At 40.2% G+C, this 144179-nt stretch overlaps 6 protein-coding genes, 1 non-coding gene and 3 pseudogenes across 7 annotated transcripts in view; 1 reads left to right on the top strand and 9 right to left on the bottom strand.

Annotated features, from left to right (window-relative positions):
• Nucleotides 1-2676, bottom strand: part of LOC150040540 (melanoma-associated antigen 11-like) — a 2740-nt gene extending 64 nt beyond the window's left edge. The window contains exons 1-3 of the mRNA XM_090326395.1: nucleotides 2580-2676; nucleotides 1812-1901; nucleotides 1-932 (exon numbers count right to left, since the gene is read on the bottom strand). The exon at nucleotides 1-932 is cut by the window's left edge and continues 64 nt beyond it. Coding sequence (XP_090182521.1) covers nucleotides 1-872 — 872 coding nt within the window. The 5' untranslated portion in view covers nucleotides 873-932; nucleotides 1812-1901; nucleotides 2580-2676. The remainder of the gene's footprint in view (nucleotides 933-1811; nucleotides 1902-2579) is intronic.
• An 11202-nt stretch (nucleotides 2677-13878) lies between these two features.
• Nucleotides 13879-23570, bottom strand: LOC150040539 (melanoma-associated antigen B16-like). Its single transcript, XM_090326222.1, has 4 exons — nucleotides 23516-23570; nucleotides 20885-21023; nucleotides 17282-17380; nucleotides 13879-16131 (listed from the first exon to the last, which is right to left on the bottom strand). Exon 4 carries the CDS (start codon nucleotides 16064-16066, stop codon nucleotides 14978-14980), a length of 1089 nt encoding a protein of 362 aa, XP_090182348.1. The 5' UTR covers nucleotides 16067-16131; nucleotides 17282-17380; nucleotides 20885-21023; nucleotides 23516-23570; the 3' UTR covers nucleotides 13879-14977.
• A 5630-nt stretch (nucleotides 23571-29200) lies between these two features.
• Nucleotides 29201-39796, bottom strand: LOC150040538 (melanoma-associated antigen 2-like). Its single transcript, XM_090326224.1, has 3 exons — nucleotides 39677-39796; nucleotides 31749-31851; nucleotides 29201-30855 (listed from the first exon to the last, which is right to left on the bottom strand). Exon 3 carries the CDS (start codon nucleotides 30789-30791, stop codon nucleotides 29724-29726), a length of 1068 nt encoding a protein of 355 aa, XP_090182350.1. The 5' UTR covers nucleotides 30792-30855; nucleotides 31749-31851; nucleotides 39677-39796; the 3' UTR covers nucleotides 29201-29723.
• A 5320-nt stretch (nucleotides 39797-45116) lies between these two features.
• Nucleotides 45117-46609, bottom strand: LOC150040537 (melanoma-associated antigen 8-like). The gene has a single exon (XM_090326580.1). It carries the CDS (start codon nucleotides 46607-46609, stop codon nucleotides 45476-45478), a length of 1134 nt encoding a protein of 377 aa, XP_090182706.1. The 3' UTR covers nucleotides 45117-45475.
• Nucleotides 46610-65391: 18782 nt separating this feature from the next.
• On the top strand, nucleotides 65392-85550 carry LOC150040536 (transgelin-2 pseudogene; annotated as a pseudogene).
• Nucleotides 85551-89925: 4375 nt separating this feature from the next.
• Nucleotides 89926-90307, bottom strand: LOC150040535 (CD59 glycoprotein pseudogene; annotated as a pseudogene).
• A 1246-nt stretch (nucleotides 90308-91553) lies between these two features.
• Nucleotides 91554-91659, bottom strand: LOC150040534 (U6 spliceosomal RNA). The gene has a single exon (XR_016533979.1). It is a non-coding gene; the product is annotated as a U6 spliceosomal RNA (small nuclear RNA).
• An 11689-nt stretch (nucleotides 91660-103348) lies between these two features.
• On the bottom strand, nucleotides 103349-103870 carry LOC150040533 (ferritin heavy polypeptide-like 17E). Its single transcript, XM_090326578.1, has one exon. The coding sequence runs from the start codon at nucleotides 103868-103870 to the stop codon at nucleotides 103349-103351; it is 522 nt and encodes a 173-aa protein (XP_090182704.1).
• Nucleotides 103871-116270: 12400 nt separating this feature from the next.
• Nucleotides 116271-129887, bottom strand: LOC150040532 (uncharacterized). Its single transcript, XM_090325870.1, has 3 exons — nucleotides 129603-129887; nucleotides 124558-124614; nucleotides 116271-118549 (listed from the first exon to the last, which is right to left on the bottom strand). The coding sequence occupies exons 1-3, from the start codon at nucleotides 129829-129831 to the stop codon at nucleotides 116379-116381; spliced, it is 2457 nt and encodes an 818-aa protein (XP_090181996.1). The 5' UTR covers nucleotides 129832-129887; the 3' UTR covers nucleotides 116271-116378.
• A 10223-nt stretch (nucleotides 129888-140110) lies between these two features.
• On the bottom strand, nucleotides 140111-140649 carry LOC150040531 (U3 small nucleolar ribonucleoprotein IMP3-like; annotated as a pseudogene).
• Nucleotides 140650-144179: the final 3530 nt, after the last annotated feature.

Here is a 144179-nt window from a genome sequence, read left to right as displayed (position 1 = left end):
AGTCCCCGTTCAACTAGTAAAGCTTCTTCATAGAATGACCCAAAGGATCTAGGGTCAACTTTGCAGAACTTGGCCCAGTGTTGTAGGACTTTCATTTTTGTTGTTTCTTCATAAGCTCTTGGGCCCCACATGAACTCGTAGAGAATGGGATCACTGCCAGGTACCTTTCGACATGCCAAGTATTGCTCCCACAAAAAATCTCCCATAAGCAGTTTCTTGGGGTCTCCATAAAGAAAGTGCACCCTGTCAGGGTAAACTTCCATCTTTTTAAGCCCATGCCAAATGGCTTCTTCTGTGGCATAATTGCCTTCCATAATGATGATGCAGAGCACTATTATCAGCAGTCCTGTCTTGGGCATGCCCACCACATCACTCAGAATGCCATCATAAGTGATGCCTGCTGATATAGCAAGCACACGTGTATGGTGAATGGGGTCTACCTCCTTAATATCAATACCATAGAGAACCTGCATAAACAGGGAAGCTTTGTCTAAGATGACAGGGAAGTGATGTCGGTAACCTAGACTGATGTGCTTCCATATGTCATTGTCAGAAACTAATTTGCTTCTCCAGTATTTATATAGCAGAAATGGTATCAATGATAGTGCCTCTTTCTGCAGCTCCATCTGCAATGCCTCATCATCCTGTGGATGCAAATCTTCCCTTGGCTGATTGCAGGATTCCTGATCTTCCTCATTATCCTCCTTAACTACCTCATGTAGGGACATCTCCTTTATAGTAGGGAGGAGCACAGAAGTGGATGCCTCCTCAAGCTGGAGGATCTGCTCACCCACCAGGCCTACTTCCTCTCTTTGGGCCTGAGGGACTCGCTTACATTTAGAGGGATGGGTCCTTTGACTATAAGGCATCATGGCTTTCTTTCCATAGAAGAAGTAAGATTGTGGATTGCAGCTCAATGAAGATTCCTAGAGCTGTGGGAGAGAAAACAGGCATGTAGTTTCAGCAGACAATGTTCCTCCTGGCAGCTTACTTAGGACTTCTCTTTGGTGCTTCAGGGCCACAAACATTCCTGTCTGTTGCCTGTAGCTTAAGTGTGTGGGAACAACTCAACAAGTCACAAGGCACTGAGTGAGTCTGAGTCCCTATTGTGCTGACTGGGTGTGAGTGTTGAGTAATTTGGAGTTCTGTGTGGTGGGGGGAATGGTAACCATGGTACCAATTCAGCATATGCACCTCAATTTTAACTTCTGATCCTAGCAGAGAACTGTCTGCTGGATTACAGGAAGTCACTACTTCAGGCCAAGACTTCACCTCCTGGGCCCTAGAGTATATACAGAAGGCAGATCTAATTTTCCCTTGGCCTCTAGCATGCAAAGACAACACGGGACCTCTAGGCTTGACAATAAAAGTGAGGTAGACTGTACTTCCTCAATGCACTGTAACAGGCAGCCTCTACTGAACTCACTCTAGGCCCCTAAAGCTCCCTACTGGACTACTCCCTGCTGGTCTGGGACAAGCTGTGACAACTGCTGCCCAGGGCTTTATAATGCAACAAAAGATAATGAGAGGTCATCACACGTTACCAGGGACAACAGCCAAGATGACCCCGTACAGTACAGGCCATATGGGTGGAGGACTGGCTCAGTGTTCTCCTTGTTCAATGCCAGCTTGGGAACTTTCCCTATGAGCACCTGTGGCCACAATCCTAGAGCCAAATTTTTCTGTGAAAAACTAAGCACTGAAGGTAAAATGAAAGCAGCTAGGATGTCTGTGTCTCCTCACAGGTAAAGTAAGGAAGGATGGCAGTGAAGTCTCTTGTGTATGAATGGGGATGTTATCCCTGTCCTCACCTTAGCTCCACATTAATTGTGGACACTCCCTCGAGCTTGCCACGTTGTTCCACTGAATTCCCTCAGGCTGAGGCTTCAGCTTCTTGGATCCTGTGAAACAGAAGTGTACACACATTTCATGTGAACATCCCAGCAGAGATTTCTCAAGGCTGACAGAAGGAATAGGATCCAGGGATTTTTTTTTATTTGGGGTCTCAAACTATTCATAATCATTCTTCATATTTTTCCCTTTTCCCTCTGTTGATCTTGCAAGCCTGGACTACCATTTTCCTTATCCTCATTCCCATCCCGAGAAACCACTGATGCCATTTCTTCCTCACAATGCTGACTGGAGCCACCCTGAGTTTAAAATGTAAGTTTATAGCTTGAAAGGGTGCTGTTGGTCTAGTCTAAGAGCTCTGCTGGGCAGAGGACACACTCCTCAGTCCAAGTTTCACTCCTCACAGAAACGAGCCTCAGAGTCTAAAGTGAGGTTCCCTGAATCTAGGCTTGAAGTCCTGGGCCTCCCCAGGATGATGAGCAAGTAGATGTCTAACTGATCTGACCTACAATAATCCATGCATTTCTACCTCAGCCCTCCCCGTGAATCCAGGCAGAAGCCCTATACCTCTCATGATACCACTCACCTCCCAGAGACTTGGAGGAAGACCAGAACTCAGTCTGAAAGAAGAACAATATCCTTGGTGTTTCCTGACATCTCACCTTGACTCTTTACAAGACTTACCCTGTCCCTTAGATTCAAAAGTAAAGATTCAATTTTTTGATCACCTTATCTGGGCTTCCACACGATCACAGTGTAAGTGGGTCTTCTTGCTTCTCCAGGAATCTCCTAAGTTTGCATCTTGAAACCTCAGTCAGCATCTGGATGATCAGTTTGTGAAATTTAGTATTATCGGTCTACCTTAACCCTACTTCTCTATGACCTAGAAAGCTAAGTATGACATCACTACCCTCATCAGAAAGCACGGGCCTCCCTGGACTGACAGCAGGGGCAGACTCCCTCTGTGTCTCCCTTAAGCTGAAGTTTAAGGTCATTTTCTTATTACTTGGCCCTGACCAACCAAAGCCCTCATTTCCTTTATCGTTCCATAATGGAAGTTAATGTCCCAGACACATACCACAACTATTGAGTTAACCATTCACATAGGCCCTTTATTGTCCTGTCCTCCCCACTCAAATATCTTCAGACAAAGATTCTCAGTGTCCCACATGGTAGAAGGAAGCGAAGGCAAGGCAGATTTACTTTCAGAGTGGTCCTCAGGAGCAAGGCTGATGAAACGTGTGAGTATACATTTTTAGGGATCTGCCAACTAGGTTAAAGTGTTCTCTGCTCTCCATCAGATATCCAAAGATCTTTTATATCCAAGGCCTCTAGACTAAGGCTGTTATTCTCACAGTACAAAAAGGGAAAACTTAAGGTTATGTGGGTTGGTTAGCATTAAATTATGCATAAATTGTGGAGGAGTGCTCAACTGACCTGAAACTTCTCAGGGTTCAGGACTGAGAGTATGAAAACATTGACACTTTCTTTCATGATTCTCTACCTGAACGTGATCTTTTGCCAATCAATTTCTCACTCCTGGATCTGGCTTAGACACATTGCCTCTCATCTTCAAGTTTAGTGTTCAAATCTGTCTCCATGATCACAGGATTCTGAAGGGGAGGCTGGCAAGGACTGGATTGGTGGAAGGACTTACATTGGGTTGACAGCTTTGCAACTTGATAGTTCACCTTTTAGATACATCTTCTACATGTACCATTTGATGTTTAAATCCCTCAATATAATTCTACACTAAGCCAGGCTACTCTGACCTGGCATCCTAGCTACTCAGGCCTCTGAGATCAGAGGACTGATGTTCAAAGCCAACCCAGGCAGGAAAGTCTGTGAGACTATATCTCCAACTGGACACAGAAAAATCTAGAAGTGGCATTTTGGCTCAAAGTGGTAGAGCACTATTCTTGAGTGAAAGAAATCAGGGACAGTGCCCATGCCCTGAGTTAAACCCCCACAGCTGATAAAAAAAGAAAAAAATAACATTCTCCCTAAACCTATGACAAGCAAGTTTCCTTCGTATTGAAGGTATGTTTGAGGAGTTGGATTTAGTCCCTGATGTCTAAATTCCTACCTCTTGAAGAACCTGAGATCTGGAGGATCAGAATTTGAAGCGTACTTGGCCTAAAAGTTTAGGAGACCTTTTGTTAAATAATCAAATGGCTAATGTGAATATTGTTAAGTATGAATAAACAAATAGATCTTGTTTGAATGCTAACAAAAGAAATGAGTTTGGAGTAGCTAAATTGAGAGTGCCTGCCTAGCAACTGTAAGAATTTCAGCCCCCAAACCACAAAACACTAAAAATAAAGTAGAAGAGATTAGTAGAGGAGGGGCACTAGCTGATTAGTGAATCCATGATGATGAATTGGAAATAGCAACTTGGATTCAACCAGATTTTATGTACTTCAACATATAGGGAGAGTATTTTATTTTTTATTTTTTTCCCCTGGTCCTGGGGCTTGAACTCTGGAACTGAGAACTGTCACTCAGCTTTTATTTCAAAGCTAGCACTCCAACGCTTGAATCACAACTCACTACTGTATTTATTTGTTTGTTTGTTTGTTTAATTAATTAATTAATCAAAGATAAGAGTCTCCCAGTACCCAAAGAGTGGGCACTTGTAGAGCTGGGGCCTCTCCCACAGATGTCAGGACAGTGTTCGCAGTGCCATGATTTCCTGGTGCAGGGCTAGGGCTGTGGTGCCGATGGATTATATGGGAGACATTTACTGGTGGTGAGGCTTCTTTTTACTTACCCTTACTGCCCCATAGAGAGCCCGAGATCCTTCCCATGCAGAATACGTTATCACACTCTGAGAATCCCACTGTTCTTTAAGTGACAAGTTGGAATTCAGAGATTTCAGTCAGCCTCTGAACAAAATATGCTTCTTAGCTGCAGACCTAGGTGCAGAAGTACAGATCAAACTTGTCCCATTGAGTCTTACTTTAACCACTCACAGAGTTCTGAGCTCTCTACTTGCTGGACTTGCAGACTTCAGGGAAGATTGTTACTGTCAGGGTTGCCGAGCACAGAAGGAGGTACTTTCCTGACTACCCCCCTCCTCATTGTGCAGAAGTCACAATGGGTTTGTACACAGGTTATCTGGGGACCCTCCAACTGTGAGTCAGATTTCTTCTGTTCACCCCAAGATCTCACAAGGACCGGGCCTATCACTGTCAAGTCCCTCAGAACAAGACTGTGTCTCTCAGAGTCCAGGGATGAAGTTCTATGTGCTATCATGGGAACATCCTACATCTCTTTCTATTATGTATTAAAGGGTAAAAGACAGGAACACAGTTAAATATGCATCTTTTTTGTGGGTCATGGGGCTTGAACTCTGGGCCTGGGCACTGTCCCTGAGCTCTTCAGCACAAGGCTACTGCCCCACTTCCCATTTTCTAGTGATTAATTGGAGATAAGAGTCTCACATTGTATAGTGCCCAGGCTGGCTTTGAACTGCAATTCTCATATGTCAGTCTCCTGAGTAGCTAGGATTACAGGTGTAAGCCACTGTGCCCGGCTTAAATATGGATTTTAATTGATTATGAGACATTTATATAGGGCATCTGCATGGGAAAACCATATCATCATCTTTAAAATATTATAAACTGGATTCACGGTTTTAGTGTTCTCAGAGCAGGAGTTATTGAAATACCCAGAAATATATTCATATTTTTAGATATTTGTGCAACAAGCACAAATGAATTGTTATCATTACAGTGAAAACTTTTAATTATGCTTAGCAAAATTAGAAGCTGTGTATTAAAATTACTGCCAGCTAAAAATGTGCATAATGCCTAATATTTGAATGGATTTTGAGGGGAAAAAAGGATTATTCCTAGGGCCATGAACTGAAATTTACATTTGTTAGTACTCTCCAGTCTGAGGTCTTCTGTCTTGAGGTTCAACTACATTAACATGGGGAGTTTTTCTTGATTGGGTGTGGGGGTAGGATTTCTTTCCTTTTTTTAATGTGCCAACACTAGAGCTTGAATTCCTACCTAGTGCCCTACTTGGCTTATTTTGCTCAAGGCTAGGACCCTATCACTTAAGCCAAAACTCTACTTTCTGGCTTTTTGATGGTTAATGGTAGATTAAAGTCTCTTATATTTAGTTGCTGTGTCAGCTTTTTACTATGATCCTCAAATCTCAGCCTCCTTAGTATCTAGGATTACAGATATGAGCCACCAAATTCATGGCTCTTGTGAGATTTATGGAAAGACACGATTTTCCTTGAAAATCTGTTCTCAGGTACCTACTATATGATAAATATGTTTGAATTCTGAGCTACCCACTCTCATTTAAAGAGGATTATGGACAGGGAAGCAGAAAAAAGCCACCCTTTGTCAAACAACAGTCATTTTTCTGCATCTCCAGTTGCAATACTATCTTCTTATCTTGTAAGATGAGGATCTTCTCCTTTCATTTGATACACAAGTAAAATCACCTGTGATCCCACTATTTTCCATGTGACTACTGATAACTGAACAACTGTACAGGTGCAATACACGAAAGCCAGTATTTTCCTTTGGAGCAGATTCTAAGCACGAAGCAATACAAAGAAAGCCAATTAAGCCAGGCACTAGTGGCTCCGGGAACCCTAGCTATTCAGGAAGCTGAGATCTGAGGGTGGCAGTACAAAACCAACTCTGGCAGCAAAGTCCATGAGACACTTATCCAATTAACCAGATGAAAACTGGAAGTGGTGCTGTGGTTCAAAGCAGTAGAGTACTAGCTTTCAGGGAAAAAGCTCAGGTAAAATACCCAGGTCCAGAGCTCAAGCCCAAAGATTGTCAAAAAAAGAAAAAAGAAAATCAAGTAAGCTTTGAGATATGAGCTAATATGACTACTATGCATCCTTTTGTGATGCCTAGGAAGATATCAAGGTGTATATACACATACAGTCAATTGATAGATATACTCATTTCCCACTGAGGGTAGTCCAACTTCTGACCACATAAAGAATTGTTCCTCCATCTGTTTATGTCTACAGTCCCCAATTTCAAATAGGAAGCACACACAAATCTATATCAAAAGCCAAGTGTCATCAGAAATCTTCTCACTGCCTTCTGGGTTATATTCCAAGTAGCACCTCATAATACGTCTCAAAAAATATCAAGAAATAAAAAAGTGTTAAACTCTCAAGGAAACATGAATATGAATATGTGTCTAAAATTGAACTGTCTGTCTATTGGACTATAGGGAGCAGATTAGACAAAATATAACCTGTGAGTGATATGTGGATTTATGCATGTAGTTTTCATGAATTTGTTAATGAACAATAGGTAATTTGTTAGCACCTTCAGAGGAGGCAGCCAAGAGGGGTTGGCTGTGGGGCAGATTGTTGAGTTCAGTGAAAGGGAAGAAAGGAAATGGCTACAGGAAAGCATTGAGACCTAACAGCACACATTCACAGTATACTGAGCTTCTCTGAATTTTTTGGGGGGGAAATCTTATTAAGTAGATTCTGTGGAGTGGAAACCAGGGAGCTAGATAAAAGGGAAAGAGAATGTGATGACTCAGGATAATGAGATAGCTCATCAACAGGCCCCTCCTGTAAGGTGTTTACAACGGGAGGAGAGGAGTAGGAAGAGGCCATGTTAGGGGCCCCTCCTCAGTCATGAAAGCATCTCACCCACCAGACTCATGGCTTTTCACTGGGATTGAAGGCATTGCTCAAGCTTGGGAGGAATATGATTCATCTGATTTTGAAGCATCACAGCTTTCCTTGAGGATGACAGGGAGTGAGGTGGGCAGAAGCTCTGTGAGGAAGATTTATAGGCCTTGGCTCAGTGGTTTCCCTCATTTGTAATAAGTGCACATCTAGGATTCTCCTAGCAAGGGATTATAATAGCTCAAAACCTAGATACATAAGGCCATATAGAATGAGGCTAAATGAAAGGATTCCCAGGGTATGGAAACAAGAGCTTTATCTTGTCTGATTGTTGTACTTAACGTAGTTATTTCTCTTCTCCTTTGTTGCCCTTTGGTCAATCTCATATTGTTACAGTATCTTACTTTGTTACTTGGTATATTGTATATACATTTATTTGTCTGTTTTAAATAGGAAAGGGAAGGGGGGAAATAAGATTATTGGGAGGGGTTGGGGGAGGGAAATTGGGACAAAAACATGAGAAGGGGTATCAATGTGTGAGAAGTAATGCATCTACTATCTGGCAAATATAACTGTAACCCCTATATACATCACAATAAAAAGACGAAAAGATTTATAAGCTTTGGGAAGAGAAGAAACATGCACATGGCCTTACCTGAGAGCTTTACCCTTGGAGGCTCTCACATGGGCTCTTTCTGTGTGGTACTCTAGAGTTATAGAGGCTCCTGTCTCCCTGGTAGGTCTGCTCTCTGAGAGCCTGAGGTAGGAAGTGAGACAGCTCCGCAGGGAGCAGGCTAAGGAAGGCTGAGGCTCTGGGGCTTCATGAGCATATGGGCATGGGCAATGTGGAGTGCCCTCTATTCCAGGAGTGGAAGGCTCTTAATACACATTTGAGTGTGCATCTCACCTTGGTCCCTGACCTCCCCTAGAGTTTGTATGCTGGGATAGTTGAGGACACTTTTAGCACAAGAGCATTTCCACCTCATCTGTGGAACATAGGTAAGAAGCAGTGAGATAGCTCTCTACCCCTGATATACAGAGTTCAAGGACAAGACTTGGCCCCCAAGATTGATAAAAATGGACTGGACTATGTAAGATTCCCCATTATTCTGGAGTGAATAGCCTCTTCTAAGCTCACACTGGGCTTCTGTGATTACTCAAACGTAACTAGACCATACTTTTCTCCTGGCTCTATCTTCCCATATGCCTCACCTGCCCAAGGACAACAGTGTGAGTTGGCCAAATTCAGTGTGGGCCATCAGATGGAAGACCTTCCTGAGACATAAGGATGCATCTTCCTACCTAGATAGTGACATGTACAAGGCTCACAGCAGTGGTGCAGCTAGATTATTGTGGCTATATCTGGCAAAAATAAGTTTGGCTCCACTCAATATCCTAAGCTCTCCTCTCAGTCACTTAAATCACTGGGAACTCAAACTCAAAGGAATACAGAGCAAAAACCTAAATGATAGATGTGCTAAAGCTAGTGGAAGGGCAATAGGAATGATAAGGCTCACATCTGCTAGTTTAGTTGACTAGGAGACTCTTAAGAGAAAGTCTCCAGACAGCAGGAGGCATCTGGCTGGCCCTTGGATAAGGAGTTCTTGATTTCATCATAATTTTCCAGGACATATCAGGATAAAAATTGAGCAAGTTTGTAAGGAAAGTAACATGAAGGGAAGAGAAAAAAATAGTACACAACTCAGAAATGGGTAGAAGCACATTGATTATAGATGCAATGAATGCTTTAACATCACTGCTATGTATGGTGAAAAAGTAGGTTGGAATATAGCTCATAGTCACCGTAGGATAAGTGTTTCCTTTTGATCAAACACCTGGTACCTTTTGCCATTTTTTGTGCCAGTTGGAATTTGAACTCTGGGCTTGGGTACTGATTCAAAGCTAGTGCTCTCCTTTGAGCCACAGTGACATTTTATGCTTCCTAATTGTTAATTGGAGATAAGAGTCTCATATAGGGTTGGGAGCGCAGCCTAAGGGTAGAGTGCTTGCTTACCAGGCACGAAGCTCTGGTTTTGATTCCTTGATACCACATGCACAGAAAATGCCAGAAGTGGTGCTGTGGCTCAAGTGGTAGAGGACTAGCCTTGAGAAAGCTCAATGACAGTGCCCAGGCCCTGAGTTCAAGTCCAAAGATTCTTATAGATTTTCCTGTTTATTCTGGCTTTGAATTGCTGTCCTCAGATCTCAGACTCTGAGAAGCTAAGATTAGAGGCATAATCCACTCATTTCCAGCTTCATTTTGTCATTCTGGATATTATATTCTCTTATTAATTGGGCCAGAAATTTTGAGGTTAGTCTGCTCATTAAGCTGGGTCATTAATGTTTGGGCATCCTTTCAAATAAAAGATGGATTCCATCCCACACAACCACCAAGACAAGTATCCATTCTCAAGATAAAATTTCTCTCTTAAACTTGTTTTCTGCCAAGAAGAGTCATTTTCCCATAATTTTCTTAAAGATATCTTTGTTCAGTACCCAGAGCACACTAATTATTTGGGCAAGCAGAAAGAGTCAGAGGGAAAGAGTAGCTTTTTAATGGTTTACCCCCCTTTTACCAAACATCACAGCTTGTCAGTATAAATAAAGAAAAAATAGTGTTTATGTGTTTTTACTCAAACTGGTCTCTAAATTCATGGATGCTATATCCCATGCTTTATTTTTTTTCTAATTCATCCTGACTTAAGGCCAATAACTTGAATAGAAGGAAAGCTACCAGTGAAGAGCTGACAACAGGGGTGCTTTGGGATTTTTTGTGGGCCTTTCTTCTGGGGCAGTATTTCCTCTGACTATCCACTGCTGGAACTCTCAGTGACCCAAGGCCACTCTCTTCCAAGAACCTTGAATTACAGCTCTCATTAACAGTGTCTTTTCACTTGGGGATAGGACATCTGCTCAATTTTTTAGTGCTTGTTCAGGGCCTGGATGCTGTCCCTGAGCTTTATTTGCTCAAGGGTAATGTTCTACCACTTGGGTTACAGCTCCACTTCTGGATTTTTGGTGCATATTTGGAGTTAAGAATCTCAGGGACTTTTCCATTTGAGATGGCTTTGACCTTTGATCCTCAGATCTAAGCCTCCTGCCTAGATTGGATTACATATATGAACCACTGACACCTAGATTTGCTCTACTTATATAACTCTTTATGGAGCCTGGGTCTCTTCCCTCAAGTGACCTCAGATTTGAAGTGTGACTGTCATGGTTGTGAGGGAGATGTAGAAATGCTTACCTGAAAAAAAAAGTCCCCACTGGGGACTTTTCACCCTTTGTTCACTTCTGGATTCTTCATTGCATCTGAGCCTCCTCCCTGCAAGAAAACCAGGATAAAATTGTTACTCCCAGGATCCCTTGAGGGAGAAAGTAGGTGTGTGTGATGGGTAAGAGGTACTGGATTGACACGATACATCCCAGGGTTCAAAGCTGACAGCAGTGTATAAGTATATTATTCCACCTGGGAATGGGGATTCCTCTTCTCACTAACTGCTCCTGCCTACCCCCCTCAGAGAGCCAGGTCCCCTCCTTTTCAGTTCACTCATCCAAGGCTTGTCTCTATGGTCATTGGCTGCTGAAGTAAATGTGAAAGAAGGTGGAGCTTATTTCTCTGATGAGTCCTAGTGCAGGATTGGATTGGTATAATGAGTTTAGTTGGGATATATGGGCATCTTCTACCTCAGAGAAAATTTTCCTGTTTGGTCTTTGTATGGCTACCTTAACTGGGTCCCTCAGAGGTCTTATGCCTCTGCATTCCAAAGATGTCATATCAAGTCTATGACCCTTTTATACAAGGAGAAGGAGTGGGGATCACTGCATGACAGTTTACATTTACAAAGCTACTCAATAGTGTTAAATCATAAAGATGATTGCGGCTAACTGGTACAAACAGCTAGTGAGATCTCCCCTCGCCCAATAAATGTTGGGCTCCGTGGTGTTTCCTGACCCACCAAAAAACAACAACAACAAAAAAAAAAACCTGAGGTCCACCAGCTGGTCTAAACACAATGCTGAGGCCTGTTTCAAAAGTAACAAAGCAACAAATTAACAAAGCAAATAGGGCTGAAAGAATGGCTTAAAAGGTTAGGGGACTTGCCTACCCAACTAGTGAGGCCCTGAATTTAAAACTCAAGGAACCCCTGAAACAACAGTAATAATAATAATAGTGTTAAGGGTAGAGTGGAAGAACTGTAGGTATACTTGAGCCAATGACTTAGTTCTCAGAAAGGTCATCAGGCATCAGCTGTATTATTTCTGTACATTCTAGCTTGGGTGTTGCTTCTTCTTGTATTTTCAAAGTCTCACTTCCTTCACTCCAGGAGGTGGAACCACTCCATTTCTCAGACCTGCAAGTCTTAGAACACTGCTCTGACTCTCAGGGTTTCCTGTGACAGAAGAGTTATTTTACTGACTAGTTGTTGTCTGCCTACTTGAAGGTCTGACAACAGTGTTGCAGCTAGATTACTGGGTGACCCTCTAAAAGGATTGGATGGATGGTTCCTACGGCAGCCCTAAGCAATTAGCCTACAGCACTTAAAGTGTCTGTTTTTTTTTCCTGCCAAGGGACTCAAACCAAAGATCTAAGCAAAAATGAATTTTGGAAGGAAGAATGAAAGCAGCACTGACTTGATTTGTTGCTCCCCAATGCAGAGCTGAAAACTGGGGTGTAATTTTATTATTTTGGTATCTTCCACTCTCTACCATCTCCTCTAATCCGCATCATCACAGAACCCTCTGTTCTCTCTTAGGAGCCAAGACCAAGGCCCATTCCACCCACGGTCCTTAACAGTAAAGAAGGCATTAGTGAAGATTAGGAAACACTGTGTATACTTGTCTCATGCAGGGTTCAGGGCTAACTACAGTAGAGCAGCTACATTATTTTGAGGTTCTCCACTTGGGGAGGAGGGTTCATCAGTACACCTGTTCATGTTGCTACTGTTCTCCAGAACTTTTTAGCTTAGGAAGAAATGGGATAATCAATCCACCAAATTACCATTGAGAATAAGATTCAGGAAAGATTTCTCTCAGAAGACACTGGAAAATCTAATTACAAAGAAAACTTCCTTGTTGGGAACTCCTAGAATTTGAGTCTATAACCATTTTCTCTCCCCCTCCCCAACCCGAGTCTTTTTCATTAATTACTGTATTTTTATTTTTAAATTACTTTTAAATAAGTTTTATTTGCATATGTTTATATATTGCACTTTAATAATATTCAAGGATATAATCCTGTTCACACTTTCCCATTAACATGTTCATGATCCTGAAATACTTCTCATTGTAAACTTAGGTAATTATTTTCATATTGGGGTTGATTCTGCATGAGAAATATACAAGACATATGATGCTCTCCAGTTTCATCTAAGTCTCTGTAAATGATAGAATGTCATCTTTTTTGGTTGGATATTTTTATTCCATTGCCAAGAAGTAATTTACTCAGTTCATCTATACCCCAAATTCAGGGTTTGCTTCCAATTGGCTAGATTATATTAAAGATAACCTACTAATATCATCTAAATAATCAAGCAAGATCTTCCAGCCAGGTAGAAGAGCACCTGACCTGGGGCTTCTAGGCCAGACTTCATCACATGTTCACCATGACCTCACAGAAACCCTTGCAGATGGTGGGATGCATCATCTAGTTATGATTTCTCTAGCCACATGTACAATAACTTACAGGTGGAACCTGCTCTCTATTACACAGAAACAAAAAACTGGTCAGATAAATTTTCCATTCTCTCAGACGGGTCACTGTCTGAGGTGCTGGCCCTGCTAAACTGCAGTTTTGGTACAATCTACTTCCAAAGAAGAAACATTTTCTACAAGTTCTAAAATGCCTTGGTTCAGGGCACTGACACTGAGTTGTTTTTTCTTTAGAGCTCCAATTGCTTACCCCATCTTCACTTCCTCCCCTGGAGAAAGTTTTGATATCATCTTGACAAGGCTGCTATGTAAGTGTAATTATGTAAGTGTAGACTGTCCAATCTTTGTTAATATTTCTACCACTAACCATCCTCAAAGCAGATGTTCAACTGAAGATTTGAAGAATAAATAAGACATACAATTATAAACATTATTTATTAAAATTTCACCTACACAAACAATGGAAAAAAGTTCCAAGTTGAAAAATATAATTTCAATGCCATGGGAAAAACAAGAGTAAGTAATGGAAGACAAGCATTAAAGTTCAGTTATGCTATCATGAAATCTGTTGCATTGCTATGTCCTTTCCCACTTCCTAGGATATCTCTACTCTACTGCAATATTATCCTGTTTCACAGCACAAAGCAAATGGGTTAAACAGCCAGACTACTATCATCTATTAGTAGCATTAAACCTTAGACTACTGTTTACATAACCTTCCGTTGCTTTTTTTTAATGCTTTTTTCTTTTTCTTTTTTTTTTTTTTGTGGGTCGTGGGGCTTGAACTCAGCCTGGGCGCTGTCCTTGAGCTCGTCAGCTCAGGCAAGCATATTACCTTTTATAGTATAACTGAATTCCTAATGTTAAAAAGCATGAGATAGAGTCTGGGTGCTGGTGGCTTATGTCTGCAATAGTAGCTACTTAGTTGGCTGACATCTGAGGATCATGGTTCAAAGCCAGCCTGGGCACTAGAGCCATGATACTCTCATTTCCAATAATCCACCATAACACCAGAAGTGGCGCTGTGGCTCAAGGAGTAGGGTGGTAGCCTTGAGCCGAAGAGCCAGGCCTAGAGTTCAAGTTCCACGATCGATAAAAAATAAATAAAAAAAAAATCAAAATCATTGTTCATTGTTTTGGGCTGGGAGTTTGGCCTAGTGGTAGAGTGCTTGCCTAGCACGTACGAAGACCTGGGTTTGATTCCTTGGTACCACATACATAGAGAAAAAAGCTAGAATGGTGCTGTGGCTCAGGTGGTAGAGCACTAGCCTTGAGAAAGTCCAAGGACAGCATTCAGGCCCTGAGTTCAAGCCCTAGGAATGGGACAAACACACACAAAAGCATGAGATAGAATGGACTTGACCTGTCATTTGTGTGTGTGTGGGTGGGTCATGGGGCTTGAGCTCCACCAGGTGCTGTCCCTGAGCTCTTCTGCTCAAAGCTACCACCATACCCCTGGGCCTGGGAGTTGTCCCAGAGCTCTTAGCTCAAGGCTACCACCCTACCCTTGAGCCAAGCCACACTTCCCATTTTCTGAAGGTTAGATGGAGATAAGAGTCTCAGGTGTTTTTGTGCCCGGGCTGGCTTTGAACCTTGATCCTCAGATCTCAGCCTCCTGAATAGCTAGAATTACATGCGCCTAGCTCATAATCTTCCATTCTGAACCTAAAAATCCTTAGATTGAAACATACAACTGAAAAATTCCAAAGAGAACGAAGATCATTATCAAAGACACTCAAACAGAATACATTCCTCCCAAGTTCCACTGGAGCTCTACTGCTAAGAAGGCTGACTTTCCTTTCCAAATAGAAAATGAACAGGTAACTTTCCTTCCCTCCAGTTATCCTAACTTTGATCACGCCTAAGTTGTTCATCTCTCACAGCCTCTTCATAGAGGGCAGAAAAGGACACAGGATCAATTCCACCAAACTGGGCACAGTGTTGTAAGATTTTCATCTTGCTGGTTTCAGTATGGGCTCTTGGGCCCCATATGAACTCATAGCATACAGGATCACTGAAAGCCACTGGCCAGTATTCCAGGTATCCCTCTTGAATAAAATCTCCCATGATGAGGTTCCAGGGATCCCCAAAGAGGCAGTGCTCTCTCCCAGCATACACCTCTATAATATTCAGTGCCTGCCAGACCACATCCTCCCTGGCACGGTTGCCCTCCATGAAGATGATGGACAGAACAATTAATAGAAGGCCTGTCTTGGGCAAACCCTGCACATTCCTCCTCATCCCATCATAAGTGATCCCTGCTGCAAGGCTAAGCCCATAGGAGGGGATCGTCTGGTCCACTTCTTCTATATTAATACCAAAGAGCAGGCGCATACACAAACAGGTGTTGCTAAAGATGACATGGAAATGGGGATGATGAATTGGGATTATATAATTCAACATTTCTGCCTTAGTGACACACTGCTGCATCCAATATTTGAAGATCAGATAGGGTACCAATGCCATTTCATCATGCTGCAAAGACACAAAATCTATTGGGGAACTCAGGAATCTCATATTTTCCCATTCCTGGTTTCTAGAAGCATGATTGAATTGGTCATATAGACTGGATCCAATGATACTGGACACAAAAGAAGATACTTGAGGATTTAGGGGACAATGTTGATTTCCAGAAGCAGATGCCACCGTTGTGGTATCCAATATCATAGGAGTGGAGGAGGAGGAAGCAGAGGAAGTAGTGCTGACTTCCTCCATCTCCTCTTCTTCCTCCTTTTCCTCTTCCTTCTCCTCTTCCTCCTCAGCCCTAGGGAATGACTCACTCACTAGGCCTGTGGATACTTGTACTGTGGTCTCCAGGACCACAGAACTTGAAGAAGAGGTGATGGCTGGTTCACCAACCAGGCCTAATGTCTCTGTTTGGGCCTGAGGGTTTTCCTCAAGGTCAGAGGGCTGGCTCTTCTGGTTATGAGACATGGTGACTTTCCTTCCGGACAGTAGGTAGAGGGTGGACAGATGCTCAGTGATGGAGATTCACAGGCCTGGGAGAGAGAGGAAATCGATGAATAGCTACAGCTAAGAACCGCCCTCTTGGTGACTCACACATGGCCTATCACATGTCTTCTATTTGTTGCTTCAGGATTATAGAGTATCCTGTCTCCCTGTTACCTGAAGCCTGAAGGAATAAGTGCAAAGCTCATCAGGGTATAGGGTGTTAAGCAAGCCTATGGCTCTGTGTCTACTGATACTATGTACGGGGCTGGACAAAGTGAGTTTCCTTGTATTCTGAGGTAGGTGGGGCCTGTGGTGCCAATTCAGAATATACACCTTGCCTTTACACCAGCCTTACCTGGGAATTGTCTGCTTGGTCACATGAGGACACTTGCTCAGACAAAGACCTTTACTTCCTGGTCCCTGGAGCATGTACAGTAGGCACTGAGTCAGGCCTCTCTCCTTTGGGCTACAGCATGTAAAGGAAGACTACATCTAAGAGTGGGGTAGACTCTGTGAGTTCTTCAATAAATGACTGCTTCTGTACTTTAGTGCCTCTGAAATGCTCTTTGGATATCTTAATCACTCCTTCCTGCTGGCCTGAAGCAAACTTGAACACCACGTAGCCAGTAATGGGGCAAAAGGAAGTGAGAAGGCCTTATACCTGGCTGTACCTGACCAGGGAAGATAGCAAGAGATCACCAAACTCAGTGCAGAATGTTTGGGGTACAGACCTACTCCTCATCTGGTTAAATTCAAGGTTGTAAACTTTCCATTTGATGCCTAAAGGCCACATTTTTAATGTCAAAATCTTAGCGCTGTGAGATAATCCAGTTCTCCCATGGTCCCTATACTTATTTTTCCATATATGAACTCACTATGTTGTGTGTGTTTGTGTGTGTGTGTGTACATGTGCACATGTGATAGGACATGCATGCTAGTCCTGGTGCTGGAACTCAGACCATAGACGCTGTCCCTGAGCCTTTTTGTTTAAGGCTAACACTATCACTTGAGCCATAGCTCCACTTCTGGCTTTTTGGTGGATAATGGGAGATAAGTATCTTATGAACTTCCTAGTCCTAGCTGGCTTTAAACCTTGAATCTAAGATCTCAGCCTGCCCATTAGCTAGGACTACAGATATGAGTCACTGGTATTTAGCTGTCCATGTGTTTAATGGAGGGGGTTCAATCCGTACTTACCTTGGTTCCTAGAAAATCCTCAACACTTCTTTGTTGATCAGATAGAGCTCCCTCTGGTCAGATGATTCTTCTCTCTATAAGTTCTCAACTCCCGGACACCTGAGGGAGAGAAGGGAAAATGCAGCTTATAGAAATACCTCTGCAGTGATTCCTCAAGGCTTCCAGAAGGAGCAGGATTCAGGGGCTCTTTTTTGTATTCCTATTTTTGTCCTCACAAGGCCTGGACTCTTTCCATCTGAAGTTGCTGATCCATATCTTACAGATCATGGTCATCATCTTTTTCTAACACTATGAGCTATGCTGGGCAAAGATTACACTTCTCAGACCAAGTCCCAATTGTTCTCTGACACCAAGATTAAGAGACAGAAATGGCAGAAGTGAAGGTGCCTTAATCTAGTTCCTTCATTTCGTTCCTCACAGTACTGACATTTCAGAGAAGTCCTTTTCTGACAGTTCAATGTTTTCTCTTTGTCTCCAAGGAGGAACTCATCCATTCTCACAAGTTAGGTCCCATTCTCTCAGATGTCAGTGTTAGAGAGGGGTTGTGACTCAGTCTGAAAGCAAGGGCAAGATTAAACTTCATCTGTACTAGTCCTGGGCTCGTGTCCTGCCTGTTATCTCACTTTGACTCCCAACAGGATCTTGCCCCATTATGACTGTTATAATAGTAGTAAGTAGTGTTTCTACTTAAACCCTAAACTTTCTCTGATCCAACGCAGAAGTGTGAAATCAAATTCATTCTGCTCCTGTAATACCAAGTATGCAACTCCCTGGATCCACTGTGATTGAAGAAGGAAAGTGGAAGAAATCTGAAGGTTAGCACCCATTGTGTCAACCCTGGGGACAGGGCTGACAACAGGGTACCCTGGATAGTTAGATTAGATATTACTTGAGGCAGGCCTCTATCCATCTTCAGGCTCTCAACTCATTCAGAAGCAGAGAGGTAGGGCCTCTCCATTCAGCTTTATAGGAGACCTCAGAATAAGGCTTGAGTCTCAGGGTTCCCTGAGGCTGAAAGAAACTTTCTGGTGAATAGATGCCTTCAGGTTTAAAGATAGTAATGGAGGTATAGCTGGAGTCCTTTGGGTCACTAAATCAGAGGAGTGTTCCACTCTGCTTTCAAAGTTCTCTCACGTATATGTAAGACCTTAGAGTGAGGCTATGGCTTCCAAAGTCCTCTCTGCCAGGATGGGTTAGGCTAGCATTTGGTCTGTTTACTTTACCAGATGTTGCTGAGGTGAAAACCATAGTACATATTATTTTGTTACTGGGGATGGTGCTTCTTCGGATCACTATCAGCTTCTAACAAGAAATTTCAGAATAATGTAATCTCTCCTTTAAGTATCAAAAACAAGTCTGTTACTTTCAAGTCAGACACAAGTAGGCATAGGGGTCTAGTATGTGATGGCTTATGTATGGAAACTAACATCTCTTGGGGCAAGGTCATGAGGTTCATGATTCAGGCCAGTCTGTGCAAAAAGCTAGGGAGATATCTTAATCAATAAAAAAGTGGGTCTGTTGAAAGGCCTGCCATGTATGCAATGTGTGAAGTGTAATTAGTGTGATGAGATCCTGATCAGCTCTGGAAAAATGAGACAATGTTTTAAAACCATGAAAAGTGAGACTAGGCTAGAAAATTGACTTCAGGCCTGCAGTGGACAGAAGTCTATGATTTGTATAGATTCAGGGGCAGAAGAGTGTTGTCTCACAACCAGAAGCCCACAGATGAATACAGCTGTACAGCAAGATTATTGTGGGACTCTCTATCAGAGACTGGGTGGCTCCAGTCTCTAAGCTCTCAAATAAGTGTTAGACCACCCAGGCTTTTCCTGCTCCAGAAATTTACAACCAAATTTATGACTTCCAGAGTATACTATACCAGAACTAAAGGATGGAGAAGGGGGCTTGTGTTTACTTGACTAGAGGCCTTCCTGTCCTGAGGTTGACAACAGAAGCTCCACTGGATTGTTTTCGGACCCTCAATTTGAGTAAGAGATTTCTGTATCTACACTGAAGATTAACATCTACTATTGCAAAACGGTATTGTCTCAGCTATATTCCAGAAGAAAGTTTGACTTTATAGGTTCCCAGGGGCAGAGGGGAAAATGTCTTGAACAGCTATTCTTGTATACAGGCCTGACAACTGGGGTTCTTAGGGGTTCAAGTGGACTTCGTTGGGTCCCTTTATCTAGTGGGATTTTGTCTTTCCTCTAACCTCAACCTCTCAGAGGGTCAGGGAAACTCCTTCAGGGCTCCAGTTCAAGGTTGTTATTCCAAGGGCTCCTGGAGACAGAGTGGCTGCATGAGTGTAGGGAATAGGTCAACATAATACTTTCATTTTAGTCTTGAATATAGGGTGGAATTAGATCATTTTGCATTCTACCTGAGTACAGGGCTTGTATTTTGCTCCTTCTTCTCTCACTTGGACTCATAAAATAGCCAAGGCCTTTCTCATTCAGATAAGTCAGGATAACTCTTCTTTGCCTACAGGCCACCTAAGACGGACACTGGCTGGTGAAATGTTCATATCCTTGATCATAGGGCTGACAACAGGGGAGCAGCTAAATTGTTGTTGGTCCTTCTATTAGAAGGGAAGTGATTCCTCTCTATATTCTAACCAACCACACAGACCCCTATACAGACAAGTCCTTTCTGCTTCAATTTCCTGAAATCAAAAATATGCTTCCCAGTGAACCATAGGGGTAGAATGGGATGCAGAAAAGGCAGACCCTTTACTTATCTATGCCTGAAAGCAAGGGTAAAAATGGATTGTTATGGGGCCCTCCACTTATATAAGAGTCTATATATATTGCATTTATTAAATGCAACCCAAGAATCTCTGTGCAGGAATGTGTCATACAAAATTCTCAATATTGGCAAATGGTAGTTATGCAGTTGACGAGAAGCATACACATCTGTACTCTTAGGGCGGTAGCTTCACCTGATGATCCCACTGCACTGAGTTGACCACAGCAGTGCAGCTAGATAATTGTGGGACTCTCCACTTGAGGTTTTTTTGGCTTGCCTACTAATCTTAAACCTGGTCTCATCTAGACCCCCTCATAAAGCCCAGGTCCCTTTCTTCCCAATATTTCACAGGAAGATTAAAACCCTCTCCACCCAAGATCCCAACTGCAGGAAGATGGGAAGGTGCCTTATGCCTGAGAAGATGGATCCCTGGGCACACAGGTAATAGGGAAGGATGACGTTAGATTATTGAGGGGCTTTCTATCTGAGGAGTGAATGATTCCTGTTTTCAAGCTAAGTTTTCATCTAACCACTTACAGAAGCAGGGTCAATTCCCTCCAAGGACCTCAGACTAAGCCTCTGTCTGCAAGGAATGTTGCTGAAAAAAGTAGGGTTATGATGTAGTGGACATATGCATCTGCATAAACACTGAGGGTACAAAACTAAAAACAAGCCACAGGATTAGAGTCTCTCCACTGGGATAGAATTTTCCTCTGATCATCTTCAGTTCTCAACTGGACCTGCCATAAAACCTCCATCGCCAAACTTACTAGGACTTCAGAGGAAGAAAGGAATGTTAGGATATCATACTGATAAGCAGAGAAGAGTAAGTGAGTAAGTGGGAGGGATACTCACCTGAGAAAATACCTTAGTTAGAAGCTGGTTTGCAGGAAGATTACTTTGGGACACTGTGGTTGAGGATCAGACTTCCTCTGTATGCTTTCAAGGCCTCACCTTCACCAACCAGGAGTTCTGATCTCACCACTTTGAAGACCTATAGGTATCAAAAGACAAGAAACGAGACAGCAGCTCTGATTGGCTAGTTTCATGGGACTTAGAAAGGGGCAATATCCTGAGGAGCAAGACTGAGTACAGGATGGAAGGTGCATATGATTTTTTTTGCCAGTCCTGGGCTTGAGCTCAGGGCCTGAGCACTGTCCTTGGACTTTCTCAAGGCTAGAGCTCTACCACTTCTACCATTATTATGTATGTGGTACTGAGGAATCGAACCTGGGTGTTCATGCATGCTAGGCAAGCACTCTACCACTAGGCCAAATTCCCGGCCAGCATATTTTTATTTCAGGGCCATACATCATCAACTGGAGATACAGCTCTCTATAATAACTCTGTTCTTGTAAGTGGACGATCTAGCTTTCAGAGAGCCCAGCCAATCCATCCAAGAACCTCTGACCTAGAGTGGGTCACTTGTTCCTCAGGTAAGGATGTGGATTAGGAAAGATAGGTGAGTGAGGGTATATGGGTGTAGGAGAATAATGGGCCACCAGCCAGTGGGGATCCACCTCAAGGTGCAAAGATGCCCACATTTTCCTCAGGTAAAGACTGGGTTTAGGGTAAGGGGTCAGAGTGAGCGAGTAGTGGGAAAAGGGTAGGCTGAGAACTTGTGGCAATATGCCTCGAGTTGCAGAGATACCCCATTTCCTCAATTAAAGGCACAGGGGTGGGGGAGGGGTGCCATGGTTGAAGGGGAGGATGTGAAGTTGTGCTAATCCATCTCAAGATGTACTGATATTTCCATGTGCCCGCCATTGTTCTGTGAAAAATTGTTTGTAACGAAATAATTGTAACTCAAATGTTTGTCATTAAAGCCATAAACGTCTTTTTGGCAAAAAAAATAACAGAAAACAAAAAGATATCAACATTTTCCTGGCATAAAAACATGGTAGTGTGGTGGGGGGGCGGGGGGAATGGCCAGGGAGAAGCAAGCTGCAAACCTGTGCCTATAAGCCTCAAGGTGCAGATACCCCATTTTCCCACTTTCCTCAGCTAGAGTCAGCAATGGGAAAAGGGCAAAGTGGGGGAGAGACGAGGGGCACAGTAAGGGAGCAGTAGGTGGCAGTATGCCTCAAGATGCAGAGACACCCCATTATTCTCAGCTTAAGGCTTGGTGGTGGGAGGAGACTGGTGGGGGAGGGTACCGATAGGGGCTGCAAGCATGTGGCAATATGCTTCAAGGTGCAGAAACACTCTGTTTTCCATAAAAAGAGATGACTCCACAGTGGGTCAGGGGCACGGCCATGAACCTGTGGCGATATGTCTCAAAGTATAGAGACACTCCATTATTCTTACATAAAAAATGGTGGTAGGGGAGGGGTGGGCAACGAACCAGGGCCATAATGTATCAAGGTGCAGACAGACTCCATTTTCCGCAGCTAAAGACTCCATTGGCAATGGCAAAGACAAGCAGTATGGGGAAGGATAGGCCTCAAACCTGTGGCAGTATGTCTCAAAGGGCAGAGATACCCCATTTTTCCACAGCTAAAAACACGGTGGTGGGGGAGGAGCGCGGTGGGTGGCTGTGAACCTGGACCATAATGGCTCATTGTCTTCGCATACAGAAATGGCAGTGGGAGAGGAGGGCACTGAGGGTGGGGTAGGTCAGGAACCTGTGGCTCTAGGCCTCAAGGTGCGGAGATACTCCCTTTTCAGCAGCTAAAGACTCCATGGGAGGGGAGGAACCCGGTGGGGAAGAAATGTAGTGGGGGAGGGGCACGGTGGGGGAGGGGCAGCTGTGAGCCCGTGGCAACATGACTCAAGGTGTAGAGACACGCCATTTTTTTTTTTTTGCCAGTCCTGGGCTTGAGCTCAGGGCCTGAGCACTGTCCTTGGACTTTCTCAAGGCTAGAGCTCTACCACTTGAGCCTCAGCACCACTTCCGGCTTTTTTGTATATATGTGGTACCGAGGAATCGAACCCGGGTCTTCATGCATGCTAGGCAAGCACTTTAACCACTAGGCCAAACTCCCGGCCGAGACACGCCATTTTTGGCAATGGAAAACTCCACAGTGTGGAAAGGGCACGTCAGGGAAGGGGTAGGTTGAGAGCCCATGAAGATATATGCCTCAGAGTGCAGTGACCCTGTTTTCTGCAGCAAAAAATGCCACAGTGGGAAAGAAGCATGGTAAGGAAGGGTAGGCCGCCATTTTAGTCAGCTAAGTATTCTGTGGTGGGGGATGGGGCCTGGTGGGAGATGAGTGTGCCTTGAACCTGAAGGCAAAGACAAGCAGTATGGGGAAGGATAGGCCTCAAACCTGTGGCAGTATGTCTCAAAGGGCAGAGACACCCCATTTTCCTCAGTGAAAGACTGGGAAGTGGGAGAGGTCAGCGGTGGGGAAAAGTAGGCCGCAAAAGTGAAGCTGACCATTTTAGTCAGCTAAAGACTAGGCAGTGACAGAGGCATGTGCCTCGAGGCACAGACCCGAGGCTGAAGCTGGACTACCAGGGCCCCTACATCTGGTGGGGACTTACTCGGCCCCCTCTAGGGCTTCCTTCCGGTAGCACAAGTGGCAGCTCTCCACTCTTCCAACCAGGCGTCGTCTGAGGTGTCCGCCGCCTCCTCAGTAGAGGGCGCTCTGCAGGCTGGAAGCCTCCTGGGTGGTGCCAAAGAGAGCACGGGGCCAGGTCACTGCAGTGCCCTCTTCTGCAGCGCCCTCTACTGTCCCGGAGGTGTTTCTGCTCCGCATCCTAAACCCTCACTTGCGTACTCTTGTCCTGTCACGAACTCAGTCTCTGGGTCCTGTCTCTTTTTCATTTTTTTCCTGGTCATGGGGCCTGAACTCTAGGCCTGGGCACCATCCCTAAGCTCTTTAGCTCAAGGCTAACTTTCTACCAATTTGAGCCACAGTGCCACTTCTAGTTTTCTAGTGGTTAATCAGAGATAAGAGTCTCATGGATTTTCGTACCCAGGCTGTCTTTGAATTGTGATCCTCAAATCTCAGTCTCCTGACTAGCTTGGATTATAGGCTTGATCCCTTGGTGCCCAGATTCAGTCCTGTTCTTATCTGGAGACTTTACAGAAGTCTGGCCTCTCCTCATCTAGCCCCTCAGTCCAAGTATACGTATTGAAAGTTCCTTGACATAGAAAGAGGTTTGGAGATTCAGGAAGAGTGGCTTTCATTCATGGCTGCTCTGGAGGGTGATACTGGTAGGACAGATGTTTGAGGACAACTGAGGCCAAAAGGTAGAGAGACTTCATGTCAATGAACAAAATGTTCTGTGCATAGTAATGTTCTATAATATTATGCATGCCTGAAGCAATCAAGGAGTATCCAGGTCCAGAGACAATAACAGGCAAAAAGCTGGTCACTAATTTAAAAAAACAACAAGTACATGGGGGCTGCTGGTTGGAATAGGGCCCCCTCTGAATCAGAAATGACAGGAATGGGGCAACTGGGTTATTAATGAACCCTCTGCCTTGGGAGATTCTTCCTTTCCTTGCCCTCAGGGTCTCATTTCCACCAGTCCACAAAGAGAGCTCTCAACTTCTCAGACGTCCAGTCCCAAAACAAAACCTGACTCTCCTGCTTTCCTCCTACAGAATGCATCTTTTTTTAAACCTAGTGAATTGCAGGACAGACAATAGTGCTGAAGCTAGACTATTGTGGGTCACTCTATTAAGGTGAGGAATCATTCTCAATACTCTAAGTAAATACTGAAACCACTTATGATACCTAGATTTCTCATCTCCTAGTGCTCCAAAGTTAATTATGTAACTTCTAGGGAAGGAGGGGGTTGTAAGGGTGCTGTAACTGAATTCACCTGTATTGATATTTGTAAGTGCAAGATTCAAAACTGTGATGCAGTTAATTATTTGGAGACCTTTCTCACCCGGTAATGTGTCTCCTTCTATCCACTCTCTTCTCTCACATGGACCACTCAAAGATCCCAAGCTTCTGTAGGTGGAAGGACTTCAGAGCAATGTTATTCCCAGGATGCCTCAAGGAAGAAGGAAAGAGTAAAGGAGCAGTAAGGTGTTGCTTTCTTTTTTTACATCAGAACATGAACTCAATACCTGCCACTGGTTTCATTCATCAGTTAACACTCTACTATACCTCTAGCCCCAAGATGTGCTTTATTAATGACCCCACAAACACACAGTCACGTTACAGGACTGACAAGAGTGTGCCTCTGAATTCTTTCAGACCCCTCCACTTAGGAATAGGGCTTCCACAGTTCACTCTCTTCTCTAACTTGGAGTTCTCTCAAAAGACAAGTTCTCATGAGTTTAAACAAATACAATAAACAGAGAGGCCCCTTAGCACACAGATTTCTATAGGTATGAAACTTGAAGAAATTAATATCCTCTATTTTGTTGCTGAAGAGAGTGATATTCTGTCCAAACTCTGTTCCATCATTCACAGAGTTTGGTCCTGTATCTTTCCCAGATCGGCAGACTTCAGAAGGCTCTGTGTCCAGGCCTTGCTGAAACCCATGTGTCAGCTCACTTAGATTACAGGCTCATTTGCACAAAACTGATAATAAGAGTACAGTTGTATTATTCTTGTTCTAGCAAAGCAGAGGCTATTATTTTGTCCATCCACAGCTCTCACATATACACCTATGACATCAGGGCTTCTCCCTTTCAAGGACACCAGAGCAAGTTTGTGATTCCCAAGCTGCTATTGCCAGAAGCACAGGCCACACATCTGGAAGTGTTACGGACAAAGTGCACATGTGCAAGGCTGCGAAACACCACAGGATTAAATGATTGTGGCATGCTCTGCTGGAGCAGAAGTGCTTACAATCTAGCCTAAACTGACACTTAACCTCCTGTGGAGCCTTGGCCTATCCCTTCTATGAACATCAGAACAAGACTATGATCACATTGTCCACTTCCATGGAGGAAGATGTGGGTGGTGGCAGCACTCAGTGGACCTGACACCCTCTGAGCAGGTCTGACAACAGGGGTGCCTTTGGTTTATTTTGGTCCTTCCATCTGACTGGGACATTTCTTCTGTCTTCTTTCTACTCTTAGCTGAACTCCTCAGTGTGCCCAGCTGCCTCCTGACCAAAAAATTTCAGATTAATGCTCTTATTCTCAGTGTCTCCTGAGGGGAACAAGGAATGGGGTTGCTGGCCTGACTTGAGGACCTTCAGTGTTCTTAGCCGACAATAGTTGGGCAGGCAAAATAGTTTTGGATTTTCACTTGGGCACAAGGCTTCTTCTATCTAGTATCCCATCTTCTATAAACATCTCACAGAGGCTGAGCTTGTCCTATCCTAGTAAGTATAAACTCTGTTCACTCATGAGAGGGGTGCTTCCCTGAGGAGATATGTCCCTGGGTTAATAGATGATAGCAGAGGTGTACTTGGATTATTGTGGATTGTGACCCCCTCTATATGAGTAGGGAATAAATGACATCTCTCACCAACCTAAGCTCTCATATAACACCTGAGCTGTGTTCACATCTTTACAAGTATCTCAGGCCAAAGCTATGTCTCTGAGTATCCCCTGAGGCAGTCACATGGACTGTCATGGGAATATCTGGCATCCATTTTCTTAAACATTAAGGAAAATATGAGATAAATGGGGACATCATTAATGTATGTCAAAGTAGTGAATATGTGTATATATTGGTGGTTATATAGAGATTTGAATTCAGGTCCTTTTGCTTTAGATGTGATCTTTTTTATTACTAATGATATATCACTTGAGTCATACTGCCAGCACAGTATTTTTTTGTGGGTCATGGGGCTTGAGCTGTGCCTGGGTGTTATCCCTGAGCTCTTCAGCTCAAGGCTACTGCTCTATCCTTAAGCCAAGGCCCACTTCCCATTTTCTGGAGGTTAGTTGGAGATAAGAGTCTCAGGTCCTTGTGTGCCAGGGCTGGCTTTTAAACATGATCCTCAGATCTCAGCCTCCTGGATAGCAAAGATTACAGGCGTGAGCCACTGAGCCAGCTATTACAGTATTTTGATAGTCAATTGGAGACAAGTTTTAATGCCTTTCCTCTCTGAAATGGCTTTAAACCTATATCCTCAGATCTTAGTGTCCTGAGTTACTAAAATTTCTGGGATGAGCCACTAACACCCAGCTAAAGTGATAAATCTATTTGTATAGAACATGTATGTATGAAAAAGCCAAAACCATCTTAAAAATGAAACTCACCAAATTCTTCCTTGTGGTGATATGAGATCCATGGGTTGAATTAAGGAAGAATTGGAAACATATTTATATTTTTATATATTTTTGCTAAAATAATGAATCTCCAACAGTTTATGTAGGTAAAATATGTAAATAAGCCTAACAATCAATAGAATATCTATGTAATAGTTATAGAGACTTTTAGCTGAAAAAAAGATGGATGAAACCTGAGATTTGAATGGCTTGAGACAGTAAAAGATTGCTTTAGGAGATGCATGAATTTCAATGTGGTTTGGTTGGTCCTCTCCTGTTCTCTGATGCCCCAGGGATGCAAGCTCTCACCATCACGTAAACATCGGGTTTTTATGCTGCCTGTGGCTCTTCATGTTGAAACAAATCTGATAAGGTCTGTCTAGTAGACTGCTTGACTATACCTTATGGATGTAGAACCCTGATACGGTGACCTGTGAGTGCTGGAACTGTAGTGAATGAGAGAGGATGTCATTTCTAATAATATTTAATCCCATCTCTTCCCTCACTGGGATGTTGTTCACATTGTAATTGTCCACCAGCACATATCAGAGATATGTAGCTCAGTAGCAGATGGAATAGTTAATCCACCAAAATTCAAGGTAATTTCCTTGTCCATAAACACTTTGCAAAATGTGGTCATCAAGAACTCTTCTCTGCAGGGAAGCTATTGGAACTTGAGTCTAGATCTAATAACTGTCTTTTCTCTGAGCAAATGTCCCTCTTGCAGACTCATTATTTTGTGTAAGTCCTATTTTCTAGGTTTACTTATTCTATTTTCATATGTGTGCCCAATTGTACTTTGGTAATATTAAAGGCTAGACATTGGTAGCCCATGCTTCCAATCCTGACTGCTCAGGAGGCTGAGGTCTGTAGAATGCCATTCTAAGTCACATCAAGCAGAAAAATCTGTGAGATTCTTATTTCTGATAAACCAATAAAATTCTGACACAGGGGTGAGGCTAAGTGGTAGAGCACAAGCCTTGAGCAAAAAATGGCAAATGAGAGTATGAGAGTCTTGAATTCAAGCTGCAGTTAGTAATACTAGTAATGATAATGATAACAATAATAATAATAATAGACATAACCATCTTCTATCTTTCCCTCTCCCTATACTTGTTCCCCAGCATGAGATAGTCCCCATTTTACATCCAGGTCTTTTTAGTCATATTTTATGTTAAGTTCTGTATATGACAGAAAAGATGTAACACAGATTCTTTCTGAATCTGTTCTGTTTCAAATAGTATGGTGATGTTCAGTTCCATCTATGTTTCTATTAATGATAGAATGTTATTCATTTTATGGTTGAGTGTTTTACTTCATTACCAAACATTTCATTTATCTCAGCAATATGCAAAATTTACGGTTTGTTTCCAGTTGGCCAAATTATATCAACAATGACATATTAAATGACATTTGAATAGTCAGGCTGGCTCTCCCAGTCAGGTAGAAAAGCACCTTTTACACCTCACTTCATTATTCATCCTGATCACTTAGAAAACCTTGCAAATGGTGGTATATATAATCTAGTTCTGCTTTAACTAGCCACATATAATTCCTTGCAGGTAGAGCCTTCACTTTGACTTACACAGAATCCAAAGAAAGTGGCCAGATCATTTTCTGATTCTCCCAAAAATGACACCTTCTTGGGATCTTCCCTACTAAAACTGCAGTTTTGTTACAATCAATTGCCTAAGAAGAAATTACATATTCCTTAAGTCTCAAAAAACCTTGAGTAGGATAATGACACTGAGTTGCTCTCAGCTTGGAGCACCAAATCCTTTCAGTTTTGGAAGTGTTCTCAATATCTCTCTGACAAGGCAGCTGACCAAAACGCATCATAACACGTACAAGGGTTAGCAAGTCTGATACTAGTGTATTTTCGCACTAATCAAAAACCACCCCAAGATCACATGCTGAAATGAAGGTTTGAAGAATACATGAGACATAAGTTTGAAGAGTTTATTTATTAAGATATGATTTCACCTATATAAGCAAAAAGCATAATTCTAAGCAGATATAATATCATTTATAATGCCATGGGAAAGACAAAAGAGTAAGGGAAGGGAAGTATTAATCTTCAATTATTCCGTTCTGTCATCTATTATACTGCTATGTCCTTTCCCACTTTCTAAGATATCCCTACCCTCGTGACTTAGTATCCTGTTTCACATGACAAAGTAAAATGGGTTAAATGATTGCACAGACTATCTCCTTTCCTATCCATTACTAGCAGTATTAAACACGAGACTACTGTTATTCACAACCTTCTACTTTGAAACTTATGAAAACTTAGATTAAAACATAAATCTGAAAAATTTCTGAGAAACAAAAGTCACCCTCAAAGTCATCCAAACCAAACAGAAAGACAAAAATGTTTTATCCTATGTTCTTTGCAAGCAACTTGGCTACCTTCCCTTTTCAAACAGAAAATTAACATGTATTATTTTATATGGTACAGGAGAAGCTACTAATGCACTCTTCACTATAATATGAATATTGCCTGACCCAAACCATCTCCCCTTCATACAACCTCCCCTCACCCAGTTACCCTAACTTCAATCATGGGTAGGCATTCTCCTCCTCATCTCTCAAAGCTTCTTCATAGAGGGATGAAAAGGACATAGGATCAACTCCACCAAACTGGGCACAGTGTTGCAGGATTTTCATCTTCGTGGTTTCAGCACGGGCCCGTGGGCCCCACAGGAACTCGTAGCAAGCAGGATCGCTGCCTGGCACCTGCTGGTATACCAGGTATCCCTGTTGAATAAAATCTTCCATAACCAGCTTCCTGGGATCCCCAAAGAGGCAGTGCTCTCTCCCAGCATACACCTCCATCATACTCAGTGCCTGCCAGACAAACTCCTCTCTAGCACGGTTGCCCTCCATGAAGATGATGGACAGGACAATTATCAGGAGGCCTGTCTTAGGCAAGCCCTGCACATCACTCATAATCCCATCATAGGTAAGCCCTGCTGAAATGGTAAGCACATAGGTGTGGAATGTATGATCCACTTCTTCCACATTAATACCAAAAAGCAGCTGCATACAGGCACGGGCTTTCCTGAAGATGACCGAGAAATAATGATGATGATTGGGTATTATGTAATTCAGCATTTCTGCCTTGATGGCCGGTTGCTTCATCCAGTATTTCAAGAGCAAGTAAGGCACCAACGCTATGGCATCTTGCTGCAAAAAAGCAGGATACATCATGGCCTGCTGATGGCACATACGTACTATTTGCCAGTGGCTTCTGGATCCAAAATTATGCAGGTTCCGTGGACTGGATTGCATGGCAATGAAGGAAGAGAAGGTGATCCGAGGACGTTGGGAATGTGGATTCACGATAGCCGGAAGCTCCACTGTGGTATTCTGGATTGGAGGAGTGGAAGAGAAGGATTCGGACACAGTGAGCTCCTCTTCCTCCTCAGCTTTGTGGATCTCCTCACTCACGGAGCCTGCTGATACCTCCATTGTGGTCTCCGAGACCACAGGAGTAGAAGAAGAAGTGATGGCTGTGCCTTCCTCTTCAGCCTGGGGGACTTGCTTACCCACCAGGCCCGCTGAGGCTGTTTGGGCCTGAGGGGCTTCCTCAAACTCGGAAGGCTGGCTCTTCTGGTTATGAGACATGGTGACTTTCTTTCAGGACAAGAGGCAGAGGTGGAGAGTCACTCTGTAATGGAGATTCACAGGCCTTGGGGAGAGAGGGAAGATGTGAGTAGCACCGGCTCCAGACTGCCCTGCTGGTGACACTCACATGGTGCATCACATGTTTTCTATTTGTTGCTTTAGGACCATATAGGATCCTGTCTCCCTTGTCATACCTAATGCCTGAAGCCTGCAAGAGTAAGTGAAAAGCTCAACATGGTGCAAGATGCTAACCAAGCCTGAGGCTTTGTGTCTGTGAAACTGGAAAAAGTGAGGTTCCTTCTGTTCTGAAGTTAGTGGGGTCTGTAGAGCCAGTTTAGAGTGTATACACTGTCCTACCTAAAAATTATCTCCTTAGTTACAGGAAGACACTGCCTCCAATCAAAACCTTCACCTTCTTATCTCTCAAGCATATATAGAGTCAAGTCTCTCTCCTTAGGGGTACATCATATAAAGAAAACACGCCATCTTCATCCCTGAAAAGGAGCGAGCTAGATTCTGGAAGTTCCCCAGTGTTTTGTAATAGATGATCTCCTCTGTATTCACTCTATTATCCCAAGGATATCCTGGAATTCCCTGGACCATATTCCTCCTTTCTGGCCTGTGGTGAACTTGTAGACCAGACATCCAGATCCCAGTGATAGAACAAAATCAGGTAAGATGGCCTCATACCCAGCAATACCTGATCAGATGTGACAGCAAGAGATGCCAAAATTCATTGTGAACGATGTTGATGGAGGACTGGCTCAGTCCTCATCTGGGTAAATGCAAGATGAAAAGCTCTCCTTTCTTATGCCCACTCCTTATTGCTGTGAGATAGCAGCCGAAGTGAGAGAAAGCCAATCCTCCCGTAGTCCCTAGCTTTTGTCATGCATGAAGGAAGGGAAAGTTAAGATTGGCCTCTCTCAAGTTTGAGTGAGGGCTTCCATCATTCCTTACCTTGATTCCTGGGGAATCTTGGACACCGCTCTCTACAGATCAGGTTTTCCTCCCTGTTGTCAGATGATTCCTCTCTCACTGCAAGTCCTCACCTTCCTGACACCTGGGAAAAAGAAGCAAGGATGTAGCTTATCTGCACACTTTTGCACGGATTTCTCAAGACAGAAGGAGCAGGGTTCAGGGGCCCTCTCTTGGGTAGTGTGTCCTCCAGGTATTCATATTTCCTCCTCCCAGGCCTGGATTCTTTCCATCTGTTGACCTGCTGATCCATATCTTGCAGAGCTAGGTAATCATCCCATCTCTCTAACTCCTATCCCAACCCTGAGTAGGAAGCCAGGAATGGCATTTTGTTTGAGCAGTGCTGACTGGAACCACCCTGGGATGTCAGAAGGGCTAAGTTTCTCACATCTTGTTTTCTTGGTCCTGCTTTAGGGCTGAACCGAGCAGAAACAACACTCCTCAGATCAAGGACCCACTCCTCTATGACATCATTTTTAGAAGCAGAAGTAAAGCCACCCTGAATCTTGCTACTCTTTGCTGGCTGTCCCAGTACTATGAGGACATGGAAGTGCAGTTTAATATCCCTATGGTCCTCTCCAAATATTTTCCTTGACTCCAAGCAGGAGCCTAATTCCCATCTTGAGTTTAATCCTGCATGACCTGAAAGGGTAATTGCTCCCCATGCCCCCCAATCAATAAGGCATGTGGCTTCCCTGAACTGAGAGTATGGAGGGCGTATGTAAAGACCCCTTAACCTGGAGTCTAAGGTCCTCTCCTTAACAATCAAGAATCTGACCCTCTAAGGACCACCTTTATTTTCTCACCCCAAGGTGGAAGTTAATGTCCCAGGCACATGGCCACGGAGAATTAGAGGGACTTGTAAACATCAGAGATACAAAGGCCTTCTATAGTACCCTCCATTTTTACTCAGGGTCCTCCATTTTATTCCAAGAAAGGCCTGGATCCATTCCACTACTGGAGTAATTTTGCTCCCTTAATACTATTGTGTCTGAAGGACTGAATGGGAGAAATCTGGAGATTATCACCTGTTGATATTTTTCTGAAGACAGGGTTAACAAAAGGGCATCCTGGATATTCAGGCTCCATTTAGGTGAAAGATCCTGTTTTTCTAAAGAATTAGGCAATAGTTTAATGTGGAAAGAAGAACCACATCCTGCTTAGATAGAAAGGCCCAGGAAAGTCTGGATGAGCCTAGGCTGTTATCTCTGTACTGAGGGCATTTCTTAATAGGCCAGCTACCCCATTCATTCCTCCCCACCCCCAACATGTTCCTAAAAAATGCAAGGGACACTGACAGGAGTCAAAGACTTCTTTGAGCATCCTGGACATGAGGGTCTGACACTTGGAGAGAGGTACATGTGAGGTAAAAGAGTGAGCAGAATTCATATCTATGTAGATAGTCCCAAAACAATCCAGATTCCCCTCTGTTGTCAACCCTGCAATGTGTTTTATTCACATCAGAGCAGCACACACACTTATCCCTCTTCCCTTTTCCCCTCATGAGAAGTAGTAGCCATGGTCTGCTCTATGGGCTAAGAGGTCCAGGTTTAAGCAGTAATTATGCTGAAAAACCACAGCCCAGGAGCATTCCTGTTATGGGTCCTTTATTGGTGCACTTCAAATTTGGTAAAGCTCCTTACCACTCCTTTACCCACTCCTTGTGCCATGGGAGCTGTGAATCAAATCTTTAATCTAGGGTTCTTGAGAGTTTTACCCTAGGTACTAAGCACAGAAAGTGGTCAAGGTTAGAACTCTTATGACAGAAATCATAACTACTTCTAAAAGAAGGACCCGTGATAGTCTAGATGTGTCTCTGCTTTCACCCTTATTACCTTTGTACATATGGCTATGTAGTCAAGAGAATGCCCCTTTGTTTCCCCCAAAATCTGAGGAACATGAGCTTCATTTTATGATTGGAAGATTTTAGAATTGGAGAATATCCTGCCTGTGAGTGGTAGAGGTAAGACACTAAGGATGGAGATGAATCCTTTCCATCATTTGTGAACCCAATGCCATCACGTGATTGACAATTCAACATTCATACTAGATTTTTACATCCCATCTTATGTTTTAACTCAGGCCTTATGGTTTGTCTCTAGCCTGGCAATCTACCACTTTAGCCCTGTCTTACTTTTTCATTAGTTTATAAATAATGTTCTTCCAGAGATTGTCATGATCTCATCGTGGCAGGACTTCCATTACAACTACTTTTAATGGGTTGAGATTACATTTCCCTAACACATTTGCAAAGACTGGCTTAAAACCATGAACACTGCAAAATAACCTCATGAGAAGCTAGATTTCCATACATGAAGCATCAGGTCCCAGACTTTACACTGACTAATATCTGAAGGGACTTAGAAGTAACATAATTGTTTTGGGTCCTTGAAGGGGAGATCCCACTGAGGTCATATGATGGGGGAGTTCAGTGTCATGTATTTGGCCATGAGAAAGCTTAGAGAGCAGAGAGGAACACTTCACTTGATTTAGTAATCTACATTAGTCTAGCTGCACCCCTATTATTAAACATAAGGGCTCCTACTCAACAGAAGGTTCCCTTCAGCACTGAGGAACCCTGAGAGTCAAATCTTGTTCTGAGAGCTACAGTTTAGCTAAATGGTGAGGCTCCAAAGCTGTAAGTGATGGAGATGAGAACTTGAGCGTATACAGAGTCCGTTCCCAAGTTAGATGGAATTCAGATATCCAGGATACCCTATTGTCAAACCCCATCCCCAGAAACATCTCCTCTCCTCCTTCAGCCACAGTGGATCCAGGAAATCAAAAACTTACTATTAGGGGAGCATACCCTCTAGGGTGTTCCTGACATGTTTTCCTCAATTTCAAGTCCACGTGTGGGATGCACTTAGAATATTTACAGAGTCTCTTCTAGACCTGGTTTCTACTTTGCTCTCCCTTCTCTCATCTGGATATTGTTTTTGCCAGTCCTGGGGCTTGAACTCAGGGCCTGAGCACTGTCCTTGGGCTTTTTCATGGTTAGTGTTCCACCACTTGAGCCACAGCACTACTTCCAGCTTTTTCTATGTATGTAATATCAAGGAATTGAACCCAGGTCGTCGTCGTGCATGCTAGGCAAACACTCTTACCACTAGGCCAAACTCCTGGCCCTCTCATCTGGATATTTGAAAAAAGGCTAAGCGCTTCTTATCCAAGTAACTCGGAACAAGGATTATTGACTGAAGGGCATCTGCAGCTGACTGAAATAGTGGTTGGTGAAGTTCTTATGGGGCTAGTCTTAGTTCACGCTCAATACAGGACTGACAACAGGGGTTCAGCTAGATTATTATGGGTCCCTCTATTAGAGTGGAGGTGGTTGCCCTGTACATTTTAACCGGTCACCTAAGCCCTTATAGAGACTGATCCTCTCCACTTCAAGTTCCTCAGATTTAAAACTATGCTTCCCACTGTCCCATGTCAGTAAGATAGACTGAGGAAGGGTAGACCCTTCACCTGATCTTGCCTGAGAACAAAGTGAAAATGGATTATTTGGGGACACTCCACTCACTCCAGGGTTCCCTCTGACATGGGAGTCTGTGCCTTATATCCAAGGCCTTCAGCCCAAGGGTTTTATTCCCAAGGTACCATCTAGGGAAGGTTAGAATAAGATTGGTTAGTTAAGGTAAGGTTAAGTTGGGTAATTGTTGGTAGAGTGCTGGTCTCTTTGATACCTCCCAGGGTCCAGGGAAGAAAGCAGTAGTATAACTGGATTTCTTTGGTTCTAGCCCTGGGTTTGGACTTCCTTCATTAACCTATACTCTCACCTGAATCCTGCTGAGACCCAATGTCTCTTCTCTCCAAATTATTAAATTTCTTTTCCATAATCACTATATTCTGAAGTAGGACTTGTGGGAAGGGATATTCTTAGTATATGACCCCTGGTAAAAGGGTGACATTGCAATTGTAACTGAAATATTGCAAACCTTCCACCTGGGGACAGAACTTCCAGTACTCACACTATAACCTTGTCTTACCAGGACTTCTCACAGAGCTTAGGGTGTTCCTCACAGGAACCTAAGACCAAGAACAGGAAATCTCCTGAGACAGAAAGAATTTTGGGGATCTGGATAAAGTGGCTCATATCTGTAAAATGTACATGCCTATTCAGAAAACCGAGAATGGAGGAAACAACACTTTAAGGCATGCACAGGCAAAAATTTAGAACCCATCTCAGACAATATAAAATATCATAGTAGTGTCACCTACGATATGGAAATCATAAAAGACCAAGGTCCATCGTGTCCTAACAAAATAGATCCTGTTTGAAAAGTAATTTTAAAAAGGGCTAAGAGAGTAACTAGAGTGGTCTAGTGCCCGCCCAGCAAATACAAGAATATAAGTCCAAAGGAAAAATAAAACAATGAAAAAGAAAAAAGGAGGGGGCTGGGAATGCTGCTTACTGGTAAAGTGCTTGCCTAGTATGCATGAATCCCTAGTTGGATTCCTCAGTACCACATAAATAGAAAAAGCCAAATAATTGTGGGACTCTCCACGTGAGGTTGGTGCAGTAGTTCAAGTGGTAGAGTGCTAGCCTTGAGCAAAAGAAGCTCAGGGACAGTGCCCAGGCCTGGCCAAAAACAAAAACAAGAAGGAGGGAAAGGGAGAACATGCCTGATTAGATATGTAGATGACCTTGAGCACAGAAGTAACAGCCTTGCCTTAGCTGGATTCTACCTAGAAGCAGCATTTAAGTGGGTACATTCTGTCTCTATCAGGCTCTTACTTCCATCATTCGTATTTGGAGCCTCTCTAATTTCCAGACCTATAGATCTTAGAAGTCTCTCAACTGTTGTGGTTTCCCAGGGGAATAAAGGAGCATTCTGCTGACATTACATGACTACATGTGAAGAATGACAGAAGGGTTATATCTAGATTGCTGTGGGGCCCCCTCTCACAGTGGTAGGAAAACTTCATTCTGTTCAGGACCATTTTTATAGTTATAAAATCATTCATAGGCCATACAATATTTTCAGCATTTTCAAATTGTAGTTAAGCAGCTGAAGAGAAACATACATGTCTGTCCTGTTTCTTATAGAATGATTAAAGGGCTTTATATGGCTCATAGGCTTGACATTTTCCATGAGAAAGGGGCCTGCTTACTCTCACAACCATGAAACGTCATCTCAACCACTTATTGTGCATGAGAATCACCCTCCGAGGAGAGCATAACAAACAACTGTCATACAGGTTCCACTGGGGCAATTGAGATAGGCATGGAAATCTTATGGTCATTTATCTGAGTAGAAGCCCATTTGTGAAGGGCTGAAAATCATTGGTATCCTTGAATTATTTAGGTAACCTAAATCTGGGAATGCTTCATCTGTCCATGCTCTTCTCACACTTAGGCCTCTCAAAAAGCCTAGCTCTGTCCCCTCAAAGAATTCCAGAGTAGGGTGTTATCCCAGGGTCCCTTCAAGAAGAAGGAAGAGGCAAGGTATATGCTGAATTGACCACAGTAGTACAGCTAAATAATTGTGGGACTCTTCACGTGAGGTTGGGGCTTTTTTGGCTTGCCCACTAATCTTAACTCTGGTCTCCTCTAGACCCCCTCATAAAACCCAGGCTCCTCTCTTCCCAATATTTTACAGAAACCCTAAGACCCTCTCCACCCATGATCCCAAATCACTTGATTGTGGGCAGATATGAATGTTCTTTAGGCCTTGAGAGTTGAATCTCTGGGTACAGATAATAGGAAAGGATGTCATCAGATTACTGAGGGGCCCTCTGTTTGAGGCGTGAATGATTCCTGTTCTCAAGTGAAGTTTTCATCTAGCCACTTACAGAGGCAGGGCCAATTCCCTCCAAGGACTTTACACTTAGCCTCTGTCTGTGAGGGATGTTGTTGCAGAAAGTAGGGTTATGAAGTAGTGGACACATTCATCTGCACAGATACTCTAAGATATTCGTGTAAGGCCATAACAGGTTGCAGATGAATTATTTAGTGTCTCTCCTGGGGAGATCCTTCCTCTGACCAAGCTATGTTCTTGACCTGTGTCAGAGCCTTGCTCCCACCCTTGCAAGAATGTCAGAATAAAATGTGACCACTATAGCCATCCAGTTATAAAGAGGGAGGGGAGAGAAGGAGGAGAGGAATTCAAGTTCCAGGATTTGCACTTACAAAAAAATCATTCACATCCTGCTTTTTTTTTTGTAACCATGGAAGGGCGTAGTGAAGGAGTAAGGCAGGTACCTATGGCAATGTGCCTGAAAGCATGGAGGTGACCACAGGGGTTGTCCCTGGAATATTAAAGAGCCTTACACCTGGAGTACTTCAAATGATTACTCTTAGGGTACTTCCTCTGCCCATCTTAGGATCTTAACTCCATTTGTCTGAGTTCAGACCTGTCTGTCTTATGGATCAGGGACAGAAGAGGGCGCTCTGCAGGCTAGAATTCTCTTGAGCTGAGATGAAAAGTGCACAAATCCAAGTTATTGTGTCTTTCTCTAGTGGAGGAGGTTCCACTAGAGGTGGCTCCTCCTGCTACTCTAAGCCCTCATCTACTGGTTTATGGAGACAGGTTTCTACTAGTTGTACAAGGAGAGCTTCATTTTGACAGATCTGTATATGCAAACCTTCATCATATACAACCTCTCCCTGCCAATCTTCATTCTCCCCACCATACCATATCATATGTCAGCAAAACAAGTTTTACCATTACATTTTCACACATGTGCATAAATATTTATGCGATAAAGCACAGATAGGACATATATCACTTTCATTGTATTCATAGTTAATATAACCAGATTAATCACACACATACACACACACACGCAAGTTCAAGTATGTATTTACATATATGTCTTTTAGATCTAGCATCCACCCATGAGAGAAGACATATGAGCTTTGTCCATATATAGTGTATGAGGATTCCTCCCTCTTCATCCCCCCAAATGTTTGTTTTTATTTGCGTTCTTGATGATGGCCATTCTGACTGGAGTGAGATTGACTCTCAATATTATTTTAATTTGCATTTCCTTTACAACTAGGTTATGCATTTATTGGCCATTTGAGTGTCCTCGTTTCAGAAGTGTCTGAAAATACATGGCACTCTGTTTGAGGTTTCCTCTACACACCACGTGCCCTCACCTATACACTTTAGAGCCTAAGCCCCTTCACTACAATCATTTCAGACCAAGACAGAAAAATTTCAGGGTACCTGAGATCCACAGATGTGTGGGTGAGGGATGAGAATACTGACCTGAAGTTATACGTGACCCATCCCAGACATCCACAGGGCTCGTTATGCTCACCTTCATTCACCTGGAGCCCTCAAACAGTTCAGACCTTTCCTCTCCAAGGACTTCAGACCACAGCTGCTACTCAAGACCCTTATGAGTCAAGGTAGAAGTCATGAGGCCTGTGGTGATGAGTCCTGACTCAATTCCCCTTAGGGTGCAAGGCTGAAAACACTGGTATAATTGGATTATTTGGTGATCCTCCCCCTTTTGGGGGGAATGAGAGTTCCTCTGCTCAACTTTTGCTCTCAAATGGACCGTCTATGGAGGCAGGGTCTTTCCTTTACAAGTTACCTAACTCAAAGTTTTGTTCTAGGATAGGTTGTGAGAAAATGACACCCACCCAGATTGCGGTACTGTACTGATAATTTGGCAGCTGAATTATTTCAGAAACCACTGCCTGGGGACAGAGGCTTCCATTGTGCAACCTCTGCTCTATCTTGGGCCTCTCACAGAACCCAAGTCCCTCCCACCCTAAATCATAACTCTGAATTCTCAAGGTTTTCTGAGTGAAAAGAATGGGTAAGGGGGGTCTAAAAATGCTGCTGGCAGGAGAGAAACCATGAGAAACAGATTTCTGTCGGTATGCAGCTTGGATATATGGACGCCCTCCATTGGAGGGAATTCTTCTCTATCCAAACTCACAAACTCACCTCCAATACTCCCAGAGTCCGGTCCTGTACAGTTCACAGATCTGCAAACATCAGAAGGCTCTGACTCCAGGCTTCCCTGCAGCACAAGTAACAGCTCTCTGGACTAGAGGCTCACTTATGTGAAACTGACAAGGGCGCAGCTGGATTATTCTTGGTCTCTATCAAAGCAGACGTTGTTACTTTCTCCCCAACTAAGCTCTCACATACCCTTATCATGTTAGGGCTTCTCCCTTTCAAGGACATCAGAGCAAGCCTATGACTCCCAAGTTGCCTTTTGCCAGAAGGAGGGGTTGGGAAAGAGTGGGGGCATTCACCTAATCAGAGGCTGTCCAAAGCAAGGTCGAACACTGAATTGCAGATGGATTGTTGGGGGATGGTCCTTTGGGGTCAGTGGTTTCCTGGGCTCCCCTCTGCTTCAATCTGGACCTCTCACAGAGCCTGGGCCTCTGCCTTCCAAGTACTTCACACAAAGACAGTGACAGACAGCTTTCCCTGAGTTCAAAGGAGAGATGTGAAAGAGCTGGGACTAGAGAGAAATATCTCCACCAAGACAGAGCCAGCTCATCTAGCATCTAAAAGTTATGTTTTGTGTTTTGTTCTTCTTTGAGATTGCTTTTAGCATATCTTTTGGTAGTCATTGTTTTTGTTTCACCAAAGACATTCCCAACCATCGAGAAGTTGCAAATCAAAGGGCTGGGACAAGAAAGAACTGCTTGAACTTCAGATAAGGTCTATTCCTTTCAGCCCTCCTCTTTACTGTGCTCTTATCTGGCCAACTACCATATGCCCTTCCCATGAGAAGCAAGTCTGCTAGGCCAGTTTAGTGGGACTGCTGAAAATCCATTAGTTATGTGAAGGTCTGGCACAGGGACTTGTAACACTGGGAATAGCTCAGGCTGTTGTTTCTAATGGTGCTTGATACCAACCCATCCCATGCTGGATTCTTACTTATGTTGTGATGGTTCTGAAGGACATATCAGAGAAACTGCAGTTCAGTAGGATATGGAATAGCTAATTACATCAAGAATAAAATTCAAGAATATTTCCCTCTTAGATGACACTTCGCAAAATCTGGTTCTAAGAATTAGCTAATGACAAGAAGCTAGAAAACTGAAGCTAGATGATTGTGGGTTGGTCTATCAGAGGTGGAGATCCTTTCCCTCAACAGTCTCTAACATCTCACTAATGATACCTAGATATCTCATTTTCTAATGCTCCAAATCCAGAGACCCAGTAGGTAGTAAGAGGGCTTCAACGTAATTCACTTGTACAGATGTCTGCAAAACTGTGATGCAGTAAATTATTTGGGGACCTTTATCACCTGGTGAGGTATCTAGTTCTATCTACTCTTTTCTCTCACATGGACCCCTGGGAAATCTAAAGACTGAGTGCAAGGACTTCAGAAAAATGCTATTAATAGCATAGTGCTTCAGGGAAGAAGGAATGGATGAAAAAAGGGAAGGTGTGTTTTCCTAATGACCCCACAAACACACTCATGTTGCAGCACTGACAAGATTGTGTATCTAAGTTCTTTCAGACCCCTCCACCTCAGGATAGGGCTTCCATAGTTCACCCTCTTCTCTAACTTGGAGCTCTCTCAGAACTCAGGGAACTGCCATGCTAGGAATTCACACCAAGACTGTAAATTACCAAGTTCTCAAGAGTTGAGACAAAGGGTGGGAGATGGTTTTCAGTGCCACAATGAAGAGAGAGGCTCGCTAGTACACAGATTTCTAAAGGCATAAAAACTAGAATAAATTAGTACCTGCTAGTTTGTTGCTGGGGAGAGTGATATTCTGTCCAAACACTGTTCCATCATTCACATAGTTTGGTCCTGTACCTTTCCCAGATCGGCAGACTTCAGAGAAGGCTCTGTGTCCAGGCCTTGCTGAAACCCATGTGTCAGCTCACTTAGATTACAGGCTCATTTGCACAAAACTGATAATAAGAGTACAGTTGTATTATTCTTGTTCTAGCAAAGCAGAGGCTATTATTTTGTCCATCCACAGCTCTCACATATACACCTATGACATCAGGGCTTCTCCCTTTCAAGGACACCAGAGCAAGTCTGTGATTCCCAAGCTGCTATTGCCAGAAGCACAGGCCACACATCTGGAAGTGTTATGGACAAAGTGCACATGTGCAAGGCTACAAAACACCACAGGATTAAATGATTGTGGCTTGCTCTGCTGGAGCAGAAGTGCTTACAATTTAGCCTAAACTGACACTTAACCTCCTGTGGAGCCTTGGCCTATCCCTTCTATGAACATCAGAACAAGACTATGATCACATTGTCCACTTCCATGGAGGAAGATGTGGGTAGTGGCAGCACTCAGTGGACCTGACACCCTCTGAGCAGGTCTGACAACAGGGGTGCCTTTGGTTTATTTTGATCCTTCCATCTGACTGGGACATTTCTTCTGTCTTCTTTCTACTCTTAGCTGAACTCCTCGGTGTGCCCACCTGCCTCCTGACCAAAACAAAAATCAGACTAATGCTGTTATTCTCAGTGTCTCCTCAGGGGAACAAGAGAGTTGATGAGGGAATGGGGTGCTGGCCTGACTTGAGGACACTCAGTGTGCATAGCCGGCAATAGTGGGACAGGTAAATCATTTTGTGATTCTCATCTGGTACAAGGCTTCTTCTATCTAGTCTCCTATCTTCTATAAACATCTCACAGAGGCTAAGCTCTTCCCCTCCAAGTACTGAGAAGACTATGAACCTCCGGATCTAAAGTATAAGCTCTATTCAGGCATGAGAGGGGTGCTTCCCTGAGGACATGTCCCTGGGTGCATAGATGATAGCAGAGGTGCACTTAGATTATTGTGGATTGTGCCTCACTCTATGAATGATATCTCTCACCAACCCAAGCTCTCATATAACAGTTGAGTAAGCTGTGTTCACTACTGTGTCTCCAAGGGTTCCTTAATGCAGTTACATGGACTATCATGGCAATATCTGGCATCTACTTTCTTAAATGTTAGAGCACCATTCATATGTCAAAGAATTGAATATATGTGTATACATATAGACATGTACATAGATATCTATCTATATATATATACATGTATATGCATGCATACTGGTACAACAGCTTAAACTTATGGTCTAGTGCTTTAGATCTACCATTTCATGCACGGCTGATGCTTTACCATTTGAGCCATGCATCTAATCTAATATTTTGCTGGTTAATTGGAGATAAGAATCTCACGGACTTTCCTACATGGAATGGCTCTGTACCTTGATCCTCATATCTCAGTGTCTTTAGTAGCTAGGTTTATTGAACCACTAACAGCCAGCTAAAGCAATTTACATTAATTAATACATTTGTAGCACATTTAAGTATTTTAAAAAGCCTTAAAACAGCTTTAAAATGAAACACACTAGATTTATCTTTATGGTGATCTCTGAGCCATAGGCTGAATTATGGAAAAATATGAGCACATATTTTTTAGTTTTAGAATTTTCTTCAAAAGAATGGATTATTACTGTTTTTGAAATTAGAACATATAATCCTAGCAGTAAATATAGTAGCAGTGTACTAGTTGAAAGAACTTTTATCTAAAAAAAAATTAAGGATGAAACCTGAGATTTGAATGGATCAGAATGAAATTTCAATATTCTGCCTAAGCTTGAGACAGTAAAGGAATGCTTTTTGGAGGCATATGAATTTAAATGTGATTCAGTGGGTATTCTTTCACTCTCAAATAACCTGGGATCCAAGCTGTGTTCATCTTGGACTTCCTCCAGGTGAACATTGAGTTTGTATGCTTGCCTGCGGCTTTTCATTTGGAAAACAGCTCTGAAAAGTCCTGTCTATCTAGTAGTCCTGCTGCACTATGTATGCAGAGCCTTGGTGACTGACTTGTGAGTGCTGGAGCTGTCATGAATGGCAGAGGCTCTCATTTCTAGTGATATTTGATCCTAGCCTTTCTCACACTGTAATTTGGCCATGTTTTCCAGGATCTATCAGAGAATATGTAATTCTATAAAACAAGGAAGAACTCATCCATCTAATTGAGCTGTCATGAATAAAATTCAAGGAAGGTTCCCTCTCAGAAGACACATTGCAAAATCTGGTTGTGAAGAGTTTGTAGGGAAGCTCGTAAAATTTGAGTCTAAATGAACTAATAATTCATTTCTTCCTTCTGATTTTTTCCCACAGGTTAATTCTTATTTCTTAAGAATAAATTTCATTATTCTATTTTCATAAACTATATGAACTATATATTATATACTATTTAATATTAATAATAATATATGTTATATATGGAATATATTCATGTATATTACATATTAATCTATATATCAAGAATATAACCCCTCTACTCCTTCACTTTTTCTCCCCTGCAAAACAGTCCTCATGGTATATATTTAGACAATCTTTTCATGTTTTGTTGTGAAGTAAACTCTGTATATGAGAGAAAAGATGCATTGCTATTCTTTCTAAAATCTTGTTTCATATATTATCATGATCTTGTTCCATCTGTTTCTGTAAATGACACGTCATTTTTATGACTGAATTTTACTTCATTAACAATTATTTTATTCTTTTCAACTCCACTACAATTGGCCAAATTGTATCAGGTGTAAACTATTAAATGTCATTTGAACAGTCTAATCTGATTATCCAGGCCAAGTAAAAGAGCACCTGGCCTGGGCTTGTAAGCTCCACTTCATCACGTATTCACCCTTATCTCCCAGGATGCCTTGGAGATGATGGGATAAATCATATACTTCTTTTGCTTCCTCTAGTCACATCTCTCATCTCTCCCCCAGGAGAAATTCCTTTCTGCCTTATCCAGCATCAGAAGTGCTCAAAGCAGTTTTCCATTGCTTCTCAGGAATGTCACCATCTGAGAAAGTTTCCCTGACCAACCTGAAGCTTTGTTACAATCAACTCCCAAAGAAGAAACCTCATTTTCTTCACGTCCCAAAATGAACTAGCTTAGGGCATTGACATGAGGCTGCTCTCCCCTTGGAGCCCCAATTCCTTGCCCCTCCATATCTTTTTTTTTGAAGGAGATCTCAAAATCTTCCTGACCAGACTGCCATTCAAGATGTGAGCATACTGTGTGTAAGGTTTAGCTGATCTGACCCTAGCCTATTATTATTTATCCCCAAAACCAAAGGCTTTCCCAAGAGCACATGTTCAAATAAAGGTCTGAAGAATAAATAAGACAAAGCAATGCTATATTTATTAAATTAGAGTTTCACATATGTAAACAAATGGTGAAAAAAATCCAAGGTAACACAGAGCTTTGAAAGCCATAGGAAACACAAAATACTAAGGGCAGGCAAGAATTGACTTTCAATTATTCAATCCTATAAGCTGTTATGCTGCTAAGTCCTATCCCACATCCTAGGAAAACTCTCCTCTTATGGCATATTATTCTGTTTCACATCCCAAAGTAAAATGCATTCAACAGTAGGTTGAAATTTTACCAAAATTCACTCATAGGCTCCATTAGGAACAACCAAGATGTGACTGCTGTTACTTATAAGCTTACATTAAAGCAATCTTAGTTTAAAAACTCTATCTGAAAAATTCCAAAGAAAACAAGGTCATTTGCAAAGTCACCCAAACAATAGGAAGAGAAAATGGATTTGTACTGTAGTGTCTTCTCCCCAGGAAACACTTGCAGTTCCACCACTCAGAAAGCTTCATCTCTAAGCAATCAGGAACTGAACAATGGGGCAGGAAAATCTACTAATGAGATGCTCATTTGAATATTCCCTTTGCTTGGATTTCTCTTTCTTTTACATAACCTCCCCCCAGCCAGTTACCTTAACTTTAAATCACTCATGGGCAAACCCCTCTTCATCTCTCAAAGCCTCTTCATAGAGAGCTGAGAAGGACATAGGATCAATTCCACCAAAACGGGCACAGTGTACCAGGATTTTCATCTTGGTGGTTTCAGCATAGGCCCTTGGACCCCATAGGAACTCATAGCAAGCAGGATCACTGCCTGGTGTCTGCCGGTATTCCAGGTACCTCTCTTGAATAAAATCTTCCATGATCAGTTTCCAGGGATCCCCAAAGAGACAGTGCTCCTTCCAAGCATATATCCCCATCATACTCAGTGACTGCCAGATAGCCTCCTCTTTGGCACAGTTGCCCTCCGTAAAAATAATGGACAGAATGACTATCAGGAGGCCTGTCTTTGGAATGCCCTGGACATCACTCATAATCCCATCATAGGTGAGCCCAGCTGCAATATTAAGCACATAAGAGTGGATGAAAGGGTCCACTTCTTCTATAGAAACACCGAAGAGCAGGAGCATATAGGCACGTGCTCTGCCAAAGATGACAGAGAAATAATGATGGTGATGGGGGTTTATGAGATTCAGTAGTTCTTCCACTGTAACCTGCTCCTTTATCCAATATTTATGGAGCAAACAGGGTATCAATGCTACTGCATTTTGCTGCACGGACACAAGATCTATTGCAGTGATTTCAGGGCACAAATTTTCCCCTTGCTGGTTTCCAACTGAATAACTGAATTCGCTCTGGGAACGGAATCTCATGGACCTGGTAGAAGTAGCTATCTGAGATTTGGGGCTAATGTATTGATTCCCAGTGGCAGAGGACTCCATTGTCATATTCACAGGAGCGAAGTCAGCACTACAGGCCTCTTTAGCACTGGGGATCAACTCACTCATCAGGCCTGTGTTCTCTAGGACCACAGGAATAAGAGCAGAACCAATGGCTATGGTGTCCTCTCCCTGCTTGGCCTGGGAGACCTGTTTGTCCACCAAGCCTGATGGTACCCCCATTGTGGTAGAGACCTCAGTAGCAGCAGAAGAGGTGACCAGACTTGTTCCCCCATCTTCAGCCTGGGCAACGTGCCTATCCACCAGGCTTCCTGTCTCTGTTTGGGCCTGAGGGCATCCCTCAAGCTCATTGAGCTGGCTCTTCTGATTATTAGGCATGATGACTTCAGAACAACAGGCAGTGGATGGACAGGCACTCAGTGATGGAGATTCACAGCCTGAGGGAGAGAGAGAACATGTGAGTAGTTCTAGCTTCAGAACTGCCCTTTTGGTGACTCTCACATGGGTTATAACAAGTCTTGCATTTGTTGCTTTAGGACCATAATGGATTCTATCCCCCTGTCATACTTATTGCCTGAAGCCTGAAGGAAAATGTGCAAAGCTCATTAGGGTATAGGGTGTTAAGCAAGCCTGTGGCTCTGTGTCTACTGATACTATGTATGGGGCTGGACAAAGTGAGTTTCCTTGTATTCTGAGGTAGGTGGGGCCTGTGGTGCCAATTCAGAATATACACCTTGCCTTTACACCAGCCTTACCTGGGAATTGTCTGCTTGGTCACATGAGGACACTTGCTCAGACAAAGACCTTTACTTCCTGGTCCCTGGAGCATGTACAGTAGGCACTGAGTCAGGCCTCTTTCCTTTGGGCTACAGCATGTAAAGGAAGACTGAATGGAAGGGTAGGCTTGACTCTGAGTTCTACACTGTTCTGTAATAGATGGCCTCAGTGACAGAACTAAAGAAGGTGATGGATAGGCCTTAAATATAATTATACCTGACCAGATATGACAGCAAGAGAAGTGAACATTATTATAGACTATGTGGATGGAAGACTGACACCTGCTTACGTAAAATATTGGAAGCTCAAGATGGCTCAAGGCCATCTTTCTTATGCCCAAACTGCATTGCTCCGAAACAACAGAAGATGTAGAGTTGTACAATCCTCCCATGGTCCCTAGGTTTCTTCACACACAAAGGAAGAGCAGTTTAAAATTGTTCCATCTTTCCTTACCTTGACTCCTAGCAAGCCCTGGATATGTCTCTTAGCTGCTCTGGTGTGGCTCCCTCTGGTCAGATGATTCTTCTCACTGTAAATCTTCACCTCTTGGAGGCCTGGGAGGCAGAAGTGAGGATTCAGTTTATGTGAATGCCTTTGCACATCTTTCTCAAGGCTGACAGAAAGAGCAGGGTTCAGGGTCCCTTTTTGTATTCCTATTTCCTCCTCACAAGGAGTAGACTCTTTCCATCTATTATCTGTTGATGTATGTCTTGCAGACCATCTTGTCATCATCACTATAACTCCTATCCCAACCCTGAGTACAAAGCCAAATATGGCAGAGCTTCTCTAGTGCTACCTGGAACACTCTTAGAATGTCAGGAGGGTAAAGTTTTCAGTATCTTGTGTTCTTAGATCTCTATAATGGCTGAGCTGAGAAGAAGCAAACACCCCTCTGACCAAGGACCCATGCCTCCCTGACACTAGTGCTAAAGGTAGAAAAGAATGTTCCCTTAAAATGGCTGATCTTCCCTAATTCTCCCAGTACTAAGAAGACATGAAGGTGTTCCTATGTCTCTATATTCCTCCTTGAATTTTTCCCTTGACTCCAGGCAGAAGCCCAGCCATTTTCATGAGTTCAGTTCTCTGATCTCAGATTGTAGAGTTAGCATGAGGCCATGATTTCATCTAAAGGTAAGGGCAAATTTGGACCTAAAGTACATTGGCTCCTGGGTGCCTCAATCCTGTCTCAGCACTCTCCTAGAACTTCTACAGGATCTGGCTCCCTCCTTTTGCTGAAGCAGTAATATTTCTTATAAATGCCTAAACTTTCTTGGACACAAATGAACAAGTCAGGAAGCTACTGTTAGTTCACTTTCCATGGGTTTTCCCAGGGCTCATAGTATGTGTGGGCCTTTTCATGTACCAGTAATCTCAATTTTCCATCAGTCTTCATCCTAATTTCCACAAATGTCAGGACATTTTCTATGATAAATTACAAATTTGTGCTATCAATTCAATTCCTAACCCCATATAAGCCTCAAAAGAGTAATTCTTGCATCATCACCCTAATCAGTAATTCATGGGGTATCCCCAGAGGGGAAAAAATCTCACTTCTCTCAGGTCCCATGTAATCTATTGTCTAAGGACTTGTTGTTAAGGACTTAATTTCTTTTCTCACCCCAGGATGGAAGCTAATATACCAGACACATGGCCATTGAGAATGGGCTACTCAGAATAAACACTGGTGATACAAGGGGCTTCCATGATACCCTCCATCCTCACTAGGATCCTCTAAGTGTATGCTAGAAAATTTGGACCTGTCTCATTGCCATAGTAACTTTGTTCCCCTTCCATCAGTATCTGATTCCTTGGGTCCTCTGAGGCTGAAGGAGAAGTGTGGGCAATCTGGATGTTATAACCTGACAAAATTCTCATCTGGGCAGAGCTGAACATGGATTGTCCATGGATATTTGAGCAATTTCTGATTAGGGGAAGAACTCTTGACTACTCTTAAGCTCTCAACCTCATCACATCACAGGGTACAATGAAACTGAAACATACCTTTTGACGAGTACATGACCCCAATACAAGGCAAATAATAGGGGTGTCTTGTCCTATACTCTCACATCTTAAGATCTCACAATAAAGCCATGGCTCTCAGAATCCCCTTCACTAAGGATGGCTTAGGCTAGGGGTTGTTCTGTTTCCTTGAACAAATGCCCCTGGTGCAGAGCTGAAAACCATGGTGTATATTATGTGTAGATTTCCCACCATAGTGCTATATTTGCTCACTATATCACCTTCTAACCAGAACCCTCATAGACTAGTGGTGAGATTTGTTCCTTCAAGGACCTATACCAAACCAGTTACTTACAAGTCCCCTCAGAACAAGAGGTAGAGACTGAGGCTTGGTGGTATGGAAACTAGCTTCGCTTCCCTTCCTGCATGACAAGGTCACAAGATTCATGGTTCAAGGCTAGTCTACACAGACAGATGGTCTGAAGGCAGATGAACAGAAGCATATCTGACTGTCCTTTCATGTGTAAAATTATATAACCGTTCCTGTATGGCTTTCTGGTTGAAATTTTCCAATGGCTGCATAAGAAAGAGTATGGTTTCTCTGATTACCATAAAGTCACACTTCAATCTCTTTTAATGCTTTAAAATCACCCTGGATCCCTTTAGCAATCAGGACAAGTATGTGAGAGTCTTTTAACCTCTTACTTAAGTAGAAGGACATTTGTGAAGGGATTAAAAACGGGCTTCCTGGGGTTACTCAAGGTACTTCCTCTTTTCACACTCTAGACCTCCCCAGTACGCCCAGGATTTTTTTGTCAAAGGATCTCAAAGCAGGAAGATCTCAGTCACTTCCTATTCCAGTGCTTCAAAGTAGACTATTACCCCTCAAGCTTCCCTGAATTGTAAAGGTGTAGCAGAAGGAGAAAGGTGTGGCAGAAGAAAAGAATTTCAGAGCAGGAGGAACCCAGGCATCTCCTATTCTAGTATTTAAGAGGAAGATCAAGACTCTGGAAGGTTTCCTGAATTACTAGGGTATAGCCTGAGGAGTTAAGACTCTGGACACATAGATAATAGAAGTGGTATAAATAGGTTATTGTGGATACCTGTGTCTGAGAAGGTAGGTTATTCCTCTAGTGATGGCAAGTCTTCACTAAACCACTTACAGAGCCCGGACCAATTTCCTCTAAGTACTTCAGTCCAAACCTATGTCTCCAAGGGATATTGTGGCTAAAATGGCCATTAAGAACCAAGAAGATTAAACTCAACTAAACAGATTTACAATGAGTAATGAAATTGAAATGGCAATAAAAAAAAAAACCCTCCCATCTGCCAGGCGCTGGTGGCTCCTGCCTGTAATCCTAGTTACTCAGGGGGCTGAGATCTGAGTATCATGGTTCAAAGCCAGGCCAAGTACAAAAGTCCATGAGACTTTTATCCCCAGTTAACCACTAGAAATCCAGAAGTGGTGCTGCAGCTCAGCGGGTAGAGAAGTAGCCTTGAGCTGAAGAGCTCAGGGACAGCACCTAGACCCAGAGCTCAAGCACCATAACCGACAGAAAAAAATAAACAAAACAAATAAATTTTAAAAAACCTCCCATTCAGGAAAAGTCCAGGACCACCTGGATTCGCAGCCAATTCTTCAAGAAAGAACTCACTCCCATATTCCTCAAATGCTTCAATGAAATAGAAAGAGAAAGATAACTACTAAACCCATTCTATCAGGCTAGAATAATACTCACCCCAAAACCAATTAGGAACCTATCCAAGAAAGAGAACTAGAGACCTATCTCTTTGATGACTATGCAAAACTTATCACTAAAATTCTGGCCAACTGACTAAGCAACCAAATCATACACTATGATCAAATGTGAGTCACTCAATATATGCAGGTCTATATATGTAAGTCAATATATGCAAGTCAATATATATAAGTTAATTAATGTAGTTCAACACATCAACAGAAAGAAAGACAAGAACTATACGATCATTTCAACAAATGCAGAAGAACCACTGGACAAGATGCAACACCTCTTTCTGATAAAAGCTCTGGAGATGCTAGGAATCTATGGAACATTCCTCAATATAATAAAGGCTATATATGACAAATCTATAACCAGCATTACATTAGTGGTAAAAAGTTAAAGCCATTTCCTCTAAAATGAGGAACAAGACAAGGATGCCCCCTCTTTCCATTCCTCTTCAACATAGTACTGAAATTCTTAACAAAAGCAATCAGGCAAAAGACAGACATAAAGGAATTCCAAATAGGGAAAAATCATATCTTTGAAAAAGACATAGTCCTGTATTTAAAGAACCTTAGAGATTTCTCATCGAAGCAAGTTGATCTGAAACTTGAGTTGATCTGAAACTTGGGCAAAGTAGTAGGGTATAAAATCAACCCACAAAAATCAGAAGCTTTTCTGTATGTCAACAAAAAGAAAAGCAAATTGAAACCAGGAAAGCAACTCCATTTGTAAAAGCCTCAAACAACAACAACTAGGAATCAACTTAACTAAACAGGTGAAAGACTTCTATTGTGAAAACTAAATAAAAACCTGGGGGAAAAATCGAAGCAGATTTAAAGAAACAGATGGGAAGATTTAACATTGTAAAAATGGTAATACTTCCAGCAATCTACAAATTCAATGCAATTCCCAAGAAATTTCTTCAAATACACTGAGAAAGCAATCCTAAAATTCATATGGAATAATGAAAGACCTCAAAGAGCAAAAACAATCCTCAGAAGGAAGAATACTATTGGAGGCTATCAATATCAAACTTCAAACAATATTAATAAATACAGCTTGGTACTGGCACAAGAATAGGCCTGAAGACCAATAGAACAGAATAGAAGACCCAGAAATAAGCCCATAAATGTACTGTCATCTAGTATTTAATATGGAAACCAAAAACACAGATTGAAAGACTGTCTCTTCAACAAATGGTATTGACAAAATTGGCTAAACACATGCAGAAAATTGACGCTAGATCCTCATGTATCCCCCTGTACCAGAATCAATTCCAAATTGATCAAAGATCACAATGGAAGATCAAATACCCTGAAAATATTATAGGAAAGGGTAGGGGAAATATTAGGCTTTCTAGGCATGCATCAAAACTTCCTAAGTAAAAATCTAGAATCACAATAACTCAAAGAATGACTGCTTAAATGGGATTACATCAAACTTAGGAGCTTTTGCGTAGCGAAGAACATAATTATACAGAAAGCCCACAGAATGGGAGAACATTTTTATCAGCTATACATCAGATAAGGACATCATATCTAAAACATACTTAGAGCTCCAAAAATTAATCCCCCCCAAATAAACCCTCAAAAAATTAACAATCCAAACGATAGAGTAAAGACTTAAAGGAGAATCTTCTAGAGAAAAAAGATGCCCAATAGACACATGAAGAAATTATCAACATCGCTGGCCATAAAAGAAATGCAACTTAAAACAACATTGAGATTCCACCTCACCCCAGTTAGAATGGCAATTATCAAAAAAACAATAATAAATGTTGGTGGAAATGTGGCCAAAAGAGAATTCTATTATAGTGTTTGTGGGAATGTAAACCCGTTCAACCACTCTGGAAAGCAGCATGGAGGTTCCTCAAAAGAGTAGACATAGAGCTACCCTTTGAACCAGCAAACCTACTCCTGAGCACCAACAGTACACAAAGAATGCCACACTAAAATGACCAACACAATCTTGTCAATTTCAGTGCTGTTTACCATAGCCAATATATGGAGTCAATTCAGAAGCTCTTCAGTGGCTGAATGCATCAAGAAAATATACTATATGTACACAATGCAAATTTACAAAGAATGTCACAAATAATGACATTGTACTATTTGTAAGGAAATGGAAAGACTTGGAAAAAATTATATCATGTGAAGTAAGTCAGGCCCAAAGAAACACAGCCTACATGGTTTCCTTCCTTTGTTGTAACTAGAGTGTCTCTCAATCTACAAGTAAGTACACAGCATGATTTTTTAAAAATATAACTGTATATGTATCTATCTACACACACACACATTGGGACATGATAAATTATATAGGTCACTAAATATTCCCACATTGATGCTAAAAGAGGATATGCATAGAAGATCACAAAGGCTCAATAGCTATGTTCATATGATCATAGAAAATAATATTTTGTGAAATGAACTCGAAGACAAACAAGAGTTTTTTTTTTCTTTTTTTTTTCAGCTGCTGGTCCTGCTGTTTTGTTTTCTTTTCCTTTGTCTTGTTAGTTTGTCTTTGGGAGGGTAAGGGTGGTTCAGAAAAGGTGGGACAAAGGGTAAACAAATACAACAATAGTACCCACTAGTAGAAAATGAACTGTACAGCTTGTGGGTAGGGATGGGAGGGAAAAACTGGGAGAGAACAAGAGGAGATATGGTTCCAAAGGAATTGTATTCCTTGCCTTGACATATGTAACTCTAATCTTTTTGTATATCATCTCTACAATAATAATATAAAATTAAATTTTAAAAACCTAATCTAAGCTGGGCACGGTGTCTCATGCCTGTAATCCTAGCTACTCAGGAGGCTGAGATCTGAGGATCAAGGTTCAAAGCCAGCCCAGGTTCAAAAGGACCTGAGACTCTTATCTCCAATTAAACTCTAGAAAATTGGAAGTGGGGCTTGGCTGAAGGGTAGGGTGGTAGCCTTGAGCTGAAGAGCTCAGGGACAATGCCCAGGCCCAGGGGTAGGGTGGTAGTCTTGAACTGAAGAGCTCAAGGACAGCACCCAGGCCCAGAGTCTAAGCCCCAGGACTGACCAAAAAAAGGAAAAAAAGAAAAAAAACCTAATCTACTTTCTAACAACAACAACAAAAGTGGTGGATGTGTTCACTTGCACAGACATCTAGTAAGCAAGGCAAAAATAAAATAAAATGTGCAAATGGATATTTAGAGTCTTTCCACTTAGAGCCTTCCTCTATTCTACTGAGACAAAAATTTGATCAAAGACTTGAAAGCAGGGTTTAGCCAGAGTATTTCAGGACTGTCTATCAATGGATGTTGGTGCTCCTATGTATGTACTTTCTCAAGAGTCTCACCTTGCCAGGTCCCAGTGGACCATGCCTGTAATCTTTACTTCTCAAAAGGCTGAAACGTGAGGATTGCAGTTAGAAGCTAGTCAGGGCAGAAAATTCTGTCTAATAAAACAGCAAGAAGTGAAACTGGATGCCAGTGGCTCACACCTATAATCCTAGCTATTCAGGAGGCTGATATCTGAAGATCATGCTTTGACACTAGCTGAGGGAGGAAGTCTATGAGATTTTTGCTTAGAATTAATCACCAACAGAGCCAGAAGTGGAAGTGTGGCTCAAATGGTTGAGTTCTACCCTTGAGGAAAAACGATATGGGGCAGTGCCCAGGCCCAGAGTTCAAACTGCAGTACCACCATGAGTGGTTTGGGGTTGGGGAGAAGGTATTACCTCCTCCAGTTATAAAGTTCTGACCTCTCTACTTCTTTGTAGACCCGCAAAATCAGAAGAGCACAAATGAGAACATGGCTCTGTTTAGCTGATTTCACAAGGAAGAAGGGGGGTTACTGAAGAGCAGGTCAATAGTGCACCAAGCAAATGTGTAACTGAGCACACAAGCACATGCAGGGCAGAAGACTGTCCATTAGGATGCCTCTGTCCATTGGGATGCCGCTCGGTATAACTCTACTTGTACCTGGACAAACCAGGTTTTCTGAGAGCCCTTCCCGTCTGCCCAAGTACCTCCTAGTGGATGGCGGCTTTCCTCATGTAAGGATATGAGGTGGGGGAGGAGTGTGATGGGGAAAGGGTAGGCCGCGAACCTCTGACCATATGCGTCAAGGTGTGGAGATACCCCATTTTTTCTTTCAGGTACATATACAGCAATGAGTATAGGCATGGCGGAAGACGTTGGGTATGCAAACCTGTGGATATATGCCTCAAGATCCAGAGACACCCCATTCCCTCTCATAACGACTTGGGAGGAGGGAACGAAACGAGGGAGGGGGTGGCTGTGAACCTGCGGCAATATACCTCACAGTGTAAAAATACCACGTTTTCTTTGGTCAGAAATAAGGCAGGTTGGGAAAGGGTGCGACGTAGGGGGAGGGCTGAGTAGGTAGATCACAAACCTGGGACTATATGCCTCAAATCACAGATCTTCAAAAAAAAATTTTTTTCGGCTAAGTTTGGGGGTTGAGAAAGGGCGCTGTGAGGAAAGGCTGTGGTGGGGGAGGGGCATGGTGAGGGAGGGGCGTGGTGAGGAGGGGCGTGGTGAGGGGCGTGGCGGTGGAGGGGCGTGGCAGAGGGGCGTGGTGAGGGGGCGTGGTGAGGGAGGGCATGGTGGGGGCGGGGCGGGGTGGGGAAGTGACAGGCCACAAACTTGTGGTGACCCACCTAGATACCCATATTTTTCTCAGTCATAGACTCTGAGGTTGCAGAGGGATGCAGTGAAGAGGGGCGCAGCGGGGGAAAGGTAGGCTGCGAACCTGTGTCGATATACTTTTTTTTTATTGTGATTAATAGAAGGGTTACATTATCTTCACCAGATAGAAGGTGCATTACTTCACAAACATTGATGTGCCGATATACTTAAAGGTGCAAAGATATCCATATTTTCCTCAGTTAGATCTGGAAGTGGGGAAGGTGAGGAAAGAGAGGAGCACAGCGGGGGAGGGCTAGGCCACAAACCTATTGCAATATGCCTCAAAGTGCAGAAATACCCTATTTTCTGTGCATAATGACACTGCCATGGGGAGAGGTAAAGAGTGAAGTAGGCTGCAAACCCCTAAGATATGCCTCAGGAGACACCCCATTTTCTGTGGTGAGAGACTCGGGAGTGGGGGAGGGGCATGTGGGGGAAGGGCACAGTGGGGGAGGGGCGTGCGTGCGTGGAACCTGTGGCAATTACGCCTCAAGGCACAGACCCGAGGCTGAAGCTGGACTACCAGGGCCCCTACATCTGGTGGGGACTTACTCGGCCCCCTCTAGGGCTTCCTTCCGGTAGCACAAGTGGCAGCTCTCCACTCTTCCAACCAGGCGTCGTCTGAGGTGTCCGCCGCCTCCTCAGTAGAGGGCGCTCTGCAGGCTGGAAGCCTCCTGGGTGGTGCCAAAGAGAGCTCGAGGCCAGGTCACTGTGGCGCCCTCTTCTGCAGCGCCCTCTACTGTCGCGGAGGTGTTTCTGCTCTGCATCCTAAACCCTCACCTCCCCACTTGCGCACTCTTGTCCTGTCCCTGTTACATAGCCTTGTCCTCTCCCCAACGAGGCACTCAGACTGAGCTGACCACTTCAAGGGTCCCTGTTGCCCAACCACACAGAGGACATCTGGAGTGGTCACCTAACCACCTGACCCTTGCTGCAGGGCTGAAAACAATTGTGCAGTTGGTTTCTTTGGGGGTACCTTGCCTGCTGCTGGGGCTTGCTTTACTTGCTCTCTGATTTCATCTGTACCACAAAGAGCCTGGGAGTTCCTATCCAAGCATCTGAATCCAAGATTATGAGGCCCATATCCCTTTAGTTAGAAGGAAGTAGAGGAGGAGTGAAGTGCCTTGGTAGAGTTGATAGGCCTCCCAGTTATCCGGGTAACTGTAGAGGTTCCATTGAAATATTTAGGAACCCGAATCTGCGAACCCTGGTTTGCTGCCAGCTGGCCCCGGCATTTAAGGATCAGCTGTCTAGGTTGGGAACTTCCTTGTTTCATTTGCCTGTGACATCAGAAGTTTCCTAGTGTGTGTGTGTGTGTGTGTGTGTAGTCCTGGGGCATGAACTCAGGGCCTAGGGTACTATCCTTGAGAGCATTTTTCAGCCATGTCTATAGTTCTACCACTTGATTCAAAGCTCTATTTCTCGGTTTTTGGTGGTTACTTGGAGACAAGAGTTTCACAGTCATTTCTGAGGAGGCTTTGAACCACAGTCCTCAGATTTTAGCCTCTTGAGTAGCTAGGATTATAGGTGTAAGCCATTAGCCCCAACAGAAGTTTCCATTTTTAAATATATTAACTGGTTCTACATGGGGGCTTCATTTTGATGACTCTATATGCGTCATAAATGTATCATAAATGTATATAAAGTATTTTTAACATATTCACCTACTTACATGCTCTTGGTTTAACTGCCTCTCACCGACTAATACCTACATTTCTCCAGAAAAGATATATTTCACCTTCCTTGTTTCACCTTCCTTCCTTGTTCCCAGTTTTGTTAAAATTTATGTCAATTGTTCAAAGAGGCTTCACCACTGTCTCACACAATCTATTTATAGATTGCTTTAATCAGATTCATCACATATATATATACACACATGTATACATCGCTATATACACATATACATATGCATATATATGCATACACATATAGAGGTACACAAATATAAAGAAAGCATTTGTCCTTTGGCACCTGACTTACTTTGCTTAATATGATATCTAAATTAATCTGTTTCCCTGAAAATGACATAATTTCATTCCTCTTCATGACTGAAAAATACTCCATTGTATATACACACATCAAAATGTCTTGATCTATTTGGGCTGTTTCCTTAACTAGGCTATTACGAATAGTGCTTCAATGAATATGAGTGTGCTGGTGACTAATTTGGATTCCTCTAACTCCAAGAAGGGCTTGCTGGGTTGTAGGATAGTTTTATTTTTAGGTTTTTGGGGAACTTTCATATTGATTTCCATAGCGGTTTGCAATAACACCACCAATATATAGGTTCTGTCCCTTGCCTGTGCTGGCTAGCATTTGGTTTCGTGTTCTTAGTGATGGCTGTTTTAACCATTGAGATTGAATCTCAATATCATTTTGACTTACATTTTCTTTATAGCCAAGGTTGCTGAACACTTCGTTATGTATTTATTAGCTATTTGTCCTTCCTGTTTCAGAAGTGTGTTGGAAACCTGTTTGTAGGACTGACAACACATGTTACTGGGTTCAGCTTACCTTCACCCTACAGAACTTAATCCCTCCCATTCATTATATGTGCCTCAGTCCAAGACCGAAAATCCCAGGTTACCCAATGTAAAAGCACATGTGGGTAATAGGATGGACATACTGATCTGAAATTCTATGTCCCCAGGACACCTGCAAGTCTCCCTATGTTCACCTTCTGTGTTCATATGGACCCCCCCTCCAGAATTTGGAACCCTCTGTTGCCAAAGATGCCAGACCAAAGCTGCAATTCTCAAGTGCTTTAAAGTCTGCTGTGGTTATAGATGTATGGTCTGCTCTGATGCCCCTTGGGGTGCATGGCTGACAGACTGCCACTACTTAATTTGTTCTCTTATTTTGATCCCTAATAAAGTCATCTCCTCTTCCCTTCAAGTCACCTAGGCTAAGCTTTATCTCTGTGGTCAACAGAGGCTAACATCAGGGTTGAGTGGGGGCTAAGTGGGTTTTCCTGAGCAGATGATTTCTACTGCAGGCTTGACCATGGGATATTTAGCACTTGTCACTTGGTAAGTGTGAATTAACTCTAGTCCGGACTCCTCATAAGGCTCTCATCTTTCCTCATCCAAGGGAAAGAGCAAGACTATGATTCCCAAGTGCACTGACTTAAAAGGTGATATTGGGAGATATGTACCATGGCTCACACTTGTAAATCTAGCTGCTGTAGAGAGTAAGATTGGTAGACTATTCAGCCTAATGGATTAAAAAAATCTATAGTAAGATCTCATTTTGTCAAATTAAAAAATTTCTGTGCCCCAACAAAAAATAACTAGGCACGGTAGCATGTACTCTTACGTCAGCTATGTGGAAAGCAAAAATAGGATACAGATTCAGAGGCCAGACTAGATACAAACAGGTATAATTGCCCCAAAATAATAAAACATAAAAAGGGTCTTCAACTGGGCATTGGTGGCTCATGCTTCTTATACTTCTACTCAGGAGCCAGATTGGAGAATCAGAGTTTGAAGCCAAGCTGGGTGCTGGTGTTCACATCTGTAATCCTAACTATTCATGAGGTTGAGACCTGAGGTTCACAGTTCAAGGCCAGCTGTGGGAAAGAAAGTCCATAAGACTCATCTCCAATTAAGTACCAAAAAGCTAAAAATGGAGCTGTGTCACAAGTGAAATAGCACCAACTTTGAACAAAAAAGCAAAGTGACAGTGTTTAAGTCCCAGTACAGGCACAGGAAAATAAAGTGGGGCTGCAAATGTGCCAAGTATTAGAGTGTCTGCTTATCAGGTACAAGGGTCTCAGTTCACATGCAAGTACTATCATTGGCAGAGTTCTACTATCTCTTCTGCCCAAAACTGAAGACTTTAGGTTACTCCCAGGGTTGTTTGGTGCTGAAGGTTGTGAACACCCAACTAGAATCCCAATTATGCAGCACTGGCAACAGGGCCATTGGAGCTAGATTGTTGTGAAGCGTTCTGTTAGGGAAGAAAATAGTTTCTGTCTAGTATAAGTTGTCTCCTAATGTCTGTGGAGCTTAAGATTCTTCCATCTTGCCAGATGTAGGTAGCTTCTGCCTGCAATCCTGAGGATCATGGTTTAAAGCCAGCCTAGGGAAGGCAAGTCCATAAGTTTCTTATCTCTAATTAATCACCAGAAAAGCAGAAATGGATCTGTGGCTCAAAGTGGAAGAGTGCTAGCCTTGAGAAACAGATCTCAGGGACAGCACACAGGCCCTGAATTCAAGCTCCATGGCCGGAAAAAAATTCTTCCATCTAAGAATCTCAGATTCCATCTAAGAATTTCAAAAAAGGCTATGACTCACAAGATTTCCTTCCACCAAGGCAGAAGTAAGAGTGTTCATCTGACTAAGCAACCTTTGTACAGGGCTGAGGACATGGGAGCAGATGGAATACACAGGCACCATCCATTGATTCATGGGCTTCCTACATTCAGAATCTGTTCTCACATCATCACAGACAGCCTTGCAAGAAACTCGGTGCAAGGCAGAAATCCCCAAAGTACCTGAGATACAAAGAAGAGTAGAGAGGTGGAGATGCTGGTTTCCATGCTGACTAAACATCCGCTGTTCATGTGTACTCACATCTAGAGCACTTCCAGCATTCCAGGGACTCTGCTCTCAAGGACCTCAAACCAAGGCAGTTACTCCCAGGATTCTTTGAGCCAGAATGGAGGGAGCTATGGACTGACCTGATACTCCCTACAGTGCAGTTCCTCCTGAGAATGGTGGGGGGGAGATTGGAGAAGAGGATTTCCTCAGCTTAGTCTCTGGTCTCACTTAGATCCTAAATTGAGCAAGGGCCTCTCCTATTCAAGTTACCCAGGCTAAGGCTTGTCTCTGTGGTCATAGGACAAGGGATGGAGATGTTTCACTGAGGAGATGACTCATAGTGTAGGGCAGAGTACCTTTTGGAATGAGGTGGGAATCACTCTGCTCCATCTCTGAACCCCTCTTTTACCTGTGCTCTTCATAAAACTCTGGCCTCTCCCCTTTAAGGATCTCAGATTAAGATTATGAACCATGAGTTCTTTTAAATAAAAATGGGATTGGTGTTCCAAGGACAGTGGCTCTCACTTGTGAACCTAGCTTCTATGAAGTGCAGTAACGACAGGATAGAGGCTCTATGCCATCTGGGGCCAGATGCTCTAGAAACCTCATCTCAACCAATCAACCATGTGCAAAGTGTTAAGCTTTGTACTGCCAGGTATGTCCAGAGCATAAACTGGAGTATCCAGGTCCATAGGCCATACAAGACCAAAGAACTGGTCTCCAATTCAAAATAACAACAGCAGAAAAAGGTGTTGAGTGTACTATCCAGCACTAACCAGAAGTATAATTGCAAGTACCAGAAAATACATACATACATACATGGATAAATGGTGGGGTGCTGCTCTGAATAGAGAACCTTGGGATCAAGAATGACAGCTGGGTTATTCATGAACCCTCTGCACTGGGAAGTGTTCCTTTTCTCCTCCCTAAGGGTCTCATTTCCAGAATTCACAGAGCTGAGAGCTCTCAACTTTTCAGACCTCCACATCACAAAACAAAATCTCCTGCCTTCTTGCTAAAGGCAGTTTTCTTGAGATATTCACTTGTGCAGCACTGAAAACTAATCTAACGGAAGCTAGATGATTGTGGGTCAGTGTATCAGAAATGTGGATCATTTTTCTCAATACTCTGTAATGTCTCACTTCAACCATTTATGATACCTAGATTTCTCCTCTCCTAATGCTCCAAAGCAAAAATATAACTTCCAGGGACTCCTAAGGCAGGAGGTAGTAAGAGTTCTGCAATTGAATTCACCTGTATTGATGTCTGCTGAAGCAGACTTCGAAACTGGGACGCCGTTAATAATTTGGGAACATTTCTCACCTGGTGATGTGTCTACTTCTGTCCACTCTCTCCTCCCATGTGGACCCCTCAGAGATTCCAAGCTTCGCTGGGTGCAAGGACTTCGGAGAGCAATGCTGTGATTCCCAGGGTGCCTCAGGGAAGAAGAGATGGATGAAGGAAGGGTGTGGGCGTGCTTGCTTTATGACACTCCCCCCTCTACTCAGGTTGCAGGACTGACAACATTATGCAGCTGGATTATTTTAAAGCCTTCTACTTAAGGTTAGGACTTCCACCTCACACCTATTTAGAGTTAAATAAGCTTTTCTCAAAACTCAGGTTCTTTGTAATGGTAGAACTCAGCAAGACCATGACTCATTAAGTCCCCCTGAGCTGAAAGAAAGGGTAGGCAATTGCTCTAGATGATGCCTTGCTGTGAGAGGCCCTCAGGCACCTGGATTTCTATAGGAATGTAGGACGAACCTATGGATAAGTTCTCTTCGTTTTGGGTGGGAGAAATTTGGGTGGGAGTCTCTCAACACTTATAGCCCTCCTCTTTGATCACCACTCACAGAGTTCCATCCTGTACCTTACCCAGGTCTGCAGACTTTTGAAGGCTCTGACTCCAGACCTCCCTGTAGACCACGTGACAGCTCTCTTGATCAGAGGCTTACTTGAGCAAAGCTGACAGTAAGTGTACCGCTGCATTATTCTTGGTTTCTCTATCAAAGCAGATATTGTTATTTTGTCCAAACTAAGCTCTGAAATCCAAATTTTATCATGTTCTCCTTTTCAAGGACATCAGAGTAAGTTTATGACTATCAACTTGCCTTAGGTTACAGGGATGGTGTGGGAAGGTCTAGTGAATTCTGGCCAGACACCCTCTGGTGCAATGCTTGACATGGGATTGCAGATGGATTGCTTGGAGATGGCCCATTGGGAACATGGTTTCCTCCTCCCCTTGGTATTTCCATCCAGACCCCTCCAAATAGCCTGGGTGTCATCTCCCTTCCAAGTATCTCACACAAAGTGGGACACACACACACACACACACACACACACAGTTTTCATTGACTTCAAAGGAAGGAGGAATATGAAAGAGGTGGGACTGGAGAAAAATGTCTGCATCAATACAGAGTCAGCTCTGTCTAGCATTCACACATTGGTAGTTTTATGCTTTTCCCCTACTTTTTTTTTTAGTATCTCCTTCTTTAAGGCTGCTTTTTTTCTCCAGTCCTGGGAATTGAACTCAAGGCCTAAGAGATGTCCTTGGGTTTTCTCCAGGCTAGAACTCTACCACTTGAGCATCAACACCATTTCTGGTTTTTCCTATGCATGTGGTACCAAGGAATTGAATCTGGGTCTTCTTGCGTACTAGGCAAGCACTCTACCACTAGGTCAAACTCCTGGCCAAGGCTACTTTTTGTATTTAGACATTTTCCCAGGTTTCTTGGTTTTTCTTCTCAATGACAGTATTCTAAAGACAGACCAGCTGCTGAAAAGAGAAAAGGTCTAAAAATCAGAAGGGCCAGGAGGTGTAAGAACCCCATGGGGTTCTGGTGATGTCTCTTCTCAGCCTTCTCCTTTACTATGTTTTAATCTGGTCAAGTCACCAAAGTTGTGAGCCCCTGCCTCCACCTGGGAACAGGTCTGCTAAATCCAGTCTTGTAGAACTGCACAATCGTCACTATTGATGTGAAGCCTTGGCACAAAAACTCAGTGTGCTGCAATTGTAGTGAGTAGCTCAGGCTGTTATTTCGAATCATATTTGATACCAGCCCATCCATGCTGGATTCTTTTTCATGTTCTTATGGTTCTGCAGGATATATTTAGAGAAAATACAGTAAAATGAATAAAATTATAGAATAGTTCTGTCTTAGAGGGCACATTGTAAAATCTGGTTCCAAGAATTAAGAGTCAATGGCTAGCTTCTTTTTTAAAAAAATTATATTGCCAGGGTGATGTATACAGGGATTATAGTTACACTTGTTAGGTAGTGAGTACATTACTTCTTGAACATTGTTAGCCCTTCCAATGTTAATGGCTAGCTTCTTTACTCTCTTTCTCTCTCAACTGTTTCCTATCTGGACTACTGTTGTTTCTTTCTCCTTTTCTCTCTCTCTCTCTCTCTCTCTCTCTCTCTCTCTCTCTCTCTCTCTCTCTCTCTCTCTCTCTCTCTCTCTCTCTCTCTCTCTCTCTCTCTCTCGTCAGTTCTGGGGCTTTGCTTAAGGTTAAAGCTCTACTACTAGAGCCACAACTCTACTTCTGGCTTTTTAGGTAGCTAATTGGAGATGAGTCTCACTGGGCTTTCCTTTCCAGCTGACTGACTTTGAACTACAATCCTCAGATCTCAGCCTTCTGAGGAGCTAGAACTTACAGGTATGAGCCCCCAGTGCTCAGCTAAAATGTTTCATTATTTTCATATATGCATACACTGTATTTTAATCATACTCAAATTCATCCTTTAATTTGGTCCTCACCCCCTTTGCTGCTTCCCATTTCCCACAGAATCTTCATTTTACATTTATGTAATTTTCTTCTTAGTGAGCGGAAGGGGAGATTTCCAAATATGAAAGAACATGCTGCCAGTCTGTGTTTACCTGATTTTACTTAACATGAAGATCTACATATTATTTGTTTTGGGGGGGAAATTATATAATTTCATCATTTTTTTTCCTTTTTCTTTTTTTGCCAGTCCTGGAGCTTGAACTCAGGGCTTCAACATTGTCCCTAAGCTTTTTTCCCCCAAGACTAGTGCTCTATCATTGAGCCACAGCTCTATGGCTGGCTTTTTAGTGATTAATTGGGTATAAGAGTTTCATGGGCCTTCCTACCCAGGCTAGTTTCAAAGCAGGATCCTCAGATCTTGGCCTCCTGAGTAGCTAGGATTACAGGCATGAGCTACTGAGCCCAGAAATTTCATTAGTAGTTATGGCTGAATTATGGTTCATAGGCAGACAATGATTTTCATTCATTATATCCCTACCTCCCAATATAGTGTTTGTCCACAATTGGCCAAATTACATTGGAGTTAACTTACAAAGATGTCTTTTCATAGCTGTCTTTGCCTTATCCAGCAAGGGAGAAGAGAACCTTCAGATGCTAGGCATCACCTTACCACATTTTCCTCTTACCTATCAGGAAATCCTTGCAGTTGATGGGAATAGATCATCTAGTTCTTATGCTTTCTCTGGATGAACCTCTCATATCTGTCTGAGAAGGAGTTTTCTCTCTGCCTTATCAGGTGGCTAGACTATCTTCTCAAAGAAAATTCCAAGTTAACTCTAAATTATACCATGTAAGAGTTGTTTGTAGTCAATCTGCAGCTCTCTTTTATCATTAACTCTCACAAAAGAAACTGAAGTTCTCATACATATATATATATATATATATATATTTTAACCAGTCCTGAGCCTTGAACTCAGGGCCTGAGCACTGTCTTTGGGCTTTTCTTGAAACTAGTGCTCTACCACTTGAGCCACAGAACCACTTCTAGCTTTTTTTTCTATGTATGTGGTACCCAGGAATTGAGCCTGGGTCTTAATGCATGCTAGGCAAGCACTCTACTACTAGGCAAAACTTCGTGCCCCAAACTGAAGTTTGTTTTTTTGTTGTTGTTCTTTTGTGGGTCATGGGATTTGAACTCGGCCTGGGTGCTGTCCCTGAGGTCTTCAGCTCAAGGCTACCACCTTACCCTTGAGCCAAGCCCCACTTCCCATTTTCTAGAAGTAAGACATAAGAGTCTCAGGTCCTGTTGAGCCTGGGCTGGCTTTGAAACTTGATCCTCAGATCTCATCCTCCTGAGTAGCTAGGATTACAGGGGTGAGCTAGGATTACAGGGGTGAGCCACTGGCGCCCCCTCAGAAACTGAAGTTTCTTTACACCCTATAATGCCTTGGCTTAGGGCATTAACAATTGATTACTCACCCCCTTAGAGTGGAAACTATGGCACTGTGGAGAGAGAAGCCTGTCTGGTGACTCTGCGGACAGTGTAGTGTCCTAGAAGTTGTCATTTCCCATCAGGTGGAATGGCTGTAGGGGTTAAGGAGCAGGAATTGGTATTGTCAGTGGCCTTCTCCTCCTCATTCACTGGGGACAGTCCATTCAGGAGTCTAGCTACCTTGCTGTGAGTCAGGACCTTTTTCAGGTAGGAGGGCTAGCTAACTTAAATATGAGGCATCATGCCTTTCTTTGGGAATAGCCAACAGGACGGTCGACTGGAGGTCAGTGATGAGGATTCAGAGGCCTGCTGAAGAAAGAGAACATGAGTGATCTCAGCTAAGAAATATATCCTATGGGTATCTTATATGGCCTGCGTGTCTTTTGTTTTCTGATTTAGTGGAAAAGAACCTATTCCCTTCTGTGGCTATTCCCTGAGAGATTGAGGATGCAAACATCTCAACAGGGTGCAGGAAGCTACGTGAACCTGAAGTTTCAGGACTTCCAGTAGTGTCTATGAACCTGTGTAATGTAGAGCTACTTGTGATCTATGGATGGTAGAGTCCTTGATACCTATTGAGCATGTGCATCACAATTTCCCCATTGATTGTATGAAGATTTTAGTTGGTGACCTGAGGACACTGCTTCAGATCCAGTCCTTCACTTCTGATCATGCAAATAGGGCACTAAGAAAGTACTTTTTCTTCCAATTTTCAGATTATCAGGACAAAACTGAGCTCCCCCCCCAGCTTGACAGTAAAGATGAGGTAGACTCTGAATAAGAATATAATTTCCTGTGATGGGACAAACATCTGGCAGCATCTGTTTGTTCAAGGGTGACAATAAATGGTGCTCATAGCACATAAGCTGTATGGATGGTATAAAGGCTTAGTTCTCACATTGATAAAGGCAAAGACAAAGCTACATTACTGTGAAATATTTGAAGAGGAAGTGAGAGTGTCACCAGTTCCAGGTTTGTGGGTTTGTGAAGTTTTCCTCTAGAAGTAGTGACTCTCCACTTAGGGTTTTAGCCCTAAGCCCTTCACTTTGATCAAAATAAGAATTTTAAGACAAGTCACAATTGTAAGGAAACTTGTCAGAGCTTTGTTGAGAAAGAAAGTAAACAAGAAAGCAAGTAGAAAAAAAATGAAGCAAACTAACAGAGTGTGGGAGCTCAAAGAGAGATACCAACATTTTGTTGACATCAGAATTATGTATAAGGCAAGGTGACAGTTTGCCTTACAGTTATTCTAGTTAAGTGTTTTTCTTTGTTCTCATACCATACACAATTAATCACTGTTGGTGTTATATTTTTATCACTTTGACTCAGGGTCTCTGAGACTGACCTGCTCATTAAATTTTGATCATCATGTTTGTGTACCCTTTCAAAGAAAGGATGTATTCTGCCATATATTTATTTTTCAAGACTGATATCCATCCTTAAGATAAGTACTTTGTGCCTGGAGGAGTATTTGCTTTTCCAGGATATATGTCTTTCTTTTTAATGTCCTTTCCCTATTTTCATTGCACACTAATTACTGGAGCCAGTAGATAAGGTCAGATGGAGGAAACTTTCTTGCTCTTTTTTTTTTCTCTAATGTATCCTGCCTCAAGAGGAAGTCAATCCACCCAAGATCCTTAGGTTTTCTTTGGGTTTTCTTCCGAGTTGTCACACAGGTTTGTGTGACAGGGCCCCATTTGTTCTCATCTTGACTCCATCCTGATCCTATATACTCCCTCTTTTTTGAATCCAGGACTCCTCTTCTGAAGATTCCCTTCAGTCCTGGGCCTCAACTCCTTTGAGACCTGAGGGAGAGAAGGGAAAACTAAGTACAAAGGAGAGTCCTGAGGGGATTTTTCAAGGCTGTCTGAGACACAGAGTTCAAGTCTCCTCTTTTTTTTTTTTTTTGGTGCGGTGAGTGATCAAGAAATTTATATTTACACCTCTGGAGGCTTGGAATATTACCTTTGTTGATTTGCAGATTTTTGTGTAAGCCAAAACACTCATCTTTAAGTAGAAATCTAGGTGTAGTGTCTCTTCTGCACAGTGTACCTGGAGGGAAAGCCATCCCGTGTCTTAAATCAAGGATTTTATCCATCATCCCTAAGTTGTGTGCTGAACTGAGATGGAATTCTCCAGACCAGATATCAGCCACATAGGATGAAACAAAGGTGCTTTGGGCCTCTCTGGGGTGATGGGAAGGTGGGAATTCATTTGTGTCTAGAGTACAATTTCAGTTTATTCCTTCTGGAGCCCTCCTTGACTCCAGGCAGGAACTCCATCCTTCTAATGACTTGAATCCATGTAAGTCAGATTTCAGATTGGATGAAGGTTAAGACTCAGTATGAAGGAAGGCAAGCACATGGCAGGATCCCATCTTTCAAGGGTCCCAGGCATCTCAACCCTGACTCGTAGCTCACCTTGATTCCCTGGTTCTGAGCTAGGGGGTGACAGGTAATGATGCACAAGTTCAGTGTATGCCTCTCTTCCCTGTGTTGAGAAGGTTCTTTCCCTGCCTCTTTCAAACCTATATCCTTTCTTTGACCCACAGTTAGATATGAGGAATTGGTTAATTGATCACCTACATGGTGATGCCTCTCAAGGATTACAGATAGGGAGGCATAGCCTTGTCCATTGTAACCTTAATACTTTCTGAATCCTGAACTTTCAAGTACTTTCTGATCAGTAGTGACTGCCTCTTCACTCTGCTAAATATAGGACTTGGTTCATTTATACAACCTTTAACTCCTCTAAGAATGTGAAATAAGAATGTGAATGGGCACACTGCATGCAGCCTCCCTTCACTGACAACACGGGTAGGCCTGTGGTGTCCCTATTAATTTGGGACCAAAGTTTCACTCCATAAACAATATAGGTTCTAACTCTCTAATCAAGCTCTTTCAGTTCTTTGTCATCCTAAGATGATAGTTAAGTGTCCACTACAGAGCTACCACTTCTAGAAGAAGGACTTTCTGGGGGTGGGGGTGGGCTTTATTGATTCTAAGCAGAGCCTAAACACCTCTCATTGCAAGCCTATTCTGCTTTCCCTAAAACCAAATTTCTTCTTTTTCTTTTTCATTTGATGGTCCTGGGGCTTTAAATCAGGGCGTGGGCACTGTCCCTGAGCCTCCCTGTACTCCAGGCTAAAGCTTTGTCAATTGAGCCACAGTGCCACTTCTAGCTTTATTCTGGGTAGTTTATTGAACATAAAAGTCTCACTGACTTTTCTCCCCATGGTGTTTTCAAACAGATATCCTCAGATCTGAGCCTTCTGAGTAGCTAGAATTATAGGCATGAGCCACAGGTGCCTGGCTTAGGCCAAATTTTTGACTCCCTAGATCTCTGTGGCTGAAGGAAAAGATGGGGAAGCCATGAAAGTTATCATCTGACTAGATCTCTTGGGGGCATTACTGATTACTGGAGGGCATCTCTTCCTTCCTTCCTTCCTTCCTTCCTTCCTTCCTTCCTTCCTTCCTTCCTTCCTTCCTTCCTTTTTTCCTTCCTTCCGCTAGTCCTGGGGCTTGAACTCTGGGCCTGAGCACTGTCCTTGGGCTTTCTCAGGGCTATAGTTCTACCACTTGAGCCAGAGCACCACTTCTGGCTATTTTCTATGTTTGTGGTACAGAAGAATCGAACCTTACTCTTCATGCCTGCTAGGCAAGCACTCTACCACTAGATCAAACTCCCGATCACCCTTTAGTTTTGAGGACCTCTAACTGGGGAATGGCTCCCTGTGTGTATGCACAGGCTATCACTTCCACTACATACAGTGCTGAGATTTCTCCACTTGGGTTTAGCTCCCATGTTCCTTGAGATAGAAAGAAGTAGAGTAGATGAGTAGATATGTGCCCTTAAGTGCAAGGCTGACAAGGTGATTACAGCTGGACTATATGGACCTTTCATTTGTGTGGGCTAATCTCCTGATTTTCATCTCTTACCCTTCAGTCGACCTGGATTAGGTCCCTTCTATCAAGAGACTTCTGACTAAGACTGACTCCTAAGGTCCCCTCCACCAGAAGGATCATTGGGTTAGATGTAATTTTGTTAACCTGACCAACTGCAGGACTGAAAACAGGGATTCAAATGTATTTTTTTAATATTTTAACTGGAGATGGTATTTCCTCTGCCCACTATCTTTCCATATTGAGATGCAACAATGAGTTCTGGCATCTCCCCTGCAAGGAACCCAGGCCAAGGCTATAACTATTAGGATCCTCTCAGAAGTAGTGGTAGATCTTCTCAGAAGTAGGGGTAGACATTGTGGCTTCTTGGATTATCCATGCAAACCGACCTATTCACAGGGATTACATCAAAAGGATTGCACTTTGAAGTCAGCCCTGACAAAAAGTTACCTAGATCCTAGTCTCACCCAATGAAAATTTGGTGGGTGGCCTCTCATGTAAGCTATTTGAGAATCATTATCAAGAGAAGTTCAGGTTTTGCTATGCAAAAAAGACATTAACTAAAGCAAAATATGCTGTGAGTAGTTAAGGTTATACATTCTTTTCTTAAAAACTGCTAGATCCCAGCTCAGCCCAGTAGCTCATGCCTGTAATCCTAGCCACTCCGGAGGCTGAGATCTGAGGACTGCGGTTCAAAGCCAACCCAGGCACAAAAGGACATGAGACGCTTATCTCCAATTAACCTCTAGAAAATGGGAACTGGGGCTTGGCTCAAGGGTAGGGTGGTAGCCTTTTACTGAAGAGCTCAAGCACAGTGCCCAGGCCGAGTTCAAGTCCTATGACTCACCAAAAAAACGTGACAATACAGGAGACTTATCTGGATTATTTCTGAAAATTCTAGTGGTGTGTGTGTGTGTGTGTGTGTGTGTGTGTGTGTGTGTGTGTGTGATGTTTCTTTTTGTACTTTCAGGGGTTGCATCTCTATCACACAGATATGGAAATTTTCTAGTACTCAGACTAAGAAATCTCGACACAACGCTGTGATTCCTAGGGTTTCTTGGGAGCAGAAAAGATCATTCTTCTGACTGAATGCACACATTTGCAGATCTGATAACAAGGTTGTCACTAGGTTACTTGAATATGAGAAGGAGTTATATTTTCTCTCCTCTACCTAAGCCATTACCTTATCAGGTTTATACTGCTTGGAACTCAACCTTCCAAGGGACAAAAACTACAGTTCTGACCCCCAGGGTCCCCTAAGTCAAATGGAGGGGCTGGGGAAGTGATGGGTTCATTCCCCTCGGATTATCCCCTGGATAACTTGTAAACACTCTACCTAGAGGAGATGTTTCTCTCTTCCCAAATCTCTCTCTCGGAGAGGCTGGGACTCTTTCCTCCAAGAAATTCAGAGCATGGCTATTATTCACAGGACCTCCTGAAGGGGAAGAAAGGAGGTGAGGAATGGTTGTGGGTGATGATTTTCACTATTAGGATTGGAAACAATTGAATATTTGGGGACTCTCTACCTGGCTTGGGGAATTCTATTCATCCTAGGGTCATAGTTCCACCAATTGCATAGTTTCATTTGATCTATTTTTACAGACCTGTTGACTTAGAAAGATTCTGAACTGGGTGCCAGTGTCCATGCCTCTAAGTTCGGCTAATCAGGAGACTAAGATCTGGAGACTGAAGTTTCAGGCCATCCCTGGCAGAGAATTATTTTAAGATTCTATCTCCAAAATAACCAGCAAAAAGCAGGGTTGGAGTTATGACTCAAATGGTACAGAACCAGCTTAACAGCAAGTTGCATATGAGGCCTTAAATTCAACACCCCTCCACAAAAGAAATTTTTGAGTCCCAGGGCTTCCTAATACAGAAGGAGGTAAGTGCCTGACTAGACATGTGCTTATGCAGACCTGACAACTGGTATGTACCTAGATTATTGTCTTTCAATCAGAAAGGAGGTGTTTACCTTCCAGCCAAGGCACTGAAATAAACCCATTATGAATCCTAGGCCTCTTCTTTTCAAGGTCTATAGACCAAGTCTATGACTCACAAGAATCCCATTGTGCAAACTCTGAGGAAATGTGTTCACTTGACCAGATTCAATTTGCAATGGGTCAGAAAAACAGGGGTAGAGATATATATTTAAGACACTTTCCAATAAGATCAAGCTTTTCTACATTTAACATCTGTTTTATTTGTACCCCCATAGAAACCCAGGCTCTTTTCCAAAAGGATCTTAGTAAGACAGAAAAGATCACAAAGTACCTTGGATAAAAAGACATGTGGGGGAAAGCAGCGTATGTGTTTTCTCCAGGGCCTCAGTGGGGCTGAGCCTTCTTATCACCCTTTATTCTCAATTGAATCCCTCACAGAGTCAAGGCCTCTTCTCTACAAGTTACCTAGTCCAGTGTTTGTCTCCGTGGCTACCACAGAGATAAGATAAGCTGAAGTAAAGGGCAGGGGAGGGATAAATATTTCCCTGAGGAGATGACCCATAATGCAGGATTGACAATAGGAATGTAGCTGGAATATTTGAGTACCTTTCCCCTGGGCGTGGGGCTTCTTGTTCATGCACTCTGGACAGCATTCTTACCTGGACTTCTCACAGAGCTCTGACATCTCACATTCAATTAACTCAGAATAAGATTGTGAACCGCAGTTTTACTTGATATAGAAGGATTGAGGATCCCAGTACAATGGCTGACACATTTAAGCCTAGATTTCCTGGCAGATGAGATTGGTAGGAGTTCAAAGCTACATGGGGGCAAAAAGTTAGCCAGAACCTATCTAAACCAATAAAAGTGGGTACCATGGTTTGTCTTGCTTTGTCAGCTATGCAGGAAATATAAATAGGAGGATGCTAATCCAGTGGCCAGCCCTTACACAAACAAATTTCTATTAAAAAAATTAAAGCATTTGTAGTACCAAAGTTTAATGCTCCAAACCAAGGATATGTATCTCAGGCACCTAAAGCATAAGGGAAATTTGACAGACTAGTTATAGGGTTCACCTAACTGGAGGTGCAGGCTTGAGAGTTAGGATCAAGTTAAGTTTTTTGGAGAACTTCTGGTTGGCATTGGAGAACTTCCGGTTGGGATCATGCCTACCTTTGCCCACTTCCTGCTCACTTTAAAGAACACCAGACATCCTCCATTCATGACCTCAGACTGAAGCTATTATTCCTAATGCCTCTTGAAGAGGAAGGAAGAGATGAGGGAAGGATGGGGAAGTTGGCTTAACATGAGGATATGGTTTCTATTGTTCACATTTTGATCACATTTGAGATTGTCAGGGTGATCAGAGCACACATTACGACAGTGGAGGTGAAGCCTGAAGTACTTGGGAATCCTCTATCTGTATGGAGGGTGGTCTCTGGCAACACTCAAGGTTTTACCTTTATCTCTACCATTCACAGAGTTCAGTCCTCTCACTTGCTCAGACTTTCAGACATCAGAACTAGTCTTTGACTCTAGGCTTCTCTGGAGCAAAAGTGGGTGCAATATACACTAGGGGCTGGGTGCTGTTGGCTCATGCCTGTAATCCTAGCTACTCAGGAGGCTGAGATCTGAGGGTCAGGGTTCAAAGCCAGCCAGGGCAGGAAATCTGTGAATCTTACCTCCAATAAACTATTCGAAAGTGCCAGAAGTGCTGTGGTTCAAGTGATAGAGTGTTCGGTGTGAGCAAAAGAAGCTCAGGGATGGTGTGCAAGCCCAGTATTCGAGCTCCAGGATTGGCAAAAAAAATGACTGGAGGGTCACATATGAAGGTCTGCTAAAATGAGTGTGGCTGGATTACTGTGGTTCCCTCTTCTGGAGCAAGGGTTGATTATAGTCTCTTCACCTAAGCTCTGAACACAAAGTGTGTAATGCAAAAACTTTGACATAATATTTTCTGTGGCAGAAAGGCATATATATAAACTAAATGCCCACATGTACCTGAATGATAATAGGGGTTTGGCTAGATCACATACCTTTTTTTGCCAGTCCTGGGCCTTGAACACAGGGCCTGAGCACTGTCCTTGGGCTTCTCAAGGCTAGAGCTCTACTACTTGAGTCACAGCACCACTTCAAGCATTTTTCTATGTGTGTGGTACCGAGGAATTGAACCCGGGTCTTAGTGCATGCTAGGCAAGAACTCTACCATTAGGCCATTAGATTGCATACTTTTATAGGACCATCTATGTATTGAGGAGCGTAGATATATATATATATTTTTTGATGAACCTGTGATAGCCATCTGCATTTTTGAATTTGTATTGAATTTGTACTTTCTTAACTTGCCTTTCTGCTTCTGTATACCTGCTTGCTAAGACCTTGAGGAATGTAGTAACTGTTCTCGTGGTTAATTGACAACCACTCACTAGCCCTGGACCCCAGACATTCCCTGATCTGGAGAATGAGTTAACGACCCTCCAGCAGGGAATACAGGACAGAATACACATTCCAGACCCCCACCCACCTAGGAGTGGGACTAGAGACAATGGCCATCTGCGCCAGACTTGTGGGGGCCAGCAAACTAGGGCAAATGAAAACCAATCACAGCCTGTTACCATGGTGACCCCCCAGACCCATATCTGGCCAAAAGCTATCCTCCTAGAATCACCATGGGGGCTCCCTCCAATCAATTCAAAGCACGACAGCCCACAAGAGCACCAATGCTTAGCCTCGGCCCCTTTCCCTCTTTGTGTGGCGCCAATCATTGCTAGAAGTTTGGTATGAATTTTCCCGCGTGGCGTATTGATTTGCTGTCCATGCTTACTGGGGCCTTCCCCCACCAAAGAATGTATAAAAGGTGCTGTAATTTTGAGCTCGGGGCCTCTGGTCTGCACTCTGTTATCAGTGCGCAGAGACCCGTGCTCAAGCTCGTCAATAAACAACTCATTGCAGTTTGCATTGATCTTCGGCCTCTGACATCCTTCTGGGGGGCTCCAAGTTTCTGGGCATTACAGTATGAAAAGCATCTATTAGCTTTGACTCATATAATTCAGATTAATGCTAGTGATGAACTCAAATCAGGGGGTTGTATAATGGAAGAATCTATGTATCTATCCATCCCCACAGGGTCATGAGTTATAGGGAGGGATGGGTGATGGAGAGGGAAATTGCCTGAAGAGCTACTGGTGCAACCAAAGTGTGGACAGTTGAGGTGCAGCTGGACTATTTTGTGACTCTCTGTGGAGGGCAGTGCTTCTCTGTCCTTCAGGAAGTCCTTTCAGGGTTGACAGCTGGGGTGCAGATGGATTACTTGGGGATTCTCCACTCAGAATGTTTATAATGAGGCTTCCTCAGTTCTGCTCTCATGCAAACCCCTCACAGAGCCAGGGCCTCTTCTCTCTAAGTAATGAACAGGAAGTCTTGACTCCAAGTTCATCTTAGGCTGAAGTAGGGTTTGAAAGTGGGGTGAGATTGTTCCTTAGAGAGCACTCCAGTGCAACTGGGATGAGATGGGGCTTCCTATCTCCACTCTCTGCAGTCACGGGGACTCATCACAGAGCTCCATTGAAATTAGATCAGGATATGTCTTGAGGGAATAGGAAGGGGTGGGGATGGGCAAGTACTGGCTTGACTTAATGCACCACAGGTTGCTTGGCTGACAGTAGTCTATAGTTAGACTAATTCTGGACTCAAACTTAAAAGGCTTCCTTTGTTTACCCTGTGCTCTAACTTGGACCCTCAGAGTCCAGGACCCTCCATCCATGAAATTTAGGCCCAGATTTTTTTTTGTTTTTTTCATATATTTTTATTGTAATTAATAGAAGGGTTACATGATATTTGCCAGATAGAAGGTGCATTAATTCACATACATTGATACCCTTCCACATGTCTTGGTCCCCATTTCCCTCCCCCCCCCACCCCTCATCTTGTTTCCCCCTTCCCTATCCAATTTCAAATAACCAAATACAAATATATCCACTATATCAGATAACAAAGTGAGATACTGTAACAATATGAGATAACCAAGGGACAGCAAAAGAGATGAGATAACATAGTACATTAAGGACAATAATCATTCATTATAAGTAGGCCAAGATTTTTACCTGAAGGTTATTTTGCATTTATAAAGGAGGATGTTTTTTTTGGGGGGGTGCTTTCTTGAGGTGATGCACCTCCCCCAAGAGCATAGAGATGACAATGGGTCAGCTGAAATACAGGGATCCACTCTGGGGTCTCAATTTTACTGCTCACAGAGCTGGAACCTTTCCTCTTTCTTAGAACAAAGATTTTGCTTCCTGAGGTTCCCAGAGGGTATAATAGAGCTTTCTCCTTATAAGAAGCCAAACTGGGCTGAGCTGTCAATTTGGGTGCAGCTTCTATCGGAGCTGGGTTCCTCTTTCTACCTTCAGTTATTACTTCGACCCCTTAAAGGGCCTGAACTCTTTCTTTAAAACCTCCAGACCAAATTTGTTACTCCCTTGGTAACTTCACATCAAAGCAGAGAGCATGGAAGGGATGTAGGATATGATCCTACTGGATGCTTCCAGGATTAATACTGACAATAGCAGCATGGCAAGATAGTTGTTTCTCTTTTAGAAGAGAGTTTGTTCTCACCACCTTAAGCTCCCATCTGTCCTTTATAAAGCTTAGACTTCTCAATAGAAGTGAAATCTAAGTTTCCACTCCAGGACTCTGTGGCAAAAGGTGGGGAGACTGAATAGTCTTAAATTGGACAGAATGCAAGGCTGACAATAGATGGCAGGGCTGGATTAGTTGCAAACCATTGTGGGAAGAAAGTTTCCTGTTTCCTCTTAGATCTCACTTGACTTCCTCACCTCCCACTCTCCAAGTCCAAGGCCTTTTCTGCTGCCCAACTTCAAGGTCGACATAATTGCCAAGTCATAACTACCACCATGTTTGGGGCTACCCTGGGCTGGCAAGAAGGTTGAAGAGGGATTCCCTGATGGCCTCTAAACCCTATTTCAGATTTCTCACCTCAGACTCCCCTCAGATTCCTAGAGTTCCATGATGTTACAAAATTATATTTTATTATATTTACTGAAAATATTTTTAAAGATGTTCTGTTTTTACAATTGTTTCTGAAAATAGTCACATTAGCATGTTAGGCACATAAACAACAGTTACTGAATAGTTTTCTAAGGTTATGCAGGTAGCCACATAAAAGAAAAAAATCCATCTATCTCAAGCATCATTCATGGTTAGCATAATAATTATGTTAGACACAATTCATAGCAAACTGAAATAGAAAAAGAGACGTTTAGTATCAAAATATTTTTTTCACCAACTTAGAGAAACTGGAGAATATGAAACAAAATGAATTAGTCAATAAGTTTGCATCCCTGTTTAAAATAATTCATTAAATCTAATTTCAAAACTTTGATTTTCTAAGCTTTTCTCCATAAGTGGATATACTACTTACACTGTGGATCCTTAACTTAAATGTGTATCTTGGGTTATTATTGCTTTCTTAACTACTACTTCAAACTGCTAAGAAACCACCCAGAAGACATAGAGCATTAATATCTCCGAAGCAACTCATAGACTTTAGCTCCTTGAGTATCTTCTTTCAGGTCAAATTGTACTGCAGTGCTTTAAAAAATAGTTGCCACAGTAACCCCAGTAATTCACCTTATGAGAAAATTTTCTTTCTTTCTTTTGATCCTTTCCTCTGGCGTCTTTATTGTTCCTATAGAACTAAAAGATTGAAGGTAAGTTGAGGTTAAATGCTAATGATTTTACATTCCTATTTGGCGCTTCACTCAATTAATTTGGGTTTTCTTTAAAGAGAAATAGAAGACAGCCCTTATATTTATATAGGTGCAGTCTATGTAACAGAGTGCAATCAAAATAAATTCTGACATCAGAACACAATACTTTGTGTGTTTTGTTATATGCAATTACTTAGAAATCATGTATGAACTAAATTGCTCAACTGAATGATTAGTTGTAATCAGTTGTAAACAATTAACTATTTTAATATTGGATTTAACTGATTTATATGTATTGGACTAGACATTGGAAATACTAATTCTTAGAAACCATGGAAGATTTTGTTATATTCATAGTGGGATGGTCTTAAATGATTTTGTTGTTGTGTGTGCAAATGTTCAGGCTTCAACTCAAGTGGTGTCCCGGAGGTTGTTTTATACTTTTATTTTTCAATTTTTATTGTTTTGCTCAAGGCTAGCCTTCTAACACTTGAGACAAAGTGTACTTCTGGCTTTTTGATGTTATATTTTTCATTGGAGATAGGATTTTCCTGACCAGGCTGGTTTTGAACCACAATCCTCAAATCTCATCCTGCTGAATAGCTAGGGTTACACACAGAAGCCATCAGTACCTAGCTTAAATGAATCTTTTTAACCCTTGAAATTTCCCATGAGAAATTTTATTCAGATGCTACCTCACAAATGAATCTCATACTGCCATTCTTTTCTCTTTCTGTTGTTCTTTAAGAAGATTATACAGCTTCTTTTGGGGGGAGGGGTATCATTACTGGGGCTTTAACTCTGGGCCTGGGCATTGTCCCTTAGCTTGTTTGCTTCAGGCTAGTATTTTATTACAGGAACCACAGCTCCACTTGAGGCTATTTATTAACTTAATTGTAGATAAGAGTCTCCAGGACTTTCCTGCCTGGGCTAGCTTTGAATGGTAATCCCCACATCTTAGTCTCCTGAGTAGCTAGGATTACAGATGTAAGATACCAGAGCCTCGATACAATTCCTCAAAATGTGTATGTTTAAATTCAAATTGTTGTCTCCAAGAAATTTAAAACTGAAGTTTCTCTTTATATAGAACCAAGGAATGGAGATTGAACAAGAATCAACAGGTAGACTGCTATCCTGTAAGTGTGAGGTTCCTCAAATACAATGTATCTAAATTGTAATGATTAGATGATTTAACAAATCTATTTAACCCTAAAATAGATTTTCCCCCAATCATTCTTTCCACACATTCCTAATCATGATAGGAAACAGGAAAACTTATTTTACTTTCCAGTTACAACCATGCATATTTCCGTACTGACATGATATTTTTAAAAAGGATAGTCTAGGGATTTTTCCAGTTTTCTTTTTTTTTTTTTTGGTGCCAGTCCTGGCGCTAGAACTCGTGGCCTGAGCACTGTCCTTGGGCTTTCTCAAGAGCTCCAACACTTGAGCCACAGTACCACTTCTGGCTTTTTTCAATGTATGTGGTACCAAGGAATTGAACCCCAGTCTTTGTGCATGCTAAGCAGGCACTCTACCACTAAGCCAAAATCCCAGCCCTCAGATTTTCTTTCTTTCTTTTTTTTAATTGTAATATATACAGGGGTTACAGTTATATTCACCAGATAAAAGGTGCATTATTTCTCACATGTTGACACCCCTTATCATGTTTTTGTCCCCATTTCCTTCCCCCACCCCCTCCCAATCATCTTGTTTTCCCTCCTTCCCTTTCCTATTTCAAATAAACAAATGAGCGTATATACAATATGCCAGGTAACAAAGTCATATACTATTCAATTTTTCTTTTTTTCAATGCTGTGGTTTGAACTCAGAGACTCTTGCTTGCTACCTGGACTGACAACTTACCACCTGAATCATACTTCTTTTTAGTTTTGTTACAATTAAAGTAACCAAACAAACTTTTGAGCCTTGAAAATTACGAAAATATATTTCATTTAGATTTATATTCAATAAGTAAACTTGACATTTTCAGTACTGTTTATTTTGTCTAAGGCTTCCAGAGGTCTCTACTATTCGAGTTTTAACTTAAATTTTATATTAAATTATAGTTGTTTATTGATTAATTTCTTATTTTTTACATTACAATTTATTCTCAATGCATGGTAAATACCAAATTTGGAAAATGTTTACTTTTTAATGAAACATTGTTTTGTGCTCATCCCCAGATTTGAATTCAGGGCCTGAATGCTGTCATTGAACTTTTTTTTTTTTTGCTGCAGGTCCATTCTGGCTTTTTTGGTGCTTAATTAGAGACAAGAGTCTCACAGAAAAAGCTGGTGCTGATGGATCATGCCTGTAATCCTACCTACTCCAGAGGCTAAGATCTGAGGATTTTGGTTTGAAGACAGCCTGGGCAGGGAAGTCTGTGAGACTCTTATCTCCAACAAACCACTAGAAAACCAGAAGTGGAGCTATAACTCAAGGCGGTAGAGCATTACCCTTGACCAGAAAAGCTCAAGGACAGTACCTAGGCCCTGAATTCAAGACCCATGACTGACCCAAAAAAGTTTCACAGACTTTATTGCCTGGCTTCAAACTGTGATACTCAGCAGCTAGGAATACAGGCGTGAGCCATTAGTACCTGGCTGCTTCATTTTTGTTTTATCTTAGCTCTATAATCTTATAAGAATTTTAAGTATTGAAAACACTTGTGTACAGAATTTGGTATTGTGAGTCTCATTAGGATCTGTTGTGGCTAGACTTGGCCTTTTTTGTTGTTGTTATTTAGGAGACAGTATTGTGGTCATGACAGAAATAATAACATATACAATGAGGCTTTTTAGTTAAGACTAAAATAAGTTAATACAAAGCTCTTGTAAAATGTGAACATTAAAGTAGTCTTCTGTACTATTATTATAAGAACATGGCTCAGTAAATGGTAGATCTTTCACTTTGCCCAAATCTCTTATTTCACTGTAGGACACTTATCTAACACATCACAATATTATTTTTATATGTCAAACTCAGAAAATAATTTTATACTTTTTGACATGAATAAAGGACATTTGATTTGAAGTTAGGAAAACTTTGCTTCAAAAATGACTCATTCTTGCTGGGAGCTCACAGCAGTAATCCTAGCTACTCACAAGGCTGGGATCTGAGGATAGAAGTTTAAAGCCAACCGGGGTAGGAAAGTATGTGATAGAGTGCTAGCTTTGAACAGATAGTGGCCCAGGGACAGTGTTTAGGGCCTGAGTTCAAGTACTAGAACTGGCAAAAAAAATCAAACCAAAACAAAACAAAAAGACTTTAATCCCAAATAGCCTCTGAGTCTCACATTCAGTACCTCTCTAAATCTGCTTTCTCATTTAATCTGAATTTTCCCGTGTACAGTAATAATGCGATGCACTGAGATCAAGAGTAATAAATATTCATGAATATAATTTATAATATATAAAATACATGAAATTTTCATTTAATGAAATAAACATTTAATTTCAGAAAAAAAATCTGCATTTTTTTGTACCAGTCCTGGTCTTGAACTCAGGACCAATGTCCTGTCCTTGAGCTTTTTATGCTCAAAACATAGCTTTACCACTTAGCCATCCACTTTCAATGTTTTTAGTGGTTAATTTTTGGTAAGTTAGAGTCTCATAGAATTTCCTGTCTGGGCTAGCTTTGGACCATAAGCTTCATATTTCACCCTCCTGAGTATCTAGAACCTCATACTTGAGCTACTGGAGACTGGACAAAATTTATTTATACTTTCTGCCTTTTTCTACACCAGTGTTCTCACATTCATAGCCAGGTATTTTTCCTTTTCTTTCCTAGCACCGAGGAGGATAAAAGTTGTTTTGGACTTAAGAGCTGTCAATGCTTTTAAGGCTAAACTTTATTTACTTAGACAACTGTCATACCTGTTTGTTTTAACATTTACATTTAAGTATCTATTTAGTCCATTTATATTTGATTAGGTCAAATAACAGGAATAATTTAAAGCCCAAAATTTATGTCTGGTAATCCATTTCAGTGCTGGCTAAATTTGCATTGTCATAGGGGAGAAGGGTATCTTTTCTGTTATAATTCTCAGCTGTGTTATGCAGATTTCCTGAGAAACAAGACAATTCTGAAAAAAGTGAAAATATGTGGATTGAGAAATGCTAAAACTTAGTAAATGAGACTGAATTATCTTCTATGGACCTATAGTATCTGCTACAGTAGATGCTACACTATATTTTTTTAGTCATCTCAGTATTGCAGATCAGATTGGACTGGATAAATCAGCAAAAATATATTTCCACTAATATAAGATGTCTAAGGGCCAGGAGTTTGGCTTAGTGGTAGAGTGCTTGTCTAGCATGCATGAAGACCCAGGTTTGATTCCTCGGTACCACATACATAGAGAAAAAAACCAGAACCGGTGTTGTGGCACAAGTGGTAGATAACTGGCCTTGAGCAAAGCCCAAGGACAGTGCTCTGGCCCTCAGTTCAAGCCCCCGGACTGGCAAAAACAAAAAGAATATAAAAATGTCTAAAATTTTATTGCACCATGTTATGGAATAGGACTTAATTGTGCTTCCAAATCTCATGGACTGAAGGCTTGGATTCCAGCTGATGGTGCTATTGGAAAATGCTGAAACATTTAGGAAGAGAGACTAGACAGAAATTCCTGTTTGGGATAATTCTCTTTCTTTTTCTCTCTCCTTCCTTCTCTCCCTCATCCTTCTTGTCTCATTTCCTTGTTTCATAATTCCATGGAATTCTGCCTGTCTAACAAATTCAGAGAGTTCTCTTTTATTCTTATTTTCAATTATTTTACATTTGTAATTTTTCCCTTTTCATGACACTTAAATAGGATCTTAGGAGAAAGAAGAAAAAAGAAAAAAGAAGTATACATTTGTTGTATCATCTACTCAGATGATATATCTTTAAGAGACTGATTTGGATATGTTTATTTTAAAGTATTTATTAACTAAGCCTGCATTATAATAAGATATATATATATATCAATAGAAGGAAATATAAAATGGTAAAAAAAAAGAAATATTGGAAGTTAATGGAGTTCTTCAAAAATTAAGATTCTATCTATATGATTTCAAACAAGTTACTTAATCTTTTTTATTTAAGCACTTCCATCTGCGAAATACATTTAAACAATCTTTCTTTCAAACAAGTCACTTAATCATTTTTATTTCCACATTTCTATCTGTGAAATATGTTTAAACAATCTATGTATCTGTCCTTTTCATAGTTTTCCAGTGTTAATATTCTGATTCTGTTTCATTCTAAGACAATAAAAAATAACATTTACATTTATCCAAATTGTACTCTTTTGATTATTATTTTGTTAATTTGTTTGGCTGTTTTAGTTATTACATTTCTAACTCTGATACCAAGTACATTGCCTGCAATTCAATTATAACACTAATTGCTTAAAATTAGTGTCAGACTTCAGGAGGATATGGCTTCACAAGATTCTTTTGCATCAGATGCCAGTATTAACTCTCACACTCCGAGGTTATCTATGTTTCTATTAAGCTCAGCTACAACAACTTCCCTCATTCTGTTTCATAATTTTCTAAAATAATTCACAGGTGCAAGATGTACCACTTACTATTGCAGTATACTGTAAAGGATAGAAATGAACTATTATATGAAGACATATATATGAGGAAGTCTGGAAAACTTTCAGGATTGTAAACTCTATCTGAAGGGAGTTGTGGTGTGCTTCCTTCCTTGAATTCTTTTCAGTTTGGAAGCTCCCTAAACCTTTTCTTTTCTCTCTTTTTTAGGTCTTTTCTTTTTGTGCTTTTCTTTTTGGGGCTTTAACTAGAGGCCTTGAGTCCTCACTAGGCTGATGGAAGCTCTAACACTTGAACCACACATCAAGTTCCTGAGACTCTTATCTCCGATTGCTGATTAATTAGAACTGAGTCTGACTTTTCTGCTCAGGCTGTCTTTCATCTCAGGCATGAGCTACTCTTTCATTTACAGATTTTTTTTAGCTATTTATTGGAGATAAGAGTTTCAGGGACTTTCCTGCCTGGGCTGGCTTCCAAAGGTGAACCTCAGATTTCAGCCTTCTGTGACTTGGAGCTAGGATCACAGATGTGACTACATCTGTGGCTTCATTTAGAGATTTTAACTTAGATTTAGATTTCATGACTTAGGAATGGTTGTGACCATTGGTGTTTGACTTAATCTGCAGTCCCTTTGGGTTAAGGCTGAAAATTTAAGCATCTATTCAAGTTCTGGTCTTTGTAACAGCTAGCTTCTATATTGCGACTGTCCAAAGTTCCACTAACAAATTTGCCTCCTTAGAGAAGGAACCTTTATCTAGGTGCTGGTGGCTCACATCTGTAAGCCTAGCTACTCAAGAGGTTGAGATTTTAGTATTGGGGTTTGAAGCCAGCCCACACAAGAAAGACTTATATCTCCAATTATACACCAAAATAGCTGGAAGTTGAGGTGTGACTCAAGTGGTAGAGAACTAGCCACAAGCAAAGACAGTCGGGGACAATGCTCAGGCCAAGAGTTCAAGCCCCAGGACCAGCACACACACACACACACACACACACACACACACACACACACACACATACACACACACACAAAAGTGGAGATATATCTTTTTAATTGAGAGATTTACATTCATATTTCTTTATTAAAGGACCTTTACTTTTTACAAGAAACTGATTTGACTTCGTAAGCAGATGCTATATGGAGTACTGAATTGCTTTTATAAGGGACTAAAGTATTCCCCTGTGATATATTAGCTATTTTGAAAAATGTTGGCTCTTTAAATTACTAGGGTACCATTTGGCAAATTACAATGCCAATGAATTACTGAGTTTTTACAAATATATTTCAGTTACAATGGAATTATATTCCAATGAAATGAAATAGCTGACATTAAGCTTAATCATAAACAAGAAAATAAGTAATGGCAAAGTTGCTGTTGACATTTTTGTTTATGTCGGTCATGGGGCTTGAACTTTGGGCTTGGGCGCTGTCCCTGAGCTCTTCAGCTTAACGCTATCGCCACCCTATGCCTGGGCCTGGACATTGTCCTTGAGCTCTTCAGATCAAGGCTACTGCCTTACCCTTGAGCCACTGCATCACTTCCTGTTTTCTAGTGGTTAATTGGAAATAAGAGTCTCATGGTTTTTAGTGCTTGGCTGGCTTTGAACAAAGATCCTCAGATCTCAGCCTCCTGAGTAGCTCGGATTACAGGTGTGAGCCACCACACCTGGCATGCTATTGACATTTTATGCACAAGAATCATTGTTATTTCAAAAGAGAGCTCACTTATATTTGAAAATATGCAACTTCCCCTTCTTGTCTTATGAATTTATGTATATATGAAAATGGCTATTTTTACTTTCATTGAAAGACTGTCATGGACATGTCGTAACTTTTTCCTCTTCATAAAGAACTGTAAAAGGAACTAGTTTATAAGGTATAATATACTTGAATAAGTTCAAGTTGACTTTATGCAATTTTATTGGGTCAAATGACCTTTACGACTTGAGGTATCAACTAAACACTATGTATTGGCATTGCTTATGGCAAGACAGAACTACAGTAGCAGACAAATGTGCCATAAATGGCCTCTGTGTCTCATTTACTTTTTATTGTAGACTAAGAACTGCTAGTCCAGAAGCTTGCTATAGCTTAACTCAAGTATTTACACATTCCGGTTCTTTTAAAAATATCTCAAACCAGCAGATTTGTGGCCATTCAGAGACTGCCTGCTTTGCATATTCCATGAAACCTCATCTAACATCTGCCAACCATAGATTCAATATTGTTTTCCCAAAATACTCTGAGCTTCGGTTGCCCATTGGAGTTCTCTGACTCAGAGACTCCGTCTTGCTGAGTGATATCACGCACTTTGAGCCCTTCTATTATGATTACCTGTGCTTTCTTCTTTTGAGTAGAAAGCTATACTAGAAGCCTCTGGAAAGTCTTATAGAAAAGAGGGACTTCAGTTGAATACAAACCAATAGAAGCTTCATTCAAGACAGCCTGTGTGTGTTACTGTTACTTTATGGTCAACATGCTCCTCTCCCTCTCCCTCTCCCTCTCCCTTTTTTTTTGTCAGTCATGGGGGCTTGAACTCTAGGCCTGGGTGTTGTCCCTGAGTTCTTCAACTCAAGGCTAGTGCTATACTACATGAGTCACAACTACCACTTCCGGTTTTCTGGTGGTTAATTGGAGATAAGAGTTTCACCTGGGCCTGCCCGGCCCTGCCCTCCACTCACCCACTGCAAGGCATGTGGAGTGTGCACAACCAACCAATTCCTTTAGCGCTCCATAGCTACCTGCATATGGCCTGAGCCGGGAGGTGCAACATGAGAGCAGATCCTGATCCAGTGGATCACTAGTCCGTGCCTCAAAGACGTGGGCCGGCCCCAGCCCGGGCAGGAGAACTTCCAGAATTGGCTCAAGGACGGCATGGTGTTATATGAGATCATTAATTCACTATACCCTGAGGGGCAGGCCCTTGTAAAGAAGATCCAGGCCTCCATGGCTTTCAAGCAGATGTAATAGATCTCTCTGTTCCTGCATGCAGCCGAGTGCTACGGCATCGACATCTTCCAGACTGTGGATCTCTGGGAAGGAAAGAACATGGCCTGGGTGCAGCAGACACTGGTGAATCTGGGTGGGCTGGCAGTAGCCAAGGAGGATGGACTCTTCTCTGGGGATCCCAACTGTTTTCATAAGAAATCTGAGGAGAACCCTCGGAACGTCTCAGACAACCAGCTGCAAGAGGGCAAGAATGTGATTGGCTTACAGATGGGTACTAACAGTGGGGCTTCTCAGGCAGGCAGGACTGGGTTTAGAATGCCATGCCAGATCCTCTGATTCCATCTTGCCATCTTGTCATATATATACTAACACATTCCATCCTTACACTCACCAAAACTGGACCAAAGTTTTCCCCTAGGACCAAAGTTTGAAGGGTTTTAGCACTCTTTCCTCCACCATGCCTCTCCTCTTTCTCTGACTGCTCTTGACCCAGAACTCTGTGCTGCCAGTTCATTCCTTGGCTGGGAGTCAGAGATGCTGCCTGTGTCCTGTGCACATTGGCCTTTCATTCTACAAGGGTGTCTTTCCCACAGCTGTGGCTTCAGGGAACTTGATAGAGAGGGGCTTATGGTGGCTGCCAAATACCATACATCTGGGGCAACAGAGGCCCTCTTGGCTTTTCATTTTCCATTGCCCTTGCTGTGGCTAATGGGTGGGATTGAGGAGAGGGCAGAAGGGCAGCCTACCATGATCTGAGACTCGACGAATATGAGTTCAATGATTTAACTAAAGAATCCCAGTCTTTTTTTTTTTAAAGTCTCACAGACTGTTGGACCACAGCTGGCTGTGAACCTCGATTCCAAGATCTTGGCCTCCTGAGTAGTCAGGATTACAGGCGTGAGCCACCAGCCCCAGTCAAAATGCTTCCTTTCACCAGTAGATTAGATGAAATCACTAGATCCTCTCACAACCAAGTGAACTTTCCATGATAATTTTCAATGCACAGTTTTCTTACTATGGAAACAATACTTTTGCCTTTCATTTAATATTAGATTGTACAAGATAGGAAGCTTTTTATTATGTTTAGGTTTTGAAAGATTAAGAAACAGCTAAATATATAGTATTTAAGAAAATTAAACTTTTCTTCTATCATTTTAGTTTGTGCTATTTTTTTTATATTTTCCCAGTCTACAAAAATACGTTATGTATTTTCTTTTTTTTTCTTTTATTTATTTATTTTTTTTTTGGCCCCTTTCTCTTTCTGGCCCCGCTCGCTCGCTCCCTCCGGCCCGGCTAGGCCCCCTTTCTGGCCAGCTCTCACTTGCTCCTGGCTCTGCTTGCTCTGGCCCCTTCTCGCTCTGGCCCGCTCGCTCTCGCTCTGGCCCGGGTCGCTCCCGCACGCTCCTGGCCCCGCTCGCTCCGGCCCCTTCTCGCTCCGGCCACCACTCGGTTGGGCTTTTGTTCACTTCAGCTCAGCTCGCTTCTTTCGCTCTCTGTCGCCGTGGCAGTCTTGTCTCTGCCACTTTTCCGGTTTGGTTGTGTCTCGTCTCTGCCACTTCCGGCTTGGTTGTGTATGTGGGATGCCGAGGAATCGAACCCGGGTCTTTGTGCATGCTAGTCAAGCACTTTAACCGCTAGCCCAAACTCCCGGGCCCTCTTTTTTTTCTTTTTGCCAATCGTGGGCTTGGGCTCAGGGCCTGAGCACTGTCCTTGGACTTTCTCAAGGCTAGCACTCCACCACTTGAGCCTCAGCACCACGTCCGGCTTTTTTCTATGTATGTGGTACTGAGGAATTGAACCCGGGTCTTCATGCATGCTAGGCAAGCACTCTACCACTAGGCCCAACTCCCGGCCACATTATGTATTTTCTATGTGAGCAGTACTCTGCTAAGAGCTATAGGATATTTGCAGAGGAAAAAACACAATTCATGTTCTAGTAATTTTAGATTTTGGAAAGGTAATAAAAATGTTGATTCTTTCAGAAGAATAAGGACAAAAGGGTGAACAACAAGGAATAAGGAATAAGTCAATTTTAGTTTCTCTTTTCATCTATTTTAATTTATGTATTAATTCATTACATATACATGTAGATGTGCATACTAGCATTTGATATTATATATTGAAAAGTTCCTCTATTTCCTTTTTTTATTCTCATTTTTGTGTTGGTCTTTGCAGTTTGAGCTTGAGGGTTAGGTCCTATCTCTGAGCATTTTTTGCTCAGAGCTATCACTCTACAACTTGAGGCACAGTTCCACTTCTGCACTTTGGTGATCACTTGGAAATAAAAGTCTCATGAACTTTCTGCTCATCTGGCTTCAATCTGCAATCCTCAGATCTTAGCTTTCTGGATAGCTAGGAGTACAGGTGTGAGGTACCAGTGCCTATTTCTTATCCCCATTTCTGAAGACAACCAGTACTGAGAAAAAATTATCATCCCTTTTTGAATATCACAATTATTTTTCCATTTTATTAATTTCATTTTCAGAAAAGCATATTACTGCATTGTTAGCTAAAAGATTATGCATGCATTTGGGTTTTTTTTCTTTTCTTTTTTTTGCCAGTCCTGGGCTTGAGTTCAGGGCTTGAGCACTGTCCTTGGATTTTCTCAAGGCTAGAGCTCTACCACTTGAGCCTCAGCACCACTTCTGGCTTTTTTCTATGTATGTGGTACCAAGGAATCGAACCCGGGTCTTCATGCATGCTAGGCAAGCACTTTAACCACTAGGCCAAACTCCCGGCCCCTGCATTTGGTTTTTATACAGATTCTACCAGACATCTTTTGGGTATTTGTTTAGCTGGTTGTGGTGGTATATGCCTGTAATCCAGGACTCAGGGGGCTTGAGGCAGGATGGTGAGTTAGAGGACAGCTTGGGCTACATGGCAAGATATTGTCTCAAAAAACAATATTCCTCCCTCATGCAAAAAATGTATTATACTGTTAAATACTGATAAGATCATAAGAATATAAAGGCTTAAATCTACATGATATTGAGAGTAATTTACCAGAAGCCACAGAGAGAAGGAAAAACTTTGTCCTTTTTGAGGAAGCAGAGCTGTGAAAAATTCCATTTGTGACCATGATAGTAGTTCCTACAAGTCTATTTTACATAAGCTATGCTTAATCAACCAGAAGACAATAACATCATCAGGCAAAATACATCCATATATCTGTTATTATTAGTGGAAATATCACATTTATTCTTTTCTTCTTTTTTTTCCTTGCTGGTCATGGGTCTTGAACTCTGGGCCTCAGCTCTTCAGCTCAAAGCCAATGCCCTTTGAGCCACAGCGCCACTTCCGGCTTTTTGGCGGTCAATTAAAGATAAGAGTCTCAGGAGAGAGGGCAGGTAGCATAAAATGCTTGCCTAGCATGTTCAAGGGCTAGAATGCTAGCCTTGAGAAAACTCAGGGACAGTGCCCAGGCCTGGAAATCAAACCCAAGGACTGGAAGAAAAATGAAAGGGTCTCATGGACTTCCATGCCGGGCTGGTTCTGAACTGCAATGTTTGAATCTCGGCCTCCTGAGTAGCTGGAATTATAGCTATGACCCACAAGTGCATGGCTCCTACAAGCATTTATGCTACAACTGCAGAAAGGAACATTTTTCCTACTACATTTGAAGTAACTGAACTTAATACTCCCTGTCCCTTTGGCCTAGAATGTTTATTCTTCAATTATGTGTAGTAGTCTCTCTTTTTCAGCCATTGGTAACTGCCTAGAAACAGACCTTGTGTTTCTATGTACTGCCCCATTTAGAAATATGTCCTCCTTGCCTACTGTACACCCTCTGGCTGAGACAAAGTAGGGATTCCAATTGCTCTATGTTAAACACCCAATTGCTTGGCCTAGAAATGTGACTTACCACTTTCATGTTCCTGGGTCTAATCTTCAGTCTGCAGCCTTGGCTGACACCAATACCTAGAACTTTTGGCATGGTGGCATGGTAATACAAGAGCTGTGAAGTTATGAAAGTTGTTTCCTTTTGTTTGTGGTGATACTTGGGCTTGAACACAGGACCTAAGCACTTTCCTTTTGGCTTTAGCTTTAGCCAGCTTTTTGATGGCTAATTAGGAATAAGAAGCTCACAGACTTTCCTGCCCAGGCTAGTTCTGAATGTGACCTTCTGATTTCAGTTTCCTGAGTAGCTAGGCTTATAGGCGTGAGCTAGTGATACACGACTGATAGAAGAGTTTTATGTTGAGCCAGGCACTGGCTCACGCTTGTAATCCTAGCTACTCAGAAGGCTGAGATCTGAGAATTGCGGTCCAAAGCCAGCCTGGCACAAAAGTCCAAAAGTCCATCTGTGAGACTCATCTCCAATTAACCACCAGAAAACTGGAAATGCACTGTTGCTAATGGTAGAGCACTAGCCTTGAGCTGAAGAGCTCAGAAACAGTGCTCAGGCCCAGAGTTCAAGCCCCACAACTCTCTCTCACACACACAGAAGAGTGGCGGATGAAGAGAAGTAACCTCCTGAGTTACTCACTCCTCTACATATCTCTTGGGAGATCTTTCCTGAATATAGCATAGGGTCTTTCTAGTAGTCTCTCTGATCACTTTCTCTTATCTAAGATGTTCAAGATAATTTTATTCTTTCTCAAAAATATCCAATTAGAACAAAATAAAGGCTTTGATGTTTAGCAGCAACAGCATTAAGAGAATGGGGAGACAGGAAAGTGGAGGAGCTTAGGAGATATTCTCTAATGTTGCATTAGAGACAAAGGTCCCACACTGCTGCCAGAAATGGGATTGCCAGCAAGACCAGCTTCCCTGACAAGGAGGCTGGTGTTCCAGAAAGTCTATAGTTACAAAAGTCTTTCTGGAAGCATCTGTACTGCATGCAGCTCAGGGTCTCTTAGTTGGTTGGAAATGAATTCGAAATTATAATCCCTCATTGCCCAACACTGGAGATGGATTCAGTACCCAGATTGTACAGCTAGATATGCATTGAGGTTAGATGCACAGGTCGAGTTAGATCTGCAGTCTGTAACTGGGTTAATACAATGGTAAGAGATGAGGCTATAACCTGAGTGTGAGAGGGCAGCCAGGATAAACAGGAACCCCAGTAGGCTGAATCATCCAGTACTTCTCATTGTGTCTGTCCACAAAGCCTGCGCCAAACTACATGGCCGCACCTTGCACCTGTGCATTGAGTCCTGCTGGCTGGATCCGGGCTGGCTCAGCTCCAGAAGCTGCCAGGCTTCCGCCCAGTGGAGGCAGGACCCTGTCCCTGTCCCCTAAATATCATAATTATAAATCAGGATCAGTTTTTCTCTTGGACTGTATAGTCATTTCCTTCTTAGAATCTTCATTAACACATTCAAGAAAGTATGTGTAAGAATAAGAAAAGATTGTTCTCTCTGGGCCTCCATTAGTCCTGTCCTTCCCCAGGCCTTAATCAACTCCCATTCTGCATGGTGGTTTCTTCCAGGCTCAAAGTTCATTTTCAGAGTGGTACCTCCACAAATAGAGCTCCAGGCCCCTGAGAGATTTCTTGCCCAGCCCTTATCCCCTCCCCCATTTCCCAGGATTGAGTGCCTTTCCCAGTAATGGTTGTTTTCAAAATTTTCTCCTCCTTCTCCTTCTCCTTCTCCTCTCAAGGCTAGTGCTTTACCATTTCAGCCATAGCTCCACTTCTGACTTTTTTTTTTGGTTTGGATGTTTAGTAAACTGACAATTGATCTGTAAGTCTTTAGACTTACATTAAAGAGTTATACAGATTATTACCTCTATAATCTGATGTGAAAGAAGAGATTCAGTATCTTCATCCAACAATTTTGAGTGCTTTGTGTTGAAATCTTGAATAGCAGTCAGCACATTTTGTCTGTAGGTATAGACACTAAATATTCAAGCCTTTGAAGACCCTGAGAACTGCAAATCAAAATGACTCTGCCCTTGTAGAGCAAAAACAGCCATAGATGTAAATGATTAAATACAACTTTATTTACAAACATGGATACTTCATATATTTTTTCATATATTTTCATTGTAATTAATAGAAGGATTACATGATATTTGCCAGATAGATGGTGCATTAATTCCCATACATTGATACCCTTTCACATGTCTTGGTCCCCATCCCCCCCCACCCATCATCTTGTTTTCCCCCCTTCCCTATCCAATTTCAAATAACCAAATACAAATATATCCGACATATCAGGTAACAAAGTGAGATACTCTAACAATATGAGATAACCAAGGGACAGCAAAAGAGATGAGAGATAACATAGTACCTTAAGAACAACAATCATTCATTATATGGCTTATGTTTCTATATCCTAGAGATCCTTTCATTTGGAGTCCTACTATATGGCCTTTTGTATCAAGGTTTTGCTCTATAAAAATATGGAACGCTTCATGAATTTGCGTGTCATCCTTGTGCAGGGACCATGCTAATATTCTCTGTATCGTTCAAATTTAATATATGTGCTGCCGAAGCGAGCATGGATACTTCATATATTTTTTACATGTCATACAATATTATCCCAATTTTATTTTTGTTCCAACCATTTAAAAATGTGAAAAACGTTCTTAGCTCATGAACTCATGTTCATATCCTGTGAACTCATTTCTAGGCCTATGGGATATGGTTTACTGATCTCTGAGCTAGAATATTTTTAAATTCTAAAGAATAGATTCGTTTCAGTTTTGAAAAAGGGTAAGTTCATTTTTTTTATAACCATGTAATTGTCTTCTATGTTTGTTTTAAAATGTCACATTGGCACTTTAATTAAATAAGCCAAATATTGCTTCTCAGTTCTTCCTCATCATATATTAACCAAGTAATCTGGAAACTGTTTAGATTTTTGTCTTCCCAATATCAGACTCAATTTTCTTAAATAAATGAAGACTGCTCTATACTCAAAAAGTATAATTGAAATTTCCCAGGAGGTTGTTAGCCACAATTATTTCTATTTCTTTTTCTTGTTTTACTGTTTGGGGGAAAATATTTAGTTTTATTTAGTGTGTTCCATATTTATCAACTAGTACAACAATTTTCTAGAATATGTATGAAAAGAACATTAAAAAATTAAGAACAAACTCATTCTTGCCAAGAGAATTGTTTACTTATAAACTGTTTATGATATAAATAGCCAGGGACTTATATGTTTTAAATACTTCACAAAAGGGCATTGTGTATTTCTCACTTTTTTTGCCAGTTCTGGGCTTGAGCTCAGGGCTTGAGCACTGTCCTTGGGCTTTCTCAAGGCTAGAGCTCTACCACTTGAGCCACAGCACCACTTCCATCTTTTTTCTATGAATGTGGTATGGAGGATTTGAACTTCGCTCTTCATGCATGCTACCACTAGGCCAAAATCCTGGCCCTATTTCTCACTTTTTTATTCTTCATAAAATTTAGTTTTATCATCAAAGATAATGGGTTAAAATCTTATGTTGTACACATAAGGTCTCTTGCATTTTATTATTATTGATTATGGTAAAAATGTAAAGTTACCCTTACAAGCAAATTTTGGTTTCTTCAGTTTCTTGCTTAAAATCCTGAAGGTGAGAACTTATAGCTACAAAACAGAAGAAGACAGAAGAAGATGTGTCTTCCATGTATTAGTGATATTTATATGTGCTATTAATAATTAAATAGGAAATTATTTTTTCCTCTTTCTTGATTTCTTCGCTTTCTATTTTGTGGTACTGTAGATTGAACACAGGACCTTATGCTTATTGGACAGTCATCTACAACTTGGGACACATTTCCAGGCGTCTTCTTGATTTCTCAGCTTCTGTTTAGAATGTTATGCTTATAATAAGTAATAGAAATGTAAAAAAATAACTCAATTTTTAGTGATTATATACAATTACTAATCTTATTCATATAATAACTCATATCAACTACATAAAATAGTAGGCTTGATTGTGATATTTTAATACATGCATATAATGCACTTTAACCAATTCTCCTCATTGTTCTGTCTTATAGCCCTCCCCCTTGTTTTCCCTATACTCTTCCCCTTCTCTGATAATTTTCATTCTGTTTTTTTCTAGCTATTACACATAAAGTGAAAACACAGCTTTTGTCTAAGTGCAGATTATTTAGATTAACATGATTATCTCCTGTTTTATTCATTTTTTTTACCATTCATCGGGCTTGAACTCAGGGCCTGAGCACAGTCCTTGGACTTTTCTCAAGTCTAGAGCTCTACCATTTGAGCCACAGTACCACTTCCAGCTTTTTTCTATGTATGTGGTACCAAGGATTTGAACCTCGCTCTTCATGCTAGGCAAGCACTCTACCACTAGGCGAAACTCCCGGCCCCTGTTTCATTCATTTTTAAATTCGGTATTTTTTTATTATTATGAAGATGATACACAGAGGGGTTACAACTACATAAGTTAGGTAATGGGAACATTTCTTCTTAGACAATGCTACTCCTTCCCCAGTTCTCTCCCAGGTTTTCCATCCCATCCCCATTCACAAGTTGTATAGTTTATATTTAACACGGTATCTAATAATTACCACTGCTACATTTATTTGCCCTTCATTCCTATATTTTTGTACTCTCCTTGCCCTCTCAAAAGACAGATGAACAAACAAAACAAAAAGAAATGAAAACACAAATAGCAATAAGGACTATTTTCTGGAGTTCATTTGTCATTCATTTCTTATAATGACATGTTTTTATTCTTTATGGCTGAATAATGTTATATTGTGTATATATGTGTATACATGTAGATATACCACATTATTTTAAATAGAATTTAATTCTTGATGAAGCGTCTCAATTCAGAAATTAATGTTTATATTCAATTTTAATTTTGTTGCAATATTTATTTTCATTATTTTAATAAGAGTCTGTCTTCATTTCTAACTCAAGTTGGAAAAACTGGCTTTGCACCCAAAGACATACTGCTATGTTATATTTAGGACTGAGTAATTTTTGATCTGGTAACACAGGCCCATCATTAAGGAGCAAAGGCCTGAAACATGAAGAAAATCTGCAAGAAAATGGCTTGTTTTCTTGATTGTAGGTTCCTTGTGATGCAAAGAACTTCAGACTAATTGAAAGACCGTTAGACCAATAAAATTAAATAAATGTATAGGTTCTACGGTGAAATCTTGAAATCTTGGGAACAGAGGTTTTTTTTGGACTTGTGGGCTGTGTGTGTGTGTGTGTGTGTGTGTGTGTGTGTGTGTGTGTGTGTGTGATGTACACGTGTGTGTGCAGCACACTGGTCTTAGGGCTTGGACTCAAGGCCTAGGCACTGTCCCTGAGCTTTTTTATTCAAGGCTAGGGCTCTACCACTTGAACCACATCTTGGGGATAACAGTCTCATGGACTTACCTCCTTGGTCTGGCTTTGAACTGTGATGCTCAAATCTCAGCCTCCCGAGCAGTTAGGATTCTAAGTGTGAGCCACCAGTGCGTGGCATTGGCCTAATAATTTTACTGTCTATAAAAAGATGGATGGTACAATTCTGAATTATTGAATAAGATTAAATTTTAATAGAAATATTTTCTTTACACAGTTGCTTATATGCTAAATATTAAAGGAATTTGATATGGTTGACACTTCTGTCACATCTTTGAAAATAATAAAGTGAATTTATATTGAAGCTAAAGTCTTCTCTGGTCAGTACTTGGATATTATTCCTAACTAATGCAAAGGAATTATTAAGAAAATGGGAAAAGAGAAAAAATAGGAACCATGTTATTTGTGGAATTTGTTTGATAAACCTGTCAAATAATTATATAATTTTAGGAGGAATATGTCTATGTGTTACTTTTCTATTTACTTTTTGGTCAGATCCTAGATACCAAAAAGTTATTTGCTAACTTGTACATTTCTTTCTCAAAGGAAAGATAAACTTAACAGTTATGTTATGATAGTCATAGATTGCTTTCTAACTTGGCAATCATACTTTAACCATTTTGATGTCTTTACTGATTCAGTGTATGAATTAATACTCTAGAAGTCAACTTAACCATTTTAGTGAATTCCTTATTAATTAACCAGCTGAATAATATACTTGATGTATGTTCATTTTTTATTTATGTAAGTCATGGTTTTAACTTTTTCGATGTTGCATATTGAACCCAAGGCCTTAGGCTTACTAGGCAGATGCCCTACCACTTTAACCTTGCCTTAGGCTGTTTTCTTTTCAAGTAAAGTTTGACTTATTTTACCTAGACCAGTCTGGTACTTGTCATCATCTTTTCTCCCAAATAGCTGAGATTATAGGAGTATACAAACATGCCCAGCTTATATTTTAACTTTTTAGAAATTGAACTTCAGCCCATATCATTATTCATGCTTAGGAGTTTGACTTTTAAAATAATATAGTAATCAATGTGGGTGATTTTATATGGTTTTTTATTACCATACCATGCAAAATAAATATGGATGTTTGGTTTATTTTACTGTGTTACATTTAAACATAAAATCACATTTTTTCTTTTGTACAGGTCCTGGGGCTTGAACTCTGGGCCTAGGTGCTCCCCCTGAGCTTTTGTGCTCAAAGCAAATACTCAACACTTGTGCCACAGATCCACTTGTAGTTGTGGTGGGTTAATTGGAGATGAGAGTCTCATGGACTTTCCTGCCTGGGCTGAATTTTTAGATTTTTAGATCTGTCTCTTGAGTAGCTAGAATTACAGCCATGAGCCACTGGTGTCTGGTAGGGCTTTGGCTTAGATGTGATGAATATGTGTATTCTGAACACAGACAAAATGGTATTAATGTCATGAAGCAGAAACTATCATGAGAAATAACATCCTGTTTTCCCATTACTCATAGAAATGATAGAAGTCTGTCAAAGCAAAAATTGTTTCGGGTAGATATTTTCCAAAGATCATATTATGAATACTAATGATGTCATATCAGTGATTTGTATGTTTGTTTCAATGTGTATTTAGCAACTGAGTTAGACCACTGGGAAATGATATGGTAAAAAATCAGATTTAATTTTTACATAAGACTTGTATTGGATATGTATACTTATAGTTTAAAACATTATGGAAACTTACTATTGATTACATAGAATTTTACTATTGATCTTATATGGAACTCCAGTATCTTTTTCAATCTAAAGGTTGTAGCTGTGTACACTTATTTATGGCTTCCATTACTCTTTATGTCTGTGTGTGGGGGAGGGCATGAGTGCAGGCCAATCCTATGGATTGAACTAAGGGCTTGGTTTTTGTCCCTGAATTTTGTTTTGCTCAAGGCTACTGCTCTACCAAGTAAACCTCGGCTCCACTTCTGGCCTTTTTGTTGCTAAATAGGAGATAAGAGTTTTATAGACTTTTCTGCTCCAGCTGGCTGGGAAATGGTATCCCTCAGATCTCAGCCTTCAGAATGCAAGGTTTACAAGTGTGAGCCACACCAGTGCCTAGTACATGAGGGACGTTTGCTACTATGTCTCTATAGTCTAATTTGAAGTTAAGTATTATGATGCCTCCAACATTGCCATTTTTTCACAAGACTACTTTTGCTACTCAGAGTCTTTGTGTTTCCATATGGATTTTAGGATTGAATGATTTTTACTACTGTGAAGAATGACATTGGGATTTTGATAGGAATTGCACTGAATCTATAGATTGCTTTTGGTAGTGTCACCATTTCCCCAGTATTATGCAGATTCGTGAGCACAGGATCTTTGCATCTTTTTGGTGTCTTTTATAATTTCCTTCTTTAAGATTTGATAATTTCCTCTGTAGAGGTTTTTCTTCTCCTTGAGTAAGTTTATTCATAGAATTTTTTTTGAGGGCATGGCTAATAGATTTCTCTCCTGATTTTTTCTTTCCCTGTTTGTTGTTGTTATACAGAAAAACTGCTGATTTTTAATATGTTGATTCTTTTATCTTACTATATTTCTGAAGGTTTCTATTAGTTCTACTGTGGTGGGGTGAAATAATTACGTTCCTTTAAACATATGATCATGTTATATACAAAGAGGGATAATTTCAATTTTCCTTCCCTACTAAGATTTTTATTATTTTTTTCTATGGCCTTATTGTTCTGGCTAAGGATTTCAATATTGTAATGAATAAGCTTGGAGAGAGTAAGCACCATTGTCTCATTCCTGAGTTTAGTGGACATGATTACAGTTTTTCTCCATTTTATATAATATTTGCTATATGTGTAATGTATATTATGTATAATCTTTCATGTTAATGTATATTCCTTTTAATCTTGAATTCCTCAGATTTTCAGGAAAAGATGTTGAATCATGTCAAAGGCTTTCTTTGCATCAATTGTGATACTTTTGTTCTTTATTTTTAAACAGCTGAGAACTGTTTATTGAATAGCAGCAAGGGGCTACCTTGCTGAAGCTGGTGTGTTTTCTAGTATGCTTTAATGGGATACTTTCAGGTAGGTCAGGTTGAAATTGGGAGTGTGTGGCAGCATCTCAGAACAATCTAGTGGCTAGAATATATTCTACCATTCCTGAAATTTGCACTTTTCCCTGCTCAGGGACTCCAGCACCTGCTCTGGATTTTCTGGGGGTGAACTTTTCCTTTTTCCAATTAGGCCTTCAATCTGTAGACCTACAAGTGTCTAGACACATGTGGAACCCTTAGTAGGCCCACTTACTGAAATGTTTTCTTAGGAATCAGATGTATTTTCAACTTGTTCTGGTCGTAGACAATGTCCCTCAGGGGACTGCATCCATTGGTTTTACAGGAGTTCACTAGGCCACACCCGCCTATTGCTTGGGGCTAGGTATAGTGGTTTTAATCAGCCTGCTTAGCTGAAAGGTGAGTAGGCTGGTGTGACTGCTCTCAGGGCTAGAACAAAATGTTTTCTTTACTACTGACATTGTTTCCTTCCTGGGAATGGGACACAGGTGGGTGACATAGGTGGCTCTTTCCAGAAATCAAGATAGAAACAAAAATAAAAGGGATCAGGTAGAGCATATCACATGGTGATAGGAGCTTTTCTTTTAGAACTCTATTGTCTGATGTCATGTTTCTCTAATTACTGTCTGTCATTTTACTGTTGCTCTTCTGGCCAGCTTTGGTCACTTTCTGTAGACATATACCTCCAATTTCACTTTTTGTTTATGTTGTTATGCGGAAGTCTATCAACACTGTCATCTTACCACTTCTTTTGCATTGTGTACACATTTATTTTAAACATAAATATAACATATTGTAACAGGTACCATGTAATATCAGTACATATTTATATTGCATGCTATTTAAATAACCATTTTTGCCTTCTTCAATGTGTGTCATTCTTTCTTTTTGTGCCCATCCCAAGTCTTGAATTCAGGGTCTAGGCATTTTACTTGAGCTTTTCCACTCAAGGGTAGCACTCTACCCCTTGTGCCATAGCTCTACTTCTCGCTTTTTGTTTGTGAATTGGAGGTAGGAGTCTCCTGGACTTTCCTGCCTGTACTGGTATCAAACCATAGTCCTTATAACTCAGACTCCTGAGTACTTAGGATCACAGGTGTGAGCCACCTGATGCCTAGCTATGTGTTATCTCTTACAGAGAAACTTTCAGAAATCCTTCTTATAACTTTAAAAATGTATATAGTACATAATTATTATCTAGTTCTCCTACTCTGCAATAGTATTCCAGAGCTTGTTGCTCTCATACAACTAGAAATTAGACCCATATCAGTGTTTCCCTGTCCTACGTTGCCTGTCTACAGTCTCTGTAACCAGCAGTTTACTCTCAAAGTCTATGAAACTAACTTGTTTAGATTCCACATGAATACAATTATACAGCACTTGTCCTTTTAATTAAAAACTTTATTCTTTTAATAGTGTATTCTTATGAATTGGAACTAAATAGCAAAACATGTTCTTTTTTATTTATTTATTTTTTTTAATTTTTTTGCCCGTTGTGGGCTTGAGCTCAGGGCCTGAGCACTGTCCTTGGACTTTCTCAAGGCTAGAATTCTACCATGTGAGCCACAAAACCACATCTGGCTTTTTTCTATGTATGTGGTACCAGGGAATCGAACAGGGTCTTTATGCATGCTAGACAAGCACTCCACCACTAGGCCAAACTCCCAGCCCTAAATTCATTTTTTAAATTAAGTAATTATACAAAGAGGTTTCATGTCCATAAATCAGATGAGTGCAGTTCATCTTATTCAGTGTCATCCCTTCTGTCATTTTCTCTACTTAGTATGAAATTGATAACACATAATTAAATTTTGACTATGGGTTAATTGTTTCAAGTATATGAATCTTTTCTCTAAACTGGAAGAAACCTTCAGGCTTTTGAAGGGAGAATTTGAATAAAAATTTTGACTCCCTTCCCAAAAGAAAGCATGTATTTTCTTTTTTCTTTTTCTTTTTGCCAGCCCTAGTGCTTAAACTCAGGGCCTAGATACTATCCTTGAGCTTTTGCGAGGCTAGTGCTGATGCTTAATTGGAGATAAGAGTCTCATTCCTACCCAGGATGGCTTTAACCCATGCTCCTCAAATATCAGCCTACTAAGTAGCTAGGATCACAGCTATGAGTCACTGGAACCCTGCTAAAATGAAATATTTTAAAGAGCTTACATATTTTATCTAATTTTTTTCATATATTTTATTGTAATTAATAGAAGGGTTATATTATATTTGCCAGACAGAAGGTGTATTACTTCACGAACATTGATACCCTTTCTCATGTTTTGGTAGCCATGTCCTTCCCCCCACCCCTGCCCCTCATTATCTAAATTTTTATAGTTTTATTATGTAGGTATATGCTGGTACTGGGACTTGAATTCAGGGTGGAGGCACTGTCATTTAGCTGTTTCACTCAAGGCTGGTGTTGTACCACTTGAGCAACAACTGCAGTTTGTGTTTTGGTTGGTTGTTACTTGGAGATAAGAGTATCATGGACTTTCTTGCCCAGGCTGGCTTTTAACTGCAATCCTCAGATCTCAGTATACTGAATAGGTAGTATTATAGGCATGAATTACCAGCATGTGGCAATTTGTATAGTTTTTAATGTCTAATGGACTTCAAATATCTTAATAGTTATATGTCAGAGAGAATAAAATGTTGTGGAATGTTTTCAAGAAAGTTTGTAATGAGAGAGAGAGAGAGAGAGAGAGAGAGAGAGAGAGAGAGAGAGAGAGAGAGAGAGAGAGAGAGAGAGGTGTTAGAACAGACAATGCTAATTAGCATGGACTATTTCCATTGTCTTTGTTAGATGGCTTTTCATGGGTTTCATTGCAAAGCATGGGGAAAGCCCAATAGAGTTTGAGCCTGGAAATAGAAGAAAAAGTGGCTGATAAGGTGTGGAAATTCAACAGATAGGGAAAGCTGATTATCTTGAGAAAGGTGAGGAGTTGATCTCAAGATGTAATTGTAACAGTATAGATAGAATTCCAGGTACAGACATATAAATTTGTGTGTTGATCACAATAATGTATATTCTTTACTACACACCTCAGATTTTTTTCTAAAATATAGATAATGTTGTTGGCATTCATGGCTATAGGAAGATAGTATACTGCACAATTAAAAATGTCTGCTTAGCATAATGAACATGATACGTTTTCATTTTAGGACTGATATTTAAAGCAAAGAAAAATATAATTCACTTTGGATTTCACTGAACTTGGAATCAACAATCATTTTTACTATTAGTAGCACATACAAGAAAGAAGGAAAAGATGATTTAAAAGAACTACAGTTTATCAAATCAAGTTGGAGGAACTATCAGGAGAAAAGTTATAGGACGATCATTAAAATCTTTAAAGATCTTTCAAGAATCATGCTCTGGATCATAAATGTACTAGTTTGGTTCATAAAACCCTGGTGATTTGCTGATTTCAGTAAACATTTGTCAGTTTTATCTTCAGGAACATGGTTGAGAGAAGGGACATTTTACTTTTATTTCATATTTGTTCACTCTCTAGATATAAGAATATGGGTCCCTGCACTAGTGGCTCATGCCTTAATTCTAGATACTCAGAAGGCTGACATCTGAGGATTACAGTTCAAAGCCACCCAGGCCACTAAATCTGTGAGCCTCCAATTAACTACCAGAAAACTAGAAGTGGTGCTGTGGCTCAAGTGTTAGAGCACTAGCCTTGAGATGAACAGTTCAGGGATGGAGTGCAGGCCCAGAGTTCAAGCTCCATGACTGACAAAAAAATGGGGTCATTGAGCAATTCTTTCTTAAACAGCAAGTAAAACAAATGGTATTTCTTAGGAATTCCTAAGTAGTTTCCTGTTTAAGAAACATTAAAACAAAAATATACACCAATAGAGCTGGATTTTGAAAAAGTAAATACACTTAAATCATGATCACTGAAATCATCTTTGGATATCCAAGTGATAAACAGGTAACATTATAATTACCATGCCATTATTCAAGCTTTAATTATATAGTTACCTTGATGGACTTTATGCATATATTATAAATACATATTGAGTACCTCTACATATATATGCACATACATATATGCATATATACATATAATATATATATATATATATGTATATAGTACCTACTGGTGCTTGAATTCAAGATCTGGATACTTTCCTTAAGCTTTTCTGCTCAAGGATAGTACTTTACCACTTGAAACATAGCTTCACTCCCAGCTTTCTGTGTGTGCTTAATTGGAGATGAAAGTCTCATGTATTTTCCTGCCTGTGTTTTGGCTTTGAACTATGATCATCAGATATCAGTGTAGTGCTTGGCCTAATTTATATTTTTATTATGTATCTTAATTCCTATAAATAGAAACACACAGGTATATTTTGACTACAGATATTTACATTTACACATCCTGTAACTGCAATGCAAAAACTAACTCTTTTAGCTTGATAAGCATAGTCGTATTTTTAAGAATCTCAACCATTATAGAAATTTATGTTCCTGAGAAATTGACTCAGCAGTGTTTGGGGAATGAAATGCTAACCTAGCATTGAGAATGTGGTGGCTGAATCATCTTAACAGCCAAAAACAAGAATCCTTGCTTTAACCACTCATCGGCAGAAATTTGCTGTTGATTGGCCCTAACAGCATAATCATTTCATGTGCTGGTACTGGATGTCTTCTCTTTGCTCAGCTGGCTGAGAACTCATTTTCTCCTACTGTAGTCTCTGAATTGCTGAGATTGCATGCATATGCTACCATACCTGGGTTTAGTACCTGGTCTTTTTTTAATTTTTATGTTTTTGCCAGCCCAGGGCTTGAGCTCAGGACCTCAGCACCTGTCCTTGGGCTTTCTCTCAAGGCTAGAGCTCTACTACTTGAGCCACAGCACCACCACTTCCGGCTTTTTCTGTGTATGTGGTACAGAGGAATCAAATCCAGGGCTTCGATCATGCTAGGCAAGCACTCGACCACTAGGTCAAACTCCCGGCCCAGGTATCTGGTCTTTTATACCTTTTTTGTCTGAGTCCTAGGACTTGAACTCAAAGCCTGGGCACTATCCCTTGAACTTTTTTGTTCAAGGGTAGTGCTCTTCCATTTGAGCTGCAGCTCTACTTCTGGCTTAACTGTAGAATCTCATGGACTTTCTTGTCCAGGCAAGTATTGAACCTCTATCTTTAGATCTCAGCCTCTTGAGTAGGTAGGTGTGAGCCACTGTAACCCAGAACTTTCATATGCTTTTTAAAATGTTTTTAATACTTTGATGCTGGCCCTAGGGCTTGAACTCTAGGCCTAGGAGCTCTCCTTGAGCTTTTGTGCTCAAGACTAGCACTGCACCACCTGAGGCATGGTTCTATTTCCAACTTTTTGGTGTTTAATCAGAGATCAGAGTCTCACAGACTTTCTTGGTATGGCTCGGTTCAAATTGTGACCATCCACCCAATTATGCCACACCCCACTATATTGCAGCACCCATGTTCATGTTGTTTATAAGGGGAAAGTTAATTTGATAGTTCCCAGGGTCCCATGGTTTCCCTTTCTTCCACACCAACTGGAGACCCTGAAATACAAGAGGATGGAACAAAAATGTGGATTCTTGGATATCTGTGAGATTAATCTTTCATTATTTTTAAACAATTTTTTTCATAACCCTCTGCTTTCATTCTTTATATAGGAGAGCAATTTTTACACACAAGAAGAAACTGATCTTGCTTAGAAAAAAATTTATTTCAAATATTAGTGTCATAGAAGAGCCAGTTAATATGCCACCAAGCGATAAGATTGCCTGATCTGCTGACCTAGGGAAAGATTTAGTGGTCTTAGGAAAGTCCCGATTCAGTTCTACTGGACTCCATTGTGTAGAGTAAACTTGTCAAACAGGTATTCATTTAAGGCATCTTTAATGGACCACCTATCCCTCATATTGGTGAGAAAACGATTGAGCGTGAACAGGGTTTGCAATTGTTTGCGAAGACACTGATCCTTCAGGAAATGTCCTAGATGTAGGTCTCCCTTGCTGATGGCTAGTTGATACAAATCCAGGAGGCTCTCTGAGATGATAACTTCTAAGTGAAAGGCACATTCTAATGTCTGGAAGACACCTTGCCAGTCATCGCGGTCCGGCTTGATGATATCTCTCAGAGTGATGCTTCTACCACGATTGTTTTGCATCCGCAGGAGCATTTCGGCACTCACTTTCCATTCTTGTGATCGGTTCAATAAGAAGGATGTAAAATGTTGCAGAGCCACGTCCTCACGGCCACCGTAAAAAGCCATTGACAAATATATGTAAGACGCATACATCTGTAGCTGGATCTGGTTATTAACTGCTGTCTGGCAATCGGGGTGGTATTTGTAAAACATGGGTGTGGTGGTCGCCTTGACAAGTGGCGATCGAACACAATAGCAGCAAAGGAAAAGTCCAACTGGAAGAAAAGCGGGGAGGGGGGGGCAGTACTGCCGCAGAGCAGACACTAGCACTGGAGGTGCCTAAGCACTCGTGATGACCCTCATTTGGGCCAACACGAGGCTGTGGGTGTCGAACTCCCCTATGAGATAGATCAGAAGTTGGCCTGAGGTTAGTCTGAAGGAATCTGTAATTCAGACGTCACTGAGACGTCACAGAGACAATTGCCTGTTGAGACGTCTCCGGATGTAGAAAATTGCTTAGTGAAAAGTGGGCATTGACAGCGTTTTGCAAGACAATTGAACTATGTTCAGGGGGTCATCAGATCAGTGTTGGGGAGGAGAGCACTTTACCTGCATATTTTAAAATACAATGTATGAATAAAGCATACAATTTTTGAGGTAATCATGTTGATGGTTTCATTAAGTTATTCATAGATTAACCATATGTGATTATTTCATTTAATGTTGCCTTTGGGGGCATATCAGTTAACTTAATATCAGAATGCTGGTAACTCTGATTTTTGGCTTCCATATCTATGCTAACAATACTTCTGAGTGGGATTAATGTTAGTATCAGAAGTGCAGGCAGCTTGAACTAGAGTTCTGAAGGTAGGAAGAACAGACAGATTGCTCAACACTATGATAAGGTTTTTTTCTTTTAAGTCATGGGTTTACTATGGAGATAAACTTGCAGAGGAAAGACTACTGCCCAAGTGTGCAGATTCAGCACTACATATTAGCTAGGATATATCATACTGGTCTGGGGAATTCGAGATTGAAGGGACTAGTGTGTAAGTAACGAATGATGAGACATAGATAATATGTGAAATGGTCCACAGTCAGAGAAAGGGAGAAAAACAAGGCTTGTTTAAACTCCAGTCTGTTCAAAGCAGTTGTAAATCCTTGTCTGGCACCAGGCACATGGGTTGCTGCATGTCAAGAACAGAGGATAAGGCCAAAGTGCTCATAAATAAATCAAGGCCCTAGTCTGGGGCTTTAAGATAAGAAGGGACATTTGGCTAGTTGGACCTAAGAAGTTCCGCCAGTGTCCTGTGTGACTTTGCATTGCTCATTATTGACTTTTTAATTTTGCAATAATATGTTAGCATTCAAGCACTTTCTCATTTCTTCAACAGTTACTTCTGTTGCTTCATTTTGTTTTATGAAATTGGTGTCTTCCTTATAATTATGACAATGAGAACTTGATTTTTTCCTGTGGAAAAGTTGTCATTTATTTTATGTTTTGATGTTGCTTCTTTTTTTTCTTTTTGCCCATTCTGTGGCTTGAACTCAGGGCCTGGCCACTGTCCCTGAGCTTCCCCACCCGCAAGGCTAGCACTCTACCACTTAAGCCACAGAGCCACTTCCACCTTATTCTGAGTAGGTTATTGGAGATGAGAGTCTCATTGACTTTTCTTCCCAGGCTGGCTTCCAACCATGATCCTCAGATCTCAACCTTCTGAATAGCTAGGATTATTGGTGCCAGTTACCAGTGCTGGGCTAGAGTTTTATTCTTCTATAATTCATTCATGATTTCCTTTTCACTTTTAGCTTCACTGGTAGACTTCTGTGAATTAGAGGAGGATAAGTATCAATTAAGGAATGAGATATATATGGCATGGAACTTGCTAGTGGGATGGAGATCATCCCAGTTGCTAAAACTTGGGCATATCTAACAGAGAAAGTAAGTATCCCTCTTCCAGGCAATATGTGCTCCGATTTATAATTCCCTGGTGCAGTTTTGCAGTAATATGCTCTTCTGCTATAACATTGGCTATTTTCTTGGTTGAATGATTCATTGTCTTTGGAATGTAGCTTTTGTGGAGGAAAGGGATTCCAACACCACTGACGAGAGCTTACAAGAATGACTGGGTCAGGGTCATAACAAGGAAGTGGCAGAAAAATGCCTTGTTTGGAAACAGTTAAGTGATTAAAACCATAGTTTGTATTAGCTTTTTTACATAGTTATGCATGGATGACTGCCTATTTTAAGTCGATATATGATACAATGTTTTTCATGTTATTTATTATATATTTATTTTTTGTTATAAAGATGATGTACAAAGGGGTACTTTTTGGACAATGTCACCACTAGGTTCTTTTGCAGTTCTTTAATATTATGTGTTTTCATTGTCTTTTTCAGCTGTTTCACGTTGTGAAGTAAAGAAATGTTAACAGCAGGCAGGTGGTAGTAGCTCTTGCTTATAATCCTAGTTACTCAGGAGACTGAAAACTGAGTTTCATGGTTCAAAGCCAGCCCAGGCAGGAAAGTCCAAGTGTCTTTTATCTCCCATTAATTAGGACAAAACCAGAAGTGGTGCCATGGCTCACAGTGATAAAGCATTAGCTATGAATGATAAAGCTCAGAGACAGAAACCAGGCCCTATGCATTCATGGGGCTTATGACTAACTAAAGAAAGAAAGAAAGAAAAAGAAAAAGGTAAAAGAACCAAAAAGAAAAAAAAGAAATGTAATAGCATCTGCTTTTCCTCTTTTCTAAGAATTCCTCATAGAGTTTTGTCTGATAATAGCATCCTTTCATATGCGTGCTATTAGTGTATACAGATTTTTTTTTGTCAGGCCTGGGCTTGAGCTCAGGGTCTGAGCACTGTCCTTGGACTTTCTCAAGGCTAGAACTCTACCACTTGAGCCTCAGCACCACTTCCGGCTTTTTCTATATATGTGGTACCAAGGAATCGAGCCCGGGTCTTCATGCATGCTAGGCAAGCACTTTAACCAGTAGGCCAAACCCCCAGCCTGTATACAGATACTTTTGTGTTTAGTCACTACCATGACTATTATCATATTCTAAATTTCTATAAATGTAAATAATTTTCTGAATAGCTAATGTATTTATGTTTCAAAAAGTACATGGCTTTATTCTGTGTAGGCAACTGGTAATTATGATCACAAAGAGAAAGAACAGGAAAATAATACACTTAAATAATAGAAGATTCTCTAGAAAGTAAATTTTTCACAAGTGCACAAGGCCTACTTGCCAAAATGGCCCATATTCCTAGCAGTAACCGAGCAAAGACAGAGGCGAGGCCCTATCTCAGAAGCAAAAGTGAGAAGAACATATTAAAATGATCTGGCTCCATATCTTTGCTATGGTGAATAATGCTGCAATAAACATTGTTGTGCTAGTGGATTTAGTATGCCTTAGTTTCTGGATGGTTGGGTAAATGCCAAGTAGTGGAATTGCTGGGTCATAGGGAAGCTCTGTTTAGCCTTTTGAGGCACTGCCACACTGCTTTCCATAGTGGTTGAACAAGTTTGCACTCCCACCAACAGTTTAGTAGTGATCCCTCCTGGCCCCATCCCCTCCAGCATCTGTTGTTATTAGTTTTTCTGATCCTGGCCATTCTAACTGGAGTGAGGTGGAATCTTAGAGTTGTTTTGATTTGCATTTCTTTTATAACCAGAGATGTTAAGCATTTCTTCATGTGTCTATACGCCATTTTTGTTTCTTCTTCAGAGAAGATTCTCTTTAAGTGTTTGGCCCATTTTTTAATGGGATGGTTGTTACTTTGGAGATTGGTTTTGGAGTGATTCAATTTTTTGAGCTGTTGATATATTTTAGATATGAGGCCTTTGTCTGTTGTATGGTTGGTGAAGATCTTCTCCCACTCTGTAGGCTTCCTAATTAATTTACTAGCTACGTCCTTTGCCATACAAAAGCTCTGCAGTTAAATGCAGTCCCACTTATCCAGCCTTTCTCTAATTTGTTGTGATTCTTGGTCCTTATTAAGAAAGTTTCGACCTGTGCCAAGGAAGCCTAGTGTATCTCCTATTCCTTCTTGTAAAGTTTTCAGTGTGTCAGCTTTTACCTCCAGGTCTTTGATCCATTTGGAGTTAATTCTAGTGCAGGGTGACAAGGATCCAACTTTAGTTTTCTGCAGGTGCTTAACCAGTTCTGCCAAATGTCCCTCAGTTGATGAATGGATCAACAATATGTGGTATTTGTACACAATGGAATTCTATGCTGCTGTCAGGAAAAACGACATCGTCCCATTTGTTAGGAAATGGAAAGACTTCGGAAAAAATCATATTAAGTGAAGTAAGCCAGACTCAAAGGAACTTACGCTCAATGGTTTCCCTCATTTGTCATAATCAGTAGAAACCTTGGGCTCTACTAGCAGAGATTTGCAATAGAGCAAAACCTAGATACATAAGGCCATATAGTATGAAGCTAATTGAAAGGACCTCTAGGATATTGAAACAAAAGCCATATAATAAACGATTGTTGTCCTTAATGTACTATGTTATCTCTCATCTCTTTTGTTGTCCCTTGGTTATATCATATTGTTACAGTATCTCACTTTGTTATCTGATATATTAGATACATTTGTATTTGGTTATTTGAAATTGGATAGGGAAGGGGGGAAAACCAAGATGGGGGGTGGAAGGGAGGGTAATGGGGACCAAGACATGTGAAAGGGTATCAATGTATGTGAATTAATGCATCTTCTATCTGGCAAATATCATGTAACCCTTTTATTAATTACAATAAAAAATAAAAAATGAAATAATCTGGACTAATATTACCTGTTTTCTCTTACATGTGGAATCTAGATCTAAAATGAAAAAAATAAAGTTACATGAATGTAAAATGGGGACTGTCTTGAGGGGAGAAAAGTAAGAGTGATAAAGGTAAAAGGAGAAGATAATGAGAGATATACATATGATTGAACTATAGGATATGCCTATAGGAAGACAGCCTATAGGAAAATAGATTATATTCGAGATTTGTCATTTTCTGTATATGATTATGGTATTTGGAAGCAGTAATAACTTGACTTCTTTTCATAATTTAAATCCTCTTATTTTTCCATGGCTTATTAGCTTTGGCTAGGAGATCAAATACTGTGTTGAATAAAAGTTGTGAAATTCAGAAGGTCTCAGATGGCTCACGCCTCTAATCCTAGTTTCTCAGGAGGCTGAGATGTGAGAATTGTGGTTCAAAGACAGCCTAGGTAAGAAAGTCTATAAGACTCTTCTCTTCAATAACTACCAAAATTCTGGATGTTCAGCTGTGACTTAGGGGGTAGAATGTTAGCTTTGAGCAAAAAAAAAACTCAGGGACCACACCTAGGCCCAGAGTTCATTTAGTTCCCAGTATGGTGCACAAATGTGTGCACACATACACACACACACACACACACACACACACACACACACACACAAAATGTCACAAAATGATATACATGTTTCATTTTAGGTCTGTGAAAAAAATATTTTAGATTTTATCTTATTGTGCTATGCTAGATATTGGTTTATTTTATATTATTTATTTTTTGCCTGTCCTGGGCTTGGGATCAGGGCCTGAGCACTGTCCCTGAGTTTTCTCAAGGCCAGAGTTCTATCACTTGAGCTGCATTACCACTTCTAGCTCTTTTCAATTTATGTCGTACTGAAGAATCTAACTCAGGTTTTCATGCATGCTAGGCAAGCACTCTATCACTAGGCCAAACTCCTGTCCCCTATTGGCTTATTTTAAATGATTTTTATGATGTTGAAGTATGTTCATTATTTTTTTGTCCGTCATGGGACTTGAACTCTGGGCCTGGATGCTGTCCCTGAGCTCTTCAGGTCAAGGATACCACCCTACCTCTTGAACCACAGCACCACTTCCCTTTTTCTGGCCATTAAGTGGAGGTAGGTGTCTCATGGACTATAGTACCCTGGCTGACTTTGAATTTCAGTCCTCAGATCTCAGCCTCCTGAGTAGCTAGGATTACAGGTGAGCCACCATGCCCAGGTATGTTCCTTATTTTGTACCTTTGAACATATCTTTATTATAAAATTGCTACAAGTAAACAAGTTCAGAAAATGCCACATTCTCATATTGTTAGAAGCGTTTGTCCCTCCCTTTGAAAATGTTAATCTATTAATAGGATATTATTAGCTCACTAACAATGTTCACTTATCATGCTGGGCGGTTTATAATAGATAAACTCCATACATGATAGATTTTCTAAGAAAGTCTTGGGTCACCCTTGTTATCTTCACCCTTGTTATCCTCATACATTACTATTAACACACATATTTACTCACAAAGCTACACTTGTATGATTTACTATCTATATGACAGAACACAAATACATTAACATTTTTCAAGATAGTATTATTCTTGAGGCTATTCATTTTGACAACATTGAGGTTTGAACTTATGAGATCAGGTTGGGTAGGTAAGTAGGTAGGTAGGTGCCCTACTACTTGAGTGCTTATTTTTCATTTTTATTTGCATACATTGTTTGTACAGAAGGGTTTTATTATCAAATTTACCATTCTCGTGCCCTCTGCTCCTCGAAACAATTTCAACAGGTTTTTTTTATTTTCTTCTTTTAAAAAATTTTAAATTTTTTTAGTAAAAAATTTGTATTCTACTTTTCAGTTATATTATTATAAAAGTATATGAATTTGCCAGGTGCTGGTGGCTTTCAACTATAATAATAGTTACTCAGGATGCAGAAATCACTACTGAAGTAATAGTTTGCATAGCAGTAATTTAAGGAAAGGCAAATGTGGTATAGATTTTGTCAGCCTAGAGATCTAGAATATATTTAAACTGTATTCCATTTCACTAAAATTCAGTGTATTTTTCAAAATATGCTAGGAATAAAAACATAATCCTTAACATATTCCCTATGGTTCCACACCTTACTACAATGTAAACCTAGTCTATTATTGGAAAAGTTTGTATTTCATATGAGCATTATTCTCCATAATTTGATATGGTAAATGTCTTCTCATTTTAATGATCAAAACTTTTCTTCCACTGTATCAATTGTTTATTTGTTTATTCTTTAATAATTTTTATTTCCTTATTCTTTCATAAAAGTTTGAGGATAACTTCAGTAAGCAAAGTTTAAAATTCAGTGGAAAACACAATATACAACAGTAAAAATAAATTTGTTTTTGGCCTTTCAGTGTTTTTAGTTCTTGTAACTCATAGATGAAATGTATCCGTCACTTATCCTGCAGAGAAAATTTGTTTCCCCTCCACTCTTGCTTTTTTTTTTCTTTTCAGTTTAATAATCAGGCCATAGTTTACATTTAGCCAAATCAAAAAGTCAGTTCTTAAATCACTACTAATTAAAACATGTTGTTCACATCAATATATTTCAATTAGTCTGGTAGCAATAGACACAAGATAAAAAAAGGCACTTAGACCATTCATTCAGTTGTTACAAATAAAAAATTTTCTATGCAAACCAAAGTCTATATCTTTTTCTCACAAAATCACAAAATCTCCTTTGTATATCAGTCTTTGGTGCATTACAGTATATTGGATAATAGAGTTCTATTATTTTCTCCCTCTTTGTATCTATAAGTAAATAAGATTATTATTATAAATATAATTTTTACCAATATTAAGAAGATGGGTACTTTAAAATGTAATGCAAGTACATACATAAATGAAATGCCACTGTTATCTTCACTCATTATGTCTTGCAGAACACAAATTTTATACTCACATTAAAAAGATATATTGCTGATGTTGGTCATTAACTAAGAAAATGAGCCATAAGGGGTACATTCTGGTAAGGATCACCTAAATGAGACATAGTCCCAAGATACTTTTTTTTTCTTGCAAATAGCTTATAACAAAACTTTAACAGTATGCTTTTATTTTTCAAATTAATATTCTTTTTAAATTTAATTTTATTGTAAAGGTGATATACAAAGGGGTTATAGTTACATAAGTAAGGTATTTCTTTTTGAACAGTGTTACCCACTCCCTCATTTTCTCCCACTTTCCCCTCCTTATCCCATTTGTAAAGTTCATTTCTAGCATAGTATCTAGTGAGTATCACTGTCAAATTGGTTCACATATTGTCCCATCATTTCTGTGATAAAAGCCAATCCTATATATGTATATATATATATATATATTTTATTTATTTATTTATTTTTCCCAGTCCGGGGGCTTGAACTCAGGACCTGAATTCTGTCCTACAGCATCTCTGTGTTCAGGGCTAGAGATCTAACTTTTCTGTTTATTTGGTACTAAAGAACTGAACCCAGGGCTTCATGCACGCTAGACAAGTACTCTATTACTGAACCACATCCCCAGACCCCAGTCCTATATTTGAGAGTGTCCACGCACACTCACATTGTATAACCTCATGTACCTGAAAATTGAAGTCCATTTTTTGTTAATTAAGTTCTTAAAGATGAATATTTTAGCAGTTGGGAAGAGAAATAAATAACTGCATGATATAGTAGTAGCCTTTGTAATGGAGATAATTCATACTCTGTATTTTGAGTGTATTATTTGTCATTCAAGATATATAGAAACAAAACAAATTAATAAATGTTTGCTGTTCCCTCCTTAGTAGGCATTGAAAGTCTTGGGAATCTATATCAGACAGTTCTTAGTTGAAAGCAGGTCTCCACTCCTTCCAAATTGTGAGAATTAGCATACAAGAACTGATTTACTGGGCCAGGAGCCTGGCCTAGTGGTAGGGCACTCACCTAGCATGCACAATGCCCTGGGTTCAATTCCCCGGAACCACATACATAGAAAAAGCCAGAAGTGGCACTGTGGTTCAAGTGATAGAGTGCTAGCCTTGAGCAAGAATTGTCCAAGGACAGTGTATATAGGTCCTGAGGTTAAGCCCCAGGACAGGCAAAAAAAAAGAGCTGATTTACTTATCAGACTGAAATGATACTGTTATTATGAGATGGTCAAACATATTAGGCTAGGTGATGCATTGAATATGATGCTAATATGGCAAATTAGCTCATTGTTCACAATCAATATGTAGTAATCAGATGCTGATAGCTCACACCTGTAATCTTTGATACTCAATAGGGTGAGATCTGAGGATCTTGATTTGAAGCCAACCTGGGCAATAAAGTTCATGAGATTCATCTCTAGTTAAACACCAAACCATTAATGGAGCTGTGACTGAAGTGAAAGTGGCAGAGAACTAGCCTTGGACCAAAGCACTGAGAGACAGCACCTACACCCTGAGTCATTCCCAGGACCACCACCAACACACACACACAAAGCAACAACAAAAAAATCAGTAAATTAAAGTCACCAGGTGTTGATGGCTTATATCTGTAATACTATTTACACAGGGGGCTGAGATCTAAGGATAGCAGTTTGAAGCCAGCTTAGTCAGGAAAGCTCATTACACTCTTTTTTTTTTGCCAGTCCTGGGCTTGAGCTCAGGGCCTGAGCACTGTCCTTGGACTTTCTCAAGGTTAGAGCTCTACTACTTGAGCCTCAGCACCACTTCGGCTTTTTTCTATGTGTGTGGTACCGAGGAATTGAACCCGGGTCTTCATGCATGCTAGGCAAGCACTTTAACCACTAGGCCAAACTCCCGGCCCTCATTACACTCTTATTTCCAATTAACTACCATAAAAGCTGGAAGAGGTGTTGCGGATTAAGTAATAGAGTGCTAGCCTTGAGAAAAAAGCTCTGAGACAGTGCCCAGGCCCTGACTTCAAGCTCCAGTACAGTATTAAAATAAAAAAGACATAAGCTGTTTTTGACAAAGTAGTCCAGTATTTATGTTAAAGTTCACTGTAGGCTGGGCACTGCTGGCTCATGCCTTTAATCCTCACTACACAGTACTCTTTAGATTGAGATTTTAGGATTACAGTTGGAAGCCGCTGAGACAAGAAAGTCTTTGAGACTCTTAGCTCCAGTCAACTATCAAAAGTCTGCAAGTCAAGCTTGGGCATGAATGGTAGAGTACTTAGTCTTGAGTAAGAAAGCTCAGGGACAATGTCCAGGACATGATTTCAAGCCCCAGGACCTGCTTGCACACATGTTCACACACAAATACATGTACACACACATGCATGTGCACACACACACACACACACAAAAGCTCACTATAATTTTTTAAAATTAGAACTCTTGTAAATCTAGGAGACAATCTAATCACAGATTTTCCTTCCCCTTTTATTCTATCATTTTTTTTCTTTTACAACTAGTTACTGAAACATTATTTATGCAGAAAGTGTCAAACTGGTGTAAAACATCAGTATCTTTTAGAATCATTAAGTCCTAATGATTACTCTGAAAAAAAAGTCAACTTCAAAAAGTAGTTTATAAAAGGTTATACAAGAAACTTATATATGAAAGAAGCAGTGATGTTTACAAAAATAAATGTACTCATCTCCTGACATGAAATGCTATCCCCTCTGTACCACATATTAATAATAAATTATTTTTTAAAGAATATATTAACGTTGATTTTTACATCATATTTTAAATGACAAGTTTAACATACAAGTGTTCAACGAGGGAATAAATTATTTTTAAAAAGTTTTTTATACATTTCTGTGGCTTTAAAACTTTTTTCTATTGTTATCTGAACTGACATTTAATTTTAAGAGTGTCTTAAACCTGACATTTTATGTGTTTCCGTTGCAATATTGTTTTCTGGAGGATCACAATAATAGTATAATATGTGATAGTTTTATAGTTACCTTAGAAAATGGAATAAAAATCCACTAAATATAAATTCTAGCCATAATTTTGTTCTCTATTGTGAATTATATGATAAATTGTGATTTTTATAGAAGGGAAATGATGGAAATGTTGTAAATATGTGATATATAATGAGTTTGGGTGGTTTTTGTAAACTAATTACCTTCTGATCCTAGAAAGGAAGTCCGGTACATAAAGTATAAACCACGACAAGGATTCACTTTGTAAAGCCTGGTTGGTCAGAGAAAGGCAAGGTAGGGGTTTCTACAAGAAGCCTTTGCCAGGGTAGTTTATGAAACTGTGAGTAAAGCTGTAGCTGCAATGGATAACTCAGGAACTTAGAAGTGATATGAACATGGAATTCCTGCTGATGAGAGCTGTAGACAGCAAGCAGAACCAGCTCAAAGAGTGGCCATGTGGGCTGCAGACAACAAAGCTATTGGGGCAGGGCTACCCAATCTCTTTGGCGCTTATCTCCAAGGGATTTCGTTGTACCACTGGGTTTTTGTCTTTTTGATCCATTCCTCTTTATTATTTTCCTATTCCTCCCTTTAAGAATGGATTTTTGTTTATCTTGTGCCATTTTATTTGTTGGTATGAAACTTATTTGATCTCAGTGATAGCTGGCAGCTGCTTTCCTTGAGTCTTAGAGATGACTTGGGACTTAAGACTTTTGAACATTGTTGGAACAGTGAAGACTTCAGGGATTCTGAAACAGACTAGATAACATTTGGAAGGATATGGACATAAACTACTGAGAGCAAGAAGTGGATTGCTAGACTCAATTTTGCATATCCCAAACTTTTATTAACACAGCTTTGTCCCCAGCCTGAGGTATTATTGCCTGATGGTAGTAGATGGTATCTACTTTAGCAAGTAGATCCTAATTTTAGGAAGTTCAACCACTGGGGTGTATGTTCTTGAGGAGAATATTGGAATTCCTGTCTTTTTCTATTCTATTTCTTGGTCACCAGGAGTTAGGCAGTGTTCCCAGACATATACTTCTGCCATGATGTACCCTGTTGCCACAAATCTGTAGCAGCAAGACCCACTAGAATGATAAAAAAAGAATATGAAAAAATATTATCTTAGTAAGGGAATACTGTCAACAGAATATTACAAAGAAGGATCAGGGTCTTTTATTTCTGAATCTTCTACTTTCAAGCTATAGTTTCGCAGTATCTGCCACTTGTCTAGCTAAACTCACTTAGGAACCTTTACTACAAGTATTGGGCATTCTTGGTTATAGGAAACACTACCTCTCCTTTTCCCTTCAATCCTAACATTAACAATACTGGCTTCTTAACAGTTGCTAACCTCAGTGTTCCTCATAGTTTCTTCATTTTTCCTAATTCCGATCCCTTTTAGCAAGTGTTCCCTTAATTAAATGGTATTTCATCATCTTTTTCAAATGTGATATATATTTTTAGCAAGGATTCTGACTGAAACATTGGTAGTGGTGAGCTGAAGAATCTTCTAGGTTGTCTGAAGGAGTTGGGGGAACTGCTGGGGAGACAAATGGGAAGATGCAGTTTTAACAAATTTTATAGCTTACTGGTAGCAACCCTTCTTTAAATGGAGAAGCAATAAATCCTTGCATTGCTTCTTAATTATTTTGGTTTGGTTGCTATTTCTTTGCATACTCACAGGAGTACATGATTAGATGAGACTATCAGGGGGTCTATCAGGATCTTATTATATCATAATAAAACATTTTTCTTGAAATTAGAAGCATCCCAACCAAGTGTACCTTATCTGCTCAGTTTCTTTCCACATTTAGTGACCAGGCATGGTGTGTTCTTCAATATCAAGTAAGATAAGACACTCATTTTTATTTTTTTAACATTTGTTTTTTTATTGTTAACTAGAGACTGGTACTCCTTTTGGAGGCAACAATTAAACTTGGATAGTTACAGTACATGAACTGTCATTTCAAAAGAATACCAAAGCAACTGATACTGTTTTCTTCCATCACAATTATATAACTCGGGGTACAAAATTGAACTATAATTCTCTTTCATCAGTATTTATTCGCCTACGACAAATAGGACAGGTGGCATTATCCGCCAGCCAGGCATCTATACAATGTACATGGTATGTATGACAGCAAGGTAGTATGCGAATCTTATTGCCCTCCCTGAATTCCTCGATACAGATGGTACATGAGTTTGATACATCACTTTTATTAAAATTTCTTACTGTTATCATGTCAATTTGTCGTTTAGAGAGTCCTCCTGAAGGAGGACTCTCCTCATTTGCTTCTAACTGATCTTCAACAGGCCAAATGTCAAAATCATCAGATGTTGGAGTAAGAGGTCGGTTTTCTTCCCTGTTTTCTAGTGGTGAATTTGATGGTGAACTTTGGTCAGTACTATTTTCAGACTCTTCAAAGTTATTATCTGAACTTTCATTGTTGGAGTTGTAACTGGCAATAAGACTAGATTCAGAATTCTCAGAATCCCAGCTAGGATTTTGGTTGGAATCATAGGTTTCACTTTCATCAGACTCATAACCCCATTCACTTTGTGTGTTTTGAATTACTGATGAGTTATGGTGTTCACAATCATTATAACAAAAAACATCACTTTCATCTCTCTGAGTGTCTTCATGCTCACTATCAGTGTTATTGTTGTTATTTTCAGAGTTACTATCAGTTTCACTGTCATTGTTTGTTAGGTTATGTGCCTGATCAAATTCTACCGTTATCTGACATAATGTTCTTTGAGTAATCACCAATGTGGCATTATTTAAGTGCATTTTTGACTGTGTAGACACAGTTGTTGTGATACAAGCACTTTCATGTGACTGCTCAGTATTTGAATGTATAGGGCTATTTACTTCATTACTTTCTAAACTAACAGTATTGTTTGTTGTCTGAGTTGTTAGTGGACTTCTATTAGCTAGGTTGTATCTTGGTGAATGTTCTCTTTCAGGGTTAAAACTTACTTCAAGATTAGAATCTGGAGTTTGATTTCTTGGTCTAGTTACACAGGGTTCAACACTAATGCCTGTGTTTGAATCAGTTTGTACTGTTAAGTCGTTTGTTGCTGTCAAACCTGCAAAAAGTTGTTTAATACACAATTCAGCTATATTTGGTTGCTCTATCTGTGCCTCATGTTGCTGAATTCTAGAAGGCATCTCAATTTCATTAACTCTGATATTCTCAAATGATGTATTTTCAGCAGGTGATCTATTTTCAATTCGTGGTCTAACTCTCCAATGTATTGGACTCCTGTTTCTTGTTCTTCTCTGGATTCTGCTAGGTGGAGTGTCCATTAATGTTTCAGTTGCAGTTACTTCTGACGTAGACAGGCTTACAGATGTTGCCTCAGACTTTGAATTTGCTCTTCGCCTATAAGTGTTTCCTGTATTACGAACTTTTCTTCGTATTTGAGATGGTGAATTCGGGGATGAACTGTCCTCATTTCTGGCTCTAACTCCTTGACTATCTGGGCTCCTACTTCTTTCTCTTTTCTGACCACTAGGAGATGGAGCATTTGTAGATGATACAGCTGCTTTCACTTCTGAACTGGAAGGTCCTGGAAATGTTGAATTACTTTGTGAACTTGTTTGCCTCTCAATAGTTTCTGGATTACGACCTCCCCATAGAATTTCACGCCGTGATCTTGAAGATGAACCAAGCTCAGGTCTTGGTCTAATTTTACGAACTATTGTGCTTCTGTTTATTTCTCTTTCCTGGATTATAGTAGATCGAATGTCTGTTGATGCTTCTGTTGTACTTACTTCTGATGTAGAGGGCCTTGAAAATACTGAGTTAGCTTGTGTACTTGATGCTTGCCTCTGGATCCTCAAGTTTTCTGCTGATGTTTGGGTTGCGCTTACTTCTGATCGAGAAGGCCCTGAAAATACTGAGTCAGCTCGTGTACTTGCCGCTCGCATCTGGATCCTTAAGTTTTCGGTTGCTGTTTCGGTTGCACTTACTTCGGTTCTAGAGGGCCTTGAAAATATTGAGTCAGCTTGTGAATTAGCTGCTCGCCTATGGATCCTTAAGTTAGAATCCATTCTTTCTTGAACATTACTGGTATTTAAATTATTTTGGTTTGTTGCTGTATAAGACTGATTTACTCTTTGTTCTCTTTCTGTCATATTTACAGGTTGCCTAAATGAAGAGGTAAACTGGTCCCTTACAGAACCCGTATGATGGGGTCTTCCACCTGTTAAAAGGAAATAAGGTAAAAAAAGAAATTAATGAAATTATAACCATCACTAAATAGTGCTCTGGAACTTTGCTCAAAAACCAATGGAAATAGGTATTTTAGATATTTGAAGCATAACTCACGTTTACAGCCAGGTGCTGGTGGCTCATACCTGTAATACTAGCTACTCAAGAGGCTGACATAATAGAATCCTGGTGTGAAGCCAACCCAGGTAGTAAAGTGAAATTCTTATCTCTAATTAACCATGGAAAAGCCAGCAAAAGTAGAGATGTGGCTCAAGTGGTAGAGTGCTAACCTTGAGCAAAAAAAAGGATAGTGCCCTGGCCCTGAGGTCAAGCCCCCAAGACCAGCACAGAAAAAAAAAATCACATTTGAAGAGCTAATGCTTTTTGGAAACTACAGTATACATGTATAAGGATGGGTAGTTTCAATAGCTTTTGTAAAAGAAGGATAGTTTCAGTTCCCTTTGAAAAGATTTATATTTTAGATAAATTTAGTGAAATTTACAAAGATTTATTTTCAGATCACTATCAAAATACCCATATGAACAAATGGGTAAACACAAGTTTAGATACAAAGTTAACATTTCAGTTCAAAGTACGTAATTTGTTAATTTCTTTAGTCTATAACACTTTCTAGGGTCTTGACTAGGGTCAAATACCTTTGATATTATAGAAAGATCTTCGATAAGGCAAGTTGAAACAAGATCTGCTATCTTAAAAACCATTCCAAAAATTTTTTTGAGCAAGATAGCAGAGTAGAAGCTTTCTCCAGTGGACATTTCAAGAGTGAAAAAGGTCTAGATAACAAAGAGACTGTATTCAGAAGGGCAAAGGAGAAAGTGCCAAGAACCATTGAAACAGGAAAGAGACAGGTGAAAAGTATAATGAAATGGAAAGGCAACAGATTATATTAGGGAAAAGTTTGTGGCTCTAGCCCTGGCTCCCCAGTGGCAAGTAGAAATGGAAGCATCCACAACTAGCTAGGCTAGGTGGCCTACACAACAGACTAGCTGTGGAACAAGCCTTATCTTGCCTTATCAAGACTTATCTTGTCTTAACACCAGTGTGGGAATTTGGTAGGACAGTGACTTCCCCAGCATGATAGGCCATCAATGTCTTGGAAGCTCTGGTGAGATACTATCTTTAGAGAATGTCTCCTCTTTGGGACTAAAGTACTACAGTATCTTGGAGGGAGATGGTGAGAGGATAATGGAGAGAATGAAGCTTGATGTGTGTGGGTTGAGAAGTAAACAAGATCTCAGAAAACAAAAACATATGGGTTGAAGATCACATCCTACTTGTTGAGAACAGTTTCAAAGACTAGGGATTATTTTAGTGACAAAATACTGAGCACTCAGTAGGCTCAGATTCTAGAAGCTACTGGCTGAATGACGGGTTTAGTCATTGAGAATGTCCCTCAATACTTGAAAAACCAGGAATGCATATAGCTCAGGGATTCTCTGGGACAGCTCGGCATTATCTGGGAGTGAGACAGCCATGAGAGGTGTTATGAAAAGGGAGATACTTTGATATAGGTGAGCCAAGAAATTAAAGCCACTTTCAAGAACCTGATTGGTAGGAAGCCTTGTCATTTCTGGCTAAAGTAACTCCAAGAACATTCCTGCAGGGACCTCATTTAATGGCATGCAAGGCAGTAAGAGCTCTCTCCTGGCTGTTTGGTCTTGCTGCTGCCGAGCTAAGAGTTCTAGCATAGTACTGCAATATCCATCTGGCTCTTCACCTACACAGGGTGATGAACTGCTTTGTGGGATCTGAAAGAACTGAGTCTTGAACACCTGATTCCCTCTTGTCTTTACTACCAATACAGAACTTAGTGCTGAATTTTTCCATCATTCTGTTAGGCACATTTGGATATACTCAAAAAGACAGTGTGTTGCTGTAAGGGAATTAAAAGCAAGAAAGCCTGTGAATTAAGTTGGAAACTGCCTTAGCCATACATTAAAAAGCACTGGGTGGACAGAGTACCTTCTTAGTTAGTAAAGACGACGTACACTTCTTTCTGTTCCTAAACAAGTATCACAGAATCAGATAAGTAAGGATTGATTAATCCTATCATCAGTCTACATATAAAAGCAAATAAGAAAATAGAGGAGATTATAGCTAGTTTTCATCTGTCCAAGTGATAATGATTATCAAGCCAGCTGACTTGTGCAATCAGGAAAAAGTTTGGCTACTGAGACAATACATTGGTCAGAAACTACCTGCAAAACAGTGCTGTTGAAACACCAAGAACACTCTGACTATCAGAGTACAAACAATTAAAATATTCAACAACTGAAATTTCCTCAGATGTATAAATCTTACTACAGAAGCACAAGAACTATGAAAAGAACCAAGACAACAGACACTAATGATAGTGAATAAGATGTAAGCTCAAAGAACTGAAAAACAGAGTTATAAGAATGATAAACAATGAAATGATACAATAAATAAATAAATAATACAATGAATCAGTTACATGAAATGTTGGTTCTTTGGAAAGGCTGAAAAAAACCCTTAGCTGTACTAGTCAAAAGGAGAGAGAAGAAACAAAATAATTACAGACATGAGAATTGGGATATCACAACAAATATCAATGAAATTTAGAGAAATTTAGAGGATACTTTGATACCATATCCCAATTAGCTGGAAAATATGGAAGAAACGAACAATTTCTAGATTCACATGACCTTCTACATTAACCCCAAAGTCTGTCAACCACTTAATATGATTCTTATGAGCAATAAGGAAACTGTAATGACAGTTTTCTCAGCATGAAAAGTCCAGAACAGAATAGAGTCATTGCCAAAGTCTACCTTTGCTATTGAGTGTTGACAATGAGTGTTAACACCAATATTCCACAAACTTCCATAGAGCAGAAAAGGCAAGAATTCTGCCTTACTGACTCTGTGAAGCCACTGCTGCCATGCTAAGCAAAACAAAAAAAGAAAAAAATGCAGTTGCCTTGATGAACATGCAAAACTTCTCAAAGAAATGAATTGAACAATACATTAAAAAGACTGAAAAGCATAATCAAATTGGCTTCATTCCAGTGGTGCAATGTCTTTTCATGATAAAGATTCAGAGAAAGCAAGCAAGAAACAATATACTGCAAGGTAATAATGACTGTATATGACAAATACAATATCAGGAACATAAGTGGGTTGTCCACTCATTCCACTTCTATTCAATATGAAACTAAAATTCCTAGCTAGACCAATTCCTAGCTAGACAAAAATTAATACATATCCTGTACATTAGCAATAAAAAGGCTGAGCTCAAAATCATAACAATTACATTCACAATAGTCTCAAAAAACCAAAAGGAAGGAAAAAAATACCTAAGCACAAATGTAACTAAGCAGGTGAATTACTTCTGTGTTGAAAACTATAAAACCTTGAATAAAATTAGAGAATCAGAAGATCTTCAATGCTCATTTGGTAGAATTAGCATGACGAAATGCCTATACCATAAAAAATAATCCTACGGATTTCACGAAGTCTTTATCAAAATCTGATCTCATTCTTCACAGAAATATAACAAAAATCAAACTTAAAATTGGTATGGAAGTAAAGAATACTTCAAATAGCTATAACAGACTAACAATATGCTCAATGTTTGTGATATTAAATAATGAACTTCAAATTGTACTACAGAGCTACAGTAAGAGAAACAACATAGCAATGACAAAAACACTAAAGAAACAGGATAGATAATCAAGAAATAAATCTAGGCTATAGCCACCTGACTTTTTTTCACTATGAAGTAGCTCCAAGCTAATGTTGGAGAGAGCCTCTTCAACAAACAGTGCTGGAAAAATTGGATGTCCACACACAGAAGCCATTATCTCTCATCCTGTACTAATACCGAGTCAATGTGGATCAAGAATTCTAAGGTATGACTATGAACATGACCATACTTCATAAAAAGGAAAACACTGGAACAGGTTGAAATTAGTGGTAACTTCAAGAATAGAGCTATAGCACCTCCACAAATAAGGATTGATACATGGGATTGCATCAAATTAAATGTTTTGTGCACAGCAAAGGAAGCAGCTACCAGCCTGAAAAGACAGCCTATAGAATAGGAGAAAATATTTGCTAGCTATACATTTTGATGTGAATGTGCTTTGTTCTCATAACCAATATTGTTCCCCTGGTTTGGCCCACTGACTACCCTTCCCTCAGGGTATCTTCCCCAAATTCTCCAGCTCAGAAACTTAATCTAAATATGAAAACCCACTCCCACGCCCTCAGGTGATAGGCACCTGAGAGCCAGAGTAGGAGAGTTGATCAAGTCAGACTGGTATCATAAACTCATTATACTCTTTGAACTCTCCAGCTACCTGGAGCCCTGCCTCCCCTATAAAACCCCTACTTAAATCCCTCCACCTCTCCCCCCATTACACATGCCTTATGTTGCATGTCTCCTGACTCTTTTCAAGTCACCCCGTTGTCCCTCTTAAACTCTCCATGAGGTATGTAGTCACTAGCCTGAAAAGACAGTCTACAGAATAGGAGAAAATATTTGCTAGCTATACATTTGACAACGACTTAATAACCTGAATATATAGGGAGCTCAAACTAAACTCAGAATAAAGACCAATTTAATAGATCTGCAAATGAACTGAGCAAACAAAGCTCAAATAAGTCTAAATGGACAATACATACAAAGATTAATGCTCAACATGCCAGAGTATAAAAGAAATGCAAATAAAAATGAGCCAAGGCGCAGGTGGCTCGTGCCTGTATTTTAGCTACTTAGGATACTGAGATCTGAGAAACTCAGTTTGAAGCCAATCATCACAGGAAAGCCTGTGAGACTCCATTTAACAACTGAAAAGCTAAAAGTGAAGCTCTGGCTTAAGGCATAGAGCATTCCCCTTGAGCAGAAATCTCAGGCACTGGGTGCAAGCCCTTAGTTCTCATTCCTGTGATAAATAAAAACAGAAAGTGAGGAGGTTGCAGGAACAAAAGAACCCTTATACAATGTTGGTTGTAATTTGATTATTTTAATTAGTATAGAGTTCCTCAAAAACTTAAAAAAATGTACTATCATACAATTAAGCAATACCACTGTTCTTATTTTCCAGAGGAACAGATATAATAGACACACTTGTGCATTCCTGTTCCTTGTAGCAATAACAATAGCCAACACATAGAAACAGAACAGAGCTGATGTAGCTGATGAATTGATTGAGAAAATATGGTATATATATATATATACAATGGATTATTATTCAGCCATAAAGAAAAATGAACTTAGGTTCTTTGTAGGGAAATGAGTAGAACTGGAGATTATTCTGTTAAGTGAAATAAGCCAGTACTTCAAGTAAGAGGTTACATGTATGTTCTCATATAGAAATATGAATCCTCAAAGATTCACATACACATGCATACAAGACATCTATACATAGTACAGATACACACCTATTTTTGTAATTGTGTAAGTCTTTTAGGTAATTGGAGGAAGGGAGTAAGAGTGTTGTATTGTGAACAATGCTGAAGTATATTGTATTCTGTAAATGAATCACAAAACCATTCTCACTGAAAGCTTTTGAATAATATGAGTATGAGGGAAAGAGAAAGTGGGAGTCAGCAAGAGCATAGCTTTTGTTATAATACTCTATATGCATGTGTGAAATACCATGGTAAAACACTTTAGAACAATTAAGATACTCTTAAAACGTTAGTAAGAGTTCCTACCTAAATATGTATACCAGGGGAAGAAGGGAGAGTGAGTAGAGAGGATGAAGGATAGCTAATATGGAAAAATAAGATTTGTGTACATGTATGAAAAGAAAATAAGGAAGCCTTTTGAGATTACTTTGGGAAAGGAATAGGTCAGGGAAAGAGAGTGATGATGAGGGATGTGTTTAATCATGGTATACTGTATATATAAATGGGCACTTAAGAATGAAACTATAAAATTAATGGTGCTAGTAAAATGTGAAACAAGAAATTCCATAGGGCTTAGTATATAGCTCAGAGATAGAAAACTTACCTAGTGGGTTAAACATCCTGGGTTCAATGGGTGGCATGAAGTAGTCTGGGTAGAATCCTGAAAGAAAAAAAAAGACATCTATGAGAAACAGATAGAAGAAAAGAAAGAACCCACAGAATGGAAGAAAATCTTTTCATGCTACTTATCAGGTAAAGTAATAATAAGCACATTATATAAAAAGCTAAACAATTTAGCATGTAAGAAAGAAATAATCCAATTAATGAATGATTAACCAAACTGAACAGACAATTCTCAAATAACTACTTGAGTATTCAATATCCTTTAATATTAAACAAATGCCAATCAAAATGATAATGAGTTTCCATCACGTTTCAAGCAGAATGGCCATCAAAAAAACCCAATAAATGTTACCAAGGACTTGCAAGTAGAAAAATGTTGATATACTGATGCTGAGACTAGTAGTATTGAGGTTCCTCAAGAAACTACAGAAAAAGCTATCATATGATCTACTAACATATATATATATATATATATATATATATATATATATACCCAAAGGAACATCAAAGCACTATGCTTATAGCAGCAATATTCACAATAGCCAAGCCATGTAACCAAGCTAGGGAGTCCAGTAACCAATTAGTGGATAAAGAAAATGTGGTATATATTTACAACTAGTAATTTTAGCCTTAAAAAATTTATCTCATTCATAGGAAACTGATAGAACTGAGGATCACGTTGTTAAGCTTCAGAAAGACTGCCACACATTTTGTCTCATATGTGGTACCTTGATATAAAAATAAATTTGACATGATTTTGAAAGAGGTACTGTCTTAGGAGGTAAGACGGTAGGTAGGAAAGTTGATAGAGAGCTTGATGTTTGTAAATGTTATAGAATACATATATATTATGTGTGTGAAATATTATATAGAATTATTATATTATCATATTAAACATTCTATATAGTAATATAATATATGCTCATATAATAGAATTACACTGATGTGTGTTTATGAATATAAAATCATAAATATGTTTATATATAATACAATATTCTTCATAATTTTAGAAATTAAACCATATAAATTCTATTTTACATATAACAATTATGTATAATATAAAGTATTATATATAGTATATTTCTGTTTAGTTTTTGCCCTTTTTAATTATATTTTTTTTAACTTAATTTGTACAAAGGGTTGCCATTCAATATGTCTGTTTTTTTGTTTTTTTTTTTTTTGTCAGTCCTGGACTTGAGCTCAGGGCCTGAGCACTGTCCTTGGACTTGCTCAAGGCTAGAGGTCTACCAATTGAACGTCAACACCACTTCCAGCTTTTTTTTTTCTATACATGTAGTACTGAGGAATCGAACCCAGGTATTTGTGCATGCTAGGAAAGCACTCTACCACTAGGCCAAACTCCTAACCCAACATGTCAGGTTTTTTTTTCTTTCTTTTTTTATTAAAGAATTTATTAACATTGATTTTTACATCATATTTTAAATGCCAACATGTCAGTTTTTATGTACAATATATCTTACTCAATTATTCCCCTCATATCATTATCCTCCAGCCCTTCCAACCCACTCCTTTTGAATTTTCCTAGATCATACTATATACACTGGATATTATGACTGCATTCTCCCCCATTCCTCTCTTTCTCTGTCTCATTTTATCTGGGAAAACAGAATTAGAGCTTACATTTTCATTTTCTCTAGTCCTATAACAGTAATCTGCCTTGGATTCATTTATTTATTTTATTGTAATGTATACATTTACATTCACCAGATAGAAGGCACATTACTTCTCACACAATTACACCCCTTCTCATGTTCTTGTCCCCATGCCCCTCCCCATCATCTTGTTTCCCCCCCTCCCTTTCCTATTTCAAACAAACAAAGAAACGTATATACAATATGCCATGTAACAAAGTCAGATACTGTAACAATATGAGATTAACCAAAGGGCAACAAAAGAGAAGAGAAATAACATAGTACATTAAGAACAACAATCACACATTATATAGATCTTATTTCCATATCCTGGAGATACTTTCACTTAGCCTTGTCCTATATGGCCTTTGCAGTATTGTAATCCTCTGCTAAGCGAGGATTTTTTTTTTGTCTTTTCCTTTTTGATAACATTGCACTACCACTGAGCTACATCCCATCCCAATATATTATGTTATTTAGCAATGAAAGTAATGCTCAGTTTGTCATGTTTTACTTCATATGTAGCATGCAGAAATACCTCACATAATTACGAAAATATGTATATATTATGCAAACTAATTATGTATAAGTTACATATTACCTGTATAAATATAGCATTACGTATCATTATATATAAAATTTACTGTATATAATAGTATATATGGCAATATATAATACGTAATATGTAATTTATTGTATAATAATATTGTATAATAAATACCTTATTTAATTTATAAATTTATAATTTATTGTATATTTTATAATACATAAATTATATATAATTTATAAATTTATAAATTATTGCACCTTCCCTAAGCTTTTTTTGCTCAAGGCTATTATTCTACCATTTGAGCCTCAGCTCTACTTCCTGCTTTTTTGGGTCATTAATGAAGATGATAATAGTCTCATAGAGTGTCCTGCTTGGGCTGGCTTTGAAGATCTCAGCCTCCTGAGTAGCAGAATTATCGGTGTGACCCACTGGTACCCAGCTATATATTGTGTTTTTATATATTATGGCAACTCATTCATAATATACTATATATTATAGTTAATATATTATATAATATATAATGTATTATGTAACATCATTGATATTAGATTATATAATATATTTAATATATTAATATATATAATATATTTATATATAATATATTTAATATATTAAATATAATTAAAATTACAAATAATTATATAATTTTATATAATATGCTTATAATATATACAAATGTATTTTAAAATATACACACACATATATATTTTTAAATAACACTGAAAGCCAACATAAAGTCTCATGAAAAAAGAGTAAGGAGAGAAGGTAATTAAGAAAATGCAACATGATTGAGATTGATTTGATGAAACTAAATTACAGGCTAGTTGTAAATATGATAACAAAACTACCTGGTACCATTATTGAGCCAAGTAAACTTTTACTCATTTATTTTTAAAGAAGAAAAAAAAATGCCAGATGCTCTTGGCTCACATTTGTAATCCTAGCTACTCATGAGGCTAAAATTTTAGGATTGTGGTTCAAAGCCAGTTCATAAAGTCCGTGAGACTCTCACCTCAAATTAACCCAGAAAACTGTAAGTGGAGCTCTGTTTCAAATGGTAGAATGCCAGTCTTGAGTAAAATAACTCAGAAACACTGCCCAGGCCCTGAGTTCAACCCCTATAACTGTCATAAAACTGAAAACAAAAAACCAAAAAACAAAAAATAGCATTCACTATGAATAGTTTCATTCTAGACAATAGTGGTTTGAAATACTAAATTCAATAAGCAATGCAGATATAAAGAATAAAGGACAAAACTCACAGCAATATATCCATAGATTTAGAAAAAAAATCTCTTAGAAAATATAATATTCTTCCATGATACATGTACTGAAGAGCCAAGAGCTATTAGCTCATTCCTATAATCCTAACTACTTAGGTGATTGAGAATTGAAAGCTTTCAGTTTGAGGCTAACTTAGACAGAAAAATCTGTAACAGTTCATCTCCAACTCACCCAGCAAAAAAACAGTCCTGTCCAAATGCAGAACACAAGCAGTACACAGTCAGCTTAGCAAACAAATACAAGGCCCTGAGTTCAATCCTAGTACCAGAAACTTAAAACAACACAGAAGGAAAATACATCAATATAGTAAGTAATATAAATACAAATTCTAAAAAGAAGTTATTTTAATAAACTAAAACTGGGTACAAGATGTAGCTATTCTACTTCTAGATATAAAGCAAAAGCAGATTAATTCAATATCTCAATGAGTTAACTGCAAAATCATATCTATTGACAATACTAGTCATAACAAACATGATACAAGCCTCAGTGCCTACAAATAGACATATGTACAAAGGGAATATCTTAACTATATAGGCAAAATTTACAAATAAACAGAAGGCAGAATAATTTCATTCAAATAAGTTTATCTTTTGTGAAAAATGAAGTATGGAATTTGTAGGGAGGGACGGGAAGGGGACCCTGGGATAAAGCAAAAGAAGTCATTACCTGACTTAAGAAATGATAATCCCTCTGTACAACACTGTAATAATAGCATTAGAATTATATTTAAAATAAAATACTCCACAAAATTAAAAAATGAATCTTTGAAAAACTTTGAGGCACTAAAGGAATTCCAAAGAAAACTATCTGCAGTATTTCACATTACACACAAGGTTATTTGCAAGGTTATTTGCAAGAAAAACAGATGGGCCTGTTGGATATTAAGTTACGTAAATTAAGCTAGGTGTGGAAAGACAAAGGCTACATATACTCTCTCCCCTGTGTAAGCTAAAAGACAGTGGACCAGAATGTGTAACAGTGAATAATAGAGTTTAGGAAAAGTAGTATAGAAGAAACATGAAAGAAAAGATGTTATTTTAGGCAATATGCATATGTGACATTATTACATTGAACGCAATATGTATAATGAGTACAGGACCGTCTACGAGAAATTAAGATATAGACGTAACTTTTAAAGAAAGATTGAAAACTAAGAGGGTAAGTAGAGGGCATTTATTTTATGATACAGGGTCTCAGCACATAGCCTCAAATAGCCTAAAAAGCCTTAGTCGCTCCAGCGAGCCCTCAACAGCACCATCCTGCCTCAGTCTCACAAAAGCTAGTATTAAAGCTCGAAGTCACGGCAAAATGGCAATTCTTGCGACCAGTTACTTAGCAACAAGTTATTTTGTGCCACAGAAGTATAATATTTGCCCGACATTCGTAATTAAGAAGTCCATTACTAAGGGTACTCTTTTATAACTTAGTGAAATCAACAGTCGATAATGACGCCGCTTCTAGATACTTCTCCAACCACGCACGTGAAACACGAACCAAAGACGCGCACGAGAACCGCCCTTTACCGCCCATCTTTACCTGGCATTTGCGTTGACTCTTTAATGCGTTGTAGACTTCTCTGCAATTCTTCTTCGGTTTTTTCACCTATGGCACCAAGCAAGTTGTTATCTCTCATAAGTTTATAGTCATCGTTACTCAGGTTGTTCACAAAGCGATAGAAGGCTTCTTCTCTCGCCAGTCTTTCCCTTTGGCGTCTGTGTTTGACCAAAGGGTCATTTTCATTATCACTAGAATCTGACTCTTCCATCTTGTTAAGCAAGTGGAAGATTAACAGCTACTGAAAAATGGCAATCATTATTTCTTTCAGCGTCCCCGCGGGGCGCGAGTCCGAGCTCGTCGCGCCGCGTTCCAAGTTCGTCGCGCCGCGTTCGTCGGTTACTTCTGTGCTAGGCCGCTCAGGCCCTCTTACCTGATTGGCTCTCAGGCTTCCACGTGACACTTGCTTGGCTCTCTGTGAGTGGTTGCCTAGGGTGCCATTTTCCTCCCTCCCCCTTCCAGCTCGTTGCTAAGATACTAAATCCTGCTTAGTTACATTATTTATGAGTAGGAATTATTGCCTTTATGAAGTACTAAGTAACTATTGCTTCTTCACCTTCATTCTCTCACATGAATCTCTTCTCATGTTTGTTATTTTGTAAAACAAATTATACTTCTTAAGGGAAATTACTTTCATCATGTAGATTACAGTCCATTCCAAAGTCATCTTAGAATATGCTGCATTTCTCTATCTTTAGGTATGACAAAACTTCTTTTGTTTTCATTTGCTTTACTACCTAGTTTAAGCTAGGCTCTAGTGAGCCTGACATCTGAGGACCATGGTAAAATGCCAGTCCTAGCCAAACAAATATGAGTCCCTTATATCCAGTTAGGCTGTAAAAAGTTAGAAGTAGAACTGGACACCCATGGCTGAAGCTTGTAATTACAGCTACCCAGGAGACTGAGATCTGAGGATTACGGTTCAAAGACAGCCTGGGCAAGAAAGTCCGTGACACTGTAACCACCAGCATAATGCAGAAGCTAGCCGGGTGTTGATGGCTCACACCTGTAATCCTAATACTCGGGAAGTTGAGATCTGAGGATCAGAGCTTGAAGCCAGTATTGGCACAAAAATCCAAGAGACTCTTATTTACAATAAACTACTCAGAAAAAAAGGTATAACTAGTGCTGTGGCTCAAGTGGTAGAGCAGAGCCCTAACCTTGAGCAGAGAAAAGCTCAGGGATAAGGCCCAACCACAGTGTGCAAACCGCGGTACCGAAAAAAAAAAAAAAAATAGAAGCAGAGCTGAGAGCTGAGAGGCTCAAGTGGTAGAGTGCCAGCCAATCTTCAATGAAAACAAAGCTCAGTTATAGCAGCCAGGTCCTGATTTAAAGTCCCAGTAGTGAAACAAACATAAAACCTACTGTTTTTGAGACAAGCTTTTCTCCCCTCATTCCATTCTTATTAGCATAAAATTGTTGTTAAAAAAAGAAGGTTGCATTTTGACATGTCCATCTATCCATACAGTGTACCATAATCACTCTCTTAGCTTCTTAAACTAGTGTTAACTTATTCATTTTCAAGTATTTTGCCTAAATTCACCTTACTTCACCTTTTTCATTAACTTTCCCCCTTCACTACTGGTACCTACACTCTAACAGGGCCATTTTACATGCTGGTCATTCAAGGTTTAAGTGTATGTTAATTGTTCAAAGTGGGTTTCACTGCAGAAATTTCACACAGAAACATCTAACTTCTCATGTATTCTTCATATAGTTGATGCATACTAATACATCTAATGAGTTGAGAAAACTCCAAAGCCAGCTCCAAATCTCTTGAGTCCAGTCCTTTCATTTGTACTTCTTAGGGCTTCATTTTGCTTTAAGTCTCTTAAACTTTGTATAAAGGATTGCAAGCTAATCTTAAAACTGTTAAGGTTTAGGGAGAGCTATGCAGTACAGAGATAAAACACATGACCATGGCCATGTTGAAAGCCTTCTTTTGATCTCTAGGTTCTCTCTCTCTCCCTCTCTCTCTCTCTCTCTCTCTCTCTCTCTCTCTCTCTCTCTCTCTCTCTCTCTCTCTCTCTCTCTCTCTCTCTCTGTCTCTCTCAGTCTGTCTCTCTCTCTCTCTCTCTCTCTCTCTCCCTCTCTCTCTCTCTCTCTCTCTCTCTCTCTCTCTCTCTCTCTCTCTCTCTCTCTCTCTCTCTCTCTCTCTCTCTCTCTGTCTCTCTCAGTCTGTCTCTCTCTCTCTCTCTCTCTCTCTCTCTCTCTCTCTCTCTCTCTCTCTCTCTCTCTCTCTCTCTCTCTCTCTCTCTCACACACACACACACACACACACCCTATACCAGTTTTGGTGATAATCCAAGAGTAAAACATTATCATAAAAGTGTGCAGTCTCAATTTTAGTTTCTTTTTTCTCAAATGTTATACATTCTGAAACAAAATGATGAACATCATAGGCACTTTAAAGATAGAGCTAGGACTGGTGGTATTATGTTATTTTAGCACCATCACTGGTAAGCTTGAAGGCTAGTCTAGGGTAAAATGAGACAGTCTTTAACACACACGCTGTGTGTGTTAGAGACAGACAGACACATTGTCACACAGTTTATTTAGCCATTTCTGGAGATTGAATTCAGGGCTTGGGCATTCTCAGTAAGCTTCTGTTGCTCAAGGCTAGCACTCTATCACTTGAACCACATATTACTTCTGGATTATATTGGTAGTTAATTGGAGATGAGTCTAACAGACTTCCCTGCTTCCCTGCTAAGGTTGGCTTTGAGCCACAGCCTCCTGAGCAGCTAGAATTTTAGGCATAAGCCACTGGCTTCCAGAACACCATTTATTTTGAATTGGTTTTATTTACAGCAATAGGTGTGATTTTACTTATTTTGTTCCATGTATCTCTGTGGCCCCCTATGAGTTTGGCAGAAAAAAAGTAATGCTTATTTGTGATGCCCTCTACAATAAGATTTTTCTGGCTTTATACTAAGAAACTCAGTTACTCATTTTGGATTCCTTCATTTAAATTGTTTCTATAATTCATACTATTGGCTGTAAAATGTGAAAGTCATGACCCAATTTGATATATTAATAAAATATTCCACTGGTGGTTGAGGTGTGTAATCCAAGCTACTCAGGAGGCTGAGACTTAAGGATCACAGTTTGAAGCCATCCTGGGCAGGAAAGTTCGTAAAATTCTTATTTCTAATTAACTACTTCAAAACTAGAAGTGGAACTGTAATTCAAGCGGTAGAGCACTAACCTTGATCAAAAAAAATTGCAGGGAAAATGACCAGGCCTGAGACCAAGCCGGAGGATAAGCACAAAAATAAATATTTAAATAGTCTATCCCACATAAATGGACTCAGTTACTGTCCTAGATACTAACAATATTTCCAGTGTTACAATAGCCTGTACTCCCAATTTGCATTCTATGTGATGGATGTAGTACATAACTGCTTTGTATGTTATAAAAGATTCATATTCGTAGCCCTGGGTAGTGGCTTACCCCTGTAATCCTAGCTACTCAGAGATTGCAGGGATTGTCTTCCCAGGCTAGTCTGGGCAAAAACTTTACAACACCTCATCTCAACCATCTCAAACAGTAGCAATGCTCAGGAGTATGTGCCTTTCATCCTAGATACTATGGGCACCATAAATGGGAAGATTGTGGTATAGGGCCAGCCTGGAAATGGAGGGAGAGAGAGAGAGAGAGAAAGAGAAAGAGAGAGGGAGAGGGAGAGGGAGAGGGAGAGAGAGACAGAAACAGAGGCAGACAGAGACAGAGAGAGGCAGAGATTGTATCTCTAAAATAAACAGAGCAAAAGGGCTGGATCTTTACCTCAAGCACTATAGCATCTGCCTAGCAAGCATGAAGCTATGAGCTGAACCAAACAAAAATTTGTAATATTGTCTAAGTGCAAATTCAGACAACTGAATGGTACTGGATACTTAATGGGAGTTGAGAAAAGTTACAAAGATATTGCAATTAAATCTAAATCTAAGTACAATAATGATTGTCTGGAAGCAGAAAGTAGCATTTAAACGTGTTTGTGCAGAGAAAATGTGTCAGAAGATCAGAATTAATTGATTTGGGATATTTGAATAGCTGTTCATAACTTGTTGGATGAACTAGAAATGTTGTAAAATTGACAGAGAAATAATCTAAACAGTGCATAAATTACATTTTGCTTTTTCCTGCTAGGGATAAGGTATGTATTAGGATATTTCATTATGCTTTTGAGCAAGAAGTAAATTTTATTTTTGCCTACTTAGCATCTACTCGACATACTTAAAATATCATGTTGATTTCAAAGGAAAAATATTACTTATAGCCTTAGTCTAGTTTGTTTAGGTGCAGATGAATTCACTGTCAAGGCTAAATGAAGAGACCCAGTCATCACGTTCTTGTTTGTGTCTCGAATTGCTGGTTAATGGCAATCAGCTTTTGTATGAACATGGGATCTGAAGCAGTCCAACTGAAGGTGTTAATCTGAGATTTCTAACTGAAATTATTAAATAAAAAATTATAAATATTTTTCATTGTGGTTGCAGGTAGGATATAACCCAAAGATGCCTTTATCTATCTTGTTTACCTGAAAACAAGGAATAAGGAGATGAAAACAAATACAGAGAAAGATACTTTAAGGTAGACGTGCCTTAGGTGTTTAAATGTATAAATCAACATATTCTCCTTCATAGTAGAAGGTTATGAAGGGTTTTGACCACATAATAGCAAAGAGCCCTATGGTTCCAGCTGGAGAGTGATTTATCAATAATCTAATAAGCTGTCAAAAGAATTGTAATAAGAATGACATGCAAAACTCATTCTGTAGAGTTAGCATGTTCATACAAATTCATGAAAGAAAACATTTTTTTCTGTCAATCTTAGTTTAAAACTGTTAGGCATTGAAGTTGAGCATTATTAATTTGGATTTTATATTTGATTATGAATGAATCATTGTCATGACATATAATTTAATTCTGCTCAGTGCATTTCTTCTCTTTACCATTAAGTCTTTCAAATTATCCTTGTCTTTTATATTTGTTTCACATATAATCAATGTCTTTTGATACTTAGGCCAAGCAATATTCATTTAATTTGCAACTGAATTGAAAATATCCAGAAGTAAAATTGCACAGAACATTTGGTTTATATTAAGAAAGAAGATGGTCCTGGTGGGAACTCAAATGACTTTCTGTTATACCTTAATAAAGAGGGAGATAATGTTTTGTGACCAATTAGCTCCCTGGTGAGAACTTTAAGGTATCTAAGTTTAGTAAAGTTTTAATTGGTGTTAAGAGATGTGTGGTTCAAGTGTGTGTATATATGTATGTATGTATGTGTATGTCTCTAAGAGATGTTTGTTGAATTAATAAATATCATCTTCAATGTAAATTTTGGCTACTAGTAAGAGGAGATTTATTTTTCTGAGGTTTTGAGGTCCTACACATTAAGACAGTATAGTGATACTGTCTACCTAAAAAAAGTTTTGCTTTTATCTGGGTGATAGTGGCTTATGCCTGTAATCCTAGCTAGTCAGGAGGCTGAAATCTGAGGATCTTGGCTCAAAGTCAGCCTGGGTATGAAAACTCCATGAGATTCTTATCTCTAATAAACTACCAGAAAACCGGAAGTGCTGTGTGGCTCTGAGCATTTTCAGCCATAGTGCTACTTCCAGTTTTCTAGAGGTTAATTGGAGATAAGAGTCTCTTGCACTTTAGTGCTGGGGCTGTCTTTGAACCGCAATCTTTAGATCAGCCTCCTTGGCAGCTAGGATTACAGGCATGAGCCACCAAACACAACTTACTATTTATTTTTCTTTCTGATACTAGGGCTTGAATTCAGAACTTGGGTGCCGTCTCTGGGTTTGTTTTGTTCAAGTCTAGAGCTCTAGCAATTTGAACCACAGCTCCATTCTGACTTTTTCTTTTCTGTTTTGATAGTTAATTGAAAATAAGAGTCTCACAGACTTTTCTGCTTGGGTTAGCTTTGAACCTTGATCCTTAGATTTCAGCTTCTTAAGTAGTTTGGATTTTACGTATGAGTTACCATGCCTGGACCAATATATTTCTTTTGTCTTAGAGAATTTATTAGAGTCAACTTCTCCCATAGGCACAGAAAAGAGTGCATTGGTCATAATATGCAGGCTAACACTGTTAGCTCTTTCTTATTTTATGAGCTTGATAACTTTCAAACTCTAGGAGCTTTTCTTTCCTCAATCACTCCCATGAAGGATGAATGAGACATTAAGCAATATTGGAGGAACTTCAGGTCTATTTTCTTAAGGAAGCAGATTAAAGATTTCAGTATTCAAGGAAAGTAAGATATAGAGGGGAGAGAGTCTTGGGAGGTATATAAAAGAGGAAAGAAGAATGAGACAATCATAATCTTACCATTATTTCTTTAAGTAAATATTTAATAGTGACTCCCTTAGGAATTCTGGGCTCCACTTCACCAGTTTGTATAGGTAGTAACTTTAACGAGAAGTAAATTATGCAAACAGAAATTTTCTGAAATTTTCATCATGATGAAAAGTGGAAGCATAATAGTCATATATTTGCTGGTATTTCCTATTCTATTTAATTTAAAACCAAACATTAATATAAAAAGGTACGATTCTGGTTTTAGAAATTGCATTTTAGGCCCAATATGACAGTTAAGGCACTGGTTTATTGATATTTCTTGAATTTTGAAAAGAAAAAACTATTCCTGACATTTGTTAAAATTAGTAAAGCAGGTTTTATTCATGAAACAAAAGAGTGTCAATATAAGTAAAAGGAAGATTGGAATACAGGGGACATGGAATATTTATAAGAAAGAATTCTGAAGTAACATGCATTCTAACATTGTGGCAAATCAAAGTGATTTCAGTAATGTTGAAAGCAGGCCAAGGCAATAAGATATAGTATATGGAGATGAAGGATTTCTTAAGATATGAAAGATAGTCAGATACTAAGAGTAGTAGGATAGGAAATTGAATAGTTATAAAATGTAATTGGATTCTTTTCCTAAAGACTTTCAACAAAGATTCTTGCTCAAATTGGAGTAAATGAGCCAAAGGAAGATCTAAAAGACAAAAAAAATAGTCAAAAAGCAGACTCTAAAATGTTTGGTCAGAGGGGAGAAAGTTTTTGTCAATGAATATTTCCCTCCTTCCTTGACAGTGTTTGCTTTCTGAAATTTCAATCATATCTGGTAATTGCAACTGGAAAACATTAAAGTCCTAGAAATAAAGAATTCACAATATTTGACTTCTATGTTGTACTGAGAAGTGTGATGCTATTTCATACTGCCCAGCTCTACCTTGATATGAGTCATCTCTTTGTCCAGTGCATTCATATTGTATATACTATCTGCTTTATTTACTAGCTTAATGCTATACCACAGGTCCTATGTCACTCACTCCTTTCTTCATGCAGGCATTTTATCATCTCATCACATCACCCATCACATAAGAAGCATGAGTAGAGTGCAACATGAAATTTTGAGAACCTATATTCACATGAATTTTATTTCAATATGTATAATTATTTTGTCTTATTATATTATTGGTAAATTCTTACTGTGTGCCTAATTTATAAAATCTTTATTATATACACATATATATGTGTCCATCAATGAATAAGCATAGTACCCTTGTCTATCTGTATCTGTGAGTTCTATATCTGTGCATTTAGCCAAGTAAGGATTTAGAAATTTGTGCCTGTTCTGAATATAATTTCATTATAATTTATTTTCTCAACCATACATTGTAATGATTATTTTCATTTTGTTTGATAATTAGATATTTCAGCTAAAGATGATTAAAAAGTAGGCAGGAGAATTACGTAAGTTATATACAGATAAAATACCAACATCTATAGGAGACATTAAAAACTACATTTTGATAACTTCACAGGATCCTGAAACTAGTTGTCTGTGGGCACTGAGGGACAGCTGTGTATGTGCAAGGGTTTGCTGCTACAAAAGGGCTGTGGGCTGGGACTTTGGCCTAGTGGTAAGAGTGCTTGCCTAGCATGCACGAAGACCCGGGTTCGATTCCTCAGTACCACATACATAGAGAAAAGCTGGAAGTGGTGCTGTGGCTCAAGTGGTAGAGTTCATACCTTGAGAAAGCCCAAGGGCAGTGCTCAGGCTCTGAGTTCAGTCCTGACAACTGGCAAAAAAGACAGATGTGTGTAGAAGTGTCTTAGAATGTATCCCAGTTGATAAGCAAGAGATCGTATAAATCATTGAGCTCTAAAAGAGAATAGGCACTGTAAACCTTTAGAGCCTTGTTTCCCAAACTTCACTGTGCTTAAAAATCTCTCAGGCTGGGGCCTGGACTTTGGCCTAATGGTAGAGTACTTGCCTAGCCTGCTTGAAGTTCCCAGTTCAATTCCTCAGTACCAGATACATAAAAAGCCTGAAGTGGTTCTATGGCTCAAGTGGTAGAGCTCTAGCCTTGAGAAAGCCCGAGGACCAGCAAAAAAAATCACTCTGGTTGATGAGTGCTGGTGGCCTGTCTGTAATCCGAGCTACTCAGGAGACTTAGATCTGAGGATCCCAATTTGGAGCCACCCCAGGCAAAAAATTCTCAGAGACCATCAAAAACTAGAAGTGGAGATGTGGCTCAAAACTATAGAGCCCTAGCCTTGAGCAGTAAGAGTTCAGAGACAGTGCCCTGACCCTGCCATTCAAACCCCATGGCTGACCAGAAGAAAAAAAAAACGCCCATGTGACTTAAAATATAGATTCTGGGGCTGGGAGTTTAGCTTAGTGGTAGAGTGCTTGCCTAGGATGCATGAAGATCTGGGTTCAATTTCTCTGTACCAATCCCCCCTCCCCAAAAAAAGCTGAAAGTGGTACTGTGGCTCAAGCCCTAGAGTTCTAGCCTTTTGAAAGCTCAAGGACAGTGTTCATGCCCTGAGTTCAACAATAACAAACAAATAAATAAAGTATAGATTCTGATTCAGTAAGGGCAGGCTTGGTGGCCTGAATTTCTACAATGCTCCCAAATGAAGTTGAAAGTGTTTTGTTTAAATATACATTTGAGAGGCAAAAGGTTATTGCTTAGGATTCAATCAAGCAGATCTGAATTGGACTCAAAACTGACTTACTAAATATCCATTTTATTTTGATGAATTTACATTTCTGTTTGCATTTCTTGTAAAGGTGAATAAAATACCTCTTTTGATGACATCATCTGGACTGCCTATAAAACACATTAACTATTGTGGGCATTAATGGAAACATGTCTGTGCAAATGTCATTACAATGTCTATAACTTGGTTGAATGCTTTTTACTTTTTTCACTTTTGCACAAGTAATTTTATATTCTGCTGTGGGTGTTCACAATGTTAATAGGTTTTAATTGAAAACTTTCAGAAAGTACATACCTGAATATTATCATATTTCTTTACATCATGATTTAGTAACTATTAAGCCATTATGTCTACTAAACACAATGAACAACATTGACTTCTCTTTTAATTGGTAGTTATTGTTATTAATTTATTATTTGTCTTTAAAAACCGTGATTTTAAAGGTGATGTACAGTACATAATTCAGGTAATGAGTACATTTCTTTTTGTACAATGTCCCCTTTTCCCTTGCTCTCTTCCAGTTTTTCCTTCCCATCCTCCCTGACATGTTGTATAGTTCATTTTCGGCATAATGTCTAGAGAGCACCATTGCTGTGTTTCTTCACCCTTTGTCTCTCTATTTCTGTTCCCCTTAACCTCCCAAAGATGGATAAATAAAAAGATAATATTAAATAAACAAATTAATAAAGAGAAAGAAAAGAAATCCAACAACAAAGGAAAAAAATCTTTACTGGAACTCATCTCCATAGTGACTTTTTTTTTCAGAGAGTATGGGCCATTTATTGATATTGGGGAAAAAATAACATTGATTCATAAGAGGGAGAGGACCTTGAATATTAAACTCACACTTATTTTATGGAAACGTCAACCAAAACTCTCCATCTGTACACAGTTGCATCTCCACAGGGATCAAGTGTTCCAAAATTAACCCAAGCAGTCCTGATTCAAGAGGGGGAGCGCAAGGTTTTTATTTACACCAATATTTTGGACCCAAGAAGTTAAAAAAAATACACCTTGCAGTACAAACTGCTTGCCAGTATCTCCCAAAGTCACTTAAATCTAGTCGTCCACGTTCTAAGAAAATCTCATGGGAAACGGAGATGCTATTTCCTACCCCCAAGCACTTGAGGTCTGTGACTGGAAGTGGAGGAGCTGCAGTCCACTAACACACTCTGGAAGGGGCAGGCTCAGTGTCTCCAGCCTCAGTTTCCCCGTCTGTCATCGATAGACATGAGAAGGAAACGACCCACGACTTGCAAACACAGCATCAAGGTCACTCAGTGCCTCCGGCCTCAGTTTCCCCATCTGTCAAGAGGCAGCTGTGACGAGAGGGAGGCCCCATGATCGGTGAACACACTCTCGGGGAGGGCGGGCTCGGCGCCTTGGGCCTCAGTTTCCCCATCTGTCGGAAGCAGCTGCGGTAGGGGTGGGGGTGGGACACGAGGCCCAGAGGCCCGCTAAGCGTCCAGATCAAAGTCATCACGCTCCTCGTTGTACTCCAGCACGTGCTGCTTGATATAGGACGAGTCGACCCACGTGACAAAGTCCTCCATGCTGCGAGTGATGAGGAAGGTGGGGTCAGGACCACCTCCAGGCCCATGCAGATGTGGCCCTGCTCCACGAAGGCTACAGCGGCCTGCAGGTGCTGGGCCATGCGCAGCTTGAGCAGCATGGTGGGCAGGCGGCAGCGGCAGAAGGCGGAGGCCGTGACTGCGTCGCAGAGCTGCAGTGAGCCGTGCGTGGGCACCAGGCCCAGCACGTACAGCTTGTCTAGCAGCGCGGCCTACGCGAGTGCGCAGAACGGGTCGCGCAGCCGCCTTGCCAGCTTGGGCACTGCACGGCTCAGCTGGTTGTTGCCCGTATACTCCTCGCACCGCTGCGGCCCTTACCACCTCAGCACATGCAGCTCGTGCAGGTTGTGGTCGGTCACCTCACAGTTCAGAAAGTCCACCTGCTTCAGCAGCTTCTGCTTGTGGAACTTGAGCTTCTGCACCATGATGGTGGCGGACGGCCTCCATAGTGACTTTTTCATTCATTCATTCATTCATTCATTTATTTATTTGCCAGTCCTGGACTTGAGCTCAGGGCCTGAACACTGTCCTTGGACTTTCTCAAGGCTAGAGCTCTACCACTTGAGCCTCAGCACTACTTCTGGCTTTTTTCTATGTATGTGGTACCGAGGAATTGAACCCGGGTCTTCATGCATGCTAGGCAAGCACTCTGCCACTAGGCCAAACTCCTGCCGTGACTTTTATTTTTATGTAAAGTGTCTTTCATTTAATATAGCTTTGTTTACATTTTAGGATTCTAAAGAATAAGTTAAATTATTTCCTGTAAGGATCTTAGACCTTGGAGTCATTTTTATTCTGTTACCTAAGCAAAGACCTTAGAGTCATTTTTATTCTGTTACCTAAACAAAGAAAACAGAAGTACTAGAAAGGGATAGAAATTTCTTAGAAAAGGGCTGAGGGCTCTTAAAGCACTCAACTCACCAAAAATGGTCTGCTTTTATCCAATCACTTTGTTTTTATAGAAGAATACTATCAAAATTCTAGAGGCTTGGTTATGAATGGAGTCATCCTATATTGCAGGATGGGAAATTAGGAAGGTGATCATTATTCCTTAAAACAATATAACATGACATTTCAGTGCCATTTAAAATTAATTATGTTTTTTGATACCTTGCATCTCCTCCTTGTGTTTTCAGTAAGGCTAGAATTTTCCCATAATCGAGTCCTACATATTCTGAACTGAGGAAACTTCATTTGTATCCATTTCTTGTTCATTGTGTTGCAATTAAAGTATTTTATAATCCTTGAGGAGTTACAGTGGAACACTAGGAAGAAATTCTTTAGTGTACTGTTCCAATATTTATTAAAATGTGTGTTTCTCTATTTTTCTCTTTTTAAATATATTTTCACTTACAGAGATTAGTTGTGTCAATTTTGTTTTATTAACTTATTATAGAGAAGCTATTGACATATAGTCTACAGAGTCCCTAAAATGAATTTGGCATGAATTTTCAAGTGGTTAAGTGCAATATATTTTGCAAAATACTATAAGAAATAAACACACAATTTATCTCAGATTTATATTCATATATGGGAAATTTATGTAATTCAAAAACTGAGCGATTTACTTCTCACAGTTCAGGCTATCCGAAATCCCCAAAACAAGATATTAGCAACGTTGTTTCCTTCTAGAGGCTCTGAGAAACCATTACATATCCCTAAATTAGCCTCCAGTAGTTTCAAGAAATCCTTGACATTCATTTCCTGGTTTGTGGCTGCATAGATTGAATCTCGGCTTCTATCTTCATATGGTCTTTGTTTCATGGTCTTTATCCTCTGTGCCTACATGTCTTTCTAATTTAGAAGCCCTTACCCATACTCCGCCTTTATGTTGTCTGTCATGGTCTTGAACACAGGACCTGGGTGCTGTCCTTGAGCTGTTCAGCTCAAGTCCAGTGCTCTACCATTTGAGCCACAGCACAACTTCCTGTTTTCTGAGGTTATTTGAAGGTAAGGGTCTCAGGGCTTTCATGCTAGGCTTGCTTTGAGTCGTGATCCTCACATCACCGCATCCTGAGGAGCGAGGATTACAGGTGTGAGCCACAGGCGCCCAGCCCTTCTCTTTCTTTTATTTTACTAAGTATCCACCTTAATTGCAGAATGATTTCATTTTGAAATCTTGAATTAATTGCTTATACAAATATTATATTTTCAAATAAGGTAGTATCTATTTACTACAGTATCTATATTTATTATTTTAGAAAATTGTTTTCTTGAGGAAAACTTCCGTATAACTCGAAGACATAAAATTTGAAAATAAGGAGTTAAAACTGGTTGCTTTGGAAACCCCAATGCAGATTCACACATTTTTATCCTTGAGTATAAACAATGTTGAGAATATAATTTTTCTCAAAAATTCCTGAATCTAGTTGGATATGGGTGGCTCACATCTGTAGCCCTAGCTACTTAGGTGTCTAAAACATGAGCATTGTGGCTCAAAAGTAGCCCAGGCAGGAAAGACTGTGAAGCTCTTATCTCTACTAGATTACCAAAAAAGCTAGCAGTGGAGCTGTGGCTCAAGTGATAGATCTCTAGTTTTGAGGAAAAGAAGCTTAGGGATTGAGCCTAGGCCCTGAGTTCGAACCCTACAATTGGTACACACACAACAAATTACTGAATCTACACATGAAAATTAAAATAGTAATCAAAAACTATCTACAGGTCTAATAGAAACTTCAATATCATTAGAATATAAGTATTTGTCACTAGGCATTTTTAATGCTGACTGACACAGACTAAGAAGACCTCAGTATTTTTGCAAAAAAATACAGTTAGAGTCCTTGATTACAATTTATTGTTAGCTATCTGTTGTATTGTTAGCTATCTGAGAGTAAGAAGGGTAATATCCTTTTAGCAGTCTTAAGTCTATACCTCCAATGCCAAGTTTAGTGCTTGACACATTCTAAGGCATCAATGAAAACAAATATAAATGAATTAATGAGGGGAAGAATATTAAATTCCATATTCTCATACTAAGAACTTAGTAAGATAATTTAGCCACATTTTCAGGTCTAATTACAATATAATTTCTTTCATAATCTAACATATGACCTACTGTTTCTGACTTGTTTCTATGTACTACACAGTAATATTGCTTTCACACTGCACTAGACTATGATCAGAATAACAATAAAGCACACACACACACACACACAAACTCCAAGCAGAGGGACACCAGGAAATAAGAGGGGATCAAAAATAGAATTTCAATCTTAGGGAACTTAAAACGTTCATATATATAGGAATCATCAAAGACAATTTACTCTTGTCACCTCTGTTTATAGATAAGTAAATAAAGCTCTGAATGCAAACAAAGGTAAAAAATTAAAATATTAAAACATTGGCTCTTAGTGAGAAGTCATGGAAATACAACACATCTAATGTGTGCACTGATCCCCACCTAGTGGCAAAAATGGAGTTTAGCAACGAAGTTTGTATATTTTTGGAATTGCGCATCCTCCTGGCTGGAAGAAGAAAATATGAGATGCTAAAAGTTATTGTCTAAAAAATTTTGGGGAAAATTGTCATCTGTAAGTTTAGTGAGACTGAACTTAGGCAAAGAGAAAAAGAAAACATCAAAACAAATAGAAAAGTTTAAAAAAAAAATCATGGGATTGGGAGTGTAGCCTAGATGTAGAGTGCTTGCCTAGCATGCACGAAACCCCGGGTTCGATTTCTCTGTACCTCATACACAGAAAAAAAACCAGAAGTGGAGCTGTGGATCAAGTGAGAGAGCAGCACTAACCTTGAGAAAGTCCAAGGACAGTGCCCAGGCCCTGATTTCAAGCCCCAGGACTGGCAAAATAAAAAATGCCCATGGCAGAGGAACTTTATGGAGAAAAAAAGGAGGAATAAGAGAAAGCAAAATTACAGAAAAAATAATGTATTTGTGCCATATCTGTAGGTGTAATTTTTTGGTGGGTCATGGGGCTTGAACTCGCCCTGGGCACTTGCT

This window comes from Megascapheus bottae, chromosome X, assembly GCF_031878675.1.
Source record: "Megascapheus bottae isolate mThoBot1 chromosome X, mThoBot2.hap1, whole genome shotgun sequence".
In the NCBI taxonomy this organism is placed as follows: domain Eukaryota; kingdom Metazoa; phylum Chordata; class Mammalia; order Rodentia; family Geomyidae; genus Megascapheus; species Megascapheus bottae.
This window is presented reverse-complemented; position numbering and strand designations above follow the sequence as displayed.

What these genes read in the sequence shown, in the direction of transcription:
- LOC150040537 (XM_090326580.1), bottom strand. Translation starts at nt 46,609, where the DNA reads ATGCCTAATAATCAGAAGAGCCAGCTCAATGAGCTTGAGGGATGCCCT.
- LOC150040539 (XM_090326222.1), bottom strand. Translation starts at nt 16,066, where the DNA reads ATGTCTCATAACCAGAAGAGCCAGCCCTCTGACCTTGAGGAAAACCCT.
- LOC150040532 (XM_090325870.1), bottom strand. Translation starts at nt 129,831, where the DNA reads ATGGAAGAGTCAGATTCTAGTGATAATGAAAATGACCCTTTGGTCAAA. An exon ending in AGAGTCAACGCAAATGCCAG is followed by an intron (nt 124,615 to 129,602) that starts GTAAAGATGGGC and finishes TTTTTCTTTCAG; the next exon opens with GATTCTACCCAGACTACTTC. An exon ending in CAGGATGTTTAACCCACTAG is followed by an intron (nt 118,550 to 124,557) that starts GTAAGTTTTCTA and finishes TCCTTTTAACAG; the next exon opens with GTGGAAGACCCCATCATACG.
- LOC150040538 (XM_090326224.1), bottom strand. Translation starts at nt 30,791, where the DNA reads ATGTCTCATAACCAGAAGAGCCAGCCTTCCGAGTTTGAGGAAGCCCCT.
- LOC150040533 (XM_090326578.1), bottom strand. Translation starts at nt 103,870, where the DNA reads ATGTTTTACAAATACCACCCCGATTGCCAGACAGCAGTTAATAACCAG.